The following is a 144,179-nucleotide window of genomic DNA, read 5'->3' as shown; positions in this document are numbered from 1 at the left end:
ATAAATTAGCATAATTAATGATTCTATAAACTTCATGAACTTCAAGTTTTTAGTGAACTTTTGCCCATTAAATATAGAAGTTATAAGATCAAAAAATAGGAAGTTTAAAGTATTGATCATGTGGTTACACTTATATAATCTATTTTAACATAAACTTTGTTTTATCCATTAAGCGGTATTCCTTAAGAAGTGATCTTAGTTGAAATGATATTGGAAACTAAAAGCTCTTTATCCCAAATTTCTCGTTAAAACTTCTGACCGATAGTGTTCAGACATGATTGGAGTGAAACTATGTTCATTAGTGAGACTAAATGATTGGTGAATGATATCGGGTAGTTAGTAATGTATATGAATGACTAAAAAACCGATAGTTTTAATGATTTCGAACTAGACACAAGAGCAGAAGGTTTTGTGTTCAACCTCTAATAACATCGTGTTTCTTTAATCTTAATGAGTCCAGTACTAAGAATGAATAGCTGTCTAAATTACTTCTTATTATTTGAATAGCACTTTCAAGTGACCATAAAAAGACTAATGTTAAGTGAATGATATGAATTTCTGTTTCCATTGCTTATGAGTATTCCATACAACTGTATTTTACTGTTTGAAGGAAAACTATTTACTTTTACGAATTCGGATAAGTTATCTTGGTAACCAATATCAAGTAGAAGAATACTATAATCAATGACCTATTTGTCTAATACCTTTAAATCACTGAATAACAAACCAATTTTATTCAAAAGAATAATAATTAGAACTGAATGGAATAAGTCGACCACAGTTAATAAAATACAAATCTCAATATAGGGTTGTGGAGATTATAATGATTTTAACTGAAATCATGAACCGAATGATGTTAGATCATCATTGAAAACATGGAAGCACTGGACAGTCGTTTCGTCTTATTGTGAGACTCCTCAACAGTGCGCATCTACGATCCCGCTCACAGGATTCGAACCCGAGGCCTTCGGTCTGGCGCGCGAATGATTAAACTCTAGACCACTGAATCTGTATCCAACGGTGTTAATGTCTAACCTCAACCAATCCGCGAAATTTCCACTGCTCAGGAGTCTCACAATAGTACGAAATGACCATCCAGTGCTTCCAAGTTTTCAATGATGGTCTAACATCAATCGGTTCATGATCTCAATCAAAAATTACAAATGGCAAATTTGCAATTCTCCGTTGTGATTCAAATTTTCTTTCAAACTTTAATTAGGATTATAAACAAATATGGATAGTGACTAGTAGTGGAATCCAGTTTGGGACTCGTCGGCTGGTTCCACTTGCATTCCACAGTTGATATTCACTCTGGGACTCGAACCCAGTATCGTCCACTTCAAACACCGTCGTGTTATTCCTTTAGCTACTGAGTCCTGATAGTTACTTGTTTGTGCATTAGGGCGAATTTCAAATTTAATTTGTATTGTTTACTTGAACCTTCTTATTGATGTTTAGAACTACAACTGATCAGTCTCTTATTGGTATATTTGCATCTTGTGCGAACTGTGTCGATATTGCTTTATATCACAAGCTTTATAAACGGAGATAGATAGTGGTTAGTAGTGGACTGCAGTTTGACGCGTGTTTCGACTCTTCAGCTGAATGTACCTACGTTTCAGAGTTGATGTTCACTCTGGGACTCAAATCCAGTACCTTCAAGTAAACAATACCAAATGAATTTAATGACGATAATCTTACACAACCAGTAACAAATCTATTCAATAATATGAATCATCACAAATGAATAAATGAATGATTAAATATATGTTATGAATTCTTTTCTATGTAAACTTATCAAGTAAAATGACTAAGCAACCATATTCAATCAAAAACAATAAAAGAAAGCCAACAAAATGAGACAATAATTTATGGACTACCTTTCAGAGATTCTAAAGTGACCTTGAGAGTGTCCACCTAATAACTAGGACTACATGAGGGTTATGAACCAGTATGAGAAATTAGAATTAAGACTTATAGTTGATGGTTAAGATTAGGGTTTAGATCACAACTTAGCATCAGCTAAAATGTCAAAACTCTATGTAACCAAATAGATAAATGAATTCTGTGCCAAAATCCGAGATCTATTATCTTAAATCTGATTGGTTCGTTCATAAATTGTCATCTTACCGCCATTAATATCATGAATAGAACCTAGAAACTAGAAACACAAAAAAAAAACTTTTGAAAATTGTCATTTTTCGTTGATCGTTGATTCTTTTTTCTCTATTTTGTTTGTTGTTGTTTTCATGATTCAACTATGTTTTTCTTTGTCTCCATTAAAATACATGAAATGTCATATCATACAAACATATAACATGAAGATAATATAAAGAAGATATTTCATGCGGTAAGTGTATTGATCCATAAAGAGGATGATTTCATGTACATGGTGATAATCATGTATCTATGTTAAATAATGATATGATTGATGTGTCTGATATTCATATTGGATATTTTATAGAAAAAAGGGTATAAGATGAAAACAAAAATAAAAGATGTTTATAAATTATAGTCATTAGTATCTTAATGTTAGACTAAAAATTTTATGTAAATGAAAAGTAGTTTACAGTTATGAATTGATAGTTACTTTTTGGTTTAGTATGAACTTTCAAAATTTGTCTTTATCTAAGATGATGGTTGAAAGTAGTGAACAGTAAACCTTGAACTGAGGTTTCGTCCTATTTGGCACTCATTATCCAAGTGTATCTGTAATTTTAAGGGAACTGAAGTTTCTTGACAGATTCGAACCCGTATCGCTCAGGTTTATAGTCAGAGATGTTATCAAGGGGCTATTTGGGCCGTGAATGAACCTCTGTAAGACTGAGATGTTCTTATAATGGATTAATCACTGGGTGGTGATTAATTTCATGTATGTCAAATCCCTTTTAGTACAGATCAAATCCAACAACCACCATCTTATCACAATATAGTTCATGAAATGTTGAGTCACTTAGACTAGTGGTTACATTGCAACTTGGTCGATAAGATTCGATCTATATTAAGAAAGACATAACATACATGACACTGATCAGTACCCAGTGAACAATCAATTGTAGATTGTTTTTATGTATTGCCTAAAAATGTATGCACATTAGACACATCACTTTGTATCGTACGTATACCAGAAGGGGGTTTTGTGGAGATTTTAGTAAATTCAATAGTTGAGATCATGAGTCGACTGAAGCTAGACAACCATGGAAAACCTGAGAGCACTGGACGACCATTTCGTCCTATCGTGGGACTCCTCAGTAGTGAGCATCCACGAACCCGCCTCGTGAGATTCGAACCAAGGACCTACTGGTCTCGCGCACGAGCACTTAAACAATAGACCACCGAGCTGTCATCCAACGGTGTTAATGTCTAACTTCAGCTAATCCACAAAAATGAGCGAAACATCTACCATTGTAATCAGTGAATTACTATCTCACAACAGACCCGGTTGAACTCCACTTATATGTTATATTAGCCTCATACATCATTTAGCAATACATTCGAGGATCCGATTACAATAAAGGAAGTCAATGCGTTTCTATGTTTTTCTATAAAGCTTTCTATGGAGAATGCTAGAGTCATTGACAAATGTGAATATTTGAGACCATTTTTCAAAACACTACACTGAAACTATATTTATCCAAATTGTTATTCATTAAAATGTCTCACGTTGAATGATATTAATGAAATTAAGTGAAGGATACCAGAAATGAAACAAGATATTTCACTACAAACATATAAATTATATGATTTGTCAGAAGATGAACATGTCATATTCAAAGATTACACTGATGCAGTTGTTAGAAATCGTATAGAAGATGTAAATGTGAAACTGATGGAAGTTTAAAACCGACGGAGATCCACGCTTCTTTTCCGGAAATACCAGGAGAATATGTATTCAATTACCGTATTATAACATTAACAAAGTATTTCCATAACACATATACATAGCATTCAATCTTTCATTTCCATTTTTCAGTGTGATCGGCAATCTGGAACGTCTTCTCGTTTAGTCTTCATGTATTATGCCAGCGCCGTGCTTTCAATGTTCTGAAACTCCTCACTTTATCAGAAAACTGTTGTAAATTTGATACAACGTTCCGCTACACGCTATTTACAAGCAATCTTGTGGATAACGTTCACTACATTAGTATCAGCCCAAATGATATCATTTAATAAAGACTAGCAACAAAATTCAGGATGAACACTTCGTTGTGTTTGGAAATCGTCTACTGGATTCACTAGGACTTGTGGTGATGTGCATATGCATCCTGAATTCCACAGCAAGCTACCATCAAACTTGTGACTTAATGGCAATATTGAAACAATCCTCTGAGAATGCATATATGCCAGCACAAACTCATCTGTTGCAGTCGTTAATATTATCCACGAAATCATTCAACTCCTTTAAAATAAAATTAAGTGATATCGATTTGTAGTTAAAATGCAGCGAAAACTTCCCCAAAATGTAAATTTGTCCCTCTAATAACTTTTCCTTATTTCTTATTTTTATACTCACCCTGCTGTTTATTTCCAATAATTTAATGGATAATTAATCATAATGCAGATGTAGACTACTTGATTAGGGTCCACGTGTCTATCATAACCAATGGCTGAAGACTATGGGTGACACAATACTTACTTACTTACTTACTTGCTTACGCCTGTTACTCCGAATGGGACATCGGTCACCGACCAGCGTTCTCCAACCCAAAATGTCATAGGCTTCCGTTTCTAGTTCTATCCAATTATTGCTCATTCTTCTCATATCTGTCTTCAATTCTCGGTGTAATGTATTCTCTGGTCTTTCACTTCTCCTTTGGCCTTGAGGATTTCAAGTGAGGGCTTCCTTTGTGATACAGTTGGGTGCTTTCCTAAATGTGTATCTTATCTACTTCTAGCGATAACAAAATTGCGCAGGTGTATACATTCTTTGTCTTCCCTTAAACTGTGAGAATAAAATTACTTTATACCTTTCTTTCTACAAACTTATTCTTTCTTCCTGTACTATATACTTATACATAATCTTTCTATTATATATATTTCTACAATTGAAGTAACTACTTCTATGAATTCGGTGCTAATGAGGTGTGGCAACTTGGACCGATTTATATATATATGCCTGGTCCTACGTTGTAACTGAGTAACTGACTGACTGACTGAATTATTAATGAATACTAATTATTTTAATTAGTTTGTATTTCCAATTAATCATATAATTAGATTATATTCACTTTAAATTTGTATTTCTTTTATACTCCTCATTCTTTTTCAAACATAATTGAACGCCCTATTCTATTTTCAATATTGTTTTCAATCACAAGTGAAAATTAAACAATAGGAACATTGGACTATCGTTTCGTCTCAGTATGAGACTCTTCAGAAGCGCGCGTCCACAATCCCGCTTAGCGAGATCGGAACCCAGAACCTATCGGTTTCGAGTTACGATGGTTTTCTTTCTTAGAAATGGAACATGATAACGAATTAAACAATTTAGATGAAAACAGTCTGAATGTGAAAGGACGAAAAAGATTTGTAACTCAATTAGATAGTACTGATTGTGTATTTATCAGGTTAAATGGTTAGATTGTAAAGTTTTAATTATCGTTTTGAACAACCTTGTCAATGACTACTTCTTGTAGAACCTTGAAATGAAGTCATTGGTTGGTTAGGGCTCTTCGCGTAAATTTTTCTGGATTTTTGAACAGTTAATATCAGGCTTTAAGTTTAAAAAATTGCTATCTAGTGTTATCTGTAAATTCTTCTAATTGAACGCTAGATTTGGTTTTCTAAGCTCTCTAGTAATCCCCAGACCAAATCTTCACAGACTTGAACACAAGAGAAAAGGCGCGAAATATGGAAGAAAAGGCTTTATTCCAAAGGTTCGTTCATGTACAAAGAATCTAGGTTATTTATAGCATTTTAAATAGCATTTGGCTCCCGGAAATTTCTGGAACGCTACTAAACATAGTAGTAGTATAGGTAGTCATTCAATCGGAAACGCGACATGTAACGTTTCCGTTTCTAGATGTTTCTAGCAAAACTTCTATTGAATGCTGGATGGATAAGGTATTTCTAAGAGTTTTAAGAGCTCCTTTTGGTTGTTTTTGAGGGATTTTCTAGATCTCTTCAACGTTATCATCAAAACATTTATCACTGAAGTATTCCATTCATTACTGAACAGCGGTAGGACTCAAATGACTGTAATTATTGACTTTGATCTAATAGAAATATTTTTCACTCATAACTTGACAATTTTTAAAATCAGGGGGACTTTAATGGATATTATAGTAATTTCAGTAGTTGAGATCATGAGTTAATTGAAACTAGACAACCATGGGGAACTCGGGAGCACTAGACGGCCGTTTCGTCCTATCGTGGAACTCCTCAGCAGTGCGTACCCACGATTCCGCCTCGCGAGATTCGAACCTGAGACCTATCAGTCTTGCTCGCGAGCGCTTAAGCACTAAACCACCGAGCCGGCATCTAACGGTGTCGATGTCTAACTTCAACTAATCCACGAAATTGAGAGAAACACCCACCATTGTCTTCATACAACATACAGATTTGACAGATTGCGTGCAGATATCTCGGATAGCGCTTTATCGACTAAACTACAAAACTGAACATCTAATCAGGTCTGACTTTTTATTCTATTCACTTCATATTTCAGTTAATCAAAACATGACTTTAAGATTATTGGTTTACATATTCGATTTTGCCAAAGTCATGATTTATTATTGCTATATGTCCCACAACTGACAAATTAGAACTCCATTAAACATGAATGCCTACTATTGTAGTGAACGGTAACATAATTGGGGACACCAAGCTTACGGAACGTCATAGTAAAATCTGAGAACCATACAATAAATACTCCATTCGCAAAGTGTCAGTCAGTCGTCTCAGGTTTCATTTTTCCTTCATTTACGCAGCAATCATTCTCTGTTGTAGTTCTCTTTTCTTCGATCTACTTAATCTTCTGCCTCCAGGCATTCCACTTTGGATTGATGATACATACTACTTATATATGTCGATAATGGTAGCACACATCACAGTGTGACTTTAGTATTTTAAAAAAATAGCTATCTAGTTTTCCATGCTCGGTTTTAAACAGAAAATGTTTTACATATCATTCATCTTAACCAGAAAATTATTCATTAAGACGTACATTTGACTTTAAGAAGGTAAAAGATTCAAAAGTGAACTTAATCCATGATAAACTGACAACATTAAGCAATTAGTTTACCATAATACCATGTAATAAATACATAACACATTTGTAAATGGTTTGAATGATTTTTTCTGGTTAGCGTTTTTTAGCTAGTTAGTTTTGTACGGGATAGGGTCGCTAACCCCATCCCCAACCGTCTTCCTTTATCCGGGCTTGAAACCGGCAGTAGCCCAAGAAGGGCTCTAGGTAGAGCTTATGCAAGTACTGACTGGCCCCAACTTTGCTTAACTGCGGTGGTCGGACGAGAACCAGTGCTTTCAACGTGGTATTTTCGCGTGAGAGAGAATAAAACCAGATTTCAGAGGAGGAAGAAATCCGAAAGAAGCGCTGGAAGTGGATAGGATACACAACGAAGAAAGTACCAAACTGTATCACAAGGCAAGCTCTCAGATGGACTCTTCAAGGTCAAGGGAGAAGAAGAAAACCATAGAGCATATTACACTGAGAGTTGGAGACAGATATGAGAAGAATGAACAATAATTGGATAGATCTAGAAAGGGAAGCCTATGACATAGTGGGTTGGAGAATGCTGATCGGCGACCTATGCTCCATTCGGAGTAACAGGCCTAAGTAACATCTGTAAATTTCTGAAACTTAACTTTCTGTTATTCATATTAGTAAAAGTTTAGAATATCTCGTTGTTGATAATTGAGATACTGGATTTGATCGATATCTGTTAAGTTATGATCGTTTTTGTTTAATACCAAATGACCATGTCTGAACATCAGCACTGTGATAGAAGTACATTCAACTGACGAATCCTACTTATCACGATTGGTACATCATGAATGATACCTGTAATGATATCTGTTAGTTCTATCATTGACTCTGTAGTGTAGTAGATATTACATCGATAATTGAGTTATTACAGTTCAAGTCTCACTATTCCTCTCAACATTAAGATACTGATCTATCCATTTTGATAAGTCGCATATATAAAACAACAAATCTCTTTCAACTTTAAGAGACTACTTAATAGTAGAATAAATACTGTCAGTATTTAAACTCACTTAGTGTTGTTTGCCTGTATCTTCTCATTGTTGTTGGTTTAGGATTGTGATTAATCAGTTTCTCGTTGGCATATGTACATCCTGTGACGATTGCCTTAAGTCACAAGCTTTATAAGCAAAGATGTATGGTGGCTAGCAGTGGAATCTAGTTGGACGCAAGTTTCGTTCTATTTCGGACTCTTCAGCTGGATGTATTTACATCTCAGAGTTGATGTTCACTATATTGCACAATCGAGTGGCTATCAAGACTCAGTAGATATGTGGATAACGCGATGAAGTTCGCGGGTTCGAGTCTCAGAGTGAACATCAACTCTGGAATGCAGGTACATCCAGCTCACGAGTTCGAAAATAGGACGAAACACCAGTCAAATTGGATTGTACTAATAGCCATCATCCATCTTCACTATCAGTAGTTTGCTCATCTTATCATTATATATTTTGTATACATTAATGTTAGTAAATTAATTATTCATATATTACAATTTATACGATTTGTACTTTTACAACTGTATTGATTATGCTGTCAATGTATGCTATGTAACCATAAGATATTAAATATTAATATTGATGTAAATGTTTTTAGAAGGACATAAGAGATGGACATATATGAGACCATGCAAATAATCACTTTATTAATTTTCAAAGTTGGATTTATGAGTGGAACTAAGCTAGATCAACACTGAAAACTTGAAATCATTGGTCTGTCATTTTGTCCCACTGTCGGAATCCTCAGCAGTACGCATCCATGATCCAGCATGTGAGGCTCGAACGCAGGATCTTCAGTCTCATGCACGAACACTTAACCTCTAGACCACTGATGGGGTATTAAACAATGTTAATTTGTAACTCCAATCGATCCATAATCTTTCTCAATCATTCATCCATTTAAAGTAGATAACTGTGTCACACCCGACACAGATTGGACTCCACAAATCAAGGCTTCTCTTATTTATTAATAAAAATCAGAAGACAGTCTCAAGGTAACATTTCTTTATACATATTCTAGTTAATATTTGGTTGACATAAACAATGTCCCTTGAGAACACTGATAAGCAACTACCAGTAAGAATGAAATCGGTTAACCAGCAAATCAATTTTGTGCATGAACAGTCGTCAAAACTTGCCAAAGTAATACCGAACAATCCACAGTATCAATGGCAAACCCATTGTCAGGTATCGGGATACTATTAGTAGACCACCAAGATCATTTTCATCGCATTTGCGAAGTTTTCATTTTTCCGACCTTTCAAACCCTGAGTTAGGTTAGGGGTAGTATCCTTATATAACATGACGAGTAAGAGCAGGTGTAAATCACCAAGCACAAATCTTAATATACGTGTACATATTATACATCATTGAATAGTACTTAATTAGATAAGTAACACAAAGAAAACCCCACTGGAAAATATTAATTCGTTTAAAAGTTATGAAGGAAAATGTGACCCAAAAAAATCCTATAGAAAGTCCGTGTGGCAGATCCTGTAGAACGACCATATAGATATCAAGGATCCTGGTGGACCATTTGCACCATTCATATATACATTCACGTAACATGTATAATTACTCCGATCAATGACCGCGTGAATCAATTATGCACAGCACAAACAGGTCAGTGTTGATCTATTCTGCTTACATGACAGTAAAACTCATTCATGTTATCAATGACGACAACGTATGTTTAAAATGACATCGGTGATTGGTTATGTTAAGAAATTACTGAAAATAGATATTAACATGAAATTCAGCAAATCTAAGGACTCATTTTGACCATGAGATACATGGAAACAATGTTTCATATTATCATGTTACTTGTGATTTCTTCATTTTGGATCAAAATGAACTTATACAGATCTCGAGTGAAGTATATTATCCTTCAACTACTGGATTCTAAACAGCCATCCAGTGCTTCCAGATTTTCAATGGTGGTCAAACATCAATGGATTCATGATCTTAATCAAAAACTTAATAATCTCCACAATCCCATATTGATAGTTTTATATTTATTAGTCTGTGATATAGGAAATTGATTTGAAAGAATGAATTAGTTAACCGAATAAATTACTTTTCATATAAGAAAAAAACACCTTCAAGATATAGAAAAGTACAATGAATAAATGTCAAACGACCGGTAGCGGTTTATTTAAATAATTAACGAGATTATAAAGAATAAAGAAAAAAAGCAGAAAAGAAAATAGTCCAGGTATTGATTACCTCTACATATACCAACTATTTATGCACCAAAATCTGATAAAAAGAAACTATTCAAATAATACACTTGGTTATTGTTTGCTTGTATCTTCTCATTGTTGTTGGTTTAGGACTGCAATAGATCAGTCTCTTATTAACATATATGCATTCTGTATGGATTGCCTTGATATTATCTTTAGCCACAAGTATTCTAAGCAAAATTGGATGGTGGATAGCAGTGAAATCTAGTTTGACGCGTGTTTCATCCTATGTATGTCTCGTCAGCTGAATGTACCTGGGTCTCAGAGTTGATGTTTACTCTGGGACTCAAACACAGTGTCGAGGCTATCAACATAGGATGCACGTATGCCAACAAGAGACTGATCAATTATAGTCCTAAACAATGATTGGAAGATACAAGTAAACAACATCAAGTGAATTTAAACTTTATTGCATAAGCAAATGCCTATCAGGATTCAGTAGCGAAGTGGATGATACGATGGCGTTTGAAGTGAATGGTACTTGGTTCGAGTCTCAGTGTGTACGTCAACTCTGAATTGCAGGTTAATCCAATTGACAAGTCCCAGATAGGACGAACAGCACGTCAAACTAAATTCCACTGTTAGTCACTATCGATTATCGTCTTTTCAAATAATAATTTAATGTCTTTTTCCTTAATTCAATTCAATATGTATAGATGACATTTTCAATAAACGATTCATAGTTATTCACTTAAATATAGTTTGTAACAGTATAGTTTACTTTTGACAATAAATTTGTCCTTTCGTTTAGAAATTCTATATTCTCTTGTCTCTTGTAGAATAATCCCATTTGTTTCATTATCATAGGAAACTGTAGTAAAATAACAAATGAACCTCTTGTTAGTCTATATATAGGAGGATTTATGATTCACACACTATGAATGTATGTCCATTTAATGTCAGAAAATGTTTTGATAAAGATCAAAATGACATAAATGTCGATAAATAATAACTAGTAGTAGTAGTAGTGTGGTGTGGGTTACTTATATCCATATAAGTAGTATATAACTGTAGGCAGGCATAGAATGTATTTCAGCAGAAGATCGATAAGGAAAGAATGGAAAGGGAATGCAATTAGTATGAAATGCATGTACAATGAAATCTGAGACAATGGACTGATATTTGCAAAAGCAATAGTCTACATTGAAACGATGGATTGATATTATGGAAATTAACGATTTATTATATCTCAACAGTTGAGATCATGAGTCATTTGGAGCTAGACAACCATGGAAAACCTGGGAACACTGGACGGCCGTTTCGTCTTACTGTGGGACTTTTCAGCAGCGCGGATGCCGGCTCAGTGGTCTAGTTTGTTAAGCGCCTGGCGCGAGACTGGTAGGTCCTGGGTTCGAATCTTGCGAGGCGAGGTCGTGGATGCGCACTGCTGAGGAGTTCCACAATAGGACGAAACAGCCGTCCAGTGCTTCCAGGTTTTCCATGGTTGTCTAGCTTTAATTGACTCATGATCTCAACTGTTAAAATTACTACAATCTCCACAAAACCCCTTCTGATATTTATTATATGGTTTTCAGATTTTATTGAGATGCTCTGTAATTTCGTGTTAAGTACATTCGATTGTCCCCACTCGTGTTCTTGTTCAATACATTAGTATTAGTAATAGCAATATTAGTATATATATACGAAGAAATTGTTAAAAGAATAATTCATTAAAAGCAAAGATGGATAGTGGCTAGCAGTGGAATCCAGGACGCGCGTTTCGTCCTGTTTGGAACTCGTCAGTTGGATGCGCCTAGCATCTGTGTCGATGTTCACTTTGGGACTCGAACCCAGTACCATTCGCTTCAAACGCCATCGCGTTATCCACTCAGCTACTGAGTCCTGATAGCCACTTGCTTGTGCAATGGGGTGAAGTTTAATTCACTTAGTATTGTTTTACTTGAATCTTCCCATTGATGTTTTAGGACTGAAATTGATCAGTCTTTTATTGGCATATGTGCATACTGTGCGTATTCCTCGATATTGCTTTAATTTACAAGCATTATAAGCAAAGACTGAACATAAACTCAAATGCAGGTATATTCAGCTGACGAGTCCCAAACAGGAAGAAACGCGCGTCAAACTGGATTCCACTGCTAGCCACTATCCATCTTTGCTTATAATGCTTGTAAATTAAGGAAATATCGAGGCATACTCACATTATGCACATATGCCAATAACAGACTGATCAATTTCACTCCTAAAACATCAACAGGATGATTCAAGTAAAACAATACCAAGTGAATTAATTATTCATTATGTTGATTACTTATAGGCTCATTATTAAAAATTTCTTAGAACAGGAGGCTGAAAGCAAGAAGTTTTCCTTGAAATAGAAGAAATTTGTCATAATTTATTTAATATCATTTAATAAAGGGTCGACCCACCAGGGTGTTTGGTACCTGTGTGGTTGCGCCACAGGATTGAGCTATAGTATTCAAATTGTAGCGTTAAAGTATATACGGTGTCGGGTTCTCCTGTGAAATGAAATTGAGCTGTACTGTTTGGTTCTCTCAAAAACCAATGCAAAAGTACCCTGGCTCACAAGGGTATATTATATAAATAAAACTAAAGGGTTGATGAAGAGAATAAAATGAGTTGATGAAAAACAAAATTTGTAAATCTATTAATAGTATGAAGATTTGTGAAGATTGTAGTATTCTGACAATTGAATTCACTAGCCAATCTAAACCGGACCATCATCGGAAACCTAGAAGCACTGGACGGTGGTTTCGTCCTACTGCGAGACTCCTCAGTGGTGTTCATCCACGAGCCAGCACATGGGACTCAAACCCAGGACATTCGGCTTCTCTCGTGATCGCTTAACCTCTAGAGCACTGAGCTGGTATCCAACGGTGTCAATGTCTTTGTTCTTTTGGTCCATGATATTACGTAATTCATCATCCCTTGTCTATGGTTGTCTGTTTTCTTCACGCGACACAGATTATACTTCAGTGGTCACTGCTTTTCACTAGAACTCCAGGAAATCCATCTTGAAGCTAGTCATTAGTGAGAACATAGTGATTATTATCAGAATAGGGATTTATGGAGGTTGTAGCATGTTTGAGGTTCGAGTCACGCGTCCCGGCTCGTTGGTGTGCAATGTTGAGGAATCCATATTAGGACGAAATAACTGCCAAGTGCTCCAAGTTTTTCAATGGTGGTTTAACTTAGATTGTAAACCTAGGTTATAATAGGGTGTTCTTAAATTGGTTTTCAGAAGAACTAGGCACTATTCAGGCTCTTTACAATCTAAACAGTATAGTTCAACATTTTGCCACAACTATGCAGATAGCAAAAAAACCTAGTGAATCAGGTATTATTTTCATTCAATGATTGCGTCAAGGAATTACTTACAAGATGAACTGATCAGTTTCAATTATCCCACATTTAGAGTCATTATTACTAAAAATAATGAACTACAGTACGAAATCCCAATGAAAATACCTTTGAGAACTTTGAAAAGTACCTACTAAGGTCAGTAGATTGATTGTGGCTATCAGTGACAATCAACACGTATTTCTTTTTATTTGTGACTAACCGAACGGATATACCTGCATCTCATGATCATTGAAAACAATTATTCGACAAACCAATTATTTTTATAAATCGTCAGCAAAATCTACCAAAACAACGTCCAGCTAGCCACAATATTCATACGTAATTCGAAAATTCCATATCAATATAGTTTACTCTATCTTCGGCACATTATTTCTTTTCTGGTTAGCGTTTTTTTAGCGAACCAGTCAATATCATACACAATTCCTGCAAAATCGTGCGTGAAGAACAGCTCACAGACTCGTTTGAAGCAAAGACCGGTGTCAGGCAAGGTTGCTTACACTTGCACATGCAACTACAAATACAGGAGAAGACGGCCAGTGTGGCAGCAGCCTCAGTAGCAGTAAATCTCAATATACACAAAGGGAAAAGTAAGATTCTCCGATACAACACAGCATGAACCAATCCAATCACACTTGACGGAGAAGATTTGGAGTATGTAAAACCCTTTGGATATCTAAGCAGCACCATTGATGAACACGGTGGATTTGATGCAGATGTGAATGCACGAATTGGCAAAGATGAGCAGCATATCTACAATTGAAGAACATCTGGAACTCAAAACAACTGTCTGTCAACCAACACCAAAGTCACAATTTTCAATACAAATATCAAAACAGAACTACGAAAGTCATCATCCAGAAGATACATGTGTTGATTAACAGTTATCTACACAAAATACTTCGGATCCATTGACCAGACACTATGAGCAACCACTTACTATGGAAGAGAACAAACCAGATTGCAGCGGAGAAAGAAATCAGGAAGAAGTTCCGGAAGTGAATAGAACACCCATTGAGGAAAGCACCCAACTGTGTCAAAAGGCGATCCCTCACTTGAAATCCTGAATACCAAATGAGAAGTGGAAGACCAAAGAACACATTATGCTGAGAAATAGAGACAGACATGAGAAGAATGAAGAACAATTGGATAAACTGTAAAGGAAGGGCCAGAATAGAGTGGGATGGAGAATGTTGGTCGGTGGCTTATGCTTCATCGGGGGTAGCAGCCGTAAGTAAGTATTTTCGGCACATAAATTGAAAAGCGACTCAGCTGAATTTGAAGCAATATGGCTCAAACAAGCTCATGATTTCATGTTGGGGTATCTGTTTGTACCTATCACCATTGAAAACTTGTAATCATTGGACAGCCGTTTCGTCCTAGTATGGGACTCATGAGCAGTGAGTACCCACGATCCCACATGTGGGGCTCGAACCCAAGATCTTAGGTCTGGAGTGCGAACGCTTAAACCCTAGACCACCGTGCCGGTATTCAATAGTGTTAATGTCTAACTTCAATCAATCCACAATATTGAGCAACCATCCTCGATTGTCTTCAGTGACTTATTGCCTCACATCAGGCACGGTTGAACTGCATTGGTCATGGATTCTCTTTAGTATCCCAGGAAATCAATCTTCAAACTATTCACTAGTGATCATATGATAATTATCAGTTTAAGGTTGTGGAGATTGTCGAGTTTTGATTGAGATCATGAATTTTGAAATATTGGCGTTTTATTGATCATGAGAAAAGTGACAAGACACTGAACTTATTTCAGTCTCAATTTATAAGGTATACATTAAAAGATGTGAGTAATAATTCTAATTTTAATCTTTTGAAAGTATGTCCTCTGGGACCTACATATAAATTGGTAGATACAATTGAAACTGAAAATAAGGAGGAGACTACGCTACTATTAATTTTCTTTTCTAGTAGTTTGTTTAACACAAAGAAACTAGTCTGCAAATGACTCAAATCCTCTTTGGTCTACCTTTTATTACATAATCAACCAATGTGAATGAAAGCATCAGATATAAACTTCTTTTCAACTGTGGCATACATAGATGACTTCGTACTTGTCTTCTCCTACTTGACAAGTTATATAATGTTGAAAATTGTTTATTCTGGTTAGCGTTTTCTTAGTAAGGTTATTTTCTACGGGATGGGGTTGCTGACCTCATGTCCAACCCTCCTTTTTTGCCCGGTCTTGAGACCGGCAGTAACCCTAGAAGAGCTACAGGCTGCAAACATCATCACAAAAGTACAAGTATTTATAAGCAATTGTCTACGTAAGCTATTTAGTGTCCGTTGGACTGATACTATCAGTAACAGCCTACCATGGAAGAGGACAAACCAACTTCCAAATGGAGAGGAAATTAGAAAAAGTAGCTGGAAGTAGATGGGACATACATTGAGAAAATTATTAAACTGATCACGAGGCAAGCTCTAACTTGGAATCTTGAAAGGAAAATGAAAAAGAGAAAGACCAAAGAACACACTACGTTGAGAGCTGAAAGCAGACATGAAAAAGATGAATAGTAACCGAGAATAACTGGAAAGGATTGTCCAAGACAGAGTTGTCTGAAGAATGCTGATGAGTGGCCTATGTTCTTCCACGAGAGGTAACAAGAGTAAGTTCGAATTGTGAATCTACATCGTAATAAACGGACATAAAGTGGTAATTTAATAAAAACATCGAATTGGTGTTTATTAGTAAAACCAATAATAAATTAAAAAAGATTTTTACTTTAATTTGCATGTTCGTTACTTACTTACGCTTGCTACTCCTCGTGGAGGACCATAGGCCGCCCACCAGTATTCTCCATCCAACCCTGTCCTGGACAATTCTTTCCTGTTGCCAACCAGAGTTGTGTATTCGCACACAAGATTGATTTGTCTGCTTTTGGTCAGATCAAAGTTTATCATTCATGAAGTATTCACCACGTAATAATAGTTCATTAATCAATGGAAACATGGAAGAAATATGTATTCATACATTCCAGTTAACCAGTGTTGAACGAACTGTGCACCAGTCAGTAGTGAAAGTGAACATAGGCGATCTATTCGTTGTTCAATCAGCCTTCTCTGCACACAATATCTCAATATCCCTCTCGTTTATCAGAATTAACAGCGACGAACTTATGAATACTGGAAAGCATTAGACATCTGTTTCGTCCTAGTTTGAAGCTGTTAATCAGTTCGCATCAACAACCTCACATGGGATCGAATACAAGACCTTCAGTATTCGTTGTTAGCTTTTAACCTTTAGACTACTCAAATTACATCCAGTATGTTACATGTCCAATTTTAATCAACTCGTGATATTAAGTGACTGTCTCTCATTGTTCGCAGTGGATAATTGTTTCACACTTGACATGATTGAATTCCACTGGTCACTTTCCCACTAGAACTACTAGAACTACCTCTAGAATTTAGTCGCTATTAAGAATATAATTATTACCACTAAACGGAGTTCTGAGGGACTATTATGTTTCCATAAATTATATCATGGACTAACTTTTATTAGATGATCATTGAAAATCAGGAAGCACTTGATAGGTATTTACTCTTTGTGTAAGATCCGTCAAAGGGTTCTACGTTCTCTCTCCGGTAGGGTGGTGGATACTCACGAACTCTTATGTTTTTAATATTTAACTGGTGGATTTTGGAGGTCAAAACTCCAATCATTTTGTGACAAAATGTCATTTATTAATCTCTAAAGCGTGAAAGTAAGAAAAAAAATTTTTTTTACATTTATATCATTTCGACTTTTTTCAAAATAACCTAATTGACTGACTACTTATATTTATTCTTCAGTAATATTGAAATATATGAATATTCAAAATGTATATACATGAAGATAAACACAATATGAATGTAACCTATTTATTTAAAAACTGTTTAAAAGGCAATGATACACAATGAAGATGATTGGTTTTAATGAAGGAAGAAGATCTGAGAATTGAAAGTAGGTATGTATGTATACCAGAGAGTGTGTGAGAGAGAGAGCGAGGTAGAGCGAAAGCGAGAGCGAAAGCGAGATAGAGTGAGTGAGAGAAAGATAGAGTGGGAACGGTATGGATGAAGGATGAAAAATGTGCAATGATTTATGTAAACAAAACAAAGGAATGTCCTGTTTATCATTTGTTTATTATTGACAGTACTGATTAATATGCATACAAATGTACATTCTTAATGAGTACTTATTCATATTATGTATTTCTATTCATTAGAGAGTTGAATTTTTCACAGTTATGATAGACAGATTTATGTAGACTGTCACTGAAAATTAAGTGGGGTTCAATCATATGTTTATTTGTTAATTGGGATTTATTCATTATAACAATGGGTGGTCAGTAAAACATAATACTATTTATCATATTATAGAGGATATTGTTATATATTTAGTGTTCTGTAATCCTTTGGCGATTTATCAGTGTAGCAACTCATTCTTCATGAAAATAATCTTGTAATAATGTCTCCTACTTGGACACTGGATCTATGTCTGTTGGCATTTTGAATGAGGTTTGCCTCAAAGCTGCATATCAGTGTTATACGATCAACTGCGGTTCATGAATATGGAACCAGCTTCGTGGAACTATGCACACCAGTAAAGATATCAGCATAACAACACATAGGATAGTACACTCCTATAATTGACTAATGTGTACAATGAATTAAGGTTACAAAATCTATATACATCAGTATTATGTGTTTATGTTTTGAGATTTAGGAATAGTGTCAATTTGTATGTCGAATGCAACTCATAGAAATAAAGTTGACCATTTGTTCATTCAATACTATCATCTCCATTCTATAGTAGTGAATAATCTAATATTTCGGAATCATGTTAAACGTTTTGAGCAGTAAACAAATGACATTGTTTTTGAATGCTAGACGTAATATCTGACATTTTGTCCAAATCCTTGAAGTCATATATCTGATTTTGATTGACTGGTCTGTATACCATATCATATTCTTCTACAATTGATTGATCACTGGGTGGTGATCATTGTCATATATGTGCAGATTGAATCCTATCAACAAAGTTGCAACGTGGCCACTAGTCTAGGTGACTCAACATTACGTGCACTATGTTAAGATGGTGGGTGATGGATAGCTCATTGGTAACGTCTCTAACTGTGAAGCTTAGTGACACAGGCTCGAACCCGTCGGTGAGTATCAGTTCCCTAAAAAATAATACAGGTACATCTTGCTGACGAGTGCCAAGTAGCACGAAACCTGAGTCCAGAGTTTCCTATTGACTACCTCCAACCACCATCATATTCGTCATTACTGTTCACTTCTCTTCCAATAATTAAATATTGTTATTATCAAATATCTGTTCCCTAATAATCTTAAGTTTATCATGCTCAATTTATTCAGCTTCCTACTGTGAATATCCTGTTTAGGTGTTTGTAACCTCCTATATGTATATATGGTATGTTGTGGTCGTGTAATTTATGTATATAATCATAAGTGTATTTCATTTGGAATACAGGTATTTTAGCTGGATGTGTACAAAATAGGATAATTCAATTCAGTCTAATAAACGTGAGAATATTAGGTCAATGAGTTAAGGTCATCAGTATTATCGTTTGAAGTTCAGGGTCATACGAATCATTTGCACGATTAATGCTTAAGTATAGAGTTTTATGTTGATAAAAGGAATTGCTAGAAGAGTTACATTCTTTTCCAGCTTTGACTTTTTATGATAAGCTTTATCTTATCTAATCTAATCATAATCTAACCGAATTGAGTAAATTTGTTTAAAATGTTTTAGAGGGAGTGTGTGTGTGAGTGTGGTATATGCTTTCTTAGTCATTTTCATTACTCAACAAGTTTGGAATGTAGTACCTTTCGGTTGATTATATTCAATGATGGTCATTTTGACTGAAAGTACTTTGAATACAAATCAAATGATCTATGCTACATAATTTAAATGTCTTTCATTCTAATACAGTATCGTCTAAATGTTAGTTCATCAGTTTTGTTCATTGAGTTGAAGCTGGAGTACAGAGAACAAAATTCCAACCAAAATCATTCACTTGAGCTACAAATCTTCACCATCTCAATATCTTTTATAGTGAATATGATGGATCAGAAATCCTGATGATTATTTCATTTATTATTCCATATTGGCAATGGGATGACAAAACAACTGAACTTCTTGACCGTAAGAAATTCAAGGAATGTTTAGGCAGATATGATGAGTGTAGAGTAGACCTCGTAAAATAAAGTTTTCATGACCTCAGGCAAATCATAGAAATGTGTCAGTCTTTAAAGACTATTTAGCAGTATTATATTTCTACGATCAACGGGACTCAGGTATGGACGACCAGTTTATTATCAGTATAGGGTTGTAGAGATTATAATGTTTTTGATTGAGATCATGAACCGATTGATGCAAGACCACCAGTGAAAACCTGGAAGCACTGGATGGCCATTCCGTCTTATTGTGCCACTCCTCAGCAATGCGCACCCGCGGTCCCGGTCGCGCGATTCGAACCAAGAGCCTTCGGTCTTGTGCGCGAATGATTAACCTCTGGACTACTGAGTCGGCACCAAACGGTGTTAATGTCTAGCCTCAACCAATCCGCTCTGGGTTCGAATCTTGCGAGCGGGATCGTGGATGCACACAGCTGAGGAGTCCCACAATAGGGCGAAACGGCCATCCAGTTCAGCCAGGTTTTAAATGGTGGTCTAACATTAACTGGTTCACGATCTCAATCAAAGACTAATTTATGGTTAATACAAAATTACAGATTATCTTCGTAATATATAAGAGCCATATATTAAATACTTTATTTGTCAATCTTTCAACAATTCTCCTTCACATTCTGTATAATTCTTCCAATTCGCAATTTCTTTTTATTTCCCTTTCTGTTTTCTTCGACTTGATCTGCTTAGTCTTCTACTGCCAGGCATTCCTTTTTCTGATTGGTGTTACATACTACTTATATAAACAGACATAAGTAGTATAAACCACATCTCTACTATTTAAATTATGCATTTTAAACCAGCTATTGATATTAGTTAAACTCATCTTTTATATAAACTAGACAATCAGGCCATACCTTTTATGTTGGTTTTATTTACATACAAAACAAAGAAATAAGCATAGAATTTAAACCAACTACATAATTTATGTCTGTATTTACCTTTTGTTTTGATTATTTATTTATTAAAATGTTTAATACCTTTCTGTGTTATTAACTTTCTCGCTATTCATTTATCACTTTCACAATTCAACCGTAACTATTATGAATTAAGATTAATATTGAATCATTGAACCATTTTATGGGTGCTTGTCTTTATTTATTATGATTTGAATAAATAAATATTGGTACATTCGGGCACTGAATACATATACGACATATAAGTTACTGGATTTGTGTATGGGCTGTGATACTGCTCGAGTGCTCAAATCGAAGTAGGTGGGTTACTTAAGGGACACATCCGGAGCTTTCAGACTAAAGGTCTGATTCACAAGGTAGTGGAGAGACGTCAGGAGATGCAATCTCATGGTATCCAGTGTCCAATAATTGGTTCATACGCCATTTGTTCCTTCAAGATGCTGGAGCCCATACACACCATCGGTATAGGATCAGGGTTTTACAATTCCCCTACGTGAATCCTTTATATCCATTAACCCAGTTAAAGCTCCAAACATTCACTTTTTGTCTTCTCAATTTCGTAAACAACACCTTCGCAGCGAGAAAACAGTGAGTAAAACTTCCCAGTCACTGGTTGCATGTCTGTGGCCATGCGAGAGCATTTGGAGAGGGACAGTGGAATGTCCCCACTTTCAACCGTACCAAGGCATTTGGGGCTCCACTATTATTTTGTTTCTACCGAAATAAATATTGTGACGACAAAAATGATTTATGTAAGAATTACTTCTTTAAATAAAACACATTTTTCTAAATATGTCAAAATATTGGTCTCAGCACTGTTCAAAGTTCAAGAACTGGTAGTTCGATTTCGTTACTTTCAATAAAGCAAGGGACGATCAGTCCGCCTATTATGATCTACGTGATCAGTATCATGATTATTTAGTGTTTAATGATGATTGACAGAATTCTATCTTTATTGAGGACTATACAAACATGATTTTGTTCCTACCAGATGATCAGCCAATGTAAACGTATCAGTTTTACATTACTTAACCAGTGGTACATCTCAAATTAGGAGGTGGATTCACGTCTTTCATGCAGTTTCGTTTACCTTGAAATTGTAGATACTCTTTGCTGACAAATGTCAGCTAGCACGAAACCTAGTTCCGGAAGAGATTTTTATTGACTTACCTTCAGCTATCTAATATAGATCAAATTCATTGATTGTAATTATCGGTTTTGAAAATTTGGTTACTTTGAATACGTCAATTGGTTTAAATTAATGAATAAATTTATATCGGTGTAAAACAGATTTGCCATATAAAAAACAACTATTGAATTCATTTGGTATTGTTTCTTTGAACCTTCCCATTGGTGAATAGGACTGCAATTGATCAGTCTCTTATTGGCATATGTGCATCCTGTGAGGACTGCTTCGATATTACTTTTATTCACAAGCATCCTAAACAAAGATGGTTGGTGGCTAACAGTGGAATCCAGTTTGACGTGCATTTTGTCCTATTTGGGACACATCAGCTGAATGTATCTGCATCTCACAGTTGATATTTACTCCAGGACTCGAACCCAATACCGTCCGCCTCGGACGCCAGCATGTTATCCACTCAGCTTCTGAGTCCTCATAGCTAATAGCTTGTGCAATGTTGTAAAGTTTAAATTCATTTAGTATTGTTTATTTGAACCTTCCCATTGATATTTAGGACTGCAATTGATCAATCTCTTATTGACATATGTTCATGGTATACGGATTGTCTCGTTATTGCATTAAGTTACAAGCATTGTAAGCAACGATAGATAGTGGCTAGCACTGGAATTGTCCTACTTAGGATTCATCAGATGAATGTACCTGCATCCTAGAGTAGATATTCACTTAAATCCTACAAGATATTTAATAATTGGTTTAATTTGGTATGTAACTGTACATTGTAGATAGTTATACAAGATGAATGAGTGTCCTAAGGTCTAGATTTCATTTTAACTGAAATAAATTATCAAAATATACCCATGGTTTAATAGCAATTGCAATTTACATTTCATTCAATACGATGATCGAAGACGTTATCTTAGAATTTTCAAGTTTTTTTGTTGTTGATAACTTTCTAATGATTAGTCCTTTTTAAGTAACACAAAAACATTCTGATTAAGCAATGATGGATAGTGTCTAGCAGTGGAATCCAGGACGCGCGTCTCATCCTATTTGGAACTCGTCAGTTGGATGCACCTGCATCTCAGAGCTGATGTTCACTCTGGGACTCGAACCCAGTACCATTCGCTCCAAACGCCATTGCGTTATCCACTTAGCCATTGAGTCCTGATAGCCAATTGCTTGTGCAATGGGATGCATTTAAATACATAAAAAGCTTATGAATTAAGGCAGTATCGAGGCATACGCACAGTACGCACATATGCCAATAACAGACTGATCAATCGCAGTCTCAAACTTCAATGGGAAGATACAAGCCAAACAATACCAAATGACATTCTGATTAAATTCATCACATAATACTAAATATTGATATCGGTCATTAATTGAAAAGTAGTACAACAGTAGCTTTGTAATTGAGCTTTTTCGTTTTTAACGACCATGTTGCAAGTGTTAATCATCTTCTTCCTACTTGACTCTAGCTGTCGAAGGAATACATCAGGTTCTCAAGGTTCTAATGAAAACCTATAATTGTTGAAAGTCAACTATGTTAGAAACGAGATAATCATTTCCACTAACTTTGAATATACGTCTTAATAAAATAAGGAATGAATTTTATTGAATTTCAACTTACTTACCTACTACAACCCAAGCATACCTGTTTTGTATTTCTTCTAAATAACTTCAATGATTACATAATACATAATGATTGACAAGTATGTACACAGAACAGTTGAAATGAGATATTGTGCTCATATAGCAATAATATGACAAAAGTCAACAAATACAAACTATGATTCCAAATGTCTACACTAATATTGTAGTGAACGAGAACACAAGTGGAGACAATCGAATGTATTTAAACACCAACCTTACGGAACATCTTAGTAACATCTGAAAACCATACAGTAAAGAATTCATTTGCAAAATATCTATCAGTTGTCTCAGACTTGACTGCTCCTTCGTTTCTACATCAATTATTCACTGTTCTCGTCCTCTTTTCTTTGATCGTCTTAACTTTCTGCCTCTTGGGCATTTCATTTTCGATTGATGATACATACTACTTATATCTGTCGATATCAGTAACACACGCCGTAGTGGGATAGGAAATTAATATCATAAGTACTTAATGTCGAAACTTTATGAAATTTCACTGACTTATAGTTGTATATAACTCAGGTAAATTCAGTACTCTTAAACGGTGTTTTCATAGATATCGTATCAATCATAATCAACACCATGTATGATAGTATGTTTAAACTTCTATGGAATTTTGTAATAGAATAGAAAAACAGTTTCTCGTAGTCACAATTGATTGATCACTGGGTGGTGATCCATGTGATTTGTGTCAAGTCCTTCTTAGTGCAGATGAAATGCTATCGACCAAGTTGCAATGTGGCCACTAGTCTAGGTGACTCGACATTGAGTGCACTATGTTGAGATTAGATGGTGGTTGGAGGTAGTCAATAGGAAACTCTGGACTCAGGTTTCGTGCTACTTGGCACTCGTCAGCAAGGTGTACCTGTAATCTTGAGGGAACTGGTGCTCCGTGGCGAATTCGATCCCGTGTCACTCAGTTCCACAGTCAGTGACGTTACCACTGGGCTATCCGGGCCGCGACCGACCTCCTGTAGGACTGATATATGATTATAATTGATTGATCACTGGGTGGTGATCAATGTTATGTATGTCAAGTCCTTCTTAGTGCAGATCGAATGCTATTCCTCAAGATTACAGGTACACCTTGCTGACGAGTGCCAAGTAACACGAAACCCGGATCCAGGGTCCCCTGTTGACTACCTCCAACCACCACCTAGTTCCTCATAGTCTCTGGTGACTGAAAACTTTTGAGGATATTATCCATTCATAATCAAATGCTGAACATTGCTTAATTTTATATCGACTGATATCTGAGAGTCAAGATGAAGGGATCACTAACACATACACATACACCTCAAACCCATCTTATGCTATACGATATTCCCCTCGAATCTTAATCGCATTACCTTTAATCTTTTCACTATTCAACCAATCTACTCAAGGCTCCAGATAATATAATCATGAATGAATTATTACATTAGTCAGACTTGACCACTACATCAACATTCCAGCTAGGGTCTGGTTCCAAGCACCTCCATGTTGTATCTCTTCATTTCTGCAGCAATTTGGAAGATTCTCCCAATCTCCCACACTGTATGAGCATTACATGTACCTAAATTAATGGTTGATCTGGTTATCAGAAGGGGAATCAGCCTCGTGACTTCCGAAAGAACTCGGCTTTCGCTATGAGGCGTCATAACTCTTCTAAATGAAAACCTGCTAACTCCTAGGGCGGATTTTTAATGATTTGAATTATTTTTTCTGGTTAACGTTGTTTTTAGTGAGTTAGTTTTCTACAGGATGGGTTCACTAACCCCATACCCAACCCTCCTCCTTTATCCGTACTTTGGACCGGCAGTGGATGCAGGGGGGCCCTGGACGGATACCCAAAATAGTGCATACCATAAATAATAACTACACTTCACAGTGATTACAAAACATTCTTTCCTTTTTTCTTGGTTTATATACGTCCACAAACTTTACATAAATGAATAATCTCTTACTTACTTTCATACTTCAAATCATACTCTATTCGATCCATTGTGTAATCGTATGTCAACTTAAAACTTAAATGAAATAACTAACCAAATACTGTATATTGTCCAATAGTTCACTTGTTCAGTTACTTTCATTATTATAATGATGTCATTTAATTCATTGTTTGATTGTTTGTTTATTTTGTTAACAGAAATAAATAACTTTTTAAAGTTCACGCCACATTTTGTTTGTTTACTATCCGTTTTATATTATAGACATGAGGTCAATTGATGTTATCTGGTTTCATCACATTTATCATTATGATATGTAAATCAATTTGTTGTTGTTATTTTTTAAAAATGGATATAGTGGTATGTGCTACTTATATCGATAAATATAAGTAGTATGTAATACCAATATCAATACACCAATCAAATCACAGTTGATGGAGAAGCTTTGGAAGATGTAAAAACATTTACATATGCGGGCAGCAACATTGATGAACATGGTGGATTTGAAGCAGATGTGAAGGCGTGGATCGGCAAAGCATGAACAGCATATCTACAATTGAAGAACATCTGGAACTCAAAACAACTGTCTGTCAACTAACACCAAAGTCACAATCTTCAATACAAATATCAAGACAGTTCTACTGTATTTGGTGGAAAATTGGAGAACTACGAAAGTCATCATCCAGAAGATACATGTGTTGATTAACAGTTATCTACAAAAAATACTTCGGATCCGTTGGTCAGACACAATCATTAATAACTTAATGTGGGAGAGAACAAACCAGATTTCAGTGGAGGAAGAAATGCGGAAGAAGAGTTGTAAGTGGATAGGATACACGTTGAGGAAATCACCCAACTTTGTCAAAAGGCGATCCCTCACTTGAAATCTTGAATACCAAATGAGAAGTGGAAGACCAAAGAACACATTACGCTGAGAAATGGAGACAGACATGAGAAGAATGAAGGATAATTGGATAAACTGTAAAGGGAAGGGCCAGGACAGAGTGAGTTGGAGAAAGATGGACGCCAGCCTAGTTGGTTGATTTGATTCGCAGATCACATTTTAATAGTTGAGATCACGATTTGATTGAAGCTAGACCACTATAGAAAACTTGGAAGCACTGGACGTTCGTCTTGTCCCACTGTGGGACTCCTCAGTGGTGCCCATCCACGACCCCGCCTCATGAGATCTGAACCCAGGTCCTATCAGTGTCGCGCGCGGGCTCATTTATCCGAGGTCTATGTTATTTGAAACACCAGGAAGTACTAGATAGTTCTTTCATTGTAATATCGAACCTACGATTGTTAGATCTCATGATGAACAATTGATCATTGATACAATTCAATATAATTAGATTACTATCGGAAATGATACTACCTTAGTGTCTGAAGATTTCAAGTATCAACTTTGAAAGTTGCATAGCAACTTAATGTTTAAAAGGGAAATAATGAGATAAAAATAGAAGAATATGAGATATTTATCCATATGGCAACTAAGAAGAATGTTAGTAAACGATGAAGAACTTTGGTGATGTAATAATAAATAATCAATAAGCATACAAAATTACGAGTGTTTCTAATGATATTTCTGATGAATCATTATTCAGAGATGAAATTTAGCATTTTTTTTCTTTCAAATTTCGAACTGAACTTCTACAAATTACAATAATTTATCTAAACTCTTCTTGAACTTCCTCATTAGTATCCACTGATTCTTCATCACGTGATCGGAGGTAATCAACATTAATCTCTAGTTGACCAAGATTTCTTATTAGTTGAAACTTATTCACAACGTGATGTACCTGAAATGTTAAGTGAAAACTGATGCTACCAATGTGATTCCAAATTGCATCACTCAGTTTCATCAATGATCATTTAAATATTATAATTAGAAATTATATTCCCAAACATAATTATCACAATTAAAGGATAAAAACAGAAAAAGTACTTGGATATTAAACTGGAGGTGGTGGTGGTTGGAGGAAACATCGTTGATATGTTGTACTACATAGTTTCTCAATTTCTATTTGTTGTTCTTATCGATTAAATATTAAATATTTCTATGGCAGTCGATTGACTAATTCATCGATTAAATGTTTAAAAATACTTCCATCGCCTATGTACCCGGAAAACTTAAAATCCGGATATCAACTCCGGATCTTCAAAAAGTGGAGGTGTGTTATGCCCCAATAAGAATAGTTTAGTTAATTAACAATTATACGGTAAAATATACGTATAGTATTGGTCCACAAATGGATCCCAAAAATTACCACTCATTATTCTTATCGAGGCATAACACTATTAGATAGTCTCCATAACGATCCCTACTAACTAAATCAGTGAAATACTCAAGGTACAACCTGAACTTTAATATTATAAATGCTAAAGAAATTAAATATGGAATACTTATTATTTGACTTAAGGATATATTAAAAGATATATGATGGAAATTATTGTTACTGGTTATCTTCAAGACTGTAGTTGATATGTAATGATTTGCATATAAGCTGTAGTGGAAAATAATCTCATCAAAATAAATAGTTCAATGAATATTCCACATTGACGCTTACCGGTGAGACTATAATTTATGGACAACCCATGAGTGAAGCCAAACTGACCTTGAGAGTGTTCATTTAATAACTAGAACTAAATGAAGGTTATAAACCACACTGGTTTTCATCACGAACTGACATCAGCTGTAATGCCGGAATGCTGTTTAGTCACACAGATGAGTGAATTTCGCGCCAAAATTCGAGACCTGTTACCTTATACGTGATTGGTTAGTCCATCAAGTATGGTCTCGCTCGCTTACCTTGTTAGTCTTACTTACTTACTTAGGTCTGTTACTCCTCTTGGAGGAACATAGGCTGTCCATCAAGACTCTCCATTCAACTTTGTCCTTGACAATCCTCTCCAGTTGTTTTCATTCGCTATCCATTCTTTTCATGTCTGCTTCCAATTCTCGACATAATGTGTTCTTTGGCCTTCCTCTTTTTTTGTTTTCCTTCAAGATTCCAAGTTAGTACTCACCTTGTGATGCAGATCGATGATTTTCGTAAAGCATGTCCCACGCATTTCCAACGTCTTTTACTAATTTCCTCTTTAGTTGAAAGCTAGTTTGTTTTCTGTTGCTGATGGTATCCGGTCAACGGACATTCAGTATCTTGTGTAGACAAGTGTTTATGAATACTTGTCCAGTTTTGATCATGGTTGTGATTCTTCAAGTTTCAGCTCCATACAATAGGACTGAAGATTTTGATTTTGATGTTGGCTTGAAGACAGTTTTAAGTTATATATATTCTCCAACTGTATGAATGCCAGTCATCGCTTTTACATTTGCATCCGATCCTCGTTGTTCATCGATGATGCTGACCAAGTACGTGAAGATTTCCGCCTCCTCCAGAGCTTCCCCATCAAATGTAATTGTGTTGATGTTCTGTATGTTGTATTTTATGGTCTTGGTTTTCCCCTATGTATATGTTGAGGCCTACTGATATAAAAGCTTCTGATACACTGGTTATCTTGATTTCCATTTGTTGATGTGTATGATATAGGAAATCTAGGTCATCTACGATGTCCAACTTGTCGAATTACATCCATTCTGTCTATTGTATTGTGTACAAAAGGAAACTAACATATATAAGCTATGAATATACATTTATAATAACTGTTTCCTCATTACTACTATTATTATTATACTTATCATGATTAATAAGGTCATTTTGAGTAGTATATATAGATTTATCTATCCTACCTTTCTATTTTCTATAAAACAGCATATAGTACATACTGCTGTTGTTGTTTGTTTTTCTTCCTCTGTATTATTATAAAGTGACCAGTACAGTATCATTCTGATAGAATAAATGATCTTGTTAACTATATCACATAAACAAAACATGGTTATTGTTGATTTATTTAGATTGTCAATAGAATAAATAACAAACAATTAACTAATGAACTGGTCAATGTTTAACAACCATTGAAAAGCTAAAAGAATAGGACGGTTATTTCATTCTAGTATAGAACCTTTAAGCAATGTGCACCCACGATTCTGCACTCGGGATTTGAATTGATGACCATTAGATTTGAGCGTGAATGCTGAACCTCTAAACCCTTGAGGTGGCATTCAACAGTGTTAATGTTTAACTTTAATCGACCCATGATGTGTAATAGTCTGTTTATTAATGGCTTACTTCAGAATATTGCTAGAGTTTTAATAAGCAGTCTTGGTTAATGGAGTTCAGGCATGTTGAGAGTAAAACAGTTATCAGCAGAAGCGTAAGTTGATTGCCACACTGTATAGTGCATTGATTAAAGTATCCGATTTATCATTATAGGCTGAGTGAATAGTTTTTGTAATCAACCAGCCTCAGTCTACTGGATTCAATCTCTTCAAAAGATGAAAAACTTATCGATTACTCTCTAGTTTTCAGTTTAAATCATAATGAAATCCATCTATAATGAATACAACCTACAAAAGAAGTGTGAATAATAAAAGTTGAAGTCAATTTTATCAACATTGATTAACATGGATCTCAGGAATTGAGCCTAAAACTATACAGTTCACACAGAGACTCTACTACTTTTATCATTGCAAATCATCTGTAATCATTTGACAAATTTCTTGATCAAAACTATTTTAAAACTTTCATACAGAATCTAGTAAGTAATCGCTATTTTAACACTTATTCACAAATATTCTGTAGTCTCAACATTGTATCTATTCAAGTTCTAATAAGTCGAACCGAATGATCTTTAAGAAAGAGTGGATAGTGGCTAGCAGTAGAATTCAGGATACGCATTTCGTCTTATTTTTGGACTCGTCAGCTGAATGTACCTGCATTTCAGTGTTGATATTCATCCTAAAACTAGAACCCAGTATCGTTCGCTTCAAATGTCATCCACTTAGCAACGAAGTCAAATGATCTTTAATTTCGAAGATATTTAAAATTTATAAATATGGTATCATATTAGCATAGTTTACTGGTACATGAGATTTGTAATCAATATGATAACATAACATTCAATCATACGAAAGTTAATATCTGATCCTTATCATAGAATCTAACCATATCCCACTCTGGTTTTAAATGATAAACTATTGAATGTGTAACGACTGAAAATCAGATTTAACTTTTTGAAATTGATTGATGAGTGCACAAATTTTTACTTACATTCCTAATGTAAACGTGCATCAGTCTAATTCAGTAATATTTTATGTGATCATAATGAAAAAAAGAAGCAACTCACTAGATGATTGAAGGCCAAAGAACACATTACGTCGGGAAATGGAAACAGATATGAAAAGGCTGAATAACAATTGGAAAGAGCTAGAAAAGACTGCCTAGGACAGGGTTGGATGGAGAGTGCCGGTCGGCGGCCTATGCACCACCACGAAGAGTAACAGGCCTATGTAAGTAAGTAAGTCACTAGATGATTAATACAAGAATGAAAATCAGAGATTGAAAAATCTGAGTTGACAATAAAAGTCAGATTATAGGATCAAATAAAGAATAAATACATTTAATCCATTATGATCAGAAGGGGTTTTGTGGAGATTGTAGTAAGTTTAATAGTAGAGTTCATAAGTCAATTGAAGCCAAACCATCATGGAAAACCTGGAAGCATTAGATGCTTGTTTCGTCCTACCATGGGACTCCTCAGCAGTACGTATTCACGATCCCACCCAGCGCGCTTAAAACCATTATGATTGATTTTTAGGCCTTTTCATTCCGTTTCTTCAGCCAGAAGTTTTTATCTGTCAGCAATAATCAGACTGACAGTCAATGACTTCATATGATAATGCCGAAATCTGCTTTGATTATCTATAATATATGCCTAGTTTAGTTACCCAGTGCATAATGAAAGGTGTTACAAAACATGTCTTTACGTAATACTCAATTTTCAGTTGATGTATATAAAGTTAACATCAGCCCAAACGATTCAGTGTTAACTTCCTGAACTGTTTTATTAGGTAACGCTAGGTAATTTCTTACAAAATGTATCGATCTTCTCTAAAGATTGCATATATCGTTTATCAATGAATGACGGTTAACATGAAGCTTGGATACAAACAGGGCATCTCAGTGATTGCTTGAAATAAAGTAGTTGCTGTTGTCTATATATGTGAAAGTTCTTTCATATTATTTAATGGATTGCGTAATTATTGCATAATGTGACTATAACAATTTTAAACATCAGTATGAGGTTGTGAAGATTAAATTGAGATCACGAACCAATTGATGTTAGACCACCATTGAAAACTTGGAAGCACTAGACGGCCGTTTCGTTCTACTGTGGGACTCATCAGTGGCAGTGCGCATCCATTATCCCGCTCACGGGATCCGAAATCAGGGCCTTCTGTCTCGCGCGCGAACGCTTAACCTCTAGATGCCTGGGCTGGCATCCAACACTGTTAATGTCTAACCTCAACCAATCCACGAAGTTGCGCAACGATCTTCCATTGTACTGGGGTGGATACCTGTCTTTACCCGACATAAATGTGCTCTACTGATCACGGCGATACCAAGGGCCCTGGGTTCGAATCCCGCGAGCAGGATCGTAGATGCGCACTACTGACGAGTTCCACAATGGGACGAAACGGCCGTACAGTGCTTCCAGGTTCTAAATGGTTGTGTCTAACATCAATTGGTTCATGAACCCAATCAAAAACAATTTTAATCTTGTGAACAATTCAAATGTGAGTAGTACTTTTCAGAACGATTCCCTTTTTTACATTTATTCCCCGTAACTATGTTAGTCAACTATTGATATCCATCGAGCCAATCTGATTTTTATCAAAGATCAAAACTTGTTTTGTTTATTATCGTATGTATATAAATGTAGTGTAATTTGCTTACAAACATACATACTATTACATACATACATATCACACGTATAATTGGGATAGAAACACCACATATAACAGGCAATTGAAACGTATATTGTTCAGTAATGATCTGATCATGAAATGGATGGAATGTCGGTTTTCGATATGATAAATATACATTAGATTAGTCATATACTGTTACATGTACACACACACATTCACACCTACACACACACAACATATTAACATACATACTTCATGCATACACAAATAGACAGATCCTTTGAGAATCGTAGACTTAATGCCAATAGACTATATATATATATATATATATATACATTCATAGACTAACGTATACTTACCGAATTCATGGAAAATAAAAGTCATAGGAAGGACAATAACAACAACAACAACCACACCAAGAACTAGAACAACAACAACAACTCGTTTGCTGATTGGTCAATTTGAGAGTAAGAAAAAAAAGAAGAAGAAATTACGAAGAAGAATAAGAATAAGAATTGATTATAACCAATACCAATTGTGTATTTAACTCGTCAATATTGAATATATCAAATAAATAAACAATTATTTATTCATTTGACAAAATAAACCTACATATAGTAACAATCAAATCAAAGTAAACATTGTATACTATTGAACATTAAGAACATTGGGTTATAAGTTGTAAGTCAATAGTATAGTTTAAAGAGTATTTTTTTCAACTTTTTTTTTCTTGTGAATATATATGTTTAATATAATTGAAAGTTTGAGGAGAGGGAATTGGGATTTGAATCCAAACAGATAAGATTGTGAATGTACATTGTTGAAGAATCTTATTCTAGGACGAAACAACTAATTAATGTTTCTAAATTTTCTATGGTGATGTAGTTTTAATCGAATTTAATTATTGAAATGACTACAATCACTAGAAAAATCCCCTTTCTTACTACTGTTAAAAACCAGGAAGTACTGAATGACCGTTTCATCCTAGTTTGGGATGGTTCAACAGTGTGTATCTAAGATCGTACACACAAGAGACTTGAATCAAGGACTTTCGGTCATGCATATGAACGCTTAAACGACATTCAGCAGTGTTACTATCTAACTTTTTTTGGTAAGAATTTTATTTTAAAGGATTTGTATTCATTGATTGTTATTAATAGCTTTAGTCTCCATTATTACGATATTATTAACTATAGATATAAGTTAATGGTTGATATTCAGATTATATTTCCGTGACGAAAGCTAAGACATATACTTTTTTCTATCTAGAATCCATAAACCGCTAATATCCTGGCTATATTGTAGTGTACAACATAGCAGGTATCTGAGCTATATGACTTAATTAAGATCATATTTGAAGTAATAGGTACTGGATACGTTTATAAGTATTTGACATGAACAGTAAGATTGAAGTACATCTAACTAAAAAATATCAAATAGGATGACAAATGTAACTAGAATTCCACTTGTAAATACCTACTACATTTATTGTAGGTCTATGTAAAAACCTAAAACACGGGTGTTGTTTACAAAATTCAGACGACAAAAAGCGAATGTCCGGCGCTTTAACCGGGTTGGTGGACATGTAAAATACACCTAGAGGAGTCGGAAAACCATGATTCCAAACCAATAGTGCACATCATCCTGGAAGAACAAATGGCGTATGAACCTGTCGTTGGTCACTGGTTACCGTGGGACTGTATCTCCTTACGTTGCTTCACTGCTTTGTGGATCAGACCTTTAAATTGAATGCTTTGAGTGTGGCCCCCTAAGAAAGCCACGTGCTTTGATTTGATCACCTGAGCAGTGTTCCAGCGCTCATACAAATCGAATAATTTGTGTGGTGCCTATATATTTGGTGCCTTCTTGTATTTATGTTTATGTGTATAAATAAAATAATAAAATAATAAATTGAACAAGAAGTATTTTAGACAGTGTTTATTTCAACATTAGCTATATGTAAAATAGGAAGACAGTGGTGTGGCGCAACTTCATGCAGTGGTTAAAGTCATACATTAGCACCGCTGGATGCCGACTCAGTGGTCTAGTGATTAAGCGCTCGCGCGCAAGACTGACAGGTCCCGGGTTCGAGTCTCGCGCGGGGCGGGATCGTGAGTGCACAATGCTGAAGAGTCCTATACTGGGACGAAACGGCCGTTCAGTGCTTCCAGGTTTCCCACGATGGTCTTGCTTTAACTACTGAAATTTCTGAAAATCTCCACGATACCCCTTCTTATATGTAATCAATTAATTTAAGAGACTGAATGTAGTTTTCTTATGTTTTAAACAATTTTTCATTTAATCTTAAGAGATAATTGAATAATTCTGTACAGCTGATCTTAACTATTAGTATCTAAGTACATAATATTGATCGGGAAATTTACTCGAACTTAATTGCTGAGTAGTGATCGATGTAAAGTGCATTTAATCCTCTCATCCTCAATCTTAACCTGCTCATTCATTACATCGTGAATATGATCAGCTTATAATAGGATAATATAAAGTACCTGACCTTGTGATCAGTCAAAGATGATCAAATTAGGTGTATTAATTCCAGTGCTAGAATCCAGTGAAGTACCTGTTTAACGTCAATTAATTCTATACTGTAGGAAATGGAAAATAGTCACACAATATAGTGAATTGATTAAAATTCAATATGAACACTTCTGAGTTGTTAATTAGTGGCTAAAAATTCAAGCTTTTACATCTGTGTAGAAGATGCTGAGTTCAGTTCCTGATGGACTTGTGAGTGTTTACAGCTACAAAGTCTTATACTAAGACGAAACCAAAATCCTTTTTTTCCATAGAATATGAAATCCGTTTTCTCTTTATTACGATTTAACACTTTGCAACTGATCTACTACCAATATGATTTGCATAAACCAATAGGAATGATAGGCTGGATAAAAATTACTCTGTGGCAACATCTCATACTGAGATTTCAAATCTCTTGGAAGGTACTAGTTCTTCTAACCTTCTTATTCGTCTAATTCAAATATATTTTATTAATAATTGTTAACTATCTAGTGCATACGTTTTAAGATTATACAGCTTTATCAGAAAATAAGACCAATCATTTTTTCTTCTTTTTATTTATCTGAACACATAAATATCGGTACAAAGAGACACTAAATAGATGTGCGCCACACTAGTCACTTGATTTGTATGTGCGCTGTGATACTGCCCGGTGCCCAGACCGAAGCAGGTGATTTTCTTAGAGAACCATACCTGGAGCCTTCGACCTGAAGGTCTGATCTATGGGGCAGTGGAACGACATAGAGAGATGCAGTCTCATGTTATCCAGTGACCAACAATTTTTTCATACGCCATTTGTTCCTTTTAAATCCTGGAGCTCATGTACATCATTGGTTTGGAATCATGGTTTCCCAACTCCCCTAGTTGGACCAGCCGTATCCACCAACCCGGTTAAAGCGCCAGACATTCACTTTTCTTCTTCTCAATCTCGTATACAAAAACCCCTCCATCGAGAGAAGGCATTGATTAGGACTTCTTTGACAGAGTGACTGTATACTTGTAACCATATGAGAGCATTTCAAGAAGGAAAGCGAACTCTTCCTACCTTCATCCGTACCAGGGTATTTTGGAGACATATCGTATTATGCTTTAACTGAACTCTTTTCTATTTTAACAATCCTAATCTGTAACACTAATTAAGGTTAACTTTAATTTGTCTCATTCAATTTCATATTTCTATTCATCAAGGTATATTGAACAATAAACATTTGCTTCTTCTCGTTCTTTTTTTCTTTTCTATGGTTATTAGAGAAAAGAAAAAAAGAAAAAAATAAATAAAAGAACATCAAGTTTTTTCTTTTGAAAAAAGAAAAGAAAAAAAGTTCCCCTTTTTTTGCTTTTTTTTCTTTATTTTTATACAAAGGGGTGTGATTTCTATTTTCATTGTGAATATATGATTCATCATTTACATTATTGTCAATGTAAATTACACCCAAAAACAAAGTGTTTTTTTTTTGTGAATGAGAGAGATTGAGTTCATTTCAAATGATGAACATGAATAACTTATGTTTACCTAGTTTCATGACTCATTTTCTTTTTGGTCTTCATTAGATATAGTTATCAAGACTTAGTAGTTAAGTAGATAATATGATCAAGTTTAAAATGAACGGTATTAGGTTCGAGTCCAACTCTGAGATGTAGATACATTCAGTTGACGAGTTCAAAAAAAGGACGAAACGCGTATCCTAGATTGTACTGCTAGCCATTATTCATCTTTTTTTTTAGAATGCTTATGACTAAATACAATATCGAGGCAACCCATACAATATGCACAAATGCCAATAACAGACTGTAAACATCAATGGGAAGATTCAAGTACACAATATGAAGTGAATTTAAACTTCACCTCATTGTACAAGCAAGTGGCTATCAGGACTCAGTAGTTAAGTAGATAATGCGATGATATTTAAAGCGAACGATACCGGGTTCAAGTCCGAGAGTGAATATCAACTCGGAGATATAGGTACATCCAAATGACGAGCTCAAAACTAGGACGAAATGTGTAACCTGAATTGTACTGTTAGCAACTATTCATCTTTGCTTATTACGATTTTAAGAATTAAGGCATTATCGAGGCAATCCATATAGCTAATTACAGTTCTAAACATCAATGGGTAGTTTCAAATAAACAATACCAAATGAATTTAGATATATATTATAGTTATAGTTAATCTACATAATCATATATTAAAATAAGGTTAACAATCTAATTGAAGTGTTTACAATCATCTCTTATCCATTCTATATAATTTCCTGTATATATATTTCTATATACATATACATATACATTTCTCATTATTCTCATATGAATTGTTCAGTGTTAAGCCCTTGATTTGACACAATATTCACTCTTAAATATTATTAAGTAGTATATCAAGTTAATAAGAATAATGATTTAGTATTTTAATCAATAAATGATTGTACATGATTATAATGATTATGACTGGGGTTCAAGTATACTTATAGATGGAAACACTTGAAATTATATCCATCTGTTTAATGGTTAAAAGTTAGATATAAATGTATATTCAAATGTTCATTATAAGATAAAATTCTAAAATATAGCTAAGATGTAAGTATAGATCTTTTCAATAGTTGTCTAAAACAGAATGCCAGATGCAGGATGCCGGCTCAGTGGTCTAGTGATTAAATGTTTGCGCGTGAAACCAGTAGATCCTGGGTTCGAATCTCGAAGGGGTGAGGTTGTCGAGGCGCATTGCTGAGGAGTCCCATAATAGGACGAAACGGCCGTCCAGTGCTTCCAGGTTTTTCATGGTGGTCTAGCTTCAATTGACTCATGATCTTAACCTTTGAAATTACTATAATATTCACAAAACTCATTTGATATTAAGACAGAATAGTAAAATTATAATTTATGGATGAACTTTGAATGGTGCTAGACTGACTTTAAAATTGTCTACTTACATACTAGGGTTAAATGAAGTTCATAAAATTATATGAAGAGTAAGGATTATGATTTATAGTTGACATCATTTGTAATACCAAAATGGTATTGTGTCACATGGATAAGTGAACTGAATCCGAGATCTGTTATGTTTTACCTGATTGGTTTGTTATTAAATGATACTCTAGCCAACGGAACTTATTCAGTTTTGATTATTATTAAGCACATTAAAGAATATGAACCTATTAACTGTAGAAATATTTCATTTAAATTACTGTATAATGTTAGTTAGGATTGTACAACTGAAAAACACTCTATTATGAAATATCTCAAAGCTTAAATAAAAAATAGATCCAGTCATATAATGTGTATTATGATGTTGTTAATACAAATCATTATTAGTTGAGATCATGAGTCAATTGAATCTAGACAACCATGGAAAATCTAGAAGCACAGAACGACCGTTTCGTCCTATTGTGGGACTCCTCAGCATTGCGTATCCACGAACCCACCTCACTAGATTGGAACCCAGGATATATCAGTGTCGCGCGCGAACGCTTAACCACTAGATCAATGAGCCGACATCCAATAGTGTTGATATCTAACTTCAACTAATCCATGATATTGAGCGACACATCCGCCATTGTCATCAGTGAGTTACAATCTCATAAAAGACCCAGTTGAACTCCACTGGTCACTGCTTCTCACTAGAACTCTAGGAAATATTATTATAATATCCACAAAACCCTTCTGATACAAAACATTGAGTTGAAATATTTCTGCGAAAGTTGTTTTTTATTAAATAGAAATGTGTTGGCAATAAGAAATGATTTGATTTGAACAACTTGTTCAACTATGATAATCTACTAGTGGAGTTTAACCTGGTCTGTTATGAGATAGTAACTCACTGAAGACAATGGTGGATGTGTAACTAAATTTCGTGGATTATTTGAAGTTAGACACTAACACCATTGAATATCAGCTCAGTGGTCCAATAGTTAAGCGCTGGCGCGCCAGATTGATAGGTCCTGGGTTCGAATCTTGCGAGTGAGATCGTGGATACGCACTGCTGAGAAGTCCCATACTAGGACAATACTGTCATCCAGTGCTTCCAGATTTTCCATCATGGTCTAACCTTAATCGACTAGTGAAACTGCTACATTGTCCATGAAAATACCCATTTCAGATAATAATTACTTCTTAATTACATCAACTTAATTAATTTATCAAATGATCACATGGTTAATTTTAATTATAACTTGATAATACTTAAGTCATATGAATATATTCAATCCATTGTTCTTATGGATACCAATTATGTTAAATGTGAGATAGTGATCATTGATCATGTTGATTGGTGGATTACATTTTATTGTACATTAACTGATATCCGCCTATCAATTAAGGGACGAGTATACTGCATGTCAGTTCGTTCTCTTTTATTTTACGGTGACGAAAGGTGGTCATTAAGAATAAAGGATACTCGGAAGTTGCTAGTATTTGATCACAGATGTCTTAGAAATGCTGTTCTCATCTGCTGGGATCACTGGGTAAGTAATAGTGAATTAAGACGCAGGGTATTAGGTGATGATGATAAATCAGTCGATGAGGTTGTAAATCTTCATCGACTGAGATGGTTGGGTCACGTGTTACGTATATCTGAACACCGACTACCTCATGTGCAATGCTGACTAATGTTGGAGATGGTTGGAAGAAAGTTAGGGGCGGCCAAACCAGAACATGGCATCAGTGCTTGAAATCTGAGCCATGTTAGTAGATGCAAACTACGTGGTTGGGGTCCCCGTGACAATTGTAGCTAATTGCTGGAGACTCTGTGTGACATGGATTACAACCAGTCACAATGGAGTTGGTGTATACACTCTCCGTCTTCCTTTAAACTATGAGATTAAAATTGCTTCATATCTTTCTTTCTACGATCTAATTCTTTCTTCCTGTACTATGTTCTTATACACAATCTTTCTTTTATATATTACTACCATTGAATTAATTACTTCTATGAATTTGTTGTTCATCCTGTTGTGTTAATGAGGTATGGCAACTTGAACCGATGTAAATATGTGCCTGGTCCAACGTTGTAGCTGACCTACTGACGGACTGTTTGATACTGACTGATGTTTGTCATATGAATCAGTGTATTACTGTTTTGTTGAGTAGATCATACATTGGTCTCTCATTAGATCTGTGGTTAGTAGATTTAAGATAATGTAATAAGTTAATTTCATAAAAATTAGAGTAATTCACTTATGTACGGTAAAAACTATGATATCAAAGGTTGAGAAAGTTTCAAACGACTGTAATTTAATAATTATAATTAAAATGTTTCAAAGTATCATCATGAAGGACTATTTCAATTGAAGATTTCTTGAATTAATATAATGGAAAGTCTTTAATGTGTTTGACCAAAGACAGTCAATTAGAAAAGGCGTAAATAAGATGAATTGACTTTTAATTGCTTGGATCATTCCATTGTTAGTACATTTGATTAATTAGCATATCTGCATCTTGTTAGAATACAAGTTTAAAAAGAATAGGAAGAATGCTGTTAGCAGTAGACCAATCGATAAGCATTACTCTGTTTACAGCTCTCTGGTTGGATGAACCCACATCTGTGTTGATAGTTACTCTGGGACTCGAACGCAACACTTATAACTTCAGTTACTCAATGTATCATTCAATGAACTATTGAGCTCTGCTTAAACTTCGGACCCATAATTTCTCCAAACACCCATCTATTGCCATAAATTACTCTGTTTTAGATTTTGTTAATTTACTAGTTATCTCTATCAACTTAATATATACAGAATATCTAATTACTGAGAAATTGAAGACGTACCAAAACGGTAGTTCTTTGGAGAAATATAAGACAGTTGTATTAGGATTTATACATTATATATATACATCGATAGAAATAGAGATCTTATTGAACCAAAGCTGACAATTAACATTTAAAGAACATTAATGATGATCGTTTTGTCATTGTCTATAAAATTTTTCTGATAAGTCTTCTAATTGAACGCTAGATTCTATTCCTAAGCTCTTCTATTAACGACCAGGCTAAATCTACACAACTTGAACACGAGAGAAAAGATGAGAAATATAAAAGAAACGCTTTATTCCAAGGTTCGTTTATGTATAGGTAATCAGTATAGGTAATCATCCAATCAGAAACTCGATGTGTGACCTTTGACTCTCTAGATATTTCTGGCAAAACTTCTATTGAATGCTGATTGGATAAGATGTTTCTCAGAATTTTCAGATCCTTTTTTTGGTGTTTTTCGAGGAATTTCCTGGATCTCCTCAACATTTTCTCTACGTATTTCTTGAATATTTACAAGTTTATTGCATAAAAAATTTGAATTTCGTTTCAATACTGCATAATTTATGCTAAGCATTGATTACTGAAATCAAACATTTCAGTCCTGAATAAATCGAATATAATTATTATGTTTATTAGAAGCATTAATGAGACCTCTGAGTGACACTAAAGTGACCTTGAGAGTGTCCACCTAATTACTAGTGTGGTGTGTGCTACATATGTCGACATAAGTAGTATATGACGTTAGTCAGCAACAGAATGTCTGACAGCAGAGAGGCAAGAGAATCGAACAATAAAGAATGGAAACAGAATTCAATTTGTATGAAGATTCAAGAACAATGAAGTCTGAGACATTTTGAGACAATTGATGGTCATTTTGAAAATTGAGCATTTACTATATGGTTGTTAGATTTTATTAACAAGTTCTGTAATTTCCTATTCATTGCATTCGATTATCCCCACTGGTGTACTGTTCACTACACTAGAACTAAATGAGGGTTATTAACCAGTGTGAAGGATTACAATTATGATTCATAGTTAATGGTTTAGGTTAGGAATTAGGTTTTGGGTTTTTGATCCCAAACTGACATCAGCTATAATGCCGAGACGCTGTTTAGCCAAATGGATGAGTGAATTTCGTGCCGAAATTCAAGACCTCTTATTCTAATTCTTATTTGTTTTGTCTATAAATTATATTCTCACCGTTTTCTCTCTAGTTGAGTCACGTGAAATTTATTGTGATTACGTAACGGTTATGAGGGTTTTTCCATTAGGAATACATTCTAGTCAAGTTAATCACGTATTCATGATCTGAGTTGTGTTGAATTCCTGTGGAATAATAGACATTTAGCCATTTATTTATTTTATTTATTTTAACACATAGATATTGGTACAAGAAGGCACCAAATACATATGCGCCACACAAATCTCATTTGATATGTGTGAGGGTTGTGATACTGCCCGGGTACCCAAACTGAAGTAGGTGGTTTTCTTAGGGGGCTACACACGGAGCCTTCGATATGAAGGTCTGATCCACAAGGCAGTGGAGCAACGTAAGGTAGCCGGTGACCGATAATTGGTTCATACGCCATTTGTTCCTTTAAAATCTTGGAGCCCATGTACATCATTGGTTTGAAATCGTGGTTTCCCAACTCCTCTAGTTGGAACCTCCGTATCCATCAACCCGGTTAAAGCTGCGGACATTCGCTTTTCGTCCACTCATTTTCGTAAACAACACCCCCGTCACGAGAAGGCAGTGAGTAGGACTTCCCTGCCAGAGGCTATATACGCGTGGCCATGTGAGAGCATTTCGTGAAGGAGAGCGGACTCTCCCTACTCTCGGCCATACCAGGGCATTGGGGAGCAAACACTAAGAGGGAATTTAGTGAAGATATTTGTCTCATTTGTGTAGAGATGAAGGAAACTCCGACTGTTATAACAAATTTATAGAGTGATTCTTTTTTTTCTTTTTTGTAAATTAGACTATTGCATTTTCAAGTGTACTCAGGCCACATCTCTTCATTCAACTAAACTAGTAGTAAAGGTGAAATAATTAGAGCATAATAAACGTTTAGAGATAATTCATTATTCTATAGATAAGTAATGATATGTATGAACTTCAATTTTTATGTTTGTTTATGTGGAATTTACTATTGATAATAAGTCAAGTTGTCTGTTTCCTCATTAGAATCAACTTTTCAGGGTTTGTGTTTGTATTTCAATAAGCTGGTAAAGGTTTGAAATGAGAATAATTTATATTCATTTGGTGTTGTTTACTTGTATCTTCTGTATTGTTATTGGTTTAGGACTGCAACTGATCAGTCTGTTGTCGGTATTTTGAAGCGAGTAGTACTGGGTTCGAGTCCTACGGTGAATATCAACTCTGATATACCTAGCCAACAAGTCTGAAATTGGACGAAACGCTTATCCTAGATTCCATTGCTAGTCACTATCCATCTTTGCTTAAAGAGAATGAATCACGTTCACTCTTTAATTGTTATCATAAATGTATATCATTGGAGTTCCGTAACTGGAGTAAATAGCTGTCCAGTAGTCAGTATTGTTCAGTGGTTGTCTAACTAGAAGCCTAATAATGATCAATTTTCATAGATCCATAATTTTCAATAAATTAGTGTAATCAGTATAATGATGCAGATAGGGGTTTAGTTGTCGCTCTAATGGTAACATCTCAGGTGAAAAACTGGGTGATACGACAATAACAGTCAGTCAGTAACAACGTAGAACTTCGTACGTACGTACATCAGTTCGAGTTGCCACAACACATCAGCACAGAGATGCAGTGGTCGATTCAAATCCCGAAGTGGTAGCGGTAATAAGAGTATAAGCAGTAATCAGGAAAATCAGTGTTTGGAGATGTTATTTAAAGAGTATAATCCTGTGAAATAAATTTGGGAAGAGAAAAAAAAGAGACAAGGAGGAATCAGATCAAAATTTGGGAGAACACAAAGAGTGTGTGCACCTGCGCCATTGCAAACGATTTTGAGCCATGTCATTCATGGTCTCTTACCATCGGTTTCTATCATCTCGTGGTCCACAACCAGGTAGTTTACACCTACCAACATGACTCAGTCCACTTGTCAGTGACTTCATGGACTTGTGCCATGTTTTGGTCTGGCCGCCCCTAGCTTTCTTCCAACCTACTCCTATACCACTGAACATCGCAAGTCGAAGCAGTCAGTCGTTGGGCATACGTAACACGTGTCTCAGCCATATCAACTTATGAAACTATGGGCTGAACTGGTGGCCTGTGGTTTACCTTCCTTCTGTTGACAGATATAAGTGGTATGTAACACCAATCGAAAGTGGAATGAATGTCAGTAGAAGATTAAGAAGATTCAATCAAAAAGAACAGAAAGGGAAGCAGAGAGAAATTATAATAACAGTAGAATTGTATAAGCCCTGATGAATGTAAAGGACAATTGAAAGAATATATGCAAATAATGTATTTAATGTAGGGTTTTCATATTTTATGAAAGTGCTTTGAGTCTTCTTATCCGAGTGTTCGTTTACTACAGGACAGCTAAGTTTCATTGATTGTATGAATATCTTATAAACGTAATTATTCAATGTGATATGAAACATGTCAGCGACTTCAGTAGTATGTATTAAACGTATACTTGTATTATGCAACCAACTGGATGATGATTTATGATAAACTGTTCAAAAATCTTGATTTCATTCAGCTTGATTAAGCTATTGTGATAGTATTGAGAGATCCGATTTTAATCAAAAAATTGTTTTGTTCTAATATAAGACTCATTAATAAGTTGAGCATTAGCTAATCTTCTTAAGGCTAAAATTAATCTTTTATAATCAAATGCTTAGCGAACTAACGACATAATCATGGAATGTCATCATGTGTTCACTAGTGACTGATTACTGGAGGTAATTGCAAGAGTTCTAGTAAGAAGCGGTAACCAGAGGAAGATAGTTACTCAATATAGCAAGTTAACTGAAGGTAAGAATATAAACTATTGTACACCTATTTATTGGTCAAAAGGTTAAGCACTCTCAACAAGACGTGAAAATACTGAATTCGTTCTTCGGTGAGGTTATGGCAGATCACTTATAAACAGTCCCATAATTTGACGATATAGGTGTTCAATGCTTTATGTTTTTTACACTCTCATTTTGAACTTTAGTTACAAAGTAAATTTAAGTAAACAGACTATTTTATTCGTTCTCAATAGCAGAACTATTGAAGTATATTGATTTTATTGCTGAAAGGACAGAAAACATTTCTATCCAATCCTTCTTATGTTTAGTCTCTGATGACAAACTTCTTTGATATTAGGTGAATATCTTCATATATACTTAAACAAATCGATTCTCTCAGTTCATTTGGAAACTAGTCAATAAATATTGCTTATTTAGTAGTTGAATTCATGAGTTGATTCAAGGTAGACCATTATTGAAGACCTGGAAGCACTGGACGTCCGTTTCGTCTTAAAACAGTACTCCTCAACAGTACACAGCCACGATCCCGCACGTGGGGTTACTCGAACCCAGGGCCTTTGATCTTACGCGCGAATGCTTAACATCGTAGACCACTGAGCCGGTATTTAAGGGTGTCCATATCTAACTTCATTCGATACATTATCTTGTGAAACCGTTCATTCAATATCTGAGGTAGATATCTGTCTCTACTTGACATGGATTGGACTCTATTGATCAAGGCTTTTCATTAGAACTTCAGGAAATTCATCTTGAAGCTAGTTACTAGTGAGCACATAGGAATTGAAACGATTTATGAACGATCTAGAAGGTATTATTACATCGTTTATTATGGTAATAAAGAACAAACTGGTTAAAGGTTTTATTGAATTAATTGTACAGTATTTTGTTGTTTTTGTTTTGGTATATTTTAGTTATATCGTTTCTATAAATATACACTTTGAAGCAATTCATTTGTAAATTGGATGATAAAATATGCCTTCACCTACAACACAATCAGGTAAGTCTTACTTACTTGTTGGACAGTAACAGATCGACGTGTTATATGTTTATGCAGTTTGATATATATGTATTATAGACAACTTCATATGTAGCATACATGTTTATCAGTTTTCATTACCATATTAGATATCAATAGAGTGATAATGAACGAAAGTTAGATGACTCGAAGTAATCATAGTATCAAATGTAACGAATGACCACTAAAATGGGAAACAATACATTGAATGCATCATATGTACATCTTCCCTAAATTATCACTTACAAACCCTATTGTTCTTTCATTACTGTTGCTTTTTCGAATACCTTCGTTTTTTTCCTTCTCTTCTCTTCATTCTCTTCTACTGACGGTAAGAATCGTGTTTCTTCAGGTATACTACTTATATATATTCGTATATGTAGCACAAACACAACTATTTATTCAAGTAAACGCTTCTGCGTTACAATCATCAATCTTCAAACTACACTTCATGACTAATGTATAGCAGACCTTACATATATCATCAGTGTTATTCATTCAATAGTTATTGACTTCACGGAATACTGCTATGTGAGTGATGGTTGAGCATACTTTCCAACCACTTCATTAAACGAATATCCACTACATCAACTGACTGAAATTTATGTGATATATGTATACATATGGCTGAAGGCAGTCATTCAAAAGTTTCTTGCTAATTAATATACTGTCCCATGATGTGTCAACAATTTTATAGCAAACGAATTCTATCTTCACACAACAGAAATAAAATGGTTACAGTCAGTATAAGTGACACATTGCTATTCAAATTACAATCATTTAATCCTAAAATAAATATCTTTCTTTAAAATGAATAGTAGATATTCAAATATCTTTGAGTCGTCATTATGTTTTATTTGGTCGTCGCTGATTGCTGTGCCGAGAAAAAAAACGCTGATCACTTATACTCGAAACGAGGAACCTCTGCAATTCCCACGATGAGAAAGTAAGAACACAAAGACTGGTATAAGTGAAGATTTATTAGCCCCAAACACTATGGAGACGACGAATCAAATATAGTCTAAAATACACTCATTTATATATTGATTGTACACCCATTTTGATTAATAATTAGGATTAAATCACATACTCAGTTACAACAAATCACTTACTGAGGCATAGTTCACGTCAAGTGAATACAAGAATATCGTATATTATACAGAAGAGAATATCATACTGGGAAAACAAATCAAATACTACACTGAATGATCCTCACGTTGAATCAAAACGGATGTCAATGTTGAATCAAACTCATAATTCAATCGAAAATTGACTTTCCTTTCCATTACATCAGATTATTGTAGACCGAATGTCCTGGGTTCGAGTCCCACATGTAGGACTGTGGATGAGTTCTATTCACGAGTTCCATACTAGGACGAAACGAACATTGAGCACTTCTAGGTTTTCAATCGTAGTCCAACATTGATCGCTTCATCATATCAATCTATATATTTACTAGTCATAAAGGTATTTTAGAGTCAGCTTCTTTCAGAATTAATTCATTTTACGAACTATATAAGAAACTGATCATTTATTCTTTTAAAAAACAATCTTTCTTTTATACAATAAACAAAACAAATCATAAAGTCAATGTCGATAATGGTTCGAAATGTGATGATGTCTTGAATAATGGCAATGATATTGAATTCTTGAAAAAACATTTACCACATGTGGATATCGAAACTGGTTTAAAACATCGCAGTGAGTAATTACTACTACTATTACTAATACTACTATTACTACTACTACCACTACCACTACCACTACTACTACTACTACCACTACCACTACTACTACTACTACAACTACCAATACTACTGCTACTACTACTACCATTACCACTACCACTACTACTACTACTACCACTACCACTACCACTACTACTACAACTACCAATACTACTGCTACTACTACTACCACTACCACTACCACTACTACTACTACTACAATTACCAATACTACTGATACTACTACTACCACTACCACTACTACTACTACTACCAATACTACTAGTAAACTACTAATATTAAGAAATAATGCTTACGAATCCTATTTTGTCCTCAATTTGCGTGTATGCATGCATTCATATGTAAATTATTGCATGTAGATGTATATATTGATTATGTAATAATGCATACGCTTTTCCTCTGAATTTGATTCATTATAATTCTAGATCGATAAACAAAAAATGTGATTTATTTTCCCTTAACTTATTGACTAATTGAATTCGATAATCAATAAATTAGACAATTAATTAATTTGTACTATATATTGATTTTAATAATTGATTGGGTACTAAATAATGATCAGTGATATGTTTGTTTAGGTTTTGTTTCAAGCGTTAATCGGATCTTATTGATTAGATTTAAATGTAGTTTTATTGGTTGAGATTATGAGTCAAATGAAGCTAGACTATCATGGAAAACGTGGAATCGCCGGACAGCCATTTCTTTTTATTGAGGAACTCCTCAGCAGTGCGTATCCACGATCCTGCCTCGCGAGATTTAAACCCTGGACCTATCATTCTCGCACGCGAATGCTTAACCTCTAGACGATTGAGCCTGTATTCAATGGTGTTAGTGTCTAACTTCAAGCAATCCACAAAATTGCGCTACCATTCACTATTGTCTTCCGTGAGTTACTATCACACAACAGACGTGGTTGAACTTCACTGATCAGTGCTTCCCACTAAAACTCCAGAATATACCTCTTGATGGTCTAGCTTCAAGCGACTCATGACCTCAACCATTAAAATTACTATAATATCCACAATCCCCTTCTAATAACAAATTTAAATGTTACCACATAATCCGATATTCCGTGGTCAGTGATAGTCAACAGGGAATTTGGAACCTATTATTTGACATTCGTCAGCAAGGTGTACTTTTAATCTTGAGGAATTGGTTTTCCTTGGTTGTACAGCTTACTGAAGAATTTCAAATAGCATCAAACTTAGGATCAGAGTTTCATCCTTAATGATACGAGCATGCTAACTTATAGAGAGTTTGTTTAGGTAATCGCTGAAACCTAGGAACCTGTAAACAGTGTAGAACTTTTCAACAATGGTCATTTTTGATGGATACAGTGAGATCTTAACTATTACACAAATAAGCTGGAATAGAACGATTCACATTTTTTATTTTAGTCAATTCATGCTAATAATTGAGTATCATTCATTAACTTTTATCGCATTTTTCTAAATTTCGATATGACTTGAACTCCACTAGTCATGATTTCTACTTAAACTCTAGATCCATTCTGAAAGGAAAATTACTTTATATCCAAACATGAGTAAATATTCACAATTGATTGGTCATTGGGTGGTGATCTATGTCATGTGTGTCAAGTCCTTCTTAGTGCAGGTCGAATCCTATCGACCAATTCACAATGTGACCACTAGTCTAGGTGACTCGACATTGCGTGCACTATGATGAAATAAGATGGTGGATGATGGATAGCTCAGTGGTATCGTCTCTAACTTTCAAGCTGGGTGACATGGGATTGAATCCGTCACAGAGCATCAGTTTCCTCAAAAATAATACAGGTACGCCTTGCTGACGAGTGCCAAGTTGCACAAAAGCCTGAGTCCAGGGTTTCCTACTGACTACCTCCAGCCACCATCTTGAGTAAATATTAGACATGAAATATGATAGTGACTAAAAATAGAGGAATATCATAAACTGGATCTCAAATCATTGAACTAAAAGTAATTTGCCCATTATAAAATCGAAGTCTTAAGTAACTGATAAATTAACCTTGATCAATTCATTTGTCATTAAAAAAAAAGATTTTAATAGTTCATTCTGTCAAATTGTTTGATATACAGATCCTATTTGACTGATGATCATAATGATCGCGATTATGATCATTACCATCTATTTAACTTACCCCCTTCCTCCCCTTTTGAAAATATTTAATCCATAGAAACTGATTTATTTCAAATACAAAGCAATGAAACTGTTTGTAAAGAAGTGATTTATCTTTTTTTGATTTAACTGTGAGCTCTTCATTAATACTTCTGTTTTATGACCGAATTTATGTAGTCTACGTGAGGTTGATTAAAGGAAAAGAAATAGGTGTTCTATTTAAGATTAAAGATGAAGTTTCAATGTTCATATTTTATGTGCAAACTTTGTTTTATTCAAGATCTTAAATTATCAATAAAATGTAAGTTATTTTGCATAAACCCCCAAATGTCATGGTACAGGAGAGATTTGTGAAAGTTAGCTCTCCCCCTCCAAATGCTCTCACATGGCCACGCGTATACAACCACCACCAGGAAAGTCTTACTCACTGTCTTTTCTCTATGGGGGTGTTGTTTACAAAGTTGAGAGGACGAAAAGCGAATGTCTGGAGCTTTAACCGGGTTGACGGATATTGAGGATCCACCTATGGGAGTTGGAAAACTTCGATTCTGAAGCAATGGTACACATGGGCTCCAGGATCCTAAGGAAACAAATGGCGTATGAACCAATCGATGGTCACTGGCTAACATGAGGCTGAATTTTCTGACGTTACTCCACCGCCTTGTGGATCAGACCTTTAGGTTGAAGGCTACGGGTATGGTTACCTAAGAAAACCGTCTATTTCTGTCTGAGCACCCGAGCGATATCCTAGCCATCACACAAATAAGATGAAATTCGTGTGGTGCATATGTATGTAGTGCCTCTTTTTACCAATATTTGTGTTTTCAGATAAATAAATATGCCCCAAACTTTCTGGTATTGATTCCGAGACGAATTATAGTAGCACATTATGGATTTTCATGATAGAATTAAAGAATTCTTTAATACTCTATGGCTTCTTAACTGTTTTCTAATCAGATTCACTCAATGTCTGATGCCTAAAGGTAGGCTGCAGGAAGTCCTGAATTTTTGTTTTTGTGGTAGCTGGCCTTCGTCAGTATAACGTATGCGATTTGGAGTCATTTAAATAAGTCGTCACATTGAAACTTGATAGATAGGATGCAAAACAGTACTAAAAGACTATATGAACGTCATATTGGTCATTAGTGAGTGATAAGTCAATTGTTAACGTTTCATCTATACATGAGGCCGATCGAGACTAAAGAATTTCAGCGATAATGTCTCAGATTATGAAGCTGGGTGATTAAGGTTTAGATCCCATGACAAGATTCTTTGAATTATTGAAATATCAGTTACAGAGCCTAATCACCTGTTTACATTTAACCACCTAGTCCTGGTGTGCACTAATATATCCTAGTATTATTCTCTGGAGAATTTCATATTGAAACAAAGCATCTTTGATGGAGTTTTGTTCTCTGAGCTGGATGGTTTGGTCGTGGAGCCTTCATCGTCATTCTGAACGATATCATCAGCACAAACTTTAAACTACCTGAAGTTTGTGCTGATGATGTTTAGCTCAGAGAACAAAAGCTCCAACAAAATCATTCACGTAAGGTCCAAATTTTGACCACCATCATAAAGCATCTCTATATAAATGGTAGACAGGATATATACATGATTAATTGTGTCAATTATTAATGTATTGTCCATAAATATTCTTTACTAATGGGGTGTTAACGTGAATGATCCAAAAAAAAAACAACAAATAACTCAGTAACAAAATTTGTGAAAATTTTTTTATCAGTTAACATGTTAATTATAGAAATTAGTTTACTAAGGGAAATGAACTTTCTGCCTGTTTTACTTGATCTCTACTCATGTATAACTATGGTTAAATGACCTGAATGAAATAACACTTAGTTGTATATGTATATAGTGATAAGAATGGGTATGAATTTATGCAAGACTAAATTCACCGATTTGACATAAATATTCTAAATGACTTATTTACTTATTTACTTACCTACGCCTGTTACCCCCTATCGAGGAACATAGGCCACACATCAACATTCACCATTCAACTCTGTTGTCGACGATTCTTTCCAGTTCTTTCCATTTGCTATTCAACCTTTCAATGTCTGCTTCCAATGCCCAATGCAGTGTGTTATTTGGCATTCCTCTTTTCCGTTTTCCTTCAGGATTCTAAGCTAAAGCTTGTTTCGTGATGCAGTTTGATGCTTTCTGCAACGTATGTCCTAATCACATCTATTGTCTTATCCTAACTTCCTTCTCAGTAGGAAGCTGGTTTTTTCTTCACTATAGTAGGTTGTTGGTGATGTTTTCTGGCCAACGGACATTGAGTATCTTGTGTAGACAATTGTTTTTTTGGTGATGATTGTAGTAGTTCTCCACGTTTCAGTTCCGTACAGTAGGACTGTTTCACATAATTTAGAGATCTTGAAACTGAATTTCAACTCTGTTATGATATTCATTTAGAGTAAATGTTTACGGTTCCTTTCAAACTTTTAATGTGATAGCATAATGAACGGACACTTAGATGGGGACGATCAGTTTATTATTAAATACAAAACTACAGAATATCTTTATATTCTATATGATTCTTCCAATTCACAACTTCTTTGTATTTCTTTTTCTGTTTTCTTTGACTCGATCTTCTTAGTCTTCTACTGCCAGGCATTCCACGTATGATTGGTGTTACCTGCTATACACCACGTATATACCTAGACTTATTCACATAAATATAATTCAAGTTTTCTTTTTGGAACCATCTTACTTACCAGCAAATCATGCTTCTATCCATCCATTTAAATTGTATACTGTCGTGTTGAGTCACTTAGACTAAGACAACTAATTATACTTCGATACAGAATTCCTGTATCCTTTCACAAATTGTTAAAAACCATACATCCAGTACTTCATTTGCAAATCCTTCACCAATTGTCTCGATCTTCATCATTCTTTCATTACTATTATAATTACCCTCTGTTCCTATTCTTTTCAATTCGAACTTTTCAATCTTCTGCTGTCAAACGTTTCACTTTTGACTGATGCTATATACTACTTATGTCTGTCAACATAAGTACTTCCTTACTTACGCCTGTTACTCCCAATGGAGTATAGGCTGCTGATCAGCATTCTACAACCGACTCTGTTCTGGATCTTCCTTTCTAGTTCTTTCCAATTGTAGTTCATTCTTATTATGTCTGTCTCTATATCTCAGAGTAATGTGTCAATATAAGTAGTATACACCTAAAATTACAACTTCATTAATAGAATTTGGATCATCATTAAGAACTAGACTATCAATAACCAGTCAATATAAATCTAAATACCAGTTTTCCCTTATAGCCTTTGATTTCCCATAAACGGTAGGATGTGGAAAATCGATTGGACCGTAATTTATAAAAATACATTTTGACATTTTATACTTGATTATAATCGATCAATAATCAGTATCGATTTATCCAAGACTGGTATTACTTTTTTAAAGAAAAAAAACACTCGAGGAGGAATATTATCGATTAAGGAAGTTAATTATCGATTTTTTTCTTCTGTCTATTTTATTTTATTTATTTATTTAAACACATAAATATTGGTACAAGGAGGTACGAAATAGATATGCGCTACATAAATCATTCAATTTATGTGAGGGCCGGGATACTACCCGTGCACCCAAACTGAAGCACGTGGTTTTCTTAGGAATACACTCCACGAGCATATGACTTCAAGGTTTAATCCACAAGTCAATGAGACAAGATTAGGAGATACACTCTCATGGTAGTTGGTCAACGAGAGTAGGTTCTTACGCCATTTGTTCTCTCTGGTCATTCGCTTTTCATACTCTCAATCCAGTAAACAACACCCTCAACATGAGAGTGCAGTGAGTAGGATTCCCCTGGTGGTGGGTGTATACGCGTGGCCATGTGAGAGCATTTCCAAAGAGAGAGAGCGGACTCTCCTCACTCTCAACTGCATCAAGACATTTGATGGTGAAATGTGGCAACGGACTGTTGCAGTGTGGAAGTGCTGGGTTGACTGAAAACTTGTCCTGTCATTAGGAGACTTTATATTTTGTGACACATCTCAGATTGATGTGAAAACACTTCGAATGCAGACACACTCCGTTGATAAATCCTATATAGGATGAAAAGTGCGTAGTGGATTCCACTGCTATCCATTATCCATGTCCTTTTATGATTCTTGTGATATTTATTCGGTATATCACTGGTTTAGTTTTGAATTGATAGTAATGTTTATGTAATATTTATTCAATATTATAACCGTTTGTATTGATTTATTGTGACATTTACTCGGCATAATATATGGTTGTACACATTCAGTGTAAAATCCATTTATTTTCTTAATAATTGAAATATGTTTCATGTTTTCTGACTAACCATTCATTCTTAGTAAAATTTGTACAATAATGGGTGTATTTGGTTCATACTTTGTTGCCGTGTTTTTGCATGGTGAATAAAATTTACATATGACAAAAGTTTTTATCTTCTTTCTTGGGTTGTACAATCTCATTTTCTCCCTGTTTAAGTTCAATTTTCAGCTCTATAAATAACCTTAGTAATGATCCGTTTTTGCATTGATTGTTTGAATCTTCTCATTGATATGTAGGACTTCGATTGATCAGTTTCTTATTGACATATATTCACGCTGTTCGGATTGCTTTGATATTACCTTAAGTCACCAGCGTTTTAAGTAGAGATGATGGTAGATAGCAGTAGAATACAGTTTGACGCGCGTCTCGTCCTATTTCGGGACTCGTTAGCTAGATGTACCTGCATCTCAGAGTTGATGTCCACCATAGGACTCAAATCCAGTATCGTTTGCTACAAATGGCATCATATTTTCCATTCAAGCGCACACGCCAGTGGCTATCTAGACTCAGCAGCTAAGTGGAAAACGCGATGGTGTTTAAAGCGAACGAGACCGAATTCGAGTCTCGAAGTGAACATCCACTCTGGGATGCAGGTACATCCAGCTGACGTATCCAGAATAGGAAGAGACGCGCTTTCTGGATTCCACTGCTAGTCACCAACCATCTCTAGTAATTATCAATTGAGTGGAAAACCTGGAAGCACTGGATGGTCGTTTCTTCCTATGAATATGCTCTCTAGTGACTGGTTTCAAGAGGTATTTCCTGGAGTTCTAGTGAGAAGCAGTGACCAGTGGAGTTCAACCTGGTCAGCTGTGAGATAGCAACTCATTGAAGACAATGATGGATGTATCGCTCAATATCACGGATTAGTTGAAGTTAAACATTGACACCATTGGATGCCGGCTAAGTGGTCTAGTGTCTAAGCGTTAGCTCACGAGACCGGTAAGTCCTGTGTTCGAGTGATCCCACGTATGGAATCGTGGATGCTCACTGTTGAGGAGTTTCACAATAGAAAGAAATAGCCGTCCAGTGATACCAAGTTTTTCTATGGTAGTCTAACTTCAATTGTCTCATGATCTCAACTATTGAAATTACTATAATATCCGCAAAACCCTTTTCTGATATTATTTTCATTTGTTCCATAACAAATACTGATCAACTGTTAATTAGAAATGATTTTTGCTTTGCATGTATTAAATGTTCAATATATTTCAGTATGCTTTTGTTGTATCCCTTGTATACTGTTCATTGTTATGATTTTTAGTCTCAGATCATTAATCTTAATTGTATATAAATGATTATTGCATTTGAATCACAACCCCTTTTCGCAGTTTACAGTTCATTGTATTGATAAACATTGATTGGTTTGAAAGGTTTCAAAACAGTTAACATCATCTTACTCATTTATACTATGTACATTGTTATTTTCAATTAGTCAATAGTTAATTAATAATCTGTTATGTGGTTGGCTTGAAAACTGAGGACTATTCGACAGTTAGTTGTTTTTAAGTATGATAGGAATCCTCAGTGGTTTATAAGTGCAATCTCGAAAGTGAACAATGAGGTGCTTGTGGTTAACGTTTTACTTTTAGGTAGTTCCAAAGTATTTATCATAAATGTTTGTAGGGATACAGAAAATGCTTGGAAACACCTTATCCAATGAGAGTTGAATGGATGCCTATCAGAAGCATCTAAAAATTAAAGTCACGTGTGATGTTTCTGATTGGTTATTAATGTATACAGCCACTTTGTTTAGTATGGTTTTTTGAACTTTTAGAAGCTCAGAGTCGTGTGTAACTATGAGTATACTAACTTTGGAGTGAAGTGCTCATTTTTTATTTTGAGCCAATTCTTTTGTGTTCAGTTCACCGTTTAGATTTAGCCGGGAGTTATTAGAAGCGTCTCAGAAATCAAATCGAACATTCATTTAACAGACTCGTCGCATACCATGAACGCTATCGGGTAAACATCTAATAGTATGAGTCCATAACTTTAAAAGATTCACGGTATTCATTCAATATCATTAGTAACAACTATTTCCTTCCCAACATGTCTGAACTACGCCAGTCATAACTTTTCAGTAGAACTCAAAAAAACATTTTGAAGTTAATGAGTCATATAGTAAGATAAAGTAGTTATCCAACACTACGGTTTCAATGAGCCTCAACTACGATCAATCAGTAGCGAATAAAGATTCGTTAAACTGTGTAAAAGTCCTTCATCTTAATTGGTTGTGCAATTGAAATACATAATCATACAAATTATTTCAAGCAATACTGATTAGCTCCATAATGGATTTTACAAAGGTAATCTAAGAAGGTGTAGTCTGTAGAGCGATATCAGTCAATATGGGTATATACTACAACCCTTAATGTTGATTTGGTCATTCTGGAGCCTATACACGGAGTAAATTGCTCAGATGTCTGAAAGTACAAGGAAATATCTATCTAGTGATCTTTGATCTGAAAGTTCTTGAACTATGGCTAACAGTGGGATCCAGCATATGTACTCAGTTCTCTTAAAAAACCGTGAGTAGAATAGATTCACAGTAAAGTGTTTGTATTCACAATAAGACTCAAATTTAGTAGTTATTATTTTAGACAAAAATTTATCATCCGGTAGGTGGCAATTTGTTTATTCTGGTTAGCGTTTTTTGGCAAGGTTGTTTTCTATTAGATTGAATTGCCGATCTCAAGCCAGACCCTCCTCTTTAACCTGGGTTTGGGACCAGCAATAACCCTAGAAGAGCTGCAGGCAGAGAATGGTGGTGAGCGGACGATACTCCACCACGACGGGTAACAAACATAGATAGAGCTAGAAATTTAATGGAAGCCTCATAATTATTTTTCTAATACAAAGGGGTGAATACATTCCCATGTATACTCAATACAAGTAAATTCCTTGATATATATTCATCATGAGAACTATGCATCAATAAATCAAGATATAAATTAATTTTATTACAGCAGTTCAAAGAGATCCAATTACCGGTCTTGGAGCATTACCAAAAGAACATGTTGAACTTGGACGTACAAGAAATGCTTCAACTGGTAGACCGGGTAAGTAACATATAATAACTGTTTTCTTTCATATAAAATAACTCTTCTAAATACCATTTCCATTGTTTTGTGAAGGATCATAAAGTAGCTAATGAAGGTCGCTATCATTTGTTTTTATATTGTTGAATTGAATATAGACCAAAGTACATGTAGAATACTTGATAAAACATAAGAACGCATAGGTGTATGTGTAAGATATTGCTTTAGATCAAAGAAATTCCCCTTCGTCTATTATACAACAGAATATGTACTATCGAAAATCTACACTATCTAATTTAGCCAAATTCCGGTTATCTTTTCATGTCAACTTTAATCTAGATGTTAGGAATCGAGGAATTGACATCTGAATAATCTTCATTCTTTTCATTGCATAATGCCTACTAATAACCACAATGTCTCTGATGTTATACAGCGAAGGGTCGTAAACACTTCATAACTTGTTGAAATATCTGGATGGTAAGGACATTTAGTCCAGATATTCAAGCAGGCTGACAATTACCAATTCATTTCATAGAATTTCTCCACTTAATATTCATCTTTAGAATTGTTCATTTCTAAATTAGTGATTAATCCTTATATAAATCATTTAAATTGAAGTTATGATGGATCGATTTTATAGCATCAAAGATACATAAATCGTTCAAGGATATCTTTATTTTAATAGTTGAATTCATGAGTCGATTGAAGTTAGACCACCGTGGATAACTTGGAAACACTAGACGGCCGTTTCGTCCTAGTATGAGACTTCTCAGCAGTGTGCGTACACGATCCCGCCTAGTGAGATTCAAACTCAGGACCTATCAGTCTCGTGCGCGAATTCTAAACCACTAGATCACTGAGCCGGCATCCAACTGTGTGAATATTTGACTTCAGCTAACCCATGATATTGAACGACACATCCACCATTGTCTTCAATGAGTTACTATCTCACAACAGACCCAGTTGAACTTCACTAGTCACTGCTTCTCACTAGAACTCGAGGAAATATCTCTTAGAGACTGTCACTAGTGAGCATATGATAATTATAATCAGCTAGGGGTTTTGTGGATATTATAGTAAATTGATAGTTGAGATCACGAGTCACTTGATGGTAGATATTAGATATTTATTCTTAAATGACTATTCTATTATGTAATATTCTAGTTTATTTTGAAAGATTACTGTTGGTTAATAACTTATCAATCTTTCTTGCTTGTTCTTCACCGTTCTAATATTCACTCTCTTGGATACAACAAAGAATTTTCAAGAAATAACATTCAATATCCGTTTTATAACTTCCAATTATTTAAACAAATTTACAAACAAAAATATGTTTCTTCAATAGTTATTAGTGATCATTCAGTTTCAGTAACATAAGTTTAAGACACCTGTAAGATGTTAAACTGGCTTCAAGAGTATCCACCTAGTTACTATGATTAAATGAGGGTTATATATTAGTGTGAGGAATTCGAATTATGATTTACGTTTGCTAGTTAGGTTTATAAATTAGATTTAATGTCAGTAGTTAAGATCATGAGTTAATTGACGTTAGACCACCATGGAAAACCTGGTAGAACTGGATGGCCATTTCGTCCTATTGTGGAACTCCTCAACAATGTGCATCCACAACCCCGCCTCGTGGGATCACGAAATGATATCATCTAAAAATGCTTAAACTCTATTTAAAAAGATGAGTAAATGAATTTCGCGCCAAAAACCAAGATCTACTATCTTAAAATCTGATGGATCAATTGAAGTTAGACCACCATAAAAACCTAGAAGCACTGGACTGCCGTTTTGTCCTAGTATAAAACACTTCAGCAATGCTCATTCGCAATCGCGCTCTCGGAAGTTCAACCAGATCTGTTGTGAGATAATAACTCATTGAAGACAATGGTGGACAGTGGTGCAATTTTGTAGATTGGTTGAAGTTAGACATTGACATTGTCAGATACCGGCTCAGTGGTCTAGAGATTAAGCGTTCGTTCATGAGTCCAAAGGTCCTTGGTTTGGATGATCCTACGTGCGGGATCGTGGATGTACATTGCTGAGGAGTCCCACACTAGGACGAAACGATTATCCAGTGCTTCTCCCAGGGTTTTCATGATGGTCTAGCTTTAATTAACTTATGAATTCCACTATACAATAATACAAGTACTACTGAATAGGTCATTAGATTGTTTAGTGATTACTATATCATATTATTATTACATGAATTAATATAATTCTATATATATATATATATATATATATATATATATATATCACTAAGTTAACTTCAATTTGATTGACATTAGACAGTAGTTACTATACTGAATATAGAATGTCAATACCAAAAAAAAGAAAAACAAACAAACAACAACAAGAAAATACACAAATAAAATAAACAATTTTTTGGCGGGAAAAGTGAAATATTTGTTTTTCTATTTACAATTTAAAGTAGTTTCAGCTGTATTGAATAAAGAAAACAACAATAATAATAATAATAACATAACTGTTTATTGTTTATTATCAGAAGGGGTTTTTGTGGAGATTATAGTAATATTAATAGTTGAATTCATGAGTCAATTGAAGTTAAACCGCCATGGAAAATGTGGAAGCACTGGACGAGTTCGAATCTCGTGAACCGAGATTGTGGATGCACACTGCTGAGGAGTCCCACAGTAGGATGAAACGGCTGTCCAGTGCTTTCAGGTTTTTCATGGTTGTCTAACTTCAATTGACTCATAATATCAACTATTAAAATTGTTTATTATTTATTCCCTAAACATGGAATAATATCAAAAGCTATTAGGTTTACCTCCTTTGAAATTGTTGTAAACTGTCCAGTTTTTTCTAATCAATCTAACGGATTGTAGTTGAACAAGAACATAAGTGGGTAAATTCGAATGTATTTCAATATAAAATTACAGAATATCTTGGTTAAATCTGAGATCCATACAGTAAGTACTTCATTTACAATAGGTCAATCAATTGTCCTAGACTTCACTGTCCCTTCATTTCCATAGAAATCATTCTCTGTTCTGGTTCACTTTTCTTCTATCTTCTTAACCTTCTGCTGCCGACGAGCATTTCACTTTCGATTTGTGTTACATATACTACCTATATCTATCGACATCAGTAGCACACACCATAGAGTAATCGATAAATTCTAAAGAAAATTGTTTTTTAAAAGAAACAATCTACATACATTTGATGAATATAAACAATTATGTTTGTCTAGGAGTTAAATAAGTATAGATTCATAAATAATGACATATTGATATAAATGTCAATGGGAAGATGTCCTCTTTTCTTCTGTAAGTTAAAATAAGGTGAATCATTAAATTCTAGGTTTTAAAGTGGATAGAATTATAGTAGTTGATCTAAGTTAGACAACTTTTGAAAATCTAGAGTCACTGGGCAAGTTTTTCGCCTTAGTATGAGGTTCGTCATCAAAGTGCATTGACAATCCGACATGAAGGATTCAAACCCAATCTCCACAAATCTTTATATCGATGAATTCTGATACTAATCAACATATGCTCACTAGTGATTGGCTTCAAGAGATATTTCCTCAAGTTCTAGTGAGAAGCAGTGACCAGTGGAGTTCAACTGGGTCTGTTGTGACGTTGTAACTCACTGATGGCAATGGTAGATGTGTCGCTCAATTTCGTGGATTAGTTGAAGTTAGAAACTAACACCACTGGATGCCGGCTCAGTGGTCTAGTGGTTAAGCATACGCGCGCAAGACTGATAGGTCCTGGGCTCGAATCCCGCGAGGCGGGACCGTGGGTGCGCACTACCGAGGAGTTCCGCAACAGGACGAAACGACTGTCCAGTGCCTCCAAGTTTTCCATGGTTGTCTAGCTTCAATTGTCTCATGATCTCAATTGTTGAAATTATATGGTATTTTGTTTACATTTCATGGATGGCTAAAGTTTGTGACATTCAACTAAAAATTCACATTTACAAAGTGTTTGTCTACAGAGTTGAGATCGATGAAACAATGATTCAGTTATATCATAAGTTTCTCTCATATACTTACAAAACTTGCTAATTAGATAACTTGGAATATAACATGGCGTTTAATAGTTATTGAAATTCACAGATGATTACTAATTATTCAAAGATGTTTCTTTAAAACATTGCTCTCGTTTATTACAAACTGAGATTTTGTAAACTAAATTGATTAGGAAGAGTGTGACATGAGTCCAGTTAATGTGTAGTTTGATACACTTTGTTAACTGATGTAAGATTACTGCATTCAAGTCCTGAAGTGAACATCATCTCTGTGATGCAGGTAAATCGAGCTGACGAGTCCAAAATAGGACAAAACGCGCATAAAACTGAATTCCACTGCTATTCATTATCCATCTTTGCTAAAAAGCTTGTGACTTGTGGTTATATAAAGGCAGTCCGTACAGGATACACGTATGTCAATAAGAGACTGATCAATTGCAGTCCTAAATAACAATCGGAAGATACAAGTAAAACAACACCAAGTGAATAATGTAAGATCAGGTTAGAAGAATAAGATGCACTGAACGAGAACATCAGTGGGGACAACCGAATGTGTCTAAACACAAAATTAAACAATATCTTAGTGAAATCTGAGAATTATACAGTAAATACTTCATTTGCAATATGTCAATCAATTGTCACAAACTTGACTGTTCCTTTTACAAATATCAGTCAATCGTCTCAAACTTCAATGTCCCTGCATTTCTATGCCAACTGATTTCAGTTCCGTTCTTTCCTCCTCGATCTTCTTGACCTCCTACTGCCAGACATTGTGTTCCTGACTATCGTTATATACTACTTATGTCGATATAAGTGGCTCATACCACAATAAGACATCGGATGTAATCATAGTATTACATCATGAACTGATTATCAGGACATATATTAACAACCTGATTGGAGTAATTTTCTAAATCGATTACTGAAAGTTCAATGCGACAAAGATCAATATCATATGCATTAGAATAGATCAACTCATTGTTTGTGTTTATACTCAATTCTGAATTTCTAAATTGTTCTATACTTTCAGCCAGTTATTTCGTTTCATCCTTTTTAACCAAATGTTCTATCAGCATAAGGGTTGTGGAGATTACTAAATTATTGATTGAGATCATGAACCAATTGATGTTAGACCACCATTGAAAACCTGGAAGTACTAGATGTCCATTTCGTCCTATCGTGGGACTCCTCAGCAGTGATCACAACCAAAAACTTAATAATCTCCACAACCCCTGTACTGGTATTTAACATGTGCTTACTAGTGACCAGCTTCGTTAGGGAATTCTCGAAGTTCTAGTGAGAAGCCGTGACCAATGGAGCTAATCTGTGTCGGGTAGAGACAGGTATCTACCTCAGTACAATGGAAGATGGTCGCGCGATTTCGTGGATTGGTTGATATTAGACACTAACACCATTGGATACCGGATCAGTGGTCCAGTAGGTTAGGCATTCGCACTTGAGATCGTGGATGCGCACTGCTGAGGAGTCCCACAATAGGACGAAACGGCCGTCCAGTGCTTCCAGGTTTACAACGGTTGTCTAACATCAGTCGGTTCATGATCTCAATCAGGTGTTCTATGTTTGATCTGTTTTATTGTCATTCATATCATCATTATTTCGACTATATTAGTGTTCATTATAGTATTTACATCCATTACTGCTCTGAGGTGGTATAATAACTCTAGCTAAGATACATGTGTGGCAACTCGAACTGATGTACGTACGTACGAAGTTCTACGTTGTTACTGACTGACTGACTGAGATGAAATATATTCATACCAGATTTATGGTATAGACAGTACTGTGCATAACCATACAAATATTTTTGTATTGAAATGACATTTCGAATAACTGATACGAATTCATATTTCTCAGAGTTAGATTAACTTAATAACAAATAATATTTCCAAATGTGGCTAGCAATGGAATTCAGAACACGTATTTCGTCTAATTAGATATTGGTCAGCTAGATATACCTGCATCCTAGAGTTGATGTTCACTTCGGAACTTGAACTCAAATGCCATCGAGTAAAAGTACCTTTTAAGCTTATCCTTAGTTTGTATTTGAATTACAAGATGTCTTGACAGCATAACACCTTTTTCATGGAAAATCAGTTAACATGATATGATTTTGCATCAACCCTGAGATGAATTTAGCCTTGAACTTATGTAAGATACCTATTCTATTCCAATTTACAATGAACAGTCATATTAATTTATATAAGTAAGCCATTCTTATACATACAAGGATTAACAAAGGACTTATGATTTATTCTTAGTGTTTAGAAACAAATTAAAAGATTGACAACATCAGTATTTATTACTAACTCATGAGGTTTCACTTCATAGGATATTTTATAATAAATTTGTTGTTTTACTTACTTAGTTACTGACGTATGTTACTCTCAATGGAGCCTAAGCCACCGACTATCATTCTCCAACCCACTCTATTCTGGGTCTTCCTTTCTAGTTCTATCCAATTGTTATTCATTCTTCTCATATCTGTCACTATTTCTCGGCGTAATGTGTTTTTTTGGTCTTCCTCTTTTCTTATGGCTTTAAGGGTTCCAAGTGAAGGCTTGCCTTGTGACGCAGTTGTGTGACCTATCCACTTTCAGTTCTGTTTCTTGATTTCTTGTTTTAACTCACTCTTATCAACTGTATATAGTGTCTGTTAATGACTTCAGTTCAGATCTCATCTACTGACGTAGAACAATACGATAATCTAATGTACATGTTATTTCATGTGGAAAATGTGTTCTCATTAATTCATATAATTGCAGTGTACTCTTTAAAATTCTCTTTGCTTAACAAATAGCTTTCAACACAACATTAATTGCATGGGATGTAGATAATGCAACAGTATGTAAGAATAATGGACATACAGCTAAGAAGAGTAAACGTAAGTTATTAAACTATTTTTGACCTGTATTTTGTTTATGTTACACAATCGATCAATGTTCTTTGTTGGTAGAGAAAACAATCAGGAAAACACTGAACAATTTTTTTTCCTTAGACACTCTTTGTTATATAGAATAAAATCAGTTGAAGGAACCCTGTAATCAGTGGATAGTTATTGTATCATAATATAGGACTTTTCAATAGTTCCGATCTACAATCCTTCTACTAGTTGAACCTATCTCTTTTATGTCTTGTTAAGAGAGAGCATTATTCTAAGAACATTAATTCGGTATCGAAATGTTCGCATATCTAGAATCAAACAATTTAACATATTGTGTGTAAGTATTATTTATTCCGCTTTGATCAAGAAAGTAGAAACCATCACCAGTCATTGTTTCTCACAAACATTTCAGGAATCCTTTCTAAATTTATGTTCTAGCAAGCAAACAGCTTGATTATAAAATTCAAGCTCTGTTATCAGACTGTTAATCAGCGAACAATGAAGCCAATCTATGACTCTTGGTGGGAATGTACACTTACAACTTTAAACAATATTGATCCCGTTTATCTTGAACGTCTAAATAAATTTTGATTACTGTATTATGGTTCAACTACCAATTTATAATTTAATTCATTTTGTGTTGGTTGTTTGAATCTTGTTTGAAATTGATCAGTCTCTTATTGACATATGTTCACCTTGTTCGGGGTCCCTCAATATCACCTTATGTTACAACATTATAAGTGGAGACGATGGTGATTAGTAGTTGAATCCAAGACATGAGTTTCGTCCCATTTGAGACTCGTCAGACAAATGTACTTGCGTCAAACTTTACCACGTTGCACAAGCTAGTGGCTATATGGGCTAAGTAGCTAAGTAAATAATGCGATTTCTTTTAAAGTGAACGGCACTGGGTTTGAGTCATATAATGAAGACAAACTGTAAGATACAGATGACTAGTCCGAAATAGAACGAAACGTGCATTCGGATTCCATTTCTAGCCAACATTATCTCCCCTTATAACTGTTTTGATACGGCTGAGGGTGGGAAGTGTCCGCTCTTCCTCCAGAAATGCTCTCACATGGCCACGCTTATACAGCCACTGTCAGGAAAGTCCTACTCACTGCCTCCTCACGGTGGCGGCGGTGTTGTTTACGAAGTTGACAGGACGAAAAACGAAGGTCCGGAACTTTAACCGGGTTGGTGTACACGGAGGGTCAACGTAGTGGAGTTGGAAAACCACGATTCCAAACCAATAGTGTACATGGGCTCCAGAATCCTGAGAGAACGAATGGCGATTGAACATGCTGTTGGTCATCGGAAACTATGGGACTGAATCTCTTTACGTTGTCCCACTGCCTTGTTGATCAGACTTTTAGGTTAAAGGCCTTGGTTGTGACCCCGTAAGGAAATCACCTTCTTTGGTTTGGGCACCCGGTCAGTATCACAGCCTACACACAAATCAAGTGACTTTTCATAATCCTATCCTTCTTACCTGTACTTATTAGTCGTAAATTCAATTTATAAGATTCTTTAGTATCATTTAATATTGTCCCTTGAATGGTAGAGTATAAATACGAGAGATGAATACAAAAACTAAAAACTAATTTGGCAAGTGAAACGTTTGTTGTTGCTGTTGATCAAAATGAATAGAATAAACTGAAATGTCAAATTATTTATAATTATGCATGTACATATGTTTGTATGTATATACCTTTAATATATTTTGTCCGTTTGGACATTTTTATAGTGTACAGTGATTCAGACAGTAATAGGAAACAATAAGAATGTTGTTTTCATTGAATAGTAGTGTTAATACATCAATCAATAAACCATAGCATAACTAATTGCCTAATGTAATATCAGAGCAAGGTCCGAAATCTGATACTAATATACGGTATGAACCAAATTACTACTTAAGCAAGAACATAAGAGTGGAGGAGAAAGTGTATTGGGCTACTGAATGAAATTAACACATACTGATTTATATATATATATACTACACAATCCTTTGAAAATTGACTCACAGACCCCAATCAAATGCACTTGACCTTGAGGTCACTTCTGCCTGTTATCAACTGACCTTTTGCTACTTTTATGTGAAAATTATACTTGACTAATCTTTAAACATTGAAATTTCGATAACGACCAATTGTCCTGAAGTGACTTGAAACACTTTTAAGAGTTAAATATTGGAATTATTTCAGTTGATTTCATTTATTCCTTCTGAACTAAATTAGTTAAGTTAGACTTTTCTTTACAATCAATGTCGTTTGTTACATTCCAAAATTCTTAATCCTTTCACTTACTGAGTTGATTGGTAAGACTATAATTTATGGACGACCTTTGAGCAATACTGGGGTGACCTTGAGAGCATCCACCTAATAACTAGAACTAAATGAGGATTATAAACCAGTATGGAGAATTAGAATTATGATTTACAGTTGATGTTTAAGGTTAGGAATTAGATTTAAGGTTTTCATCACGAACTAACATCAGCTATAATGCCGAAACTCTATTTAGCCAAATGGATGAGTGAATTTCGTGCCAAAATTCGAGACCTCTTATCTTATAACTTATTGGTTCGTTCATAAATTATAGTCTCGCCAGTTGATTTACTGTGTTGATTCCACACTGAAATAATCAATAATGTAGTTAAATTCTTTTCATAGGATCTCGTCATGAATGTCTAGTGTATTGTATTTTCATATATATATTTCATTGGACTCCTCAGCGGTGCGCATCCACGACCCCGCCTCGCGAGATTCGAACCTAGGATCTATCACCCCGGCGTGCGAGCGCTTAACCACTAGTTCGCTGAGTCAGCTTTCAACGGTGTCAATATATATATATATATATATATATATATATATATATATATGTTTCCAGAACTCACTTGGAAATGGACCTAATTTTGTAATTTTATTTAGAAAATTTGAATTTCTTTGTTTTCGCGCCAAAAGCGCTCATTTCACCTTCATGTCGTACTTCCCATTTGGGAGAATCTTAAACGCTATTGGTCCGTTGTGTCTTTTAGTATGCTTCACAAGGACGGTTTTGTGCTGTATATATACGTTTTGATTTTTGTCTATTGTTATCACTCGTGCTTCTGACTTTTTGCAGAATATACTTCCTCGTTCGGACTTCGACTCCTCTCTCTAGTTAGCGGGGCTGGAACGCAATAGAATAGCTAGTTTATTGGTCTTTGGTCATTAGTCTTTGTTCCGTTCGCGGTCTAAGTGAACTCGTAACCGCTTCAAACCTAGCATCGTTAGTATAAGATTTAGCTTCATAGTGAGTTATTCCCTGAACAAAAATTAGATCTAACAATTAATCACTGCTGAGAAAATCGTTTTTATATCCTTTCATGATCATTTATGTTCACTATTTATTGTAGAACCAACACGTAATCCAATCGCTATAACTGGTGATCTTGGTGATGAAGTTGATAGATTGCGTACAACTAATGGTTCACGTAGTGGAACTCCTCGAGAACGTAAGTCTTGTTTATATTTACTGAAAGGGAAAAGGTGTTTAAAGTCATAATAATTAATAGTAATTCCTATCAAAATGCATATAATTATCATTACTGTTCTTATGAAAAAAGGAGCATTAAACACTACCCAATTGAATGTCACAAAAATTATGTCAAATAGTTAATGAATCTGTAAAGTGTAACACTTGAAAAATAGTGTAATGTACAATGAATAAATAAAACTGTAAGTAAGCAAAGATGGATAGTGGCTAACAGTGCAACTCAGGATGTGCGTTTCGTCCTATTTGGGACACATCAGCTTGAAGTACTGCATCCAAGGATTGATGTTCACTCCGAGACTCCATCTAACTATGCTTATAAAGCTTGTAACTGAAAGAAATCCTCATAGAATGCACAAGAATGTCAACAAGAAACTGTTCATTTACTGTCTTAAACCAATAACAATGGGAAGATACAAGCAAACAATGATAAGTGAATTTAATCTTCACCCTATTTCACAAGCTGGTGACTATCAGGAATCAGTCGATAAGTCGATAACGCGATGGTAGCGAACGGTGCCAGTTCGACTCTCGGAGTGAACATCAATTCTGGGATGCAGGTATATCCGGCTGACGAGTCCAAAATAGGACGAAATGCGCGTCAAACTGGATTCCACTGTTAGCTACTATCCATCGTTGCCTATAAAGCTTGTGACTTAAAGCAGTATCGAGGCACTCCGCACAAGATGCACATATGTCAACAAGAGAGTGATCATTTGCAGTCCTAAATAACAATGGGAAAATACAATCAAACAGTAAATAGTTACTTGAGTTTTTCTGGAAAAACATAAAGTTTTCTCCTTCTTAAATACATGGTGGCTTTATCTCAAATTGTTATCCAATGGAATATCTGTCATTTATATTTCCGAAAAGATTTTGCTCTGGTCATGGGTTTAAAGAAAAACATGACTTTACTTGATTTTGTACAATATGCTTATATCCTAGAATACACTGCTCTGTTCAATAAATATGTGTACTAAAGTCATAATAGTTATACTGCATAAACTTCCACGAACATAAGTCGTTGTTCCATTACACATCACTTCTCATTTGTCACAATACATTTGTTCTATCTTGTTTCGACTGTCATCGAATGTTCTGAGGAGTCCAACTTCTCAATTTTCCTGGCATTGTAACATCCTTTCTATAGTGACGTTTATCACTGAAATATCTGCTCCGTTTAAAAAGAGTACCTTTTCAGTGAGTTCAACAACCATAAACATTGGATAAAATTTGTTGAAAATTTCTCTCAAGTATCATTAAAGACTTAATATTCAATCATCGTTCTATCTGTTCATCAATCTTTTGTTATCGACAGAAGCAAAGAAAATGATTTGGTTTTCACCATTTTAGGATGATAAACAATCTTTAAAGCAGACTATGTACATAGGTCATTAGCTATGTATTTCTCATACTGAAACATTGATAGAACGAATTCGCTTTATTTTGCCATCAGTAAATATGATCATATCTGGTTTCTTTGACTCCAACACACTTTGGCTATCGACTATGGATAATCCATTTCGAAACTAGCCATTCATAAACAGAGGATCATTTCTAGGCTAAATAGTTTTGTAAGGAATTAGTGACATTTGTAGGTTAACTTGAAATATAACTCACATCAATTGTTAAACTGGGATAAATGAATCCACAGGCGAAGACTGACTTTTCTAGAATGAAAGACAAAATAACGAACCGGGCAAAAAATATCATTGTGTGTCTTAAACCCACATAGTATTAGGAATGAAAGTGTACTTGACTTATTATAGGTGAATCATTTATCTAATCAATCACTGTTTACTGTCTGAATCATTTCACATATGTATGTATAGTTTCATCTTCCTTTGCATAATTGAGTTGTTTTAGTGTATCTATAATTATATAACAAACTCATAATATAGCCAAATTTTAATTCCTGGTTCAGTAACAGCGATAATAAAATTTCATCATAAAACCTGAATGTTTCAGACTATCATCCCATCTGTCATTTTGTTTTAGAAAATAGCTAAGGGAGGCAAAACATTAATGAAGTGTGTTAGGGTAAAACAACTTTCTTCGGTACTCTAGCTGACATAATTTACTAGTAATAGAAAAAATAAAAATCACACACTTTTATCGGTTTTGCTCCACGCGTACGCAGCCACTGTCGGGAAAGTCCTACACACTGCCTTCTCGTGGCAGGGAGGGGGGAGTTGTTTATGAAATTGAGACGACGACTGGGGAACGTCCGCTGCTCTATCCGGTTCAGTGGATTTCGGAGATCCATCTAGAGTAGTTGGAAAACGGTTATCTCCAACCATTGGTGCACATAGGCTCCAGTATCTTACAAAAACAACCAAATATTACGCCGAGCAAATGTCACAATAAATCAATACAAACGGTTATAATATTGAATAAATATTACATAAACATTACTATCAATTTAAAACTAAACCAATGATATACTGAATAAATATCACAAGAATCATAAGGAGAGATGGATAATGGCTAGCAGTGGAATCCACTACGCACTTCTCATCCTATTTAGAACTCATCAACGGAGTGTGTCTGCATTCGAAGTGATTTTCACATCAATCTGAGATGTGTCACAAAATATAAAGTCTCCTAGTGACAGGACAAGTTTTCAGTCAACCCAGCACTTCCACATTGCAACGGTCCATTGCCACATTTCACCCTCAAATGTCTTGATGCAGTTGAGAGTGAGGAGAGTCCGCTCTCTCTCTGTCTTTGGAAATGCTCTCACATGGCCACGCGTATACAGCCACCACTAGGGAAATGCTACTCACTGCATTCCCGTGTTGAGGGTGTTGTTTACTGGATTGAGAGTACGAAAAGCGAATGATCAGAGCTTCAATTGGGTTTGTGGATATGAAGGACCACTTGGGGGAGTTAGGGAAACCTGATTGCAAACCAATGGTGCACATGATCTCCAGGATCCAGAGAGAACAAATGGCGTAAGAATCTATTCTCGTTGACCAACTACCATGAGAGTGTATCTCCTGATTTTGTCTCACTGACTTGTGGATTAAACCTTTAAGTCATATGCTCGTGGAGTGTATCCCTAGGAAAACCATATGCTTCGGTTTGGGTGCTCCCAGACCTTACATAAATCGAATGATTTCTGTGACGCATATATATATTTGGTACCTTCTTGTATAAATGTCTATATAAATAATAAATAATCACTATACAAAATTCTAATCAAAATATAATCAGAACTGATTGTCACTAACATAATTCACAATGGTACAACACATTCCTTGCTTTGTCAACAATCCATTCAGTATTAAGAGGGGAAAAAAACACAATGAAACTATAGAAAAACGTTTCATACCTGATGGTTACTGTGATTGAAACCAAGGGCAAAGAAACATTTACGAATTGTTTGTACATTTTCTACATACCGAATAAAACAAACAAAAAAAATACCCATCTACATTGAAATCGATACCGTTAAGATCAATAATTCAATTTAATTGGTTACCATTTCAATGAGATTATACTGGGATACTGAAATTAGTAGTCAATTCATTTTGATCAATATACAAAGCGAATAATTTTGTTGTTATTGTTGTTGTTGTTGTTGGAGATTACGAAATGTTCATTATATTTCAAGATTGAAATGAATGATGATCATTTGTAGACTAATGTTATAGTTTGAATGTAAACTGTTGATAGTTCTCTAAGGAAAATAAAATAACGGATCAGACTATTGAACTTATTGAATGATACAAGGGATAGTTAGTCAGTTATGAACAGCATAGTGTTTGGAATATCTTCGTATCTAAGTAACAACATTACATTTACTCAGTACGATAAAATCGTTACTGAAAACCCCAGAGTAGTAGTATGAATAATAATAGTAGAAATCGGTATTAGAAAGGATTAGGAAAAGACGACATAATACGAAAATATTTGGTTCTCTAATTGGATTCGAAAATTTCTGTCGTTCATCACTGTGTGAAGTTGTGAACGCACACTGTCAGAGAAATGTACACTGGAATTGAAAATTCGTGTGACACATCTTTTAGCACTTACGTTTATCCATTATGTTTGAAAAAGATATTTCTATTACGATAATGACAGAAAATTCATATGAAAATTAACCAACTGAGTATATTACCTTATTACAACTTATTAGACAAACTATCGATCCAGTAGAGAGTGATCAGTGCCTTCTCGTGGCATTATTGTTGTTTACGAAATTGAGAGAATCAAAATCGAATGTCCGGTGCTTTAACCGGGTTGATGCATATGAAGGATCCATCTGGGGGGGGGTTGAAAAACCATGATTCCAACCTAATGACGTATATGAGTTCTAGGATCTTGAAGGAGGAAATGGCGTGTGAACCAATCGTTGGTCACCGGCTACCGTGGGACTGCATCTCTTGATGTTGCCCCACTGCCTTGTGGATCAAACCCTTAGTTTGAAGGGTCCGTGTGTGGCCACCTAAGTAAACCACCTACTTCAGTTTGGGTACCCGGACAGTATCACAGCCCACACACAAATCAAATGATTTTTGTGGTGCATATGTATTGGATGTACCTTTGTACCAATATTTATGTGGATTAGTTGAAGTAAGACATTAATACCGTTTGATGCCGGCTCAGTGGTCTAGTGGTTAAGTGCTTGGACGTGAGACCAGTAGGTCCTGAGTTCGAATCTCGCAGGGGGCGAGGTCGTGGATGCGCACTGCTGAGGAGTCCCACAATAGGACGAAACGGCCGTCCAGTGCTTCCAGGTTTCCCATGGTGGTCTAGCTTCAACTGACTCATGATCTCAACCATTGCAATATTTATGTGTTCAAATAAATATGAACAAAATAAATACTCTAATTGATATCTTTTTCAGTCTATTCGACTACCGAAAGGATACCATAGATATACACGTAAACCAATTAAATAAAAATACAAAGATACTAACCATAATCCAAGCGTTTACCAAATCTAGTTACTTTTGCACATTCATATTCCACTTTTCTTCAGTTGATGGAGAAGACTTGTAACTCAAGTGGATGATTTTAATGAAGTTTTGTTCTCAGAGTTGAATGGAATAGTTGTGGAGCTTCCATTGTTCTTCTGAACAACATCATCACAACAAACTTGAATCTGAAATTTGAGACAATAAAATTTCATCAAAAACTTTTCCTCAATCTTGTACCTTAAATCCACATTGTCAGTTAGACAATACACAAAGTTGCGCTACCGTACACCATTGTCTTCAGTGAGCTGATATTTCACAACAGACCTGGTTGAATGCGCGGTGATGAGGAGTCCCATACTAGGACGAAACGGCCGTCCAGTGCTTCCAAGTTTTCCATGGTCGTCTAACTTCAATTCACTCGTGATTTGAACTATTGAAATCAATAAAATCTCCAAAATACCCCTTCTGATAATAGTCATTTTCTCACCAGTGACTGACTTCCAGCGGCATTTCCTGGAGTTCTTGTGAGAAGCAGTGATCAGTGGAGTTCAACCAGGTCTGTTGTGAGATATTAGTTCATTGAAGACAATGGTGTACGGTGGCGCAATTTCATCGATTTGTTGAACTTTGACATTAACATCATTGAATGTCGGCTCAGTGGTCTAATGGTTAAACGCTCGCGCGCGAGACTGATAGGTCCTGTGATTGAATCTCGCAGTGGGAGAGATGGGATCTTGAATGAGCACTACTGCGGAGTCCTATACCAAGACAAAACAGCCGTCCAGTGCTTCCAAGTTGTTCATAGTGATCTAACTTCAATTGACTCATGATTTCAACTATTGAAATTACTACAATCTCCACAAAACCCCTTCTGATAATTAGACTATACATTAGATTTGATTAGAATGACTAATAGAGTATTTGAGTTGTTTATTTGTCTATGAAAAAAATGATTCATCGACATCATTGACAAACAAGCATAAATTGTTTGTTTGTTTTTCAAAGAAGAAAAAAACAGAGAGAAAGAAAGAGGGAAAAAAGGAGAAAAAACATTCATGTAACTAGCCAATCCGTTTCAAATATTTGATTCAGTTATTCGGTTTTCTCATTCGAATGGTCATGGTTATTCATTATTGATTCATTGAAACTAATTTGATTTCTTTTTCCCAGACAAATTGAATAATAGAGAAGATAAAAAAGCTTTAGGCAAAATAGAAAACTTACTGTCTGAATACGATTTTATGGAAATTGTAGTAATTCCTAATGATTGATTTAAGTTAGACCACCCTGAGAAACCTAGAAGTAGTGGTTGATTATTTCGTCCTAGTATGGGACTCGTGAACAGTGAGCATCCACGATCTTGTACGCGGGATTCGGACCTAGGACCTTCGGTCTCGTTTACGAACACTTAACCTCTAGACTACTGAGCCAGTATTCAACGGTGTTAATGTCTACCTTCAACCAATTCACTATATTGTACAACTGTTCATGATTATCTTTAGTCAGTAACTGCCTGACAACAGACATGTTTTGACTCCATTGGTTACGTCTACTCATTAGAACTCTAGGAAACACATCTTGAAGCCAGTTACTTACTGTTTATTTTCTCTTGTCTTTTCAGTTTGTACTTTTAACCATTAAGAATTATTGAAGCATCTATAAACTTTAACACTATTTACATTGACTAATCTTCAATGAATGGAATATTCACTGCTATGATGTGGAATATATTGACAAGTGAACTGGAAATTTTATTATTTCAGTAACTCAGTGTTAAGAATCAGTATCATATGAAATGTCAATTTATATAAGTAGTAGTCTTCTGAACATATTCGACTACATAGTGCATTGTTAAGAATGGGTATACATAATCAAAGAAATTGCTTCCATCATATTTTCAAATAATGAACGAATAAAGTTAAAACAATATGATGAATAAACAAGTAGATCATCTCTAGTAAACTGTTGAAACTATTATCAGTAGTAAATTCACTTGGTATTACTTTTACATGAATCTTCTCATTGATGATTACGACTGCACTTGATCAGTCTCTTACTGGCATATGTGCATACTGTGCGCATTGCAAGTGGCTATCAGGACTCAGTAGCTAAGTGGATAATGCGGTGTCATTTGAAACAAACGGTATTGGATTCAATCCCTGAAGTGAACATCCACTTTAGGGTTCAGGTACATCCAGCTGATGAGTCTCAAACAGGACGAAACGCACGCCCGGATTCCACTGCTTATATTATCAGTAATGTCTTAGTCTAGAAAATTTTATTAGTGACAGTTATTTCGCTGTTGATTTCTAGAATGTATCAGATCGAGATAGATTTTTTGTTTTCTTCGTATAGGTTTTACCCCCTTAAGGTTTCTGAATTGTCTAGAAGCATGGACAAACTTCCTCATTATTCACTAGTTTCAACCTTTGTAGATAAGAAAACATGTGAATAATGATTTTTAGGCACGTATGATCCAAATCAATGACTCAACTGTTAAAATTAAATTCTAATTCCTGATAGGGATTGGAAATTCGTTCATTGATATATGTAGTCGTCATGTTGACATTCCTTAAATATTGTTTTCAGCTGTGAGGTGTACAATTTCAGGGTTGACCTTTTCTAACTTCATCCTTCCTTGTGAGAAGGCAGCATCACTTTTATGCTGGTTGTCTGAAGAAAACACCTTACTGCCGTCACACATCTGTACAGTTAGCAGTATGACTCTGCCTTCGCACTTTAGATTTGCTGCTTTTATTCTTACTGCTCTTCAACAGACCTGTCTGGCATGGTAGGACCTTGAGAAATGGTTGTTCCAGCTAGTATAGCTCAACTGGTTCATTACAATAAGCAAACGCGATCACCACGTCAAGGTAGCAGTAACGGTCAGGACAGAAGATCATATTAGTACAGTTGCTAACATTCTCTGTTGTAAACGGAATACACCCATTATGACATTAAATAAGAAAGAAAGACCAATTCAGCGAAGAGTTCTCCCCTTTTCGGTGAATTCATTTTCAAAGCTGTACAATCGCAAATATATATACTTATTTTTACAGGGTGATAATAATACTGATAATAAACTTCTGTTATACATGGTGACAGTGAGGTTAAATAAACAAAGGTATTAGAAAACAAAATTTTTAAAAACAAGGAAAGTTTGATAGTTAATGGCTTAATTATTCATCGGGTAAGGATGGCTCAGCATGATAAAATAACACAAAAATGTTGAAACAGAGATGAAATGTAATCGGAATGATCGTGGAAATAAAAACAAACCGGTTGGGGGTAGAAGATTTGAAGGGAAGATGGAAGGTGAAGCAGGTGGCTGTAAGGGGACAAGAATATGAAGAAAGAGAAAAAAATGTTTAATACATTAAGACCATGGTAAAAGAAGAGGTTGTACCAGTCTCTTTTGTACACATAATTCTGGTTTTTCAAAATGTATGGCTATTGCCTCGGCAATGCAAATAAGATGCAGTCTAATTGTCTTAGGAAGGCTTCTACTTACCTTGTAGATGACTTTGAACGCAGAATCTGTCTTCATTGAATGACCTGTGTTCACAAGGTGTTCGATTATAGAACTTCTTATTGAGCCGTTGCCTCCTCTTCTCTGTTCTGTTTTAAATTTTATGCTAAGTATGCTTGATAACTTTTCATCTCATTTTCTCCTTATTGTAAATTGAATTGTGCATGTTTCATTTCCCATTGTACTTGAAATTTATCTCTTTTTCTGTTTCTCATTCTGTCAGTTTTCTTTCTGGTTGTGCTAATGTGAAAGTTGATGACTCACACTACGGTACATTCCCACTAGGCCCTACATCGATGATAAAGAACTATCTGAAATGGATGTAAACGTCAAAAGGAATCTTTAGGTGTTTAGAATGTTAGGGACTTTAAATAATACTGTGAAATCATTTTCAATTTATTCCCGAAATTAGTTGAAGTAATTTATTTGTATTAGAGTCCCTTAGCTGTATGGCTTCGCTGGGTAATTTCCATTATTGTCCTGGTTAATCATATCATAAGTGACTGCTTTAAATGTAATTAAATATTTTGAAATAATTTCATAAGTACCTTAGTAATAGGTTCGTGAACATTATGTGAAACATCTGTTCGGTCAAACAAGATCATTTCAGCACTGAGAAGTTTGAGTAGGTTGGTCAGTTTGATAACTTATATCACGGAATGACATTGGACAACTACTGAGAATGATTATCTACTGGACAACTCTTTACAGAGGTACTTATTGGAGATTTAGTGACGGGCCATGATTAATTAATTTCGACTGCACTAAGAGTGAAGTTGTCATTCACCGATGAAATTGAATGATGACTGCTCAATATTGTTCGTTGATTTAAGTTAGCAATACAAATCATTGGGGGCTAACTTAGTGATTTAAAGCTTAAGCACATTATGAGATCTGATGGTCATGTAGTCAATCTCCGATGTGACCGCAGATTCAGGTTACTGAAAAATTCTACACTACGGCTAAATAGCAATGGTTGACTAACTAAGTTCTATCTGTCATGTAAACCATGAAAGGGTACTTCACTTGGTTTATTTTAATGGTAAACCATAGTTTATTAGAACTATTATGTTATCATTTACTTTTTGAAAAGAATATTGTTTATAAATGATCAGCTTGTTGATGATTCACATAACTAGCTGATCTGTATGATTTACAATGATCTTTTTATAACGTTCAACAAGTTAGAGTCTGGGTTGTAATCAACAATCGTCTCCCTATGACTGTTTTTTTTTGCACTGACTTATTGTGCACTATCCTCATTCTACAAGTGTTACTGAGTATCAATGACTTGTTGCTATAATATTTTTCATGTATACATATATTCGAATCGCTTCCAATGTGAATCATATTGGATACTGATTATACTCGTTTACTTTTCGTTATTCCCAATAATGACTTCATTACATAATGGTATCCTTTGTACATATATCTATAGCACAACGTGATCCCATTTCTGGGAGAGGAAATTTTGGTGATCGTGAATGGGATCCAATTGGTAGATATAATGGAAAAACTAGACGAGCCAAAAGTTCTACTGGTAAGATTTCCCAAATTTTCTTTTAATTGAGATCATGAACTGATTGATGTTAGATCATCATTAAAAAAATCTTAAGAAGCACTGAATGGCAGTTTCATCAAGTTGTGGGACTCTTCGACAGTGTGCATCTACAATCCGGTTCGCGGAATTTGAACCCAGGGTCTTCTATCTGGCGTGTGAATGTTATTCATCTTTCATTGTACAATAAGGTTAAATTCTAATTAGAATGTACAATTCGTCTTAAAAGAAAGAAACTGTATTTGTTTATTGAACTAAAGTTTAAATAAAATAGTTTAATGAATTTGCTAAAGAGCATAATTTTAATTTTTATGCCTCAAAATGACCTCCATTCAAGGTCAATTGTGTAACTATGAAACGTTGAGATAATTTATATCATTCTAAAAGGTTGTTTATAGTCAGTCAGTCAGTCAGCTACAACGTAGGACCAGGCACATATATGCATCGGTCCAAGTAGCCATACAAAGAACTTCAAAATGAATATAAAGATGATTTGGTTGATAATTAGCGAGAAATTATTTATTCTATTTCTATTTGAACACATAAATACTGGTACAAAGAGGTATCGAATCAATATGGGGCACACAAGTCAGTTGATTTGTGTATGAGCTGTGATGATCCCTGGGTGTCCAGACCGAAACAGGTGGTTGTCTTAGGGGGGGCCACACTCAGAAACTGTAACCTAAAGGTCTGATCCATAAGGCAGTGGAGAAACGTTAGGAGATGCAGTTCCATGTTAGCCGTTGACCAATAACTAATTCATACGCCATTTGTTCCTTATGAATCCTGGAGCCTATATACATCATTGGTTTGGAATCAGAGTTTTCCAACTCCCCTTGGTGGGTCCTCTATATCCACCAACCCGGTTAAAGCGTTGGAAATTCGCTTTTTGTCCTCTCAATTTCGTAAACAACACCCCCACCACCTTTAGGAGGCAGTGGGTAGGACTTCTGTGACTGAGTGGCTATGTGAGAGCATTTCGAGATAGAGAGAGCTGACTCTTCCCACACTCGGCCGTACCAGGGAATTTTGGGGCAGGGACAAATTGAAGTTTACCAGGTGTACTACCCCACAGACTACAAAGAATTCTTTAGAGTGTGTCAGAAAAATATTTAAAATCTGGGGAAATGTTGAAGTTATTTCATTATTCAAAGTTTGAAAGGAAGTTCCTAGAATGTTCTTGAGAAATGATAGATCATTTGTTATATCTGGATTGAACAGTTAATTATGCGTGGATGGTTCTAGTACCTGTAAAGTATTAAGGTCACACACAAGATTTTAAATTTACTTTACTTTTGTGCCTAAATTAATCTCAGAAAGTTTTCTTTGTATCGTATTTCCCACCTTTAGTTTTCGTTTCGAGGGTTTAAGTGTAGCAAAGGTCTGGGGAACTAGAAATTCTTAAGAAGTTAGTGTCAAGAGTTCATGTGTTAAAGGTTTACAAAATGTATGGAACAAATTGTTAGTTTAATGTTCATTATTTGAGTGACTTTTATTTGGATGTCCTGATCATCTGTAACTCGCAAAGCTCGAAAACATCTGAAGTAAAGCATTTTAAATAATCTAAATTATTTTTTCTGGTTAGCGTTTTTTAATGAGTTAGTTTTTTTACGGGATGAGGTCACTAACCTCACGCCTAACCCCCCTTTTTTATTGGGACTTGAGACTAGCAGGAGCCCTAAAGGGGTCCCGGGCGGAGTTGGAATAAAGCAGTAGTAACTCAATAATGAAAGTGAATAATTGTCCAGTTTTATCCCTAAATTGTTCTATTTAACTGTCAGTGATTTTATCTGACTTTAAGATGGTGGATAAGATTTAGTAGTTTAGATCGATCATTTTGGTAAAGTTTCTTACTCTGAGTTGGTTAGTTTGATCGTAGAGTTTTCATTATTATTCTGAACATTATCATCAGCATAAACTTCACGTAGAAGTGAAGTATTCAACTTCCTTAAAATATGACTAATGTCTTATCGACCTTAATCATGATTGGTTCTTATTGACCTTTATTCTGTCATTTTCCTGTTAGCGTTTTTTTAGCGAGTTAGTTTTCTACGCGATAAGGTCGTTAACCCCATGCCCAACCCTTCTCTTTTATCCGGGTATGGGACCGGAAGTAGCCCCAGATAGGCTTCAGAAGAAGTTTTAATCTGTCATGATTATTCTGACTGTTTAATAAATTGGATCGATTTCTACATGTTTATTAATTGTTGATTGAACTGACTATCATGCTTCTCTGATGTTCTTAATATTCCTTACATTCAAGATTTCAACATCTTTCCAGTCTAATCTTACCTGACTGTGTGAGTAAAGATAAACGAGGCAGGTGGCGAACTTGTCAAAACTCAAAACTTTTAGCCATATACTTATGAGTTATTTTAAAGCTGAAAACAAATGATCAGTTTTCGTGACCAGGTCAAGTTGATTGTAGAATACTATGTCATTATTCAGTCAGTGATCTTTAGTGCTGTCAAAGGTATGAGGGCAGTTATCACTTCCCGGTCGCCCACAACGTGCAAACATTCTTCTAGAAGTACATGAAAAGGAAACTAGGTTATAGGTGGTCTTAAGGATCTGATAGCATAACCACAGTGCCCAAGTGACAATTACTTGAGGCCGGTCACACACGACGTTTTTGTGATGAATTTTCGTTCTAGCACCATATTTGTTGAGATCTTGCTACCGGCGATGGATATCCATTGGATAAGCAAATAAAACAATTCACCAACACATACATAATATATATGGGGGGGCGATAGATTGATTAAGAGATTTCTAAGTGACTAACGGCTAAGATAAAGGAAGGAATATATGTGTAGGCTGTCACATGTAACCAAGCATATATGATCATATAGATGTAATAATAATGATAATACAAAGACATAGACCATTTGTTACTGTTCGAATAACATTGTCTATTAAATAAGTTAATTAAAGGGTTTGACATAATTAACCGTAGGAAAACTTCATCTTAGGAGGGGTGCTATAACTTGTATTTGCTTTTATGAGATTTTTCATGATTTTTCAATGAAATATCTGTTGATTACATTCCGAATTTATAAAACTTTATAGATTTTAGTATGATAGTTTCTTGTGGATGATCCATTTTTGAAGTTTATGAACCCATCATTGTTAAACCACTAGTGAAGACTTAGAAGCACTGGATAACCGTTTTGTCCTACTATGCGACTCCTCAGTGGTGAACACCCACGATCCCGCACATGGGATTCGAACCAAGGGCCTTCGGATTCACACTCAAACGCTTAAACTTGAGACCATTGAACTGGTATTCACTAGTGTTAATATATAATTTCAATTAATCTACAATGTTTCGCGAGAATCTTCCATTTTCTTCGACAAACAAACTGCTTCATACCAGGCACAGTTGAACTCTACTAATCGAAGCTCGTCACTAGAACTTCGAGAATTTTCTGTTGAGATTACAGCTTACTTAAAAAAGTATATAAGTAGTATAAAATATTCTACAAAATTAAGTGCACAGATTATGAATGTTTTTAATTACCTTTAATGTTTTATGATTAATTAGGTATTAGAACTAATCCATTAACTGGTGAAAATGTGAAAACTTTCACTGTCATGGCTGAGGAAAGATGTACAAATAAAGAAAATGGTGTATGCAAACGAAATGGTAAATAGTTTTTATTCTTATTTTGTATCGCATAGTTTGATTATAGGATGTTAATAGCTAACCAGTTTGAACGAGATTTGTGAATATTATCACTTTATTATTGTTATAATCTCTCTCTTTTCTTACGGTTATGACCCAGCTATTCCTATTGCTTAGTGGTCTCGGACACCGATTCACTCGACAAGTCCCCAAATCAGAACACGGTTGAACAGGAAAGAGATCATATTCCAAATAACAAGGTTAGATGGAATTAAGAAGCACAATAGAGAAAACGTTAGTATATTTATAGTTTTCACATGAGAAGATTCTAGAGTATTCTCCACTTATCGACTAGTGCTGATTGGATAAAAATTAGCCAATCAGCGTGCACCAAAGCAATCGTGTATTGAGCATGCTTTAATCCAGTCTATGTCCCGCTAACAATTATCTACATAAAAAGGTGACTTAGTAACAATATTATAGACTGTAGTGTTATGTAACGTACTTTTGATATCCATCCGTAAAATGTACTACTAATGGTAAAGCAGTAGATGGATGACGTGCGATTCTGATTCCTGCCTCATCGCCAGAATGGTTTATTATCAATATCTTCAAATATGAAACTAGGTGGTTCATCATTGAATCTGTTGAGGATGATAGATCATCAGAAATCACTTGGTAAACGTCTCATTTTGTAATTTTATTTTTAGAAGTTGAAGTTCTCATTTTCGAACTAAATGCGCACAGTTTTACCTTTAGTTTGTATTTCCCACGTAGAAGGATCTTAAATGTCATTGGTTTGTTCCCTTTTTTAATATGGTATTTTGTGACGTTTCCTAAAGACATTTTTATATGCTTGAGTTATGTGATTGCTCATTCGTGATTCTGACGTCTTGTGGAATATACTTTCCCTCAATTGAATCTGGTCTTCTCCCTCTAGCTAGCAAGGCTGGGGCGCAGTGAATAGTTTAGCTTGTCTTGCTGTTGTGTTGTTAATCCCCTGTTCAATTCACCAATTTTCGGTGTAATCTCTCTGAGCTTAGCAGAATCGTTCAAGATACCCTAGTTCTCATATGATTAAACTTAATGTTTGTTGAAAGTGTTCTTCTAGAAGTACCTGAAAAGGAAATTAGATTAGAGGTGGTCTTAGTGATCTGAGAGTGTGATCGCAATGCCCAGGGGACAATTACTTGAGGCCGGTTACACACGACCTTTTTGCGAGTAATTTTCGTGCTAGCTTGGTACTTTTTGGGATCTTATCGCTGGAGACAGAAATCTGTGGGATAAGGTGCGGTGTGTGTTTTTAAGATTGACTTTTTCTAACTCCATCCTTCCTTGAGAGGAGGCAGAATCACTTTTATGCTGTTTGTTTGAAGAAAACACCTTACTGCTGTCACACATGTGTACACTCAGCAGTACGACTTCGCCTTCACACCTTAGATTTGCTGCTTTTAGTCCTGCGGCTCTTCAACTGAGCTGCCTGACTGGCATGGTAAGACATCGAAGAATGATTTTATCAAGCTATTACAGCTCGATTGGCTCATTACAATACCGGAAACCAGTGCATTTTTCACGACACAAATAAAAATATAAAAGCTGATTCGGATAATAATTTACTACAGCCTTCAAAAACACATCGATAGTTGTTGTCATAACAAATAATAACTGGTACCAACTATATGACTTCACGAATCTCACAACACAAGTAAGAACATGAAAATATTAGATGTAGATTTATTTGGCACGGAAAACAAATCGAAACGAATATCTCAATGCGCTAACGTAAATATGATTTACATTAATTATCAATCACGTTTATGTACTGCAAACTTGGTAGTACTCAACACTAATTAATCAAACGTCTATGTCTAACTCATATTAATTCTTTTTTTAGCAGTTGACATCATGAGTCAATTGAAGCTAGAGCACCATGAAAAATCTGGAAGCTCTAGACGGCTGTTTCATCCTATTGTGAGACTCCTCAGCAGTGCACATCCAGGTTTTCCATGGTGGTCTAGTTTCAATTGACTCATGATCTCAACTAGTGAAATTACTATAATATCTACGAAAACCCTTTTTGATACATATTAACTCCTTAAAATGTAATTCGTTGTTACAAATGACTGGAAAAGAAAATCAAGTTTATAGGTTACTATTACCTCAATCAATCAAATCTTTACTCTCCATACTGATACCGCAATATAAAACAGTCTAGCGATTAATTAGTTATGTTAAATCTTATCTTAAGTAAGGAGATGAATGATAGTGATTGACATCTTACAAAATACTTTCATTGATTAAACTAACACAATGAGTCAAATATGTAATCAAGGATACCTTATATAATATGTAACTCATTACATTATAAGCAAAGATGGATATCGGTTAACAGTGTAATCCATGCGTTTCGTCCTATTTGGGACTCATCACCTGGATGTATCTGCATCCCACAGTTGATATTCACTCTGGGGCTAGAGCCCAGTACCGTTTGCATCAATCGCCAACGCGTTATCCACTTAGGTACTGAGTTCTCATGGACACTTGCTTGTGCAATAGGGTGAAGTTTAAATTCATTTGGTATTGTTAACTTGAATCTTCCCATTGTTATTTAGGACTGCAACTTTTCATTGTAAAAGTTTCATGTTTCTTTTTTTTAATTTTCAACAAACCAGTTTCTACGAAGAATATTTTCACTGGGGAAAATTGTGAGAATTACACAGTTTCACCTGAATTGAAATCTCCTATTAAACGTGTACAACGAGGTGAGTGATAGCAATCAAAATATTTATAGGTATCAGCATTAGGGTTGTGGAGATTGTTGAGTATTCGATTAAGATCATGAATCGATAAACGTTAGACCACTATTGAAAACCTGAAAAGAATTAGATGGCTGTTTCGTCCTGTTATAGGACTCCTTAGCAGTACACATTGGCAATACTGCACTCAGTATTCGAACCCAGAACCTTCGGTCTTGAGCGCGAACTTTTGTTGCTACCTATAATTAGCATAAGTTTGACTGACAAACGTTTCCGCATTCACATTAAGAAAGTTTTGTGTTCTATGCAAAACTTTCAGGACATAGATGAGGGTGTCATGGTACACACTATTATGTAGTTCCAAATTTGAACGAAGATAGTATTCAATAATTTTCAGTTACTTGCAATCTCTAACCGATTCCAAACATGAAGCTGAATTGATGTTTACCTTAAACGCCTATCAACCCGAGAAATGCCCAACTCATGATTCGAATCTTCGCTCAGTAGTAACTTAACTTCGTTACTTTGAAATTTATTTTTATGTGTCTGAGTACTAGGAAGTATAATTCAGGAAATTATGTGACATAAACACTGGAAGATAACTTGTTTTAACCTGGATGATTGAAATATGAAACGAAAGAAGAACTTTCCATGGGGCCCTCCATTTTGACGTCAATTATATTAGACAATTTTACCGACGGGCTCACCACTTTAGTGGCCCAAGATCTGACTCCAAATGAATCGCATGACTGATCGTTATTGAGATATACATGTCGTCAATCCTCATATATTACATCGACTTAAATCGCATTGGTGAATAACGGAATTAAATAAGTCAAATACGAGAATAAGTGTTTTGAATACGTATATTTTGTACATTCATTGATCTAGACAGACAATCAGAGGAACGAAACGAAGAGAAGAGATCGAAGTGAAATGACGTCCAGTGGAGAAGGCGCGTGAACCAACTTGATTAAATCAAGCGTTAATAGATATTTAAAACCACACAAAAAATAAGCTGCATACATTTGATGAATAGGATTAGAAGTGTACACACACATACGCTCATATAAAAACAGTCAGAGTTGTTAAGTGAATAATTAACAATGTTAAAACATGACTCAAGAAGAATGGATAAACTGGCCTGTTCAGAAGCTAGAATAAGGTAGATGAGTTTAACATAGTAACCAACGCTACAAACTCAGTTTGAATTTATACTACTAATCATCATCAACTACTCAAGATGAAATAAATTCTAAGGTACCATATTGAATTATTTAGACCAATTATAGAATCCTTTCCATAATTCGCATTCACTGAATAATTTTATATGCCAAATCTTAAAATCCAAAGAATATGATTATGTCAAAGAAAATCAGCATAACCGATAAAGTTTACAAACCTCGAATAGTGAGGTGTTCAGGTATATTGATTCAGTGTCAAGGAGAACCGGTTAGCGTATTTTTAGCAAGGTTGTTTTCTACGAGATGGGGTTGCCCCCCCCCATTACCCGGGCTTGTGTCTGGTAGTAGCCCTAAAAGAGTTACAAGTGGAGTTCTTCAAGGAAAAAAAACTGGCAAAAAAAATAATGTCTATGAATCGTTGGAAATAGAAACTTCATGTCAAACAGCTACCATCAATAATGGAAAAAGAATGATAGTTGTCACATGACTAATCGGTAATCTGTTCCGAATCATGTTCAAAAATGATCAGTGGTGACATGAACTACTGAGTATTACTAAGTAGTATAACTTTAATACATAAAGGAAAGGTGATCGGTAATACAAAATAATCGAGCATACGACAGGGCAGTACCATTATACAGTCTGTTTAGTTTTAAGTATTCAGCGGTCATCAATAGGGATTCTCGAATCAGTGATAGTTACTTATTGATGCTTATTACCAAGTTGTGTCCGTATTCTTGATGGGACATATGCTTATTCATATGATTTGAATCTGTCTTATACAATATTATTGTTATTAAGCAAATCGGGTATTCTTAACCTCTAGTTATCCAAATGATTCCTAGGAATAATGTTTCTCATATGGAGTTCTTAATGATAGATTCTTATTTTAATGACCTCTTCACTTTTAGAACCTTCACGTAACGCTATAACTGGTGAGAATTGTGCAACATATGATTATAATTCTGAAGTTAAAATATCAAAAAAGCGAACACCAGTCAAAATTTCAAATCCATTGAATGGTGAGAATGTTAGCGCTTTTATGGTATCGCAAGAAGAAAGACCACGTACAGCTAAACCTTATGGTAAGTAAAAAAATAGAGACGATAACAACAAAACGAAAATCATTATCGAATGTAGATAGGTCTTTGAATTTCGTAGGGAGGAAACCATCCTTAATTTTACTTTTACCTACGCCTGTTACTCCCAATGGAGAAGAAACCGCCCATCAGCATTCTGCAGTCTATTCTGTCCTGGGCCTCCCTTTCCAGTTCTATCTAATTCTTGTTCATTCTTCTTATGTCTATCTCTATTTCTCAGCGTAATGTATTCTTTGATCTCCCACTTCACCTTTATTCAGCTTTGACGATTCCAAGTGAGGATTTGCCTTGTGACCCAGTTGGGTGCTCTCCTCAATGTGTATCCTATCCACTGACCACTCTAATTCCCGATTTCTTCCTTCGCTGCAATCTGGCTTATTCTCTCCCACATTCAGTTGTTGCTGATAGTGTCTGACCAACGGATCCGAAGTATTTTGCGTAGACAACTGTTAATAAACACTTGTATGTTTTGGATAATGACTTTCGTAGTTTTCCAAGTTTCCGCCCAATACAGTAGAACTGTCTTCACATTTATATTGAAAATTCTAACTTTAATGTTAGTTAAAAGACAGATGTTTTGAGTTCCAGATGTTATACAGTTGTAGATATGCTACTCTTGCTTTGCCGATCCACACCTTCACATTTGCATCAAATCCACCGTATTCATCAATGATGCAGCCCAGATAAGTAATGATTGTTACATTTTCCAAATCTTCTCTATCAAATGTAATTCGATTGATGCATAATGTGTTGTATCGGAGAATCTTGCTTTTCCCTTTGTGTGTGTTGAGACCTACTGTCACTGAGGCTGTTGCTACACTATTTGTCTTCTCTTGTATTTGTAGTTGAGTTTGCGATAGAAGAGCTAGATCATCTGCGAAGTTTAGATCGTCCACCTGCATCCTAGTTGTCCTCTGTATCCCGTGCTTCGACCCATATGTTGATATCTCCATGATCTAGTCGATCACTCGAAGAAAAAGAAAGGGTGAGAGTGGGCAGCCTTTCCTAACACCGGTCTTTACCTCCAACAAGCCTGTGAGCTGTCTTCCATGCAGGATTTTGCAGTTTAATCTATTATGGGAATTCCGTATGATATTGACTATCTTCTGAGGCACGCCGTAGTGTCGAAGAAGCTTCCATAGTCTTGTCCTGTCCACGCTGTCAAATGCTTTCTCGTAGTCAATGAAGTTGCTGTAGAGTGATGAATTCTATTTAATTGATTGTTCCACAGTGATCCGTAGTGTTGTGATTTTGTCGGTACACGGAATGTAGCCTGTTGGTCTCGAAGTTAGGCATCTACGGAGTCCTTCATTCTATTTAGAAACACCGTGTTATTGAAAAAAGTATGATGTCTCTGTAGTTCTTACACTTGCTGAAATCGTCTTTCTTTGGTATCTTGATCAGGTGTCCTTCTTTCCAGTCTGTTGTTACTTGTTCTTTAGGCGGTATTAATTCGGTTATTAATTAACATTAAATACAGAACTATGAGAATAAAGAATCAGAAATGTAAACTCAATTTTTGAATGATTATTTAAATAGGCAAGAAATTTCAATGGATTTTATGAAGAAACAAACGGCAAAATCATTGAAAGTAAAGATAGGTGATGAACTGTCAATCATGATGAGATACCTATTTCTACTATTCAACAGTTCACACTACAATACTTCAATCATCCAGATTACAAAATATGATGCTTGATATCGAATTCAACTTTGAATTTAATAGATTCTTAATTGGATTCAACACAAATAATAAATCATTTTTAACCAGTCAGTATCACGAAGTGATTAAACTTAGATATTTATATCATCTGATACAGTGGTGTGTGCTACTGATATCGATAGATATAAGTAGTATGTATCATCAATCGAAAATAAAATACCCGGTGGTGGAAGGTTAAGATCAAAGAAAGGAGAACAAGAATAGAGAGTGATTGGTTTCAAAACGAAAGAACAATGAAGTCTGAGACGGTTGATTGATATTTTGCAAATGAATTATTTATTGTATAGTTTTCAGATTTTACTAAGATGTTCTGTAATTTTGTGTTGGAACACATTCTGCTGTCCTACACTTGTGTTCTCATGAACTACAATACTACTTCAATTGTTTGCAGGTTAAACAATTGCTGCATACTCACATTATCTGGATTCGACCTTCATTGAGCTTATGGATATGAACTGTTGAGGAGTTCTACACTGAATAGAGATATGTATCTATTACTATTTAGTTCTCAGTTGTGATCTAACTAAGATCAATTCATGATGTACATTGTGGTTAATTCTTAATACATACCATATTTATTTCTTTTGTTATTATTGTTATTGGTTATTTTAGTATACAGGAATACAGTGACTGGTGAAAATCTTCAAAGTTACAAAATAACACCAATTGAAAGAAATGTTACACCTAGAGTGGTTAAAGGTAAGTCTCACTTATGTACCATTTATTTATTGATTTGAACACATGAACATTGGTACAAGGAGGCACCAAATAGATATGTGCCACATAAGTCAGTCAATTTGTATGAGGGCTCGGATACTCTCCGGATGCCCAAACTGAAGCAGGTGGTTTTCTTAAATGGCCATACTTGAAGCCTTTGACCTAAAGGTCTGATCCAAAAGGCAGTGGAGCAACCTTAGGAGATACAGTCCCATGGTAGATGGCAGCCAACGATTGGTTCATACGTCATTTTTTCCGCCAGGATCCTGAAACCCATTGGTTTGAGACGAGGGTTTTCCATTTCCCCTAGTTGGACTATCCGTATCCACCAGCCAGGTTAAAGTGCCGTACATTCGCTTTTCGTCCTGTCATTTTCGTGAACAACACCTTCGCAGCGAGAAGGCATTGAGTAGAACTTCCCTGGCAGTGGTTGTATGCACGTGGTCATTGTTGGGGTGATCCAGAAAATTCCTCGCAAAAGACAAGCAAGGAACAGGAAACACTAAAAAACATTTCATCCAATCAGCGTTCACTTGAAGTTTTAGCCAGGAACATCAAGGAAGTGAAACGTCACATGTAGAGTTTCTGATTGGCTGATTGCTATACTGCTTCTATGTTTAGTAGCATTCCAGAATCTTCGAGCAACCCAAGGACATCTAAAATACTATAAAAACCCTATATTTTCTGTATTAAAACGAACCTTTGGAGTACATTGCTTCTCGCATATTTTGCATCTTTTCTCTCGTGTCCAGGTTGCTGTGTAGTTTTAGCTTGGAGGGTTACAGAATAGCTTAGGAACCGAATATAGCGTCCAACTTGCAAGACTTATCAGTCGTGTGAGAGCGTTTGAAAAGGGAGAGGTGACTCGCCCCACTCTCAGTCGTACCAGGGCATTTGGGGGGGGGCATTATCGACTTCATAAACAATATGTTTTATATCATATTTTAATATGTGGTTAAATTCCCATCGGGAATTCCTCAGATGAAAAGAGGCTGAAAGTATGTAGTTTAATCAGTGTTCAATAAAAACTCCTTGAAGAGTTCTAGTAATGAACAGTATTGATTTGAAAATGATCGGTTCCATTATTAATTCCAACATGTTTTTAGGAACTTCTTTAGATCATGGGTCACTCATACTTATACATATGCTTGCTGTATCCAGATTAAAGCTTTTCTTGTAGTTTCAGGTCCTTATCATTTGTTCTATGTTGAAGTTGTTTTGTTGTCCAGTATTCGATTCCGATACTCATAAATAAGCTATTTTGCTGACGAGCTTAACTAGCTGCTCAAATAAGAAGGGTAAGAACTGTTACTTAAGTGTTTGCAAAGAAATGCATCGTATTTGAATGGTATAAGAAAAGCATTTGAATGAAAACTTATGTAGTGTATTGTTAGTGAATGAGGGAAACAATAAAAGAGTCATGATGAGGATTGAAGTGTTCTATTAGATAAACATGGAGAATTGTTTGGTTTACTTACGAACGTTTGTAGACCTTGATGAGTAATATATTTGTTTTCTGTGCTTTTTCACAAGACAGCTTGGACGCTTGTGATGATCATTAAAAGAAAAGATCTAAAAAACATTAAAGAATTTCACATTAAGATATCGCATGAGTTGCGGTAACATTAAGAGTTGGTTTGATTTTCATTATAAATTGTCAACTTTCAAAACATCAGTATATAGTTGTGGAGTCTCTCGCGTTCAACTGAAGGCCCTGAGTTTGAATCCCGCGAGCGGGACCGTGGATCCGCACTGCTGAGGAGTCTCACAATAGGACGAAACAGCCGTCCAGTGCTTCCAGTATTTCACTGGTGGTCTAACAACAATCGGTTCATGATCTCAATCAACGTGATCTGTTTCAGGGCTTGTTAGACAATATGTGACAAAAGCATAGTTTCTTTGATCTTTTTCACAATCCCTAAGCGTAGCTTTTATGCATGTTTACATAAATCAAGTATAGATCACAAATAATAAACATTAATTACTACCCTTAGCGTAGCGATTACGTGGTTAAGTTATCTGATCATTACAGACTTCACTATATCAAGATACTTTGAACATAAAGACTAGGTCTTGGACTTCGGATCGAAATCTATTCATCCATTTGGCTAATGAGCATTTTGATATACTAGCTGATGTTTTATGGAATATCGCTAGCAGCCGATGTCAGTTCGAGATAAAAACTCTAGATCTAGTTCATAACCATCAATTGTAAATCATAATCCTTATTTTTTTACACAAATTTATACCTCTCATTTAATCCTAATAAATAGGTGAACACTCTTAATGTAATTTTAGCGTTGCTCAAAGGTCATTCATAAATTATAGGTCTCACAGATTCATGGATAAATGAACATCTGTGTTTGAGTCCCGCAGGGCGGGGTCGTGAATACGCACTGCTGAGGAGCCCCATACTAGGACGAAACGGCCGTCTGATGCTTCTATGTTTTCCATGATGGCCTAGATTTAACTGACTCGTGAATTCAACTAATAAATGAACATCTCATATTCATTACTACTTTTTTATTTTAAGTAGCATGAAATTTAACTGTAAAAACTCAAAAGTTTACTCACAAATATTTAATTTTGATTTTGATAAATACAGACCGACAAAATCCATTAAGTGGAGAGAATGTTGAAAGTTACACTTATCGTTTAGGGGAATCTAAAAGGACTGTCAAAAAAAGAGGTGAGATATAGAATATTCTTAATAAATGTTAGTTTGATGCATTTTATTAATATCTCTCTGTATGTTCGGATAGTAAGTATTTTGTATATTTGATTTTCGAAGGTCCTGGGTTCGAGTCACGCAATTAAAATCATGGATGCGCACTACTGAAAAGTCCAACACTAGGACAAAACAATTATCTAGTGTTCTTAGGTTTTAAATGGTGGTTCAGTTTAGATTAACTTGTGAATTCAATTAAGAAACTGAAAATATCATTTGAATCATTCCTACATGTCCATTAGTTACAGTTAAGATATCAGAATGTAATTTGTTATAAGTTTGATATTTATTTACGCATTAACGATGAAATATCTACTATTACCTTGAGTGCGTTTATCCAACATGAGCTCCTACTATCCATCTTTGATTAAAAAGCTTGTGAGTTAGGGCTATATCGAAGCAATCCGCACAGGATGCATGTATGCCAACAAGAGACTGATCAATTGCAGTCCTAAATAACAATGGGAAGATACAAGTAGAACAACACCAAGTAAATTTAACCTTCAAACCATTGCACAAGCAGATGGCTATGGGGATTCAGTAGCTAAGTGGATCACACGATGGTATTTAAAGCGAATGGTATTGGGTTCGGGTGCCGGAGTGAACATTAACTCTGGGATGCTGATACATCTAGGTGACGAGTCCCAAACAGGATGTAATGCACGTCAAAGTGGATTTCACTGTTCGCCACTATCCATCTTTGTTTAAAATGAACAAACCATGCTCTACAAGAAGATATTTCAAGCTTGGAGTGAATGAAATTGGAAAATGAATTAACCAATTTAATACTAGTAAAATTGAAATTCAAAAGAACCGCCAAAGAATTAAACGTGAATAAAATAAATCTACTAGATTTTATACTATAGCAAGTCGTATATTTAAGTAAATGCTTCGCATCAAAAAGAGAAATATGTTGTAGACACGTTTAATAAACAGTAAAAGTGAATTGGAAACATTCATCCTTTCCAGTTGCTATTCATTCTTCTGTTGTCTGCTATCACTTCCCGATACAGTGTGTACTTCAGTCTTTTTCTCTTACGTTTTCCTTTAGGATTCAAAGTTATAACTTGCCACTTGATGCAGTTTGATAATTTTCTCATTATGTGACCTTCATGGTCTTTCCTTAATTTATTACCCAACTGGAAGCTGATTTGTACTCTACCACAGTGGGTTGTTTCTGATCGTATCCGATCAACGAACATTGAGTATCTTGTGTAGATAATTGTTTATAAATATCTATACCTTTTTGATGATGGTTGTGGTAGTTCTCCAAGTTTCAGCTTCGTACAGTAGAACTGTCTTGACGTTCGTATTGAATATTCTGATTTTGATATTGATTGATAGTTGTGTTTGAGTTCCATATTTCCTTCAATTGTATGAATGCTGTTCTTGTTTTGCCAATCCTTACATTCACATCTGCATTAGACCCTCCTTGGTCATCAATTATGCTTCCCGATTAGATACGGAAAGTTTCCACCTCTTCCAGAACTTCTCTATCAAGTGTGACATCATGGTCGAATTATTGTATATCCTTACTTATAGCTACTCAAGCACACGAATGTTTCAACCATCTCCAGCTTTTCATCAGTTAATTTGATTGAAATCTCAGCTAATTGATAATCTTGAAGAAGAAGAAGAAGAAGAAGCCTTTTCTCATTAAACCTATAAAGTACAGATCGTATTTACGGAAATTATTCTTTAAGTTTTTACTTAGAATACTTATCTTTTATAATTCACAAATTTGACACATCGGACAAACACTAGGTGGGGATAAACCAACCCTTCAAGGAAAATTACAAAATGTCTTTATATAAAATATAGAAACTGTACATTTAATACATCATTGGCACATCTTCCTTCAGTTGTCTTTTACATGCTTTATGATTCTTCCAATTCTGTTGTTTTTATAATTGCTTATTTAACATTCCTATTCTCTTCAAATCAATCCTCACACTATTCTACTTAAGTCATTCCACTTCCAGTTGGTGTTACATACTACTTATATCTGTTGGCATATGTAGAATACATTACAACAGTAGCAAGCCATTCGGATACCTACTGACCTTCTTTTTTTAGGACTGAATTCATTTTATCATTCTATTGTTGGTTAAAAACGATATCTTACTGTGTATCTTTTAATCCTAACCTAATTATATAAATCAATTGTTTGAAGTTATGAACGGGGGTTTGACATATCTATTAAGAAAGTTGGAATACAAGACGTATGTTCTGTCTAATATGCGACTTTTCAACCAGATTTAACTACATCTTAGTATCAACACAACTTGTACCAATCAAATCACAATTGACGGAGAAGATTTAGAAGATATAAAAGCATTGACATGTCTAGGCAGCATCATTGATGAATACGGTGGATTGGATGAAGATGTGAAGACGCGGATCGAAAAAGCAAGAACAGCATATCTACAATTGAAGAAAATCTGGAACTCAAAACATCTGTCTGCCAATCAAAACCAAAGTCACAATTTCCAACATAAATGTGATGACAGTTCTACTGTATTGGGAGGAAACTTGCAGAACTACGAAAGTCATCATCCAGAAGATACAATTGTTTATCGACAGTTGTCTACGCAAAATAATTCGGATCCGTTGGTCAGACATAATCAGCAACAACTTACTATGGAAGAGAATAAGCCAGATTTCAGAGGAGGAAGAAATCGGGAAGAAGAGCTGGAAATGGATAAGATACACATTGAGGGAAGCACCCAACTGGGTCACAATACAAGTCCTCACTTGGAATCGTCAAGGTTGAATACAGGAGAAGTGGAAGACCAAAGAACACATTACACTGAGAAATGGAGACAAGCATTAGAAGAATGAAGAACAATTGGATAGAACTGGAAAGGAAGGCCCAGGACAGAGTGAGTTGGTGAATACTGTTTGGTGGCCTATGTTTCATTAAGAATTACAGGAGTAAGTAAGTAAGTAAGTAAATATGAACTGAAAATTATTTCCATCACCGACTTGACCGTTCAGTTTATTTTCCCGGTACTAGATGACCATGAATTCATTTATTTTAATACCGATTATATATATCATCAATTCTAAGGCTTAATATAATCACTTGAATTGAGTACATTTTTAATGTTACATAATCATTGTTTATCTTCAGTTTTCCTTCTTTCCTTCTTTTACTTCTTTACAGATCTTAGTTCACCATTAACTGGAGATGGTTCACGTGGTCGTTCATATACTATATCTATTGAAGAAAAACATTTATCTCAACCAAATTTAAATATAAATGAACATGATTCAACACATCATACATTATCATCAAAATCTCTTCGAAATATATTAACAGGTGAAAATTGTATTACATATAATGTATGTCAAGAAATGAGAAGTGAAAAAGTTGACAGTACGACAATGATGATGAATGGGAATACACATAAAAAGTGTAAGATAGTTTCTATTTATTTATTTAAACACATAAACATTGGTATAAGGAGGCACCAAATAGATATGCTTGAGGCCTGGGATACTGCCCGGGTGCCCAGACCCCTTAGGGGGCTACACCCCGAGCCTTGGAAGTAAAGGTCTGACCCACAAGGCAGTGAAGCATCGTGAGGAGATACAGTTCCATGGTAGCAGGTGACCAACGATTGGTTCATACTCAATTTGTTCCTTCAGGATAATGGAGCCCATATGCACCATTGGTTTAGAATACGGTTAAGGCGCCGGACATTCGCTTTTCGTCCTGTCATTTCCGTAAACAACACCCCCGCCACGAGAAGGCAGTGAGTAAGACTTCCTTGACAGTGGCTGTACACGCGTGGCCGTGTGAGAGCATTTCGAGAGGGAGAGTGGGCCCATCCCACTCTCGGCCATACCAGGGCATTTTGGGGGCAAGATAATCGAATTAATGATCTAAAGACAATGTAATGGTTGTGTAGTATGATAGTCTTAGATCCGAGGACAGAACTAAGTGTTAAGTTCACTGCTTAATTAACGTAGAATATGGTATACAACTACGGTACTAGAATGTATAGAACGTCCAACAGTCTCAAATCATAAGACAGAAGAAGACTTGAGTAGTGCTTGTTGAGTAACAATCAAAATGTACAGAAAATCATGGGTATTTAGAGATATTAACGTTAGTTACATCAACATTCTAAATCACCCAATTCGTAAAGAGATATGTTATGCTACTGTCCAACAGTAGGATGTGACGTTGATATTCTAAAAAGCTCCAACACATTCTGATTGGATGGAAACTCTTCAACTCCTTTAGAGCCACGAGAGGCTCTGTTGTAGTTCTCGGAAGCCGTCCCAACACTAAGGATCTTCAGGTCTTGATTCTGGTATGTTGTCTTTGAGATATTGAGTTGTGAATTTATAATCTATATTATTACATCCAATCATTTTATGATATAAAAAGACAGTTATCTTACTTCACAAGTGCCTTCTCACTAGTTATTTGACTAAATCATTGATAGGTCATGAGTTCTAATCATGCGGGGCGGGATCCTGGATGTGCATTTTTAAGGAGTCCCGTACTAGGACAAAACGGCTTCCGAGTTTTCCATGATGGTCTAGCTTTAATGGATTCATGAACTCAACTATTAAATTACTATAATATTCACAAAAACACCCTTCTGATAATAAATCACATTAGTCAGTTTCTCATAGTTACAAGCAAACTGAAGATAACTGTCTAATTTGAAATAATAAGAAGTTTACTTTAATGTTAAAATTGGATTTCACCATCATCTGAAGACTTCTCAATCTCACACTAGAATGAGACAGGTTTCCAGTACTCCCCAATTTCCAATGTTTCCTTAACTTATGTCCAAATTTAATGCTTTGAATCTTCTAAGCTCATTACATTTATGTTTAGTAATCATGTGCGTACAGTTGATTATCCTCTATTAAGTTTACATATTCTGATTACAATTCATCATCTCACTTTCTTCTTAAATGCACGGTTTGGGTAATTCAAAAGTCAAATCGTTCGGGAAAAATGTACCCTTAGGTTTACTGTTTCCTAGTCGGGTACTATCACTTTCACACATTAAATAATATCAAACTGATGATCTTGATATCTCATGTTGTTTGCACTACAATTCAAATGGAACCAATGTCACTCATTTTGTTTTATAATCTTCACATTTACTGACTGAAGTCGAAGATGTAGACTGTTTGATGCCAATTCAGTGACATTCTGATTTGACCAGTTCAAACTTTATTTCACCATAGAGGATGATATTTTAACTTATGAACATAGTAGTACAGAGGATTTGTGTGTGTTATTGATTTATATCGTGGAATGATCTTGAATAAAGAACAATTAAACATCACAAAATTGCTATATTTGAAGAGATTACCAGTTCATGTAATCTGCGAATGAAACAAACATACAGTGAAACAATGATCTAATAAGCTAACTAGTCCGATGTATCTCAGTCCCGCTAACTGGAGATAGAAGTTCAGGTTCAGAAGAGGGAAATGTATTCCACAAGCAGCCACAAAAACTACAAGCACAATTCAAGAGTATAGATACAGAACAAAAATGTTCTTGGTAAACGTTACAAAATAACATGTTAAGACAGACAACGAACCAATGACATTTAAGGCCTCCTTTAGTTGGAAAATACGACATGAAGATGAAAGTAGGTGCTTTTGGCGCCTAAACAACAAAGTCAAATTTTCAAAATAAAATTGCAAAAATAAGACATTTATCAAGTGAACTCTGTGGATCTAACATTCCCGACAAAAACACTAGATATCTATTTAGTTATAGTACAAGGGACCTCAATAGTGTACATTTACGAACCCATTCAAGATCGAACCTAAGAAAACTTTGGACTTCATAGCTTTTTACCGACAAGTCGAGACCCAATAGCATATATTCCTAACGCTGGTTGAAAGTTCATAGAGTCAAATATCTAAATTCATCTTGACTAAATAGCTTCAATAACAGAAAGAGGTCGTTTAATATAGATAGGTGTTACTATGACACTTAATCCACTTCATTTATCAAAGATAACACTTAGTAATCACCCCTTAAATTATATCATCTTATTGTATGACAAAGTAGTGTACTACTTATCAAATTAAGTAAAGAAAATTTTAAATGTGAAACTTTATGATCAGAAAACTGAGTTCATTAATAAGCAAAGATGGATAGTGGTTAGCAGTGGAATCCAGTTTGACGCACGTTTCATCCTATTTGGGACTCGTCACCTGGGTGTACCTGCATCTCAGAGTTGATGTTCACTCTGGGACTCAAACCCAATACCGTTCACTCCTAACGCAATCCCGTTATCCAATTAGCAATACACACAGTATACACATATGCCAATAAGAGACTGACCAACTGCAAACCTAAAAAATCAATGAGAGGGTTCAAGTAACAGTAGCAAGTGAATTTGAGTTCTTTAATTTATAAACTACTGTACAAAACATTAATGTAACTTATCAAACAGGTACATATTTATGTATTTGAATTTCAAGTATTATAAATTGATGAAGTTATGGTACTATACTAACCAAAGTGAGTTAAGTGTTAGTGTAGTGAATGGGAACACAGGTGGGGAAAGCCAAAATTACAGAATCTCTTGGTAAAGTCTGACTAAAACATACAGTAAATACTTCATTTGCAAAATATCATTCAATTGTCTTACACTTGACTTTTCCTTCGTCCCCACATCAATCACTCTATGTTCTCTTTCTCTTCGCTTTCATCTTCTTAACCTTCTGCCGTCAGGCATTCCACCTTTGATTGATGATATATACTGCTTATATCTGTCGACATCGGTAGCACACACCGTAGATGGGAAAAATATCAAAGTTCTAGTGAGATAAGGTGATTTATGGAATTCAGTTACATTAGAATTATCATTAAGAACTCTTTAAGATGGTCGCGTTATTATCGTGAAACAGTTGATATTGAGATGGTGAACTAAGACAATCTTTACACGTCTCGGCGTAGAACAAAATACTCATGCAGTACACGCTAGTTTGAAAATTTACTCAGTTGATAGTATATCATGATGAACCGATCTCCATAAACGTTTGAGAAAGAAAGCAGTTGCACAGACAAATGAAGTGTAATACACTAGGCAGTAGAGCAGTGTAAGAAGATGCGGTCCCATGGTAGTCAGTGACCAACAGTAGGATCATATGCAATTTGTTTCCTCAGGATCATGGAGCCCATGTGCATCAATGATTTGTAATCAGAGTTTTTCAACTCCTCTAGGTGGATCCTCCATGTCCATTAACCCGGTCTAAGCGCCGAACACTCGCTTTACATCATCCAATTTCATAAACAACACTCACGCCACGAGAAGGCATTGAGTAGGACTTCCATGGCAGTGGCTATATGTGAATAGTCATGTGAGAGCGTTTCGAGAAGGAGAGATGACTCTCTCCACCCTCGGCCATATCAGAGCATTTAGAGGTCGATGAATTTACCCCAACATATTAAAGTCATCATCATCATCTTCCGTTATAGATGTGTTTGATTTATCAGTTATTTTACAACTTCAAATTATTCATCTTTTATCATAGAAAGTCAATTTTGTTTCATGGTTATTTACTTCTCTGTTTGATAATTATGTTACATTTTCATAAATCAGATATATCAAATTAAATGTTCCGATTGTTGTAGATAAGTGTTTGATTGTTTAAAACAATTGGCTTATTGTAATGAAACAGGATTAGATTAATAAGGTATAATTTAGTTAGGGAATTTTAGATCAGAAAAAGGAAATGGAAAAAAAACAATAATCTATTTTGTTACCCCCCCCCACTACACCCTCATTTTTATTGCTGTTGAATGTGACATGTTTGACTAAACATCTTTTTATGTGTAAGACTGATAATAATAATAATAATAATAATAATAATAATAATAATAATAATAATAATAATAATAATAATAATAATAATAATAATAGTCACAACGAAACAGAATACTGGCGTAAAATTATATTGTAAAAAGCTAACTACTGTAATAAAACTTAAGTAGTTTATAATTTAAAGAATAAAATGTTTGAGGTCTGTTTGATTAATATGAAGTTAAGCAGGAATCGAAGACTGAAGAGTACAAGAATTCGTTAATATTTTGCAAATGTGACTTCACTAGGCGTTATATTAAAGATTTTCCAATAACTTAAATTTACTGACACGAACACCTATTCAATGATTGTTTAATAGTGAAACTACTTCACTACAACTGATTATTATAAATTTAGAAGTCAGTCATCATCAAGTAAAACTGATAAACTTAAAAGTAGACTTCACCAAGATCAATTTCGTTCAACAATAGTTTGAAGCTAATGATTTAGTACACAAATCGTTTTTTTCCTTTTATTGTTTGATAATATAATTGGTCTGTTATTTGGTATTACACTGAACCAACTTATTACATCAATGACTCGGTGTCATATGTTGTTGATAATAAAAGCAGCTTATCCGTTTGATTAAAAATTTTTATACAAGATAGACATATTCACTTTTTTATTGATTGTTTGAATCCTCCCACTAATGTTTAGGACTGTAATTGAACACCCTCCTATTGACATATATACATCTTGTGCGGATCGCCTAGGTATTGGCTTAAGTCACAAGCATTATAAGCAAAGATGATGGTAGCTAGCAGTGGAACTCAGCCAACGAGTCCCAAAATAGTATGAAACGCACGTTCTGAATTTTACTGCTACCTATTATTCATCTCTGCTGATATTGCTTCTGATTTGGTGTAATATCAGCCCAATCCGCTTAGGATGCACATATACCAATAAGAGAATGGTTAATTACAGTTATAAATATCGATGAGAAGGTTCAAACAAACAATACAAAAATAAAATTACGCTTCACCTTACTGCACAAACTAGTGGCTATCAGGGCTCAGTAAATTGGTGGGTAATAATGATGGCATTCGAAGCGAATGGTACCTGGTCCGAATCCTGAGCCCTAACTAGTATGAAACGCTTGAAAGGCAGACATATGTTTATAGTACTATTCAACAATTGGTCAGTAGGATATCGTTAGTAACATAATACTTATAATAACTTCAATAGTTTCAACGTTTCAGAGAGTAATCTAGTCTACGCTTCTTCAAGATAATCATCTAAAAGTGGAAATTATCACAGGAAATGATCATCATTTCAATAGCTGAAGTCATTAAATTAGGAATTTTATAACTGCTGTCTGGTAAAAAAACATCAAGTTGGCGCCTAATTTCCGTAAAACTATTCATTAAAAGTTGGTATACTTTTGTGATTGTATACAAATTCATAAGATAGTAACTGCTGAAGCCTAGGATATATACCGTTAAACCAGCGTACATGTAGTCCAACACGAAACCGGATGCATGTCGGACAGTGAATGGCAAGTCAAATCGGATTACTTCAAAAACTGTAAAATGATTGAAATGGGAATAATAACGGGGCGAATTGCATGCGTATAGTAAATAATTCACTTTGAACGTAGTAAATAGCAATAGCATCATTTGCTGTCCTATCACTCTTAGCAGATCAGGCAATCCGAAAGTTACGAGCACATCATTAGAACATATGACAGGCTAGGTAACCCCACTTCTCAGCCCGAAGAGTCGTAGAACTTCCTCACTTCGTTGGATGGATAACTGAACTAAATTGAGTACAAGTTCATAAAACGAATTCACAAAGTTTAGTTGACACTAGGGGAAAAATAAATTATACGTTAGATATCTAATGAAAATGACATAGTGTACGAGATGTCGAATCACTTAGATTAATGGGTATATTATAACTGGATCGATAGAATCCAATCCGTACTGCATGTTGCAGTCAACCATATATTGCAAAATAGATGGGCTTATAGTTCCCAATCATCTTTTTACTACTCACTACTACGATATACTCTTCAATGAACAATCTATATGCTAAACAGCAACTGAATAAGTATACACAGTTTAAATAACTATACGAATTCGATAAGCAATAAGCAGCTAATGTTCGTATACCATTTTATATGTAACGTAATTGTTAAATTTCAGGATTACTTACTTAATTTCCTACACCTGTTACCCCTTCTGGAGGAACATAGGCCGCCAGCCATCCCTCTCCATCCAACCATATCCTCGAAAATCTTTTCCAGTTCTTTCCAATTCTCATTCATCCTTTTGATGTCTGCTTCTGATTTCCCACGTAGTATGTTCTTCGGCGTTTCTCTTCTCCGTTTTTTTTCAGGATTCCAAGTTCGGGTTTGACCCACGATGCAATTTGATGATTTTTGTAATGTATATCCTATCCACTTCCAATGTCTTTTCCTGATTTCCTCCTCAGCTAGAAGGATAGAGACTTTTTCATTACGTAATAAGGTCTACTAAACTTGCTCATTAACAAATTGTCATTAACTAAAATGATCTTACTGAATAAAAATTAGTTACACTATACAAAGACTAATCAGCTACTTAGACTGAGTTACATAATCATCACAGTAATTTAATAATAATAATAATAATAGTAATAATATGGTGTAGTGCTATGCAAGCCCATATAGCTTATTCTAGCCTGTTAATTAATCGCTTATCAACTTTGACTGTTTTTACATAAGCGTATGTGTGTGTATGTGCTGGTGGGTGACCTATACTCCTCCACGAAGAGTAACAGGCGTAAGTAGTAAAAAGGCGTATGTGTTCACTTCTTATCCTACTTCTTATCACATGTCTGTAACTTATATTTGTATGACTATAAATATAGATTAACGCTTGATTAAATGGAACTGGCTTACACGTCTTCTCTACTGTACGTCATTCCACTTTGCTTTCTTCGCTTCGCTTTGTTTCTTCGGTCCTTTGTCTGGATTAAACACTAAATAGATTACACGTATTTGACATTTAATCTCGTATTTGATTTACTGAATTACGTTATTCACGAACGTGATTTAAGTGGATGATTATATAATTGAGCATAGTCATGATGTATATTTTGACAGCAATTATTTCGATAACAATCATTCCTACAATCTAATCACAGTCAAATACAGGGCTACAAAAGTAGTAAGCCCATCGATAACATCGTCTGATCTAATTGCCGTCAAAATAATGGGTCATTAAAATGACTTGAGAATATAGTCAACATCATACCGAATCCCTTTAGTAGAATAAACTGCAAAATTGTGCATGAAGGACAGCTCACAGACTAGTTCAAAATAAAGACCGGAGTCAGGCAAGGTTGCTCACTTTCAGCCTTCCTCGTTCTCTGGATTATCGACTGGATCATGAAGACGTCAATATCTGGGGGAGGGAAGTACGGGATATAGTGGACAACTAGGATGCAGCTGAATGATCTAGACTTCGCAGATGATCTGGCTGTTCTTTCACACACGGAACTACAAATACAGGAGAAGACGAACAGTGTATCAGTAGCCTCAGTATCAGTAGGTCTCAACATACACAAAGGGAAAAGCAGGATTCTCCGATACAACACAACTTGCATCAATCAAATCACACTTGATGGAGATTTGGAAAATGTAACAATCATCAGATATCTGAGCAGCATCGTTAAGGAACACGGTGGATTGGATGAAGATATGAAGGTGTGGATTGGAAAAGCAAGAGCAGCATATCTACAATTGAAGAATATCTGAAACTCAAAATATCTGTCTGTCAACCAACACCAAGGTCAGAATTTTCAATATAAATGTGAAGATAGTCCTACTGTATTGGGCGGAAACTCGCAGGAATACGAAAGCCATCATTCAGAAGATACAAGTGTTTACTAACACTTGTCCACGCAAAATAATTCGGATCCGTTAGTCAGACACTATCAGTAACAATCTACTTTGGGAGAGAACTAGCCAGATTTCAGAGGAGGAAGAAATCGGGAAGAAGAGTTGTTAGTGGATAGGATACACATTGAGAAAAGTATCCAATTGAGTCACAATGCAAGTCCTCACTTGGAATCGTCAAGGTTGAATAAAAGAGAAGTGGGAGATCAAAGAACACATTACGCCGAGAAATGGAGATAGACATAAGAAGAATGAACAAGAATTGGATAGAACTAGAAAGGAATGCTCAAAACAGAGTGATTGATCGAATTCTATTCGTCAGCCTATGCCTGATTGAGAGTAACAGACGTAAGTAACTAAGCAAGTATGTAAGTGAAATAGCCTAATAAATTTATATCTGACGACATAATCTTTTCTGCTCCTGATTCAAATATCTAATATTCCATTCTTATTTTTGTTTTTACAACTTTAATCATGGCTAATTTGATTCAACATGGAAACAAATGAGTTAAACTATCGTGTACTCTGGTAATTTTCATCTTTCCATTATATCACGTTAGAACAAAAAAGTAACTTGGCTAATAAATTATTATTTCATAGAATCATTACGTAATATGTTCTGTATTTTTTTAAAAGGAGAATCATAGTCTTTATGTTCTTTATCGAATTAGCATATGACTTTAAAAAGGATCGTTATATGGAGTTTGTTGAGATTAGATTGATATCATGAATGGATAGATGTGAGACTACTATTAAAAATCTGGAAGCATGGGATGTCTATTATATCATAGTATGAAACTCTTCAGCAGGAAGTATCCACGATCCTTCATGTGGGATTCGAACACAGAACTTTCGGTCTCACACACGAACGCTTAACATTCAGACGAATAAGCAGGTATCCAACGTTGTTAATGTCTAATATCCACTAATCCACGATATTGCCCCGACCGTACACCATTATCTTCAGTGAGTAATTGTCTTAAGCCAGACAAAGTTCAACTCTATTGATCATGGTTTTTCACTAACACTCCAGGTTTTCAATAGTAGTCTAACATCGATCCATTCATGATATTAAGTTATTTTTTACTTTGTCTTATTAACAACTTCAATGAAATATTCTTATTTACAGAGTAAGGAAGCATTAAGATGATTAATTTAATCTATTTGAAAACTCCTTCGTATATTAGATATCCAACATAACTTAGAGTCAAATGAAGGACCAGAATTGAAAACCTTGGAGATCACAGCATTTTGGTGGTGTTTTGTTCTCTGAGCTGGATGGTTTGGTCGTGGAGCTTTTATTGTTCTTCTGAACGACATCATCAGCACAAACTTCAGATTTCAGACTTCTATCTGAAGTTTGTGCTGATGATGTCGTTCAGAAGAACAATAAAAGCTCCACGACCAAACCATCCAGCTCAGAGAACAAAACACCACCAAAATCATCCACCTGAGCTACAAATCTTCTCCACCATCTCAAGATCACAGCATTATTATTAGTGGCTTCATTCAATATTATTTCTTTTGGTACAATAGTAAATACTCAGCATAAAGAATTTCATAGAGTTCCCGTTTCTTACTTCTTGGTCAATCCTAACGATAACATATTGAGTAATCAGTAATTAGATGTTAACTGTTCAAGAATCGATGTCTGTATAATCTTCATTCTTTTCGATGTATATTGACAGCAACCACGATATCTATAGTTGGGCCTTTTGTAACTTGTACAACGAAAGGTTCTTCATTTTTGACAAATGTACCTGAATAGATTACGTAATTCACTGATATAATGATGTGTTAAAACAAGTAAGGAGGTAGAGAACTTGTTGAATTATATAGATGACAAGAACAGGTAACTCAAATATTCGAGAATATCGCCTTCGTTTAAATAAATCTCATTGAGATAATGGAAAATTCTAGATTACATTCTGTATAGGCTAATGAATATACGCTAAGATCCACTTCATTATAACAAACCACTAAGTTTTATAAGCAGAGATGTATAGTAACTAGTAGTGGAATTCAGGATGCGCGTTCCGTCCTATTTGGGACTCGTCAACTGTATATACCCTCATACCTGTAGTTGATGTTCAATCCAGGACTCGAACCCAATACCGTCCGCCTCAAACGCCATCGCATCATCCACTAAGCTATTGAGTCCCGGTAACCACCTGCTTGTGTAATGGGGTGAAGTTTAAATTTACCTAAGGTAATATCGAGGCAATCCACACAGGATCTACATTTGCCAACAAGAGACTGATCAATCGCAGTCCTGAACAACAATGGTAAAATACAAGCAAATAATACTAAGTTTTTTTTCTTTTACTAATATAATCTGAAACTTCGATGAATAATAAACTGAAAATACATTACACATAATATATTTATATCGCTCATTCGGTATATCTACTGTAACCGGATGAAAGCAATCAATCATCTTGAATTGTACCTGATGGTGTTACATAATAATTTATCAAAGTATAGTTACTTTAAATGAAGCTTTCTCTGTTAATATACGTTATATTGTCTTTATTTTATTTTAAAAAAGTCTATATGTTACATCCGAAGCCCTGTCAAGTATCACGCCAATTAGAATATTGACTTAGATGACCATATCCCTGTGTTAAACTAACGATGCGTCATCTAGTACGAGCAACCTACAGTCAACTCTGTGTTCATATTGGTCCTGTGAGGTAGTAGATTCTCGTCTAACTTATCCGGATCAGTTCAGAACACCAATATTAACCCCCGTTATATGAATCCTGTATTCCAGGCATAACTGGTTTATATACAAATAAACCAAACTGCATCATACCATAAATTGAAACCAAATATTATGCAAGACCAGGTCAAAAGTGTCTGTGAGTGTGAGGAACTGTAACTAATAAATTGGGAGTAACTTAGGAATAGTAAGTCAAATAACAGTAGCTATTAGGTCAATTGGGAGCTTATAATAAAAGGAATATAAATATACATATAATCTAGTTTCTTAGTGGTCATGCATTAAGAATATTCATATCATATTGGTCCATAAATAGATCCTTGTAGTTACTATTCATTGATTCTTCGTCTGGAGATAACACACTGGATGACTATTTCATCTTAGTATTGAACTCTACGATCCTATACTGACATTCTTTATATCTTATTTGAACAATAAACATTTTCATAATGTCAGTATAGCGTTGTGGAGATTATTAGGTTATCGATTGAGATCATGAACCGATTGATGCCAGACCACCACTGAAAACCTGGAAGCACTGGACGGCCGTTTTATCATATTGTGAGACTCCTCAGCAGTGTGCATCCATAATGATCATAATGGTCTCTTAACTCGTTTTTATTTATGTTTTTGTTTTGTTTTTTTCTTTTCCTTTACAGCTTCCTACAATATTATAACTGGTAGTGAAAATGAATAAAGAACCCATCCCACCCCATCCTACCCCCCTGCCAAAAAAGAAACGGAATAGAATAGCAAATAATAGAAACTGCAACAACAGCATGGAATATTCTATGAATGTCAATAAAATGTCTGATCAGCTGATTATAAGACAACTATACAATAGAAAGTATTCAACACAATCAAGTTTGCTTGTTTATCTCTTATATAATAAACTAAGCAATGTATGCTAATGCATTTTATGACTAAATCTATACTTTAATGCTTAGTTAGCTAATACAGTTTTTGTGCTTATCAAATTATAGACATTTAATCAGTTGATTATATTTCTTTTAAGTAATATATTCATCAATTGTATGACGTCATCACTATTGCCTTCCGCTTCATCCTCATCCTCATCCTCATCATCCTCATTAACAACATCATCATCATCATCACCATGGTTATCATTCTCATCAGTCACTCATATGGTCACTGATCATATCTTCTAATAAAAAAAAATAACATAACCCCCCTTCATTCAATAGTGCACCATGTGCTTTTCTTTTCTTTTTTTTCTTCTTGTTGTTTTTTTTTACTATTTCATAATGTTTCTATCTTGAATTTGATAATAATAACAAATGTAATTATCAGCATTTTGTATTTCTACCATCCCACCCCTACCCCCCACCCCCACCTCCTCACACATTCACATATACACACACACACACTTTATGTGTCTTATTTGCTTTCATTTCATTAAACCTATTTGATTATATAATTTTTCGTATTCAAGTTGATTTATAGTTTGCTTTCAATGCTATGAACTGTCTATTTGTTTGATTAAATCATCACATGTGCTTCAATGAACAAGAAGAAGGAGAAGAAGTAATAACGTTGAAGATGATGTAATATGACATTTCATGACAATAATATAGTGAATGTTATGTAATGTATTTCTATTTCTTCCATTCAATGTCGACTACTTATGGTTTATGGAGGTGCCTGAAAAGGAAATTGGATTAGAGGTGGTCTTAGTGACCTGGGAGCGTGACCACAGTGCCCAAGAGACAACTGCTTGAGGTCGGTCACACACGACCTTTTTATGGGCAATTTTCGTGTTAACTCCGTGCTTGTTGAGACCTTAACGCCGGAGACGGATATCCATGGGATAAGGCGAGGTGTGCATTTTAGGGTCGACTTTTTCTAACCCCACCCCTCCTTGTGGGAAGGCAGCATCTCTGTCATGCTGGTTTTCTGAAGGAAACACCTTACTGCTGTCCCACCTCTGTACAGTCAACAGTACGACTTCGCCTTCGGACCTTAAGTTTGTTGTTTTTAGTCTTACCGCTCTTCAACCGACCTGTCTGACATGGTAGGACCTTGAGGAACGGTTGTTCCAGCTAGTATAGCTCGGTTGCTTCTTTCTTCCCGCACTATATTCTTATTGAAATCTTTCTTTTATATATTACCACCTCTGCATTAGCTACTTGTATGAATCCGGTATCCATCTTGTCGTGCTAATGAGGTATGGCAACTTGGACCGATGCATATATGTGCCTGGACCTACGTTGTAGCTGACTGACTGACTTATGGTTTATATGAAGTTCATATTTGTTCATCATATGAATGATGACAACAAATGAATGAAGAATAAACCAAATTAAAACAAGATAGACACTGACATATCTTGGTTTCGTAGTTCAGATTTATACCATATGCTTACTAGTGATTAGTTATGAAAGGGAATTCTTAGAATTCTAGTGAGAAACTGTGACTAGTGGAGTTAATCTATGTCGGATAGAGACAAATATCTACCTTAGTAGATGGTCACACAATTTCATGGATTGGTTGAAGTTAGACATTAACACTATTGGATACTGGTTTATTGGTATAGAGCTTAAGTGTTCGTGTGTCAGAACGTTCTTGGGATCGACAAATCTCAAATAAGGAATCGTGGATGGGCACTACTAAGGTGTTCCATACTAGAACGAAACGGCCGTTCAGTGATTCCAGGTTTTCAATGGTGTTCTAACATCGACCGATTCACGATATCAATCAAAAACTCAACAATTTTCATAACAGCATACTGGAAATTTGTAATGGCTGTCGTTCATTGTTTTGAACGAAGCATAATTTTAGTGTATAATATTTCCACGTTAAATGTTAGAAGGTAATCAATAAGAAACCATGAAATGCAGAATTGGTACGAGTTGATTTTTTTCAGTAAAAAATATTTGCACCCAGTAGTTCATTGACACTTGTTTAATCTGTGAACAGTCTTGTGAAGGGCATAGAGATTTGTACTATTCAATCACTAACTAGTAGGCATTATCGTATCATCCTAACAGACTTAGACTAAATATCAAATGTGTAATTGAATCATTATATATACATCTATCACTTAAGGCTTTTTTCAGAGTAGTTGACAGATTTACTGGTTTAACTTGATTATTTCATAAACCTCTTAATCAAATAAACCACAATACGAAACTCTTTATTTTAACCGAATGCAAGTTTCGATGTCCTCAATGAGATCTACTACGTTGGTTAGGCGACCACGTGCGAGACCGAAGGTCCTGGGCTCGAAACACGCGGGCTGAATCGTGGGTGCGCACTTCTGGTGAGTCGCGCAATAGGTCGAAACGGACACCCAGTACTTCCAGGTTTTCAGTGGTGGTCTAACATCACTCGGTTCATGATCGTGATCTGTCGTGAAAAAAACCTAATTAGTTTAACACCGGCTAAGAAGACTGTATTGTTACCAAAATTAAACTGAACTTCTGTTATGTCTAGGAAGAATCCGCAAAGTAATATAGCTTTTCATTGATGATACATTACCAGGTGATTACCATTTGGAAGTAGTATCCAAGTTACATTATTAAAATATCACTATTTTAACGTCTAATACACAGAAATTAAATAAAATGGTTTGATCATCATATTTACTTTCGCCTGTTGCCACTGATGGATTAACATAGGCTACCTACCAGTATTCTTCCTGAAACACTGTCCTCGACACTACTTTCCACTTGTTTCCAGTTGCTGATCATTATTTTGACGTGTTTTTAAATCAAGATCCTGTATGTCCTTTAATCTTTCTATTTTTCATTTCCCTTCAAGATTCCAAGATAGCGCTTTGCTTCGTGATGCAGTATCATGATTTCCTCAGTATATATCTTACCCAACTCTATCATCTTTTCCGAATTTCTTCTTCGTTTGAAATGTGGTTTCTTCTCTCCCATTAATTTGTTTAATCTGGTTGGCGTCTTTTAGCAAGATTTTTTTTCTACGGGATAGGGTTGCCGACCCCACGCCAAACCCTCCTCCTTTACCTGGGCCTGGGACCGGCAGTAACTCTAGAAGAGCTACAGATGAAGGTTAAAGTATTTATAAATAGTTGTCTACGCAAGACACTCATCATCAAATGGCCGGATACCATCAGCAACAGACCACTGTGGGAGAGAACAAAGCAACTTTCAGCTGAAGAGGGAATTAGAAAAAAATTATGGAAATGGATAGGACATTACGGAAATCACCAAACTGCATCACGAGACAAGTGCTAACTTGAAATCTTGAGGGGAAACGGGAGAGAAGAAGACCAAAGAACACATTACGTTGAGAAATAGAAGCATGTATGAAAAGGATGAATAACAACTGGAAAGAGCTGGAAAGGATTGCCCAGGACAGGATGTCTAACCTCAGTCAAACCACGAAATTGCGTGACTATTTTCCATTGTACCGAGGTAGATAGCTGTCTCTACCCGACACGGATTAACTCCACTGGTCACGGCTTCTCATTAGACCTCCGAGAATTACCTAACGAAACTAGTCGCTAGTGAGCACATGATCAGACGATAAGAAGGAATTCATTGAAACAAGCCGTCCCTCTCCGTCCAAAGCCTTTTTTCTCAAGTTTCATAATAATGGAATGGAGGTAGATTTCAATTACTAATAACTAAAAAAGAACATAATCCCTATAATGTTTTACTACTCATTAAATTTATTATATTATTTATAAGTTACTTACTTACTTACGCTTGTTGCCCATCAGCATTCTGCAGTCTATTCTGTCCTGGGCCTCCCTTTCCAGTTCTATCTAATTCTTGTTCATTCTTCTTATGTCTATCTCTATTTCTCAGCGTAATGTATTCTTTGATCTCCCACTTCACCTTTATTCAGCTTTGACGATTCCAAGTGAGGATTTGCCTTGTGACCCAGTTGGGTGCTCTCCTCAATGTGTATCCTATCCACTGATAACTCTTCTTCCCGATTTCTTCCTTCGCTGCAATCTGGCTAGTTCTCTCCCACATTCAGTTGTTGCTGATAGTGTCTGACCAACGGATCCGAAGTATTTTGCGTAGACAACTGTTAATAAACACTTGTATGTTTTGGATAATGACTTTCGTAGTTTTCCAAGTTTCCGCCTAATACAGTAGAACTGTCTTCACATTTATATTGAAAATTCTAACTTTAATGTTAGTTAAAAGACAGATGTTTTGAGTTCTAGATGTTATGCAGTTGTAGATATGCTACTTTTGCTTTGCCGATCCACACCTTCACATTTGCATCAAATCCACCGTATTCATCAATGATGCAGCCCAGATATGTTATGATTGTTACATTTTCCAAATCTTCGATTGATGCTTATTGTGTTGTAGTGTAGAATCTTGCTTTTCTTTATTATTTATAAGTAGTTTATTAAAAATTTTCATAAAAATTTCATTTAGAATTAATTGAAACATGCTTACCCCACCCCACCCCCCTTCCTCTACCCTCCTCTACTACTGACACTTTAAATCTTAAATTTCATGTTCATTTTTATTTACTTTGTTCATTGACAATAATATTACATATGACACATGTCAATAGAACATTGAAAAATTGAGTTCTATTTTCGTTTCCTTCTTTCCTTTTTTTCTTTTCTTGATTTTTTCTTTTTTCTTTTTTCTTTTCTTTATTTTTATTTTTTTAATTATCCTTTTTTTTAATTAAATAAAATTATGCTTGAATGATTTTAATAATAAATTTTCAAAGCAAAAAAAAGAAGAAAAAGTAAGTAAATAAATAAAAATAATTCAACACACATTTTGACGACAACAACAACAACGACAACGACAACAACGACAACGACAACAACGACAACGACAACGACAACAACAAGAAGAAGAAGATGATGACTTTTTAGCAGAATGATTTTTTTCGTTGTTTTTCTTTCTTGAAAGAAAAAAAACAAAAAAACATTTTTCCTAATTCATCATTGACAATAATTTTTTTGTTGTTTTTTTGTTTTCTTTTTTTCTAAAAATAAATAAATAAATAAATAAATGGATTTTGTTCAATATTCAATTTGTTTCTATCCCCTATTTATAATATGAATATTGTTTATTCTATATGAATATGAATATGGATAGGGGGTTTTAAGAAAGGAATCAAAATGAAATTGTGTAAACAAAAACTACAAAAAAAAAGAAGGTAAATGATATTGATATTGTTTGAGAAAAAGAAGCAACAATAAAAAAAAGTTTTGGGATAATTATAGTTTTAAACATTCATGAAAAGATACAAGTAAACAACACTGGATGAATGTAAACTTTTCCATATTGTATAAACACGTGATTATCAGGATTTAGTTTATAAGTGATGATGGTGTTTGTAATGAACGTTATTGGGGTTTGAGTCTTGGAATGAATATCAACTGTGGAATGCAAGTATATCTAGTTGACGAGTCCCGAATAGGACGAAACGTGCATAAAACTGGATTTCATTATTAGCCAACATTCATCTTTGTTTAGAATGTTTGTGACTTAAGGCGATATCGGGATAATAAGCACACAATTGTTGTCTTAAACAGCAATGGGAAGATTCAAGTAAAACAATATTAAGTGAAAATATTATTGATTCTATTATTTGACACTTATCCTATAGAAAAATATTGTAAAAACTGTAGAAGTTGATTATAGAACATTCATTTTTATTCTAGACAACATTATTAGCATCAGACTGGTTTTTGTGGAGATTGTAGTAATTTCAATGGTTAAGATCATGAGTCCGTTGGGTGCCGGCTCAGTGGTCTAGTGGTTAATGGCTCGGGCGCGAAACGAGTAGGTCATGGGTTCGAATCTCGCATGGGGCGAGGTCGTGGATGCGCACTGACGAGGAGTCCCACAATAGGACGAAACGGCCGTCCAGCGCTTCCAGGTTTCCCATGGTGGTCTAGCTTCAACTGACTCATGATCTTAACCATTGAAACATTATTAGCACCGACTTTATATGGAAGTATGTTTGACCTGTAACTCCTTGATTGATTGGTTTCTTCCTTATGGATTGATTGATTGATTGATCGGATCTAGGATGATATACTTATTAATTACCAATAGATTTGAATTCTATGTTTCTGGAATCTATTTACAGCCTCCTTGATTAATGATTGTGATGTTTTGGCAGTCGAATTTATATCCATGGCTGTCAATGTGTATGGATATCACTGATAATACATTATGTCATCTCACTACTGACCTATGTTGCCTTATGTATACATCTAAGCTATCAAATCATGCAGAACAAATCAATCAATCATAACCTCAGAGATCTACATGGAAACAAGAAAAAATAGAGGTGGCAAAACGTACTCAGTAAATACTATGACTTTCCTGTTAAAGATTTACCATGATTTACATAAAGAATTAGCTCACTGATCATTCTGGTTTCTTGATATTTCATTTTTCAGAAATCCACAGAGTTGTTCATAACTGAGAACTAAAACTACAATTGATTGTTCAAAATTCATTACAATTCGTATTCCTTAATTATTCGTAATTTGACAGGATCTTGTTCCATTTTAACTCCACCTGTAGCTTTTCCAGGTTTACTACTGGTTCCAAGATATAGTAAAGGTTCAGCACCGGGTCAGCAAACCCATCCCTTAGAAAACAAACTTCGAAAAAACGCTAAACAGAATAAACAAATAAAACCATTTAAACCCTTTCCTCCTATTTGAAGGAAAAATTATGACACCTTATGGTGAAAGACGATAGTCTTCTGAAGTCACGACGCCGATGCCACTTTAACAACAAGAGCAATAATTAATATAGGTACATGGAATGACTGCACAATCTGAGAGACTGAAAAGACTAAACAAACAGCTACGAAAATTAAAAAAATACAACTTGATGTTGCTCGGAATCATTGAAACTCATTGTGCACAAGCCGGACAGAAAATGATAGATTCGAGAGAGCTGTAGCTGTACTCTGGTCACGAAAAGGAAAATGCTCCACAAACTCAGAGAGTTACTCTGATCCTGTCCAAAGAAACATGTAAAGCATTTATAGGGTAGGAATCTCATGCATTCAGGATCATCAAAGCATCCTTCAAAACAAAGAAAGAGGGAATCACAATGATAGCAATGACGACGATAAAGATCAGTTCTATGAGAGGCCGAAATCGACCATAGAGAAGTGTACAGGAAGGGACCAAACCATCCTGATGTGGGACCCAAGCGCTAAATTCGGAATGGACAACATCGGATATGAAGACATCATGGGACGACATGGACTGGGAGAGAGAAACGAAAATGGTGAGAAATTTACAAATTTATGTGCATTTAACAAATTGGTCATAGGAGGCACAATATTTCCACACAAACATATACATAAAGCTATATGGGTCTCACCGAATCAAATCACGAAGAACCAGAGAGATCACATTTGCATCAGTAAAACATTCACAAGATCAATGGAAGATGTGAGAACCAAGGAAGAGGGGTTGACATAGATCCAGACTACCACCTGGTTGTGGTCACGATCAGACTGAAGCTAATCAAGCAATGGACAGCTAGAGAAACTGCATTCAAAAGGTTCGACACAGCCTTCTTTCGAGATACTGTTAAACTCAACGAATTCAAGATAATTCCCAACAACAGGTTCCATGCCTTACAAGATCTACTGAAAGAAGAAACTACTATGGAGGACAATTAGAAAAGGAAAAAGTAAGCCCTAACTTCAAAGTGTTAGGAGATGCTGGGCAGCAAGAAGCATCATCTTAATGAATTAATCTCCATCGAAACCCTAGACAAGACTCAAGTAATGAAGAACAAGAAGACAGCAATTAACAACAGCCAAACAAGAGCAGAGAATGGCAAGGCATAAATTTAATACACAGAAGCAAACAAGCTAGTAAAGAGGAGCATTAGAGCTGACAAACAGAAATGCATGGAAGACCTAGCAAGCACAGCGAAAAAGCTGCAAGAGAAGAAAATATCAGACAAACATTTATGTGCTAAGAAACTAACAGCGAAATATAGTAAACCAGAGAGACTAGTTAAGGATAAAGAACGCAAGTCAATCACTGTAATCCAAGGACAGAGTTATGTATGGGTGGAACACTTCCAAGAACTCTTGAAAAGACAAGCTCCATTGAATCCACCGTGGATCAAAGAAACCAGGATGGTCATCAGACAAATCAACAGCGGTAAAGCAGCATGACCTGACAATATACCAGCTGAAGAGCTGAAGTCGAACATGAAGTCAGACTATAAAGAGGGATATCTCATCAAGATATCAAAGAAAGGAGATCTCGTGAAGTGTGGAAACTACATAAGCAAAACATTATCGTCGGTACCGGAAAGCGTCTTCAACAGAGTGTTGCTGAATCGAATGAAAGACTCAGTAAACAACTAAATCCCAGATAAACAGACCGGATTCCGTAAGGATCCATCGTGCGCAGGCCAAATCACGACACTAGGGATCATCATCGAACAATCAGTTGAATGCAATTCGTCACAATACATCAACTTTCATAACTATGAGAAAGTGTTTAACAGTGTGGATAGGAAAACCTTATGGAACCTTCTCCGATACTATGGAGTGAGTAGCTAAGAAAATCTCCAACATCATCCAGAATTCATACGATGAACTATACTGCAAAGTCATGTATTGAGGACAGGTGACAGACGCATTCCAACTGAGGTCTGAAGTCAGATAAGGCTGCCCACTTCCCCCCTTCTCTTTCTTCTGGTGGTCGACTGGATTATGAAAACCTCCACATGTGAGAGAAATCACGGGATACAGTACACAGCTCGGAATCAGTTAGACAATTTGAACTTCATAGATCACCTAGATCTTCTATCTCATTCCCAAGAACAAAGGCAGATGAAGACAACTAGCATATCAGAAGTCTTTACATCATTAGTCCTTGACATACACAAAGGATAAATCAGGATCCTGAAATACAACAAAGTGAGCAGCAGCCCAACCACACTTGATGGAGAAGCTCTGAAAGAGTCGTAAAGATTTACATACCTAGGTAATATCGTCGATAAACAAGAAGGACCTGATAAAGATGTAAAGTCAAGGGTTGGTGGAACAAGGGAAGTATTACTAAAATTGAAAAACATATACAACGAAAAACGACTGTCAGCCAGAATTATAGTCACAACTTTCAATGGAAAGTCAAAACAGTTCTACTATACTGGACAGAGACTTAGAGAACTACTACAATCATCACCATATAAGTACTGGTACTTATAAATAATTTTCTACGCAAGATACTTAATGTCCATAAGAAAAAACGTATTGTAGAAGAAAACAAATCAGCCTCTAAATGATGAGAAAATTAGGTTAAGACGTTAGATGTGCATGAGACACACATTGAGAAAATAATCAAACTGCATTACGAGGCAAGCGCAAACTTGAAATCCTGAAGACAAACAGAAAACAGGAAAACCAAAGAATACACTGCGTCGAGAATTGGAAGTAGACATCAAAATAATGAACAGTACCTGGAAACAACTGGAAAGTATTGCTGAAGACAGAGTTGAATAGACAATGCTGATGGGTGGCCCATGCACCTCGATGAGAGGTAACAGGCGTAAGTAAGTAAGTAAGTAAGTAAAGTAAGTAAGTAAGTAAGTAAGTAAGTTGTTACATTTTAATTCATTGTATACATATGTTTTAACTAAGCAATTTACGATTTGACATTCATCTATTCCATGTAACTTAATGTACTTTGAAAATGTAACAAACTTAGTAGAATGTCTGGTTTCATTTAAAATTTCATATTCATATGTCAATGGTATCCATTGAATTGCATATAGCTTTCTTTTTCAGTTTTGAAAGAGTTAGTTCTATGTTTTCACAGAAATTGTTCATTATTTATATTCTTCTTCCTTCCCATCTACTTTGATAATTTCATTATTAATCAGAGAGGGGTTCTTTTGTGGTTATTATTGTAATTTGAATAGTTAAATTTATGAGTCAATTAAAGCTAGACTAGTGGTCTAGAGGTTAAGTGTTCGTGTGCGTGACTGATAGATTTTGGGTTCGAATCTCGCGAGGCGGGATCTTGGGTCCGCACTACTGAGAATTCCCATACTGGGATGAGGCGACCGTTCAAAGCATCCAGGTTTCCCATATTGGTTTAGCTTCAGTTGACTCATATTCTCAATTATTAAAGCTTCATTTTTATTCAATCTAGTGTAATATTGATTAGAAGTTCATTTAACTATCTTATTTTATCATTTATTCACAAATAGTTCATATAATATAAACAAGATATTTTGATGATAATCTAAGTTGGTAAATAAATATGGTTAATGGCTAGCACTGAAATCTAGAACACATGTTTCTTCCTATTTGAAACTCATCAGCTGGATATACTTGCATCTCAGAGTTAATGCTCACTCTGGAACACCAGCTGACGAATCTCAAATAGGTCGAATCGTGCATGCTCGATTCCACTACTAGCCACTATCTATCTTTGATTAGAATTCTTGTGACTAAAGGTAATATCCAGACAATTTATACAATATATACATATGTCAATAAGAGACTGATCAATTGTAGTCTTAAACATCAATGAAAACATTCAAGTAAACAATACTAAGTGAATTCAAGTTGGTAGGTGTTTATTTATTCATGAGTCAATGTATAAATTGAAGATCATCTGACAGACGAATCATTAACATTATTATTTGAAGACAATACCATATCCTCGACATTTGTCTGGTGGGAGAAATGAATTCTATTGTATGATATGCTCAATATTGAATACATGAGTTTTTATATAAACTATAGATGGATTCAAATCTATTTGTACTGTACTAGATTGGTTGTCTACGCAAGATACACAACATCCATTGGCCGGATACCATCAGCAACAGCCTTCTCTGGGAGAGAACAATCCGGCTTCCATCTGAAGAAGAAATTAGGAAAAGATTATGGAAATGGATAGGACATACATTACGCAAATCATCAAACTACACCACGAGGTAAGCCCTGAATTGGAATCCTGAAGGGCACCGGAAAAGAAGAAGGCCAAAGAACACATTACGTTGGGAAATAGATGTAGATATGTGAAGGATGTATGACAACTGGAAGGAACTGGAAAGGATTGCCCAGAACAGGATTGGATGGAGCGGCCTATGCTCCTTCACGAGGAGGAACAGGCGTAAGTAAATAAGTAAGAGTGAATAATAATAAAATTATCAAAGTAGATGGGGAGGAAGAAGAAAACAAAAATTACTGAACAATAACTTCTTTAAAACTGAACAAATTCAATAGATATCATTGACATATGAATATGAAATTTAAAATGTCACCAGGTATTCTATTAAGTTTGTTACATTTCCAAAGTACTTTAAGTGATATGGAATAGATGAATGTCAAATCGTAAATTGTTTAGTTAAAACATATGTATACAATGAATTATAATGTAACAAGATCCAACGAATATCGATTATCATCAGTACTGTATAGAAACTAGAATGATCTGTGAATTTCTACTCCAAAGTTTTGATGGAGGTTTGTTCTTTGAGTTGGATGATTTGGTCGTGGACCTTTCATTGTTCTTTTGAACGATATCATCAACATAAACCGTAGGTGTAAGTTTGGACTGATGATATCGTTCAGAAGAATGATGAAAGCCCCCCGATCAAACCATCTAGCTCAGAGAACAAAATTCTATCAAAATCATCCACCTGAGCTATAAATCTTATTCACCATCTCATAACACTCCAAAGTGTATTCGATATCCTTAGTGTATTAATTTAATTGATGTCACGATTGTTATACGTATATAGAAACAGATTTTGTACGAAGTTGGATAATCATCACTACTGGAAAATGTAACTGTCAACCAGATTTGTTATATATAGACATGTGAAATGGAGGATGATCTCAGTTTATAGATTGATTCAGATCCATTTAATTGAAATAAACTATGATCTATTTGAGAGAAGAATATTTGACTAGTGTAAATGAAGAAGTGTGTCTTGATGGCCAATTGTAGCTTATACGACATCAAGTGCTAAGACTTCATACTTACTTACGTCTGTTACCCCCGATGGAGCATAGGCCGTCAATCAACATTCTCCAACCTACTGTGTCCTGGGCCTTCCTTTCTAGTTCTGCCAAAGACTTCATAACAGTTTTAAAATTCTTCTACATCTATTAATACATAGAATTTTTTCACCTCTATATCATTTTCAAAGTTAATCAATACTTTTCTGTACACTGTACTGATAATGCACACTTTATTCAGTTATTCTAGATCCATGAAATCAAAACGACTTCATATTCCTTGTTGATTACAAATGATTTTATTGTGACAGCTTCCAGGAAGCTCTATGTCGCCTCCAGTGTCTGAAAAAGAACCTAAGAGACTCTATCCAATCAGAATATGACAGAATCTTTTACAATATCAACGTGACTTTCGGTGATTAAACAAGTGTATAAACTTCCTTCTCGCGGATCGGGTTGATTATAATGATGTTATAGACTATACCGAAAACTATAAATACACCTGTGATTCTGTATATATGGTACACTTACTCAATGAACACCTCTATTGTTTCCTTCCATCTTTTCAATTCACGATTGTAGGTATTAAGCGGTCGACTACAGAATCCATATACCGTATTAGCCGTAATCATGTAGTGGACGTAACAGATTTGACTTTGATTTGTTATAATTTTTACTTGAAGAAAATAGTTTGCAAATTCGTAATTTTGTGTACACCATTCTATCATAATCTTTATAAGCAAAGATGAATGAGATCTAGGACCAACATTTCGTCCTATTTTGGACTCGTCAATTGGACGTACTTACATCCTAGAGTTGATGATTACTCTGGAACTTGAACTCAGCACTATTCGCTTCAAACGCCGTTGCGTCATCTACTCAGCTACTGGGTTCTGATAGCCACCTGCTTGTGCGATGGGTTGAAATTTAAATTCACTTGGTATTATTTGCTTGTAATGTCAGTTGAACTGTAGGTAATCGCTTCGTATGATTACGTAACCAAGTGATTCATTCTTACTTTGGGATTGCTCTGTTACATATACATTCGTTCATTACAATTACTTATGTGTAACCTTGATCAATTTTTATGGATATGAACAAGCTAATCCGTGTTGGGTAGAAACAGGTGTCTACCTCAGTACAATGGAAGATAGTCGCGCAATTTCGTGGATTGGTTGAGGTTAGACATTAACATCATTGGATGCCGGCTCAGTGGTCTAGTAGGTCAAGCATTCGCACGCGAGACTGAAGGCCCTAGGTTCGAATCCCGTTAGCGGGATCGTGGATGCGCACCGCTGAGGAGTCCCACAATAGGACGAAACGGCCGTCCAGTGCTTCGAGGTTTCTAAAGGTGGTCTAACATCAATCGATTCATGATCTCAATCAAAAACTTAACAATTTCCGCAACCCCTAAACTAATATTTATATGTTAATGTATTTCTTGGATTTCGTAAATGACTTATAAAAACTGAGGTGTTTTTATTCACTGGGTCGATATATTACCAAACTTTAATGCTTTATACGTCCGCTACATTTTGTTTTACTTGCTAATCCGGCATCTAATGTTGGTATATATAAAGTGTATGTATCCCAGATATAACTTGTATTCAACTTTTCTTAACTACATTCTATTATTCTGATTTGTCGATGAGATCTATCTGAAGTGAAAGGATCGTTTAATCATATTGAAGTTAGATGAGAATGTGATGCAGTAAAGGATTTTCAGTACAAAATATACTTTATTTTAAGATTAGGTTTATCTTGAAGCCATGAAGTTTAGGAGTATCCCATAGTAAACTTAATGTAATCAATGGTTCTTCCAAGACATTTTTTATATAGTGTAATCAGTGAATTCTGATGTAATCAAACTTTGTTTGCCTATGAAAGTTAGAAATCAAACTAACCATAATGATTTTTACACTTGATGCTTACTACTTAGAGGATTTTACTTACTTACACCCGTTTCACCTTAAGGAGGAGCATAAGCCACTTACCAGCATTCTCCATCAAACACTGTCCTCGACAATACTTTCCACTTGTTTCCAGTTGCTATTCATTATTTTGACTTCTGTTTCCAAATCCCAATCTTGTATTTCCCTTAGTCTTCCTATTTTTTCATTTCCCTTCAAGATTCCAAGATAGTGCTTGCTTCGTGATGTAGTTTAATGATTTCCTCAGTATATTTCTTATCCAGGTTCATCGTCTTTTCATAATTTCCTCCTCAACTGGAATCTAGTTTGTTCTTTCTCACAGTAGACTGTAGGTAAAGGAAAAGGGTTGGGTATATGGTCAGCAACCTCAACCTATAGAAAACAACATTGTATAGAACATCTATGAAATCTTTAAATAAACCGTATGATTACGCTAGAGTAGTCCCACAATAAGACGAAACGCCCGTCTAGTGCTTCCAGGTTTCCAACGGTGATCTAACATCAATCGGTTCATGATCTCAATCAAGAAATGTACATTGTAGGAAAATATATGACCTTAGAACATTACTTACTTACTTACTTACACCTGTTACTCCTCGTGAAGGAGCATAGGTCGCTCACCAGCATTCTCCATCCAACCCTGTCCTGGGCAATCCTTTCCAGCTCCTTCCAGTTGTAATTCATCCTTTTCATATCTGCTTCTATTATCCGACGTAATGTGTTCTTTGGCCTTCCTCTTTTCCGCTTCCCTTCAGGATTCCAAGTTAGAGCTTGCCTCGTGATGCAGTTTGACGATTTGCGTAATGTATGTCCTATCCATTTCCATCGTCTTTTCCTAATTTCCTCTTCAGCTGGAAGTTGGTTTGTTCTCTCCCACACAAGGCTATTGCTGATGGTATCCGGCCAATGGATGTTGAGTATCTTGCGTAGACAGCTATTTATAAATACTTGTACTTTCTTGATTGTGGTTGTTGTAGTTCTCCAAGTTTCAGCTCCATACAGTAGAATTGCCTTGACGTTCGTATTGAAGATTCTCACTTTGATATTGGTTGAAAGTTGTTTTGAGTTCCATATGTTCTTCAATTGTAGGAATGCGACCCTTGCTTTGCCAATCCTCGCCTTTACGTCTGCATCTGAACCTCCATGTCTATCGACGATGCTTCCCAGATATGTGAAGGATTCTACATCTTCCAGAGTTTCGCCATCAAGGGTGATTGGATTGCTGTTCTCCGCTTTGAATTTGAGGACCTTGGTTTTCCCTTTGTGTATGCTGAGGCCTACTGATGCAGAGACTGCTGCTACATTGGCTGTCTTTATCTGAATCTGTTCACGTGTACGTGATAGGAGGGCTAGGTCATCTGCGAAGTCCAGATCGTCTAATTGGTTCTGAGCTGTCCATTGTATTCCGTGTTTTCCTTCAGATGTCGAGGTCTTCATAATCCAGTCGACCACCAGAAGAAAGAGGAAGGGAGAGAGTAAACAGCCTTGTCTGACTCCGGTCCTTACTTGGAATGCATCTGTCAGCTGTCCTCCATGCAATACTTTGCACTGTAGTCCGTCGTATGAGTTCCGGATAATATTGACAATCTTCTCAGGAACTCCGTAGTGTCGAAGAAGTTTCCATAATGTCCTCCTATCTACACTGTCGAATGCCTTTTCATAATCAATGAAGTTGATGTATAGTGATGAGTTCCACTCAACTGATTGTTCGACGATGATCCGTAGTGTTGCAATTTGGTCTGTGCACGACCGATCCTTTCGGAATCCAGCTTGTTGATCTCGAAGTTGGGCATCTACTGCATCCTTCATCCGGTTCAGCAACACCCTGTTGAAGACTTTCCCTGGTATTGACAGTAGTGTAATGCCTCTGTAGTTTTCACATTTGCTCAGATCTCCTTTCTTTGGAATCTTGATGAGGTGTCCTTCTTTCCAGTCCATCGGCACTTGTTCCTCCTCCCAAATCTTTTTGAATAGAGGGTAAAGCATGCTTGTGGTTACTTCGACGTCTGATTTCAGTGCTTCAGCTGGTATGTTGTCGGGTCCTGCTGCTTTCCCGTTCTTGATTTGTCTGACGGCCATTCTAATTTCTTCCGTCGTTGGTGGGTTGACATCTATAGGAAGATCTGTGTGTGCTGCTTCGATGTTCGGTGGATTCATTGGAGCCGGCCTATTCAGGAGTTCCTCGAAGTATTCTACCCATCTGTTTCGCTGTTGTTGAATTTCAGTGATTGGCTTGCCTTCTTTGTCTTTGACCGGCCTCTCTGGTTTACTGTATTTCCCTGATAGTTTCTTCGTTGTATCGTAGAGCTGTTTCATATTTCCTTCTCTAGCAGCTTTTTCTGCCGTCGTTGCTAATTCTTCCACGTATTTCTTCCTGTCGGCTCTAATGCTCCTCTTCACTTGCTTGTTTGCTTCTATGTATTCAGCTTGTGCTTGGACTTTCTCTGCTCGTGTTCGGCTGTTGTTAATTGCTGTCTTCTTGTTCTTCCTTTCTTTGATCTTGTCCAGTGTTTCTATAGAGATCCATTCCTTATGATGGTGTTTCTTTAGGCCCAGAACCTCTTGACACGTTGAAGTCAATGTTTCTTTGATGCCTTTCCAGTTGTCCTCCATGGTAGTTTCTTCTTCCTTCAGTAGATCTTGAAAGGCTTGGAATCTGTTGTTGAGAGCTATCTTGAATTCATTGAGTTTGTCAGTATCTCGAAGGAAGGCTGTATTGAACCTTTGTATTGCTGTTTGTCCACTTGTCCAGTTCTTTTTAGCTTCAGTTTTAAATTGGCCACAACGAGGTGGTGATCTGAAGCTACGTCAGCTCCTCTCCTGGTTCTCACATCTTCCATTGTCCTTCGGAATTTTTTTGATGCAAATATGGTCTATTTGGTTCTCTGTAGTGTGGTCCGGTGAGATCCATGTAGCCTTGTGTATACGTTTGTGTGGAAATATTGTGCCTCCTATGACTAATTTGTTGAATGCACACAAATTTGCAAATCTTTCTCCATTTTCGTTCCTCTCTCCCAGTCCATGTCGTCCCATAATATCTTCATATCCAGTGTTGTCTATTCCGACCTTGGCATTTAGATCTCCCATCAGAATGGTGAGGTCCTTTCTTGAGCATTTCTCTATGATTGACTGCAGCCGCTCGTAGAATTGATCTTTAATGTCGTCGTTGCTATCATTGGTGGGTGCATAACATTGGATAATATTCATTAAGATCCCCTCCTTCTTTGTTTTGAATGATGCTTTGATGATTCTGGATCCGTGAGATTCCCATCCTACAAGTGCATTTCGTGCTACTTTGGACAGCATTAGAGCAACTCCCTGTGTGTGTGGAGCATTTTCCTCTTCGTGACCGGAGTATAGCAGCATCTCTCCCGTAGCTAGCCTTTTCTGTCCAGCTTGAGTCCAGTGGGTTTCGCTGATTCCCAGTACTGCCAAGTTGTATCTCCTCATTTCCGTTGCTATTTGGCTGGTCTTCCCGGTTTCCCACATTGTTCTAACGTTCCATGTACCTATAAAAATTTTTGCTCTGGTTGTTAGAAGGGGCATCGGCCTCGTGGCTTTCGAAGGAATTCGGCTTTCACCATGAAGCGTCATAATTCTTCTAAATGAAGACCTTCTAACTCTCAGGGCAGAGTTAAAATGGTTTGAATTATTTTTTCTGGTAAGCGTTTTTAGCGAGTTAGTTTTCTACGGGATGGGGACGCTAACCCCATGCCCAACCCTCCTCCTTTACCCGGGCTTGGGACCGGCAGTAACTCTAGAAGAGCTACAGGCGGAGTTGACCTTAGAACATAAATATTATTAATTTATTTCGACAGCTTATAATGACTTATATCATATGAATAGATATTTGATATTAGACAATCAGGTTAAAAGGTAAAGTATGGATATGGGTATACACCATACTAAATATTTTGATGTTCCTCTTGTTGCGCTAATGAGGTATGACAACTTGAACCGATGCATATATCCATATTTACCTGGTTTCTATGATATGGCTGGTTGACTGATTGACACCTTACTTTAATTGGTATCAAATAGACATAAAGTTAACAAGTAGTATGTGGTATGAATGTATATTCTCTTGAGAATAAATAAGTATTATATCTAGACCCTTATAAGTAGATTGAAATTAAATTAATTATGACAATTTAGATTTCTTTCAACAGAATTGTATCAACGTTAACAATAAGGAAGAAATCTTAAGGTGAACTATTCAGTGTAGATATGTACAATCAAGTGAAATGAAATCTTAGATAAGAAATTGACAAGTGATATTCTTTAGTATCAGAATGGGTTTTGTGAAGATTTTAACAATTTCAATAGTTGAGATCATGATAAGTCCTGGGTTCTAATCTCGCGATGCAGGATTGTGGATGTGCAATATTGAGGAGTTCCACAATAGGACAAAATAGCCATCCACTGCTTCCAGGTTTTCCATGGTGGTCTAGCTTCAATTGACTCATGATCTCAACTATTGATTTTTCTGATGAACAAGTTTAAGATGTAAATTCATATGGTATTGTTTGCTTGTATCTTCCCATTGTTATTGGTTTAAAACAGCAAATGAATAGTTTCTTGTTGACATTCTTGTGCATTCTATATGGATTACTTTCAGTTACAAGCTTTATAAACAAAGTTGGATGGAATCTCTGAGTGAACATCAATTCTTGGATGCAGATACTTCTAGCTGATGAGTCTCAATTAGGACAAAACCTACGTCCTGAATTGCAGTGTTAGCCACTATTTATCTTTGTTTATAATTTCAAGTTGTACTCAAACTATACAAAGATCCAAAGAAATAATAATAAAGTTGACAAATGAAAGATTAAATCATTTCTATTACACCGAAGAATAAGACTTTGATGGAAAATAGTTGAGAAACAATAGATGGATCTAAAGAAGGATTTCAAAATTGATTGTTGAGGAGCATTCATATATGTTAGATAAAACGCGTTGTTAGTTGAAAAAGAAACTAAAATAGACTTTAAGTCTATTTCTGAAATCCTTTGAAATCTACAAAAATCAAGAAATCAATTCAATTATATTGTTTTAATAGTTGAATTCACGAATCAATCTAAACTAAACCATCATTGAAAATGTGAAAGCACTGAACAGTCGTTTCGTCCTATTATGGACTCCTCATCAGTTTGCATTTACAATCACTTGAACCTAGGACATTCGATCTTTATTCTGTTTGTTCAAATGTCAAATTTATAACCAATATAAAGTCTATTCAAGAAGTGACATGTTTGATGATCATTTATAAAACTACATTTACTTGTTTGTTACATGTACATTAATTCAGACTCTGATATTCTAATGATTCAAGAATCGAAGATTTTGTATTAAATTTGTCAATAATTTTACATCGTAAACACTTGATTCAACCACTTCATATTTAGATAAACAATATGTAGAGCCATTCAAGTTAAAGTATAATTCAACATCCCCTTATAACCTTACATACCTACTTACTTATGCCTAATACCCCCAATCGAGCATAGATCGTCTACCAGCATTCTTCAATCCACTGTATGCCGAGTCTTTCCTTTCTAATTCTATCCAATTCATGTTCGTTCTTTTAATGCCTGCCTCCATTTCTCGGTGTAATGTGTTCTTTGGTCTTGAGCATTCCAAATTAGTGCTTGATTTGTGACGTAAAAACAATTACAATGGAATAAATTATCATATATACAAGAAGAACATGAAGATCAAGAGAATGGAAGAACAGTTCCTCCAGGAATACTAAATCAGCTAAATGAAAAAGATGAACATTTTCCTTCAAAAACAGTCGTTATTAATCTTCTAATCACCAAATAGTTGCTGAATTCAGTTCGAAAATAACGTACAAATACTTTTCGTTACATTTCTGATAATATAGCTAACACACTACCAATTTTATAGTTGAAACCTTGAGTTAACAAAACCTAGACCATGATGGAAAACCTGAAAGTACAGGATGGCAGTTTCCTCCTGATATGGGACTCCTCAACACTGCGCATACACGATCCCGACTCGCGCGATTCCAATCCACAAAATTCGGTCTAGTGCGAACAATTAACCACTGAACCAGTTTCTAACGCTGTTGATGTCTAATTTCATTCAATCCATAATAGAAAGAAACGATCAGGTTTTCCATGATGGTTCACTCATGAAATCAACTATTCAATTAGAACATGTTCCAACATGTTAAAAAAATATAAGATATGCACTCCTTTCTGTTCGGTCAATGTAGCTGTTTTGGCCGGCTCACGTAAATTGATAAACACAGTTGGCGAGAACATGAAAGTGGTGCTTGACAAACTTTGATTGGATTATTGAACTTAAAACCTGAGAAGTATGTAAACCAACTTAGCTACTTACTAAACTACAAAACATTGATCAGATTAAATAAGAATATCGAATACCAAAGGAATCTAACTAACCGTAGTAACAATGATATCGAGAAGGGATATTCATTGTGAATATGTTGTGAGAAGACAAAAAAACAAGCGTGTGAAAGAAAGCTCAGTCAAGTCAAATAACGACCACATATGAACATTTGTCGACGATTCTCAGCTACATTAACCAACATCTCCAACCACTAACCGTTCTTATCACGCGGATTCTAACCATGTGATCTGTGAGCACTAATATCACTCAGACTGAAGGTCAGTGATTTCAGAAGTTGATTTTACAGTTTGGTTTGTTCATCCAAAGCTCTTTTTCCCAACAATGTATTTCATGGTTGAGCATACATAATCAAAGTTCCAATCTTCTCAGTTGAAGAAGATTTACAACTTCATCAAAACAATATGTCATATTTGTCTTTTCCCCTACACCTAATTTCAACATCGCTCACTTATTTGTTTCACAATAAGTGAACAATACTTCAATGTCATATTTCACCACACATTCAATTAAATCAATAATAAACACGTAAGCAATACATAATGCACATATAACTACTCTTTAAAATAGACCCCAAATGTCCAGTTTCGTCCGTGGGTGAGAAAAGTCAGATCTCCATATCCAAATGCTCTCACATGCCCACACATATGCAAACACCACCAAAGAATCCATACCTAATGCCTTCTTGTGGCTGGGGTGTTGTTTACAAAATTGAGAAGACGAAAAGAGAATATACGTTGTTTTAACCGAGTTCGAGGAAGTGGAGGATTCATCTAGGGAGTTGGACAACCCTCATTCCAAACCGATGGTGAACATGGGCTACAGGACCCTTAGGATGCAAATGGCGCATGAATCAATCGTTTGTCATCGGTTGCCATGGAACTACATCTCCTGACGTTGCTCCACTGATTGTGGATCACACTATTATGTCAAAGGCTCTGGATGTGGCCCTCTATCAAAACCACCTGTTTCAGTCTGGACAAACGGATAGTATCCCAGCTCTCACACAAACCGAATGATTTATATGTCGCATGCATATTTGGTGCCTCCCTGTACCAATGTTTATTTGTTTAGATATATATATGTATGTATATATATTATCGAATCAAATAATTATATTGTTTATATAGTTAGTGGGCGAACACTTCTAAACAATTCATCTGTTGATTATTTCATATTCAATGTACAATGAAACTATTTTTCCCATGTCTGTTATTATTATTTTAAATCACTAATCTTTTATTGATGGTTCATTGATGGATTAATGTGAATAGTTGGATTATAAGCAAAGATGGATGGTGGCTAATAGTGGGATTCAGTTTCACGCATATTCCGTCCAATTCGGGAATGGTCAGATAGATGTAGCCACATCTCAAAATTGATGCTCACTCTCGAAATCGAACTCAACACCATTCACTTCAAACGTCATCGCATTGACCACCTATCAAATAAATCCTGTTGATCACTTGCTCATGCAATGTGGAGAATTTGAAATCCATGTTGTATTGTTTATTCGAATCTTCCCCTTAATGTTTAGCACAGTAATTGATCAGTCTATCATTGACATATGTGTATATTGTATGGTATACCTCGACATTACTTCAAGTCACAAGCATTTTAAGCAAAGATGGATGGTGGCTAACAGTGGAATCCAGTTTAACGCACGTCTCGTCCTATTTGGGAATTGTCAGCTGGATGTATCTGAATCTCACAGTTGATGTTCAGTCTGGAATTCTATCGCAGTATCGTCCACTTTAAATACCATTCAGTTATCCACTTATCTACTGAGTACGCGTTTAGAATGCTTGTAAATTAATGAAATATCGAGATAATCGAGATAATCCGCACAATATGCACATATACTGATGAGAGACTGATCAGTTTGCAGTCACAAACATCAATGGGAAGATTCAAGTAAACAATATCAAGTGAATAGATGGATTAGTTTACAAATAAAAAAATTATGGAAACCTAAAGGTTTCTCAATATAAAATGTGAATTAAACGTCTTTCTGAAACGAAAATGTCGACTTCATCTGGAAGTTGGAATGACGGTGATGATCACATTCACACTAAGCAGTTTAGAAATTATCATGTTTATCATGAAACGTGAAGATGGTCAATTCGATTTGTTATCTTGCAAAGTGTCAGAAACAAGAAGCTTTGTCTGTTTATTTATTTGTTTATTTGAACACACAAATATTTGCACAAATGGGCATCGAATACATATTCTGTACACAAAGCACTTGATTTGTGTGTGGCTTTGATACTGACCGTGTGTCCAAACCGAAGAATGTGGTGTTTTCATGGGCCACACTTTGAGCGTTTCACTCGAATATCTGATACACAAGACAGTGTAGCAATGTCAGGAAATGCGGTCTCATGGTAGTGGATGACCAATAATTGGTTCATACGCCATTTGCTTCCTTGGGGTCTTGTAGCCCATGTTCATCATTGGTTTGGAATCAGGGTTTTCCAACTCTCCTTTGACATAAGAGTTTGATCCACAAGCAGTTGAGCAACGTCAGGAGATATAATCCCATGGCAGCTGATGACAAACTATTGATTCATGCTCCATTTGCATCCTAAGGGTCCTATAGCCCATGTTCACCATCGGTTTGGAATGAGGGTTTGCCAACTCCCCTAGATGGATCCTCCACATCCTCCAACTCGGTTAAAGCACCGGATATTCTGTTTTCGTCCTCTCAATTTCGTTAACAACACCTCAGCCACAATAAGGCAGTGAGTAGAGATTCTCTGGTGGTGGTTTTATATGCGTGCTCATGTGAGAGCATTTGGATATGGAGATCTGACTTTCCACACCCTCGAACGAATCATAGTATTTATAGGTCCTTCTGGTAACTCGAATTGCTATTGTACTTGGTTCCACGTATGGAATCTTGGGAGACTGTAAACGCTAAAGGGTTGTCTAATGCTTGAGATGTTTCTTAATAATGTTCCATGTTTAGTTAGTTCATAATGCAAATCTATATTCAGTAAACAGTAAAAATCAGTTAACCAAGTTACTATGGTTTTTAGTGAATCTTGTTAAATACTCTCAAAGAGTTCATGAACTGTCAAGGGACGTTTAGTTGAAGACTTCAAACTATTACACTAACAAGATGATCATTAATCTCCAGTGTTGTAAACGTCTTTGATAATTTGTGTATTTCGATCATCGGTTCACAGCTTGAATGTTTGTAAATGAACTGAATTTGAGATGATTGTCTATCCTCAATATTTTAAAGAAGGGAGTAAACATTCGAGAGAGAAAACTTTGTAACTATGAAAACAAAATTGTTTTTCGTTTAATTTATTAATTTCATCTTTACATTTCAATTTTATATTTGTACCCATTCTATACTACTTATTTCTGACCAACTTAAATAATATAAGTTAGACATTGACATAGTTAGATGCCGGCTCAATGGTCTAGCAGTTAAGCATTCAAATTTCACGAGGTGGGATCGTGGGTGCGTAATGCTGAGGAGTCTTACGATAGAACGAAAGCACCATCCAGTACTTCCAGGTTTTCCATGATGATCTATTTTCAAATGATTCATGATCTCAACTTCTGATATACATATGTGTACATGTATAGTGAAGAAAATCATATGTTGGCGACAGTTTTGTAAAAGAAAACAATAAATTGTACTAAAGTTTCTTTCAAATGCTCACTCAGAGAGTAAGTTAGAATCCGTAAAGCGAACAAAACCAATTACATATTGTTACAATATAACAATTCCAAGTATAAGATAAGGAAGTATAAATATGAAGTTAGACAATAACCCAATGATTATGACAATAAAAAAAGACTATTTTACGACGGGTTCTTTGTTTGTTTGTTTGTATCTTTGTGAAATCCCAAATCTTAAATATTCTTGTTTCCATGTATGGAATCTTGAGAGGAAGGAAACACTGAGGCGCATACACAAACACACACACACGCAATCACACACACACATAGAGTGATATGAGGTATGTTCATACTACTGAATACAATTTTTATGACAGTATGATAATTTAGTAATAAAATTTAATAATGATGTTCATTTTTTTAAAGATTAATGACATTTTATTACATAATTTATTATATATTGTAATAACAATGTGTAGACTATATTAGTAATATAGAAATGATTTGAGTAGTTTTCGCTTTGTTAATCAGTCATCTTGTTAACCGTTAGAATATACCTTTCAATAAGGTTTGAAATCAGAAGCGCTAACTATAGTTTATTAGAGGATAGTACAGATAACAAAGTTATAAGCATGTCGAGGGAATAGTATGTATCATCAATCGAAAGTGGAATATCTGTCGGCAGAAGGTTAAGAATATCAAAGAAAAGAGAACGAGAATGGAGTGTGATTGATATGGAAACGGAAGAACAATAAAGTTTGAGGCAGTTGATGAATATTTTGCAAATGATGCATTAGTGTTTGGGTCTGAGGTTGTGTTAAAATACATTTAGTTATCCTCACTGATGTCCTCGGTCACTACAGAGTTCTTGAAAAGAGCTTCTTCCAGCCTATAGTTCCCTGGTCGATTACCAGTGTTTGCTCATATGAATTTGCAATTTTGAAATGTGTCTAAGATAGTAATTTCCCTTCAATGAAAAAAATATATTTAAATACTATCCTGATAAAGAGTTCCATATAGGATGGGAAGTGAGTCACGAATTCTACTGTTATTCATAAACCATTAGCCCAATGGTGAACATGGGCTACAGGATCCTAATGAAGCAAATGGTGTATGAACCAATCGTTTGTCATCGGCTATCATGGGACTACATCTCCTGACGTTGCTCAACTGCTTGTGGATCCGACTCTTATGTCAAAGGAGAGTTGGAAAACCCTGATTCCAAACCAATGATGAACATGGGCTACAGGATCCTAATGAAGCAAATGGCGTATTAACCGATTATTGGTTATCCACTACCATGAGACCGCATCTCTCGGCGTCGCTCCACCGCCTTAGGTATCAGAACTTCAGGTGAAAGGCTCAAACTGTGGCCCATGAAAACACCACATTCTTCGGTTTGGACACACGGTCAGTATCAAAGTCACACACAAATCAAGTGCTTTGTGTACAGAATATGTATTCGGTGCCCATTTGTGCCAATATTTATGTGTTAAAATAAACAAATAAATAAACAAATAAAGCTTCTTGTTTGTGACACTTTGCAAGATAGCAAATCGAATTGACCATCTTCACGTTTCATGATAAACATGATAATTTCTAAACTGCTTAGTGTGAATGTGATCATCACTTCAATTTCAACTTCCAGATTACGTCGACGTTTCAGAAAGACATTTAATTCACATTTTATATTGAGAAACATTTAGGTCTCTATTATTCTCATATTTGTGAAGAAATCCATCTATTCACTTGAAATTAGTTACTTGAATCTTCCCATTGATGTTTGTGACTGCAAATTGATCAGTCTCTCATCAGTATATGTGCATATTGTGCGGATTATTTCGATTATCTCGATATTTCATTAATTTACAAGCATTCTAAACGCGTACTCAGTAGATAAGTGGATAACTGAATGGTATTTGAAGTGGACGATACTGCGATGGAGTCACAGAGTGAACATCAACTGTGAGATTCAGATACATCCAGCTGACAATTCTCAAATAGGACGAAACGGGCGTCAAACCGGATTCAACTGTTAACCTCCATCCATCTTTGCTTAAAATGCTTGTGACTTGAAGCAATATACAGCGGATCCATATAATATGGACATATGAGAATGATAGACTGATCAATTACTGTGCTAAACATTAAGGGGAAGATTCGAATAAACAACACAACACGAATTCAAACTTCTCCACATTGCATGAGCAAGTGATCAACAGGATTTATTCGATAAGTGGATAATGCGATGGCGTTTGAAGTGAATGGTATCGGGTTCGATTTCGAGAGTGAATATCAAGTTTGAGAATTGGGTACATCTATCTGACCATTCCCGAATTGGACGGAATGTGCGTGAAACTGAATTCCACTATTAGTCACCATCCATCTTTGCTTATAATCCAACTATTCACATTAATCCATCAATGAACCATCAATAAAAGATTAGTGATTTAAAATAATAATAACAGACATGGGAAAAATAGTTTCATTGTACATTGAATATGAAATAATCAACAGATGAATTGTTTAGAAGTGTTCGCCCACTAACTATATGGACAATATAATTATTTGATTTGATTATATATTTTTAAGGAAAAAAACATTGTTACAGGGAGGCACCAAATATGCATGCGACATATAAATCATTCGATTTGTGTGAGAGCTGGGATACTGTCTGTTTGTCCAGACTGAAACAGGTGGTTTTGATAGAGGGCCATATCCGGAGCCTTTGACATAATGGTGTGATCCACTAGCAGTGGAGCAATGTCAGGGGACTTAGTCCCATGATAACTGATGACAAACGATTGGTTCGTGCGCCATTTGCTTCCTAAGGGTTCTGTAGCCCATGTTCATCATCGGTTTGGAATGAGGGTTGTCCAACTCCCCTAGATGAATCCTTCACATCCTCCACCTCGGTTAATGCACCGGATATTCTGTTTTCGTCTTCTCAATGTGGTAAACAACACCTCAGCCACAAGAGGGCAGTGAGTATGGATTCTCTGGAGGTGTTTGCATATGTGTGGGCATGTGAGAGCATTTGGATATGGAGATCTGACTTTCATCACCCTCGGACGAAACAGGGCATTTGGTGTCTATTTCAGAAAGTAGTTATATGCACATTATGTATTGCTTACGTGTTTATTATTGATTTAAATGAATGTCTGTTAAAATATGACACTGAAGTATTGTTCACTTATTGTGAAACAAATAAGTGAGCGATGTCGAAATTAGGTGTAGGGGAAAAGACAAATATGACATATTGTTTTGATGAAGTTGTAAATCTTCTTCGACTGAGAAGATTGGAACTTTGATTATGTATACTCAACCATGAAATACATTGTTGGGAAAAAGAGCTTTGGATGAACAAACCAAACTGTAAAATCAACTTCTGAAATCACTGACCTTCAGTCTGAGTGATATTGATGCTCACAGATCACCTGGTTAGAATCCGCGTGATAACAACGGTTAGTGGTTGGAGGTGTTGGTTAATGTAGCTGAGAATCGTCGACAAATGTTCATATGTGGTCGTTATTTGACTTGACTGAGATTTCTTTCACACGCTTGTTTTTTCTGTCTTCTTACAACATATTCACAATGAATATCCCTTCTCGATATCATGGTTACTACGGTTAGTTAGATTCCTTTTGTATTCGATATTCTTATTTAATGTGATCAATGTTTTGTAGATAATTATTTAGCTAAGTTGATTTACATACTTCCCAGGTTGTAAGTTCAATAATCCAATCAAAGTTTGTCAAGCACCACTTTCATGTTCTCGCCAACTGTGTTTATCAATTTACGTGAGCCGGCCAAAACAGCTACATTGACCGAACAGAAAGGAGTGCATATCGTATTTTTTTAACATGTTGTAACATGTTCTAATTGAATAGTTGAGTTCGTGAGTGAACCATCATGGAAAACTTGGTCTTTTCGTCCGATTATGAATTGAATGAAATTAGACATTAACAGCGTTAGAAACTGACTCAGTGGTTGTGTTCACGCTAGACCGAAGTTTGTGTATTCATGAACCAGACAGTCATTAACAAAAAGTCAATCGGATCAACATTACAAAATATAGCTAATTCATTGAAGTTGTACACTATTCAATTATCTGAATTGATCATTTATCAGTATGGGGCTTTGGTGATTGTTAAGTTTTTTATTGAGATGATGAATCGATTGATGTTAGACCTCCATTGAAAACTTGGAAAGTTTAGAACAATTGACTCTCATAAGTCAAAAGCATTTATGTTTGAAGAATAACGATACTGTTACACAACAGTTTGCCATTAATCTAATCAAAGGGATATAGCTAATTATGTAATTACTTGATGGAATATTTTAATTATTATTTCAATCCATGATATTTTTAAAGGTATTGGTAATGTATATTAGATGGAATGTGACAAGTAGTTGAATCAAGTAAATGCGTTTCGTCTTATTTGGATCTCGTCAGCTTTATGTACTTGAGTCCCAGAATTAATGTTCACACTGGTACTCATTCCTAATACTTATGTCTTCAGATTCCATTCCTCACTCAATAAGTTATTGAGTTTACTTAACCAGTGAATTTTTTAGCTGTTGTAAACATCAACACTAAGGTGAAAGTACATCCAAGTGACAAGTTCCAGATGGATGTTAACTCGTGTCATGGATTCTACTGAAATCTTCGATTTAAATATACTAATGCTGCCGAATATTCGAAAGACTGATATGCTAATAGTCTCAAAATAATCATGTTTATCAAAATAAAAATCAACTGCTCACTAGTGACTGACTTCAGGAGACACTTCTGGAGTTCTAGAGAGAAGTCGTTACCAGTGGAGTACAACCAGGTCTGTTGTGAGATAGGAACTCACTGAAGACAATGGTGTACGGTGGCGCAACTTCGTGGATTGGTTGAAGTTAGACATTAACACCGTCGGATGCCGGCTCAGTGGTCTAGTGGTTAAGTGCTCGCGCGCGAAGCCAGTAGGTCCTGGGTTCGAGCCCCGCGTGGTGCGGGATCGTGGATGCGCACTGCTGAGGAGTCCCATACTAGGACGAAACGGCCGTCTAGTGCTTCCAGGTTTTCAACGGTGGTCGAGCTTCAACTGACTCATGATTTCAATCTGTAAAATAAAAATAGTTAGTCAAATAACTTTGAACAAACATTGGAGCAAGCACGATTGATAACTAATGACCAGATTCGTGATAGATTTCCCTAGGTTCCATTGAATAATTGATGTATCCTGACTAATTAAACTGTTGTTGTTTGATAAGAAGTAGTCCTTACTCAATCAGCCAATTAATAGATTCACACAACTTTGAGTTATGTAACAGTGACTTAGGATATCTTTGTTAGTACAGTCCATACTTTTCTATATTCCAAATCAGTTATTCATCAAGTTTCATATATTCTGGATCACCCAAGCAAAGTGATCTTATTTTTACTCATTTAGTTAGATCAGATTTTAACTGAATGCAAATATCTGATCGAATCCGTAATCTTATTTAGATTCAACTGATTTGACTGAAAGAGGACCATTGAAGTCGTAAATTCTTAACTATGGATCGGATAATGGTTTAGTTGCTAAACACTATTATACTCTCCAGCATATGTATCAGGTTATATGTTCCATTTTTCGAACATTGTGTACATAAGTCGTTGATGTTAAGTTATGCATTTGATCAGTCGTTAATAGCATGAGCGTATACAGAGATTACTTCGGTAACGAGAAAATACATATCTTTGTAAAACTTTTCAGTATCCCCATGGTTTCCAGGATGTTTTCTCAACTGATAACAATAATCAATATGAGTTATCGATTAATTTTAAACCAGCATTGAAAACCTGGAAACATCGGACGTCCATTTCATCCCATTATGAAACTCCTCAGCAGTGTGCATCCACGATCCTGCACTCGATACTCGAACTCAGGACCCTTGGTCTCGCGCACGAATGTTTAACCTCCAGACCACTGAACCGGTATCCAACGGTGTTAATCCCTAACTTCAACTAATCCACGAAATTGCGTGACCATCTTCTATTGTCTGAGGTAGATAAGTGTTTATACCTAACACAGATTAGTTCCACTGATTGCAATTTCTCACTAGAACTCCTAGAATTCTTTCACGAATCTAGTCACTAATAAGCAAATGATTGAAGTTAGACATTAACATCGTTTGATACCGGCTCAATGATCTAAAGGTTAAGCATTTGCACACGAAACCAAAAGTTCTGGGTTTTGATCCTACGTCAATCAGTCATTCAGTCATTCAGCTACAACGTAGGACCAGGCACATATATGCATCGGTCTAAGTTGCCATACCTCATTAACACAACAAGGTGGACACCGGATTCATGAAAGTAGTTAATTCAGAGGTGGTAATTTATAAACGAAAGATTGCATATAAGGATACAGTACAGGAAGAAAGAATTAGTTGGTAGAAGGAAAGATATGAAGTGATTTTAATCTCTTAGTTTAAGGGAAGACAAAGAGTGTATACACCGACGCCATTGTGATCGATTCTGAGCCATGTCACCAAGAGTCTCCAACCATTGGTTACGATAGTTAAGCGGACCCCAACCAAGTAGTCTGCATCTACCAACATGGCTCAGACTAGAAGTTAGTGACTTCAGGCACTGATGCCACTTTTTGGTTTAGCCGCCTCTAACTTTCTTCCAACCATCTCCAACACCGGTTAGCATTGCATGTCGTGGTAATCGGTGTTCAGGCATACATAACACGTGGCCCAACCATCTCAATCGATGAAGATTTACAACCTCGTCAACTGATTTGCCATCATTCCCTAATACCCTGCGTCTAACCTCACTATTACTTACCCGGTGATCCCAGCAGACGCCAGCAATATTTCTAAGGCATCTGTGGTCAAATACTAGTAGCTTACTAGTATCTTCTACTCTTAATGGCCATGTTTCGCTGCCGTAAATTAAAACAGAACGGACTGCCATACAGTATACTCGTCCCTTAATTGATAGACGAACATCTCGTCTTTGCTATAGGTGACGCAAGTTGGCAAAAGCCAAACGAGCTTTGCGAATTCGTGCTGAGATTTCGTCAGACACCAAAGTATTAGGGCTGATCAGACTTCCAAGATAAGTGAAGTTGTCAACGCGTTCGACTACTTCACACCCTATCCTTAGTTCAGGTGTTAACGCAGACCAGTCCTGAAGTAACAACTTGCATTTAGAGAGAGAGAGAGATCAATTGTTATTACAATCAAAGTTATTAAAATAAACCAATAATAATAATCAGTAATTCTTTTCCCTATTAAGATTAAACCATTCACATTAATAATTAAATGCCTTTTATTACCTACATTGATTATTATTATTATTTATGAGCAGAGCACTTTCTCATTATTTTCAATAGCCAATAATGAATAATATTGTTGTCATGGTAATTATTATAATAAATAATCCTCCTCGCCCCTTTCTGATTGGGGGGTGGGTGGGAATAGGTAGGTAAATAGGAAGGAACAAATCGAATAATAATATTCTTTTGTTATATACTACTTTTGTTTACCTAAAATAATGATACATTTGATTTACATAATCATTGTTCCTACATTTTTTTGTTTGTTTTTTTTTGTTTTTCAGGTTTTCTATTTCACATTTGTTCTTCTTTTTTTTGTTGTTGTTGTTTCTATTATGATTTTCATGATTCTATTAAAGTTGTGTTGTTTTTTTTTTGTATTTTTCAAAGCTTATTGGGTAACAACAACAACAACAACAGCGACAGCAACAACAAAAGAACGTGTCAATGAATTTATTAGTAGGATGTATATTTAAAGAAGAAGCGAAAAAGAAACACAAAATGATATAAATATCATTTATTTATGTCCAAAAGTTGATGATTTATTCATTTTGAGAAAGGTTTTAGCGAATATCATAGTGATTTCAATGGTTGAGATCATGAGATCATCACGGAAAATCTGAATGCACTGGATGGCCGTTTTGTTCTATTGTGAGACTCCTCAGTAGTGCACATCTATGATTCCGCCTCGGGTGATTCGAACTCAGGACCTATCAGTCGTCATTATTATTAATCAGTAAAATAATAGTTTTGTTTCAATAATGTTCTGAAGAACAATTTCTATTCGTTTTTATCTAAGAAACAAGTTGATAGTTTAAGGAAGGTTTTTTATGGAAATTAACTAATATCTTCATGATATTTATAATTGATTGATCACTGGGTAGTGATTATTGTCATGTATATCAGGTCCTTCTTAGTGCAGATCGAATTCTATCGATCAAGTTGCAATGTGTCCACTAGTATATCTAAGCGACTCGACATTGAGTGTACTATGTGTTGAGATAAGATGGTGATCGGATATACTTACTTACTTACTTACGCCTGTTACTCCCAATGGAGCATAGGCCGCTGACCAGCATTCTCCAACCCACTCTGTCCTGGGCCTTCTTTTCTAGTTCCCTGAAATTCTTGTTCATTTTTCTCATGTCTATTTCCATTTCTCGGCGTAATGTGTTCTTTGGTCTTCCTCTTTTCCTTTGGCCTTGAGGATTCCATGTGAGGGCTTGTCTTGTGACGCAGTTGGGTGCTTTCCTCAATGTGTGTCCTATCCACTTCCAGCTCTTCTTCCTGATTTCTTCCTTCTCTGAAATCTGGTTTGTTCCCTTCCACAGTACGTTGTTGCTAATAGTGTCCGGCCAATGGATCTGAAGTATTTTGCGTAGACAATTATTAATAAACACTTGTATTTTCTGGATGATGGCTTTCGTAGTTCTCCAGGTTTCTGCCCCATACAGTAGAACTGTCTTGACATTTGTATTGAAAATCCTGACCTTGGTGTTGGTTGACAGTTGCTTTGAGTTCCAGATGTTCCTCAGTTGTAAATATGCTGCTCTTGCTTTGCCGATCCGCGCCTTCACATCTGCATCAGATCCACCCTGTTCATCAATGATGCTGCCCAAATATGTAAAGGTTTTTACATCTTCCAAATCTTCTCCGTCAATTGTGATTGGATTGGTGCATTCTGTGTTGTATCGGAGAATCCTGCTTTTCCCTTTGTGTATATTGAGACCTATTGCTGCTGAGGCTGCTGCCACACTGTTCGTCTTCTCCTGCATCTGTTGTTGCGTTTGGGATAGAAGGGCCAGATCGTCTGCGAAGTCTAGATCATCCAACTGCATCTTAGATGTCCATTGTATCCCGCGCTTCCCTTCAGACGTTGACGTCTTCATGATCCAGTCGATCACCAGGAGAAAGAGAAAGGGTGAGAGTAAGCAACCTTGCCTAACACCGGTCTTCACTTCAAACGACTTTGTCAACTGTCCTCCATGCACGATTTTGCAGTGTAATCCATCATATGAGTTCTGTATGATATTGACTATCTTCTGAGGCACGCCGTAGTATCGAAGAAGTTTCCATAGTGTTGTTCTGTCCACGCTATCAAATGCCTTTTCGTAGTCAATGAAGTTGATGTAGAGTGATGAATTCCATTCAATTGATTGTTCCACAATGATCCGTAGAGTTGCGATTTGGTCTGTACACGATCTATCCTTACGGAATCCTGCCTGTTTTCCCGAAGTTGGGCGTCTACGCAGTCCTTCATCCTGTTTAACAATACCCTGTTGAAGACTTTTCCCGGTATTGAGAGAAGAGTGATGCCCCTGTAGTTATCACACTTGCTGAGATCGCCTTTCTTCGGTATTTTGATCAGAAGTCCTTCTTTCCAGTCTGTTGGTACTTCTTCCTCATCCCAAATTTTGCTGAAGAGGATGTGGAGTATCCTTGCAGTTGCCGCTACGTCTGCTTTTAGTGCCTCTGCTGGGATGTTGTCTGGTCCTGCTGCTTTGCCACTCTTGATTTGTCTGATGGCCATGCTGATTTCTTCAATTGTTGGTGGGCCAACATTGATTGGGAGGTCCGTGGGTGCTACTTCGATGTTGGGTGGGTTCAGTGGAGCTTTTCAATTCAACAGTTCTTTGAAGTGTTCTACCCACCTGTTTTGTTGCTCTTCAATGTTGGTGATTACCTCGCCTTCCTTGCTTTTACTGGTCGTTCTGGTTTGCGGCGATTTCCAGAGAGTTTCTTTGTCGTGTCATACAATTGTCTCATGTTTCCTTCTCTTGCAGCCTTTTCCGTCGTCGTTGCTAAATCTTCCACATATTTACGTTTGTCGGTTCTGATGCTCCTCTTCACTTGTTTGTTTATTTCCGTGTATTCAGCTTGTGCCTTGGCTTTTTCTGCTCTTGTTCGGCTGGTATTGATCGCTGCCTTCTTGTTCCTTCTTTCTTGAATCTTATCCAGTGTATCAACAGTGATCCATTCCTTGTGGTGGTGCTTCTTGTGACCCAGGACCTCATGACATGTTGAAGTGATTGCCTCTTTGATCCCCTTCCAGTTGCTCTCCACAGTAGTTCCTTCTCCATTGAGTAGATCATGAAAGGCCTGGAACTTGTTGCTGAGGACTATCTTGAATTTGTTGAGTTTGCTAGTATCCTGGAGAAAGGCCGTATTGAACTTTTGTGATACTGTCCGCCCCGTTGTCCAGTGCTTCTTGAGTTTCAATTTCATCTTAGCGACCAGTAAGTGATGATCTGATGCTATATCAGCTCCTCTCTTGGTTCTCACGTCCTCTATAGTCCTCCTGAACGTTTTGTTGATGCAAATATGGTCGATTTGGTTTTGTGTAGTATGATCCGGTGAAGTCCATGTGGTTTTGTGTATGCGTTTATGTGGGAATATGGTGCCGCCTATGACCAGCTTATTGAAGGCACATAGATTTGCAAATCTCTCACCATTTTCGTTTCTTTCTCCCAGTCCGTGTCGTCCCATTATGTCTTCATATCCAGTGTTGTCCGTTCCAACCTTGGCGTTGAAATCTCCCATCAGAATGGTCAGGTCCTTTGTTGGGCACTTCTCGACGATTGACTGCAGCCTATTGTAGAATTGATCTTTAGCGTCTTCATTGTAGTCGTTGGTAGGCGCATAGCATTGGATGATGTTCATTGAAATGCCCTCTTTCTTTGTTTTAAACGACGCTTTGATGATCCTTGGTCCATGAGATTCCAATCCTATAAGTGCATTTTGCGCTTGTTTGGACAGCATCAATGCAACTCCTTGTGTATGTGGTGCATTTTCTTCTTCATGGCCGGAGTATAACAGGAGCTCTCCTGTAGTTAGTCGTTGTTGTCCAACTTGTGTCCAATGTGTTTCACTGATCCCAAGTACCTCTAGGTTGTATCTTCTCATTTCTGCAGCAATTTGGAAGGCTCTTCCGGTGTCCCACATTGTACGAACATTCCATGTACCTAAATAAATGGTCGCTCTGGTTGTCAGAAGGGGCATCGGCCTCGTAACTTCCGAAGGAATTCGGCTTTCATCATGAGGCGTCATAATCCTTCTAAATGAAGACCTTCTGACTCCCAGGGCAGAGTTTAAAAGATTTGAATAATTTTGAAAGTGACATGATATTGATCACCACCCAGTGATCAATCAATTGTAAATACATCTCAGCCCCACAGGAGGTTAGTCACGGCTCGGATAGCTCAGTGGTAACGTTTTCGATTGTGAAGCTGGATGACACGGGATTTAATCCATCAGGGATCATCAAGCCCCTCAAGATTACAGGTACACCTTGCTGGCTAGTGCCAAGTAGCACGAAACCTAGGTCCAGGGTTTCCTGTTGACTACCCCCGACCACCATCTTATCTTCGTGATATACATTATGAACTGATACTAGTTAGATCGCTAATGAAAACTAGAAAGCATTGAATAGCTATTTTTTTCTGATATAGAACTCCTTAACAATGAGCATCTACGGCCCCACTGAGGCTCGGACTTGGAACCTACGGTTCCACCGTAAGTGTTTAATCTATGGACTACCTAACAGTGATTTAGTGGTATACATGCCTAACGTTATTCATTTTGGACATTGTGTGACCTTCTTGAATTATTTGTGGTAGATAACTGTCTCATTCCTCACGTGTTTGCACGTCACTAGCCATGACTTCACAGTGAAGAGGGTTGTACTAGGACAAAACAACGGCACAATGATCCCTAATTATATTGGCAGTCTAACATCAATCAGTGATGTAAACTACTGTAGTGTTGGTTGTTTTGTCAAATCCACATAGGTCATTCTAGCTTCAAAACACGTCAATTTATTCATTCTTTTTGAGTGACATTTTGACCTTGTTAATTATTCGCTTATTAATCCTGACTGTTTTGATATGATCATGTGTGCATGTATTGCTTACCCTATTCATCACATGTTTGTAACTTAGTTTGTTCAAATACAAATATCGATTCACATCTAGTTAAATCGAATTGGCTCACATGCCTACTCTCTCTCTCCCCTTTTCTCTTCTTGTGCTACGTCTCCTTGATTGCCTGTTCTGATCAACGATTCTACAAAATATACGTATTGAAAACCTCATTCGCGTATTTGACTCATTTTAATTCCATTATTCACTAACACGATGTAAGTCGATGAGTATACGGAGGTAGCTAAGATGTATATTTCGATAGGAATCAGCAAACGATCTATTTAGAGTCACATCATACCATAAAATGAGGATTAATAATTGTATAGAACAAGGCCGAAAAGTGGCTGCGATTGTGAGAGACTGTAACTAATAAACTGAGAATAACTTGATCTCGAAGTTGCGTATCCGCTGAATCTTTCATTCGGTTCACCAATACTGCTGAAAATGCTTCCCGGTAGTAGTGTGATACCTCTGCAGTTCTTACACTTGCTGAGATCGCCTTTATATGGTGTCTTGATGAGATATCCTTATTTCCTGTTTGTCGACACTTGTTCCTCCCCCTAAATCTTCCTGAATAGTGTGTGAATCATGTTTGCATTTACTTCTATGTCTGATTTCAGTGCTTCAGCTGGTAAATTGTCAGGTCTTGCTGCTTTCACACTCATGATTTGTCTGATGGCTATCCTGATCTCTTCCATCGTTGGTGGAGTGACATCTGTAGGAAGGTATGTGTGACTGCTTCAATATCCGGTGGATCTGAAAAAGCTGGTTTATTGAAGAATTCCTTGAAGTGTTCCACCCATCTATACCTCTGTTCTTAAATCTCGTTGATTGTCTTGCCTTTTTTGTTCTTGACCGTCCTCTCTGATTTACTTTATTTCCCTATCAGTTTCTTCGTTATGTCATATAGTTGTCCCATATTTCGTTATATTGCAGCTTCGACCCTTTTTCGTTTCAGGGTATTCCACGTATTTCTGCCTGTCAACTCTAATGCACTTCTTCATATGCCTGTTTGCTTCTGTGTATTCAATTTGTCCCTTACCATTCTCTTCTATTGTTTGGCTGTTGTTAATTGCTGTTTTCTTATCCTTTCTTTCTTGAATCTTGTCTAGGGTTTCGATAGAGATTCATTCATTAAGATGATGCTTCTTGTTGCCCAGCACGTTGAACTTGAAGCTTCTTACATGCTTTTTCATCATCATCATCATCATCATCATCATCATCATCATCATCATCATCATCATCATCATCATCATCATCAT

General features: G+C 35.7%; 1 protein-coding gene across 2 annotated transcripts; it reads left to right on the top strand.

Annotated features, from left to right (window-relative positions):
• Nucleotides 1–32,578: 32,578 nt before the first annotated feature.
• MS3_00008146 (uncharacterized protein) lies at nucleotides 32,579–111,752 on the top strand. Of its 2 annotated transcripts, none has more exons than XM_051216501.1 (14): nucleotides 32,579–33,182; nucleotides 45,667–45,752; nucleotides 47,358–47,471; nucleotides 56,954–57,046; nucleotides 63,846–63,929; nucleotides 67,324–67,422; nucleotides 77,352–77,453; nucleotides 81,016–81,117; nucleotides 83,769–83,858; nucleotides 85,948–86,121; nucleotides 88,472–88,558; nucleotides 91,182–91,265; nucleotides 94,471–94,722; nucleotides 106,425–111,752. In XM_051216501.1, the coding sequence occupies exons 2-14, from the start codon at nucleotides 45,728–45,730 to the stop codon at nucleotides 106,460–106,462; spliced, it is 1,344 nt and encodes a 447-aa protein (XP_051067092.1). In that variant the 5' UTR covers nucleotides 32,579–33,182; nucleotides 45,667–45,727; the 3' UTR covers nucleotides 106,463–111,752. The 2 variants fall into 2 exon arrangements, with proteins under 2 accessions (XP_051067092.1, XP_051067093.1); XM_051216502.1 differs by having other exon boundaries at nucleotides 56,957–57,046; nucleotides 106,425–107,371.
• Nucleotides 111,753–144,179: the final 32,427 nt, after the last annotated feature.

The sequence above is a fragment of the Schistosoma haematobium genome, chromosome 4 (genome assembly GCF_000699445.3).
Source record: "Schistosoma haematobium chromosome 4, whole genome shotgun sequence".
Classification (NCBI taxonomy): Eukaryota; Metazoa; Platyhelminthes; class Trematoda; order Strigeidida; family Schistosomatidae; genus Schistosoma; species Schistosoma haematobium.
This window is presented reverse-complemented; position numbering and strand designations above follow the sequence as displayed.

Coding starts and splice junctions, on each gene's coding strand:
- MS3_00008146 (XM_051216501.1), top strand. CDS start 45,728: ATGCCTTCACCTACAACACAATCAG. Junction 67,423..77,351: donor TAGTGGAACTCCTCGAGAAC/GTAAGTCTTGTT, acceptor ATATATCTATAG/CACAACGTGATCCCATTTCT. Junction 86,122..88,471: donor ACGTACAGCTAAACCTTATG/GTAAGTAAAAAA, acceptor TGGTTATTTTAG/TATACAGGAATACAGTGACT.